This window comes from Erinaceus europaeus, chromosome 3 (assembly GCF_950295315.1).
Source record: "Erinaceus europaeus chromosome 3, mEriEur2.1, whole genome shotgun sequence".
Lineage (NCBI taxonomy): Eukaryota > Metazoa > Chordata > Mammalia > Eulipotyphla > Erinaceidae > Erinaceus > Erinaceus europaeus.
Genome location: NC_080164.1, coordinates 31,503,768 through 31,646,874, shown reverse-complemented (window position 1 = coordinate 31,646,874; position 143,107 = coordinate 31,503,768). Strand labels below are relative to the sequence as shown.

Genomic DNA, 143,107 nt, shown 5'->3' with positions numbered 1-143,107 from the left:
GCAGCTCCTCACCCCTACTTATCTCTCCACAGTAAACCTCCCCAGTCTGAGAGTGTGGGAGTGTGGGTCCTGTCCTCATCTCTCACCCTCAGCTTTTTACTTTTTTCCTCCACATTAGCTCCTGAGGGTCTAGCCCCTGCCCCACTTCTGCAAAACCAGGCCAGCTTGTCTTCTACAAAGTTCCTGAATGTAAGAGACATTTGCACTTTTCTCCCAGGAGGGGCATTCAATCCTGAAACAGGTTGGGTCTTTCTTCTGCAGCAAAGGCCATGAAGAGGGGAATAAGACATAGTGGGGCTAGGTGGTGCCATACCCAGCAGAACTAGAACAGTACAGTGCACAAGGGTCATGGTTCAAGACCCCAGGCCCCACCTGTAGGAGGAAGCTGCACAAGCAGTGAAATAGGGTTGCAGCTATCTCTCTCTCCCCATCCTCTCAATTTCTTTTTCTCTACCCAAAAATAAATAAATAAAATATATTTTTAACAAATACATAGTTTCCATATCTAATCAGCTAGTGTGTCTATTTCCTCCTCCTGTTCCTCAAATACTTGCTGTCAGGCTCTAACAAGAAGCTGGGAGGAGTGCCGAGTGGTGGAGCACCCAGTCAAGTTACCAAGCACAAGGACCCAAGGGCAAGCCCCCCAAGTCTCCACCTATAGAAGGAAACTTCATGAACAGTGAAGCAGTGCTGCAGATCTCTCTCTCTCTATCCCCCCTCTCAATATCTATTCTATTAAATAAAATGAATAAATAAATGTTTTAAAAAATGAAAAAAGACAGAGAAAAAAAAAAAAGAAGTTGGGTATCCCAAGAGGAATCTGAGCAGTCTCAGCCGCAAAGCTACTCTGATAGACTCAGAGCAGAGCCCAGGTCCCAGAACAAAACCAGTGCTGGCTGCAAAGTTGCTCAGGTTCTAAGTGGTTTCGGTGAGAAACCTGCTGCCTAGTTACAGGACAATCCAAAGTGTCCCAGGCCAGACTCCATGACCTAGAACTTGGGGTGCAGAAGCCAGAGATTCTTCAGCTTTCTGGAAAAGGAAATCCTGGAACTACTACCTGAACCCCATTCAGGAAGGCTCTGGGCTCCCACATCTCTGAGATGCTGAGACTGGGGTTAAATGGATCTCCAATGCTCCAGACCCCTGTGTGGTTAGGATGTGAGTGGCTGAGGTCTGTGGGGGTCAGTGAGAGCCTGGCATGGATGTGCAGTCCAGTCCAAAACCAGACTGTGTCCTTAGGTGGGCACTCATGGTCCTGTGGGGCCAGCTGGGAGGACCTGCCTCCCAGCAATGAATGGATTGCCCCCCCCAAATACTGTTCCCCAATCCTAGATATGAGCTTCCCTCCCCACCTGTAGCCTGTGGGTCAAGCAGATACCCCAATCCAACCCCAGGACGCTGAGGTTCCAGGGCCAGCACCCTTCCCTCTGTCAGCCCTGATAGGAGGGATGAAAAGCATTGGAGTCAGACTTCCTTCTGCAAAAAGCTTCCCCAGGGGGGACATTTGAGCTAGCAGAGGAGACCCTGGAGAGGGGCTGCCTGGAGAGGTAGGAACAAGTGCAGGTCCACAGAGCTATGGGAGAGAGTGAGGGCTACAGACCAGAGGGCAGTTACTACAGAACTGTAAGCTCAAGGGCTGGGTGAGGGTGCACATGTTACCACAAACAAGGACCGAAGTTCAAGTCCCTGGCCCCTACTTGTAGATGGGAAGCTTCATGGAGATACAGGAAAACTGGTGTTTGGGTAACAGATATACTGATTCATACACAACACGATTCACCCATCTAGACGTCATGGGGGTATGTGCATGGGGGTATGGTTGAGCCATGGATGCAATTTGCCTTTTCTAAAGTGCACATATTCAGCTGTCTTGTACATATTCATAACTGTGCGGCCACCACCTGGTCAATTTTAGAACTTTCCTTCACCAAAAAAGAAACCTGTTAACATACTACCCCTCCCCTTTCTCTGCAACCATGCCCCACCACCCCCATCCTAGGAAATATGGATCTGCTAGGAAGAACAAGTAGATTTTTTAAAACATTTTTTATACTTATTTTCTCTTCTGTTGTCCTTGTTTTTTTATTGTTGTAGTTATTATTATTGTTACTGATGTCATCATTGTTAGACAGGACAGAGAGAAATGAAGAGAGTAGGGGAAGACAGAGACGGGTAGAGAAAGACAGACACCTGCAGACTTGCTTCACCACTTGCGAAGCGACTCCCCTGCAGGTGGGGAGCCAGGGGCTCCAACCTGGATCCTTACGCCGGCCCTTGCGCTTTGTGACACATGCGTTTAACCCACTGCGCTACTGCCAGACTCCCAGAACAAGTAGTATTTACATTGGGTGTTAGGTCTCTGCAGATCTATTTTATTTTATTTTTAATTAGAGACAGAGAGGAATTGAGAGAGAGAGAGAGAGGTGCAAAAAGTCATGCCTGAGGCTCCAAAGTCCCAGGTTCAATTCCCTGCACCACTGTAAGCCAGAGCTGAGCAGTGCTCTGATAGAGAGGGAGAGAACTGAAACTTCCGAGGGAGTCGGGCGGCGGCGCAATGGGTTAAGCGCATGTGGCGCAAAGCACAAGGACCAGCTTAAGGATCCCGGTTCGAGCCCCAGGCTCCACACCTGTAGGGGAGTCGCTTCACAAGCAGTGAAGCAGGTCTGCAGGTGTCTGTCTTTCTCTCTCCCTCTCTGTCTTCCCCACCTCTCTCCATTTCATCTTGTCCTATCCAATAACAACAACATCAATAACCACAACAATGTTAAACAACAAGGGCAACAAAAGGGAAAATAAATAAATATAAAAATTAAAAAAAAAAAAAAGAACTGAAACTCCCTTCAGTGCAGTGGGGGTCAGGTTGGAACTTGGGTCTCACACATGGCAAAGCAGCTCACTATCCAGGTGAACTATTTTGCTGTTCCAGGTCTCTGCAGAGCTAAAGCGGTGTAGGGATCAGTGTATGTGAGCTAAATATTCTGAGCTTGTGCTCCGCACTCCCTGCCCCCCTCTGTTATGCTCTGGGGTCTGCTTTCCAGCTGGGTGCTTTCCCTTTTAAGCTACAAAGCCTATTTTATTTCTATCTCTTTGTTTTGTGGGAATCTTTCAAAAGACGTTATGAGAACTTCCCCCACCCTCAACAGTCCTCCTTCTGTCCCCTAGTAAGAGCATCTTATTTGGAACCATAATGATCCCAGTTAGAAGACTACTCATTCTAGGTTTTTGTTTGTTTGTTTTCTTTTTATCAGAAGATATCACCCATGAGGATCCAAGGTCCCTGGTTCAGTTCCCCACACCACCATATGCTAGAGCTGAGCAGTGCTCTGGAAAAAAAAAATTAGTAAGAATATATATAAAACCGTTCCCACTACCAAAGCTCTGTGTCCCTACTTCTACCACCCTACAGTGAAGCTGAAAATCTCCACTATCCCAGAGGTTTTTTTTGGTGCAATACTTCAAATTCAGCTTTGCGTTCTTCTGTTCTTCTTTCTCAACTTCTGATGAGCGGAATCATCCTATACTCCTCTTTCTCTTTCTGGCTTATCTCACTCAACATAATTCCTTCTAGCTCCGTCCAAGGTGGGATGAAGAAGGTGGATTCATTATTATTAGCTCAGTTGTATTCCATTGTGTATATATACCACAACTTTCTCAGCCACTCATCTATTGTTGGACACCTGGGTTGTTTCCAGATTTCGGCTATTATGAATTGTGCTATGAACATAGGTGTACACATATCTTTTTTGGATGGGTGTGATTGACTCCTCAGGGTATATCCCTAGGAGAGGAATTACTGGGGTCATATAGAAGGTCCATTTTTAGCCTTGTGAGGGTTCTCCAGACTGTTCTCCACAAGGGTTGGACCAATTTACATTCCCATCAGCAGTGTAGGAGTTGTCCCCACAACCTCTCCAGCATTTGTTATTGCTGTCATTTCTGATGTATGACATTCTCACAGGGATGAGATGGTATCTCATTTTTGTCTTTATTTGCATTTCTTTGACAATCAGTGACTTGGAGCAATTTTTCATATGTCTGTTGTCCTTTTGTATCTCTTCTCTGGTGAATATTCTGTTCATATCCTCTCCCAACTTTTGGGTCATTTGCTTTTTTGTTGTTAAGTTTGGTGAGCTCTTTATATATTTTGGTTATTAGCTTCTTGTCTGATGTATGGCATGTAAAGATCTTCTCTAATTCTGTGGGAAGTCTCTTTGTTTGGGTGATAGTTTCTTTTGATGTGCAAAAGCTTCTCAATCTATTTAATCAATATGAGAGGGGGAAAATAGATTGAATGTCTTGAGCTTTGTAATACATCGACTTCAATTCTGAGTGTATAGTCCTATAATCTAACCACTTAAGATTTCAAATTAGTAAATTGACTGAATTTTAGCACTAGGCTTAATTGTTAATGCATTTCTACTAATACATTTTTATGAAATATTAAATCACCCATAATCTTAGACCAGGGAGAGCAGAAGCAACCGGTCTTATTAGTATATAGTTATTTGTGAATAGCATTAGCTGACACAAATCATGGTAAGGTCTTGTATGGCACAGCAATTCCTAACCATGGGATTTTCAAAGCAAACGAAGTTCCCAAATAACTTGGCTATAATAATTATTATTTATTGCCTTCTTAAGTTCTAAGACAGCAAGGAACATTCCTCATTCTTAATAAAACCTGTATTTCTCCCAGCCCCGAAACCTCTGGAGCATTGCTCACTTACCTTCATACTTCTCTTGATCCATACCTTTTGATACTGCATCTGCTGATCTCAATCAGATCAGTGCAACCAGTATCACCTCGACATGTTTCACTTTCAACTGTGTCCAGAGATGCCAAGCCTGGGATGTCAACCCTTCAGCTCCAATAGTCGAGTGAGACGTTTCCTAGCTCATAAGATTCCTTACAGGGAGTCGGGCAGTCACGCAGTGGTTTAAGCGCAGGTGGCGCAAAGCGCAAGGACCTGCAGTAAGGGTCCCGGTTTGAGCCCCCAGATCCCCACCTGCAGGGGAGTCACTTCACAAGTTGTGAAGCAGGTCTGCAGGTGTCTATCTTTCTCTCCCCCTCCCTGTCTTCCCCTCCTTTCTCCATTTCTCTCTGTCCTATCCAACAACGCAGACATCAATAACAACAACAACAATAACCACAACAATAAAACAACAAGGGCAACAAAAGGGAATAAATAAATATTCTTTTTTAAGAAAAGCTTCCTTAGTTCCATTTCAGGTGACACATCTCCTAACAAAGTTATAGAACCTAGATATAGGCCAGTGCCTATGAAATAGGGCACATATACATATTTATCCTTAAGTTATGGGAAAATATATACCTTAAAGTTAAAGTGCGCAATAGTCTACAATGACTCAATAAGTGCAGCAAGCAAGTAGAAAGTCCTCAATAAGCACACTATAAAGTACTTAATCGAATATTTTGTACTTAGACCTAGATACCCTCCTCATCTACTTCCCATTTCACATCCCTCAACCACTGAATCTAACCCTGTCAGATAAAGTAAGGACTACAGGGAGTTGGGTGTAGGGCAGTGGGTTAAGCGCATGTGGCGCGAAGCATAGGGACCAGCATAAGGATCCTGGTCTAGCCCCCAGCTCCCCACCTGCAGTGGAGTCACTTCACAAGAAGTGAAGCAGGTCTGCAGGTGTCTATCTTTCTCTCCCCCTCTCTGTCTGCCCCTCCTCTCTCCATTTCTCTCTGCCCTATCCAACAACAACGACAACAATAAAAAAAAAAAAAAAACAAGGACAACAAAAGGGAAAATAAAGAAATATAAAATCAACTCCAAATGGATCAAAGACCTAGATGTCAGACCAGAAACAATCAAATACTTAGAGGAAAACATTGGTAAAACAGTTTCCCACCTACACCTCAAGGACATCTTTGACGAATCAAACCCAATTTGCAAGGAAGACTAAAGCAGAAACAAACCAATGGGACTACATCAAATTGAAAAGCTTCTGCACATCCAAAGAAACTATTAAACAAACAAAGAGACCCCTCACAGAATGAGAGAAGATCTTCACATGCCATACATCAGACAAGAAACTAATCAGCAAAATATATAAAGAGCTCAGCAAACTTAGCACCAAAAAAGCAAATGACCCCATCCAAAAATAGGCAGAGGATATGAACAAAACATTCACTACAGAGGAGATCCAAAAGGCTAACAAACATATGAAAAACTGCTCTAGGTCACTGATTGTCAGAGAAATGCAAATTAAGACAACACTAAGATACCACCTCACTCCTGTAAGAATGGCATACATCAAAAAGGACAGCAGCAACAAATGCTGGAGAGGTTGTGGGGACAGAGGAACCCTTTTACATTGCTGTGGGAATGTAAATTGGTACAGCCTCTGTGGAGAGAAGTCTGGAAAACTCTCAGAAGGCTAGACATGGACCTTCCATATGATCCAGTAATTCCTCTCCTGGGGTTATACCCCAAGGACTCCATAACACCCAACCAAAAAGAGGTGTGTACTCCTATGTTCATAGCAGCACAATTCATAATAGCTAAAACCTGGAAGCAACCCAGGTGCCCAACAACAGATGAGTGGCTGAGAAAGCTGTGGCATATATACACAATGGAATACTATGCAGCTATCAAGAACAATGAACCCACCTTCTCTGACCCATCTTGGACAGAGCTAGAAGGAATTATGTTAAGTGAGCTAAGTCAGAAAGATAAAGATGAGTATGGGATGATCTCACTCATCAAAAGAAGTTGAGTAAGAAGATCTGAAAGGGAAACTAAAAGCAGGACCTGACCAAATTGTAAGTAGGGCACCAAAGTAAAAGCCCTGTGGTGAGGGGTAGACATGCAGCTTCCTGGGACAGTGGGGGGTGGGAGTGGATGGGAGGGATGGGTCACAGTCTTTCGGTGGTGGGAATGGTGTTTATGTACACTCTTAGTAAAATGTAGTCATATAAATCACTAGTTAATTAATATGAGAGGGGGAAAATTAATTGTATGTCTCAAAGTTTTTTCAAAACACAAACTGAATCTTTTAATATATAGGCTGTGTAATTGATATGCAGACTCTCTCAAAAGCCTAGACCAAGTAAATCAGAAGCAACCAATAGCACAGCTATATACAAGATACTGGGTACTGTATAGCAAACCCTAACAAAAAGACTTTTCAAAGTTAACCCAATTACCAATTAATGTGATGATAACATTAACTATCGATTGTCTTTTTGAACCCTAAGACAGCAGGAACCTCACATCTCCACTATAGACCCCCTACTTCCCCCAGTCCTGGAACCCTTGGATAGGGCCCACTTTCCCATATGCCTCTCCCAATCCATATCAAATAATATTGCATCTGCCGATCACAACCTAACCAACACAACGATTGCCACCTCAACATGATTCACTTCAGACTGTGTCCAGAGACTTCACGTGTGGAATGACAACCCTTCAGCTTCATTACTCGGGTGAGACCTTTCCTTTCATAGTATACTCTAATTCCATCTCAGGTGGTTCACTTTCTAACAAAGTCCCAAAACCTAGATATAGACCAGTTTCTGTGAGAGAGCATATGTTCACACGTATCCATAAACTACTGCAAAATATATACCTGAAAGCAGAAGTTCACTAGAGTTTGCAGTAAGTACCCCCCTAACACTGCCTCTCCACTATTCCAAGCTTTGGGTCCATGATTGCTCAACAATTTATTTGGCTTCGTATGTTAACTCTCTTTTCAGTCACCAGGTTCCAGATGTCATCAGGATGCCGGCCAGGCTTCCCTGGACTGAAGACCCCACCAATGTGTCCTGGAGCTCCTCTTCCCCAGATCCCCACCCTACTAGGGAAAGAGAGAGGCAGACTGGGAGTATGGACTGACCAGTCAACGCCTGTGTTCAGCTGGGAAGCAATTACAGAAGCCAGACCTTCTACCTTCTGCAACCCACAATGACCCTGGGTCCATGCTCCCAGAGGGATAGAGAATGGGAAAGCTATCAGGGGAGGGGGTGGGATATGGAGATTGGGTGGTGGGAATTGTGTGGAGTTGTACCCCTCCTACCCTATGGTTTTGTTAATTAATCCCTTCTTAAATAAAAAAGAAAAAAATAAATAAAATTAAAACAAAAATAAAGTAAGGACTACAAAAACTGAATAAGGGCAAAAGACTGGCACACGCTAATGATGGTCCCTTTGGCTACTACCAGGTCACCCCATCATCTGGAGCCCTAGTTAGGAAATCCTGGGATTCTCACATAGATATGATGGGCCTAGACCTCTAACAGATCCCTCTCTCCACCATCACTGTTAATCTCCATCAGGAACAACATCATAAACCCTCTTGGGGGCTTTGCCCTCAATGTAGAACAACAATGGTAGAAACTGCCCTACTCTCTGAAGAGAGGCTGGGTCAACATACTCTGCCACTAGAGGAAGACGGGTCCTGAAGTGAGTGCAGCCTAGAATGCTCCTAGCTATGACCATGGAATGCAAGTTCAGACTAACAGGATGCAGGGGTTACACAGGCTCTTGTACTAAGCATGAATAGACATGGACCCTAAGTCAGATTGATGGGGTTTACTGTTAACAGTTTTTACATATTTTTCCCATATTTGGGATCTACCCTCAGCCCTGATCAAGCTTTCTTGTCCTATTCCCAACTCTGACAATATCTTCCCAGACAATACTTTCAGCCCACCTACATATTAGCTGCCAGGCTCAGGCAAAAATTAGAATATATCTTGGAATATACCTAAAATAGACTTCCTAGCTTCTTCCAACATGAAGACCCAAATTCTCACCTGCTATATCCTTACCTTTAGGTTTATGATTATTAAACAATTTGTTCTGCTTTATATCTTATTGCTTTCCAACTACCAAGTTGCAGAAGCTACCATGATGTCAACCAGACTTTCCTGGACAGATAACCTCACCAAATGTGTCCTGGATGCCCACCTCACCAAAACCCAGCCCCACTAGGAAAAGATAGAAACAGGCTGGGGGTATGGATTGACCTGTCAATGCCCATGTCCATCAGAGAAGCAATTACAGAAGCCAGACCTCCCACCTTCTGCACCCCATAGAGATTTTTTGGTCCATACTCCCAGAGGGATAAAGAATCAGGAAGTTACCAACAGAGGGGATGGGTTATGGAACTGTGGTGGTGGGAATTGTATGGCATTATACCCCTCTTATCCTATAATCTTGTCAATCAATATTAAATCACTAACAAAAAGAAATCTGGGTCTAAGCAGTGTTACACCTGGTTAAGCATACACATTACAGAGACAAGAAACCAGGTTCAAGCCCCAGGTCCCCACCTGAAGGGGAAAGCTTCATGAGAGATGAAGTAGGGCTGCAAGTGTCTCTCTGTCTCTTTTTAAATTTATTTTTATTCTTTAAATTTCCTTATTGGGGAATTAATGTGTTACATTCGACAGTAAACACAATAGCTTGTACATGCATAACATTTCCCAGTTTTCCATAAAACAATACAATCCCCACTAGGTCCTCTGTCATCCTTTTTGGACCTGTATTCTCCCCACCACCCACCCCAGAGTCTTTTACTTTGGTAAAATATGCCAATTCCAGTTCAGGTTCGACTTGTGTTTTCTTTTCTGATCTTGTTTTTCAACTTCAGCTTGAGAGTGAGATCATCCCATATTCATCCTTCTGTTTCTGACTTATTTCACTTAACATGAATTTTTCAAGGTCCATCCAAGATCGGCTGAAAACGGTGAAGTCACCATTTTTTACAGCTGAGTAGTATTCCATTGTGTATATATACCACAACTTGCTCAGCCACTCATCTGTTGTTGGACACCTGGGTTGCTTCCAGGTTTTGGCTATCACAAATTGTGCTGCTAAGAACATATGTGTACACAGATCTTTTGGGATGGGTGTGTTGGGTTCCTTAGGATATATCCCCAGGAGAGGAATTGCAGGGTCTTAAGGTAGGTCCATTTCTAGCCTTCTGAGAGTTCTCCGGACTGTTCTCCACAGAGGTTGGACCAATTTGCATTCCCACCAGCAGTGTAGGAGGGTTCCTTTGACCCCACACCCTCTCCAGCATTTGCTGCTTACCTTTTCTGATGTATGACATTCTCACAGGAGTGAAGGGGTATCTCATTGTTGACTTTATTTGCATTTATCTGACAATCAAAGACTTGGAGCATTTTTTTCATGTGTTTTTTTGCCTTTTGGATCTCTTCTGTGGTGAATATTCTGTCCATGTCCTCTCCCCATTTTTGTATGGTGTTATTTGTTTTTTTGTGGTTGAGTTTGGCAAGCTCTTCATATATTCTGGTTATTAGCCTCTTGTCTGATGGCATGTAAAGATCTTCTTCCATTCTGTGAGGGGTCTCTTGGTTTGGGTAGTGGTTTCTTTTGCTGAGCAGAAGCTTTTTAATTTGATGTAGTCCCATAGGTTTATGTTTGCCTTAATATTCTTTGTAATTGGATTTGTTTCATTGAAGATGTCTTAAAAATTTATGCGCAAAAGAATTCTGCCAATATTTTCATCTAAGTATCTGATGGTTTCTGGTCTAACATCCAAGTCTTTGATCCACTTGGAATTTATTTTTGTATTTGGTGAAATATAGTGGTTCAGTTTCATTTTATCCATGTTTCAGCTCATTGTTTCCAACACCATTTGTTGAAGAGACTCTGCTTTCCCCATCTAATAGTCTGGGCACCTTTGTCAAAGATTAGATATCCATAGGTGTGGAAGTTTACATCTGGGCTCTCAATTCTATTCCACTGGTCAGTGTGTCTATTCATGTTCCAGGACCAAGCAGTTTTGATGACAGTGCCCTATAATACAAATTGAGATCTGGGAGTGTGATGCCTCTGGTTCTGTTCTTTCTTCTCAAGATTGTTTTGCAACTCTAGGTCTTTTCTGGTTCCAGATAAACATTTGTAACATTTTTTCTGTTCTCCTAAAAAATGTGGTTGGGATCTTGATGGGGATAGCATTAAATTTCTTCCTCTGGTAAGCCAATAATGCGTATATTGTTTCTTTTGAAGTCATCCCGTAGGTCTCTGTTATTGCTTTCAGTATCTCTTAATCTCTTTTTGAGATCTCTTACTTCTTTTTTAGTTGGTTCTAATTCATCCTCAATCTTGTTAATTCTGTCTTCAGCCTCCTTGATTCTATTCTCTTTCCCTTCTACTGTTTTCTTGAGATCATCTACCTTGTTACCCTCTCTGATACTGTTTTATCTTGTTCAGCTAGTTGTGCTCTTAGCTCAGCTATTTCAGCTTTCAGCTCTCTAATAACTTTGAGATAATTAGTGTTTTCTTCCAGAGTCTCATTAGTTGTTTCTGCATTTCTGATGACAATTCTTTCAAACCCTTTACTCACTCCTGTTGTTATTTCCTTCACTAGTGCATGGATGTTGACCTCATTATTTTGTGGTTCTCCTTTTGGGGTGTTTTTAGCTGAACTCTTCTCCTGGTTCATTTCTCCAATATTTCTTCTTGTTGGTTTAACCATTTTATTTAGTATGTTATGAGGTCCCTCTCTCAGTACTTTTCAAATTACTGATCACTCTTGCCTGTGTTGAGTTGTGTCTAAGTAAGGTAATTAAAGTGTTCACATTTGTGGAAATTGACAGTTGTTTCAATATTATTTTAATCCCTGAGTTGGAGCACAGTGGCTTAAAAACCTCTTTTGTTCTTTTTCTTCCCTGTAGGCTATGGGAGTCTGCAGGCTTTTAAACTATAAGTAGGCTTCTTAGCTTAATCACTGACTCTGGTGATTTGATGGGCTCCTGAAGTAGTTCTAGTCCTGTCTTGTTGTGGTCCCAGGTGGTCTCCTTTGGTACTCCTAGTTGCCTGGGAGAGGAGAGGAGAGAAACACAGCTGCTGCTGCTCCATAGCCCCCTCTCCCCCATGAGACAGTCTCTCTGTCTCTGTCCCTCTCCTCCTCTCCTCTCATTTTCTCTGTCTCTATCCAATAATAAATAAATAAAATAGAATGATTTTTTAAAAATCAATCTTATTGAGTTGTAATGAATATGCAATGAGTCTATTTGAGTGTATAGTTCAATAAGAGAATGTGCATATTATATATGCATATGTACATTATATGATATAACAACATAATATACATTGGTATATAAATATAGTATACATTATATTATAGTATGTAACATGTGGTAATGTATTATATATAAGTGAATACACTATATATATATATATATTCCCACACACTCATCATCCCAATCACTATATAGAATCTTCCTATCTCCCCCCAAATTATCCTTGATCCACTCTGCAGTGTTACTGTCAAGCTGAGCATGCACATAAACACATACACACATAAATGCACACGCATACATATGCCCATATACTCACCTCTCAGTGTTGTTGCAGATAGATCAGTTTTGCCTTGGACTTCTTTTTATATTAGAAAGCACTAAGTGCCTATCTAGCTGGAGCCAGTGTTCTTCAGACCTTTATTATTTGTGGCTGATTCCAATGCAGAACTGAATGTAGATACATTACATACAGATTCAATAGAGGCTCCTAAACACACTGCAATATTTTCTTGACAACTCCAGACCATTGCTATATTCTCTTGTCTTAGGTTGGTTTCCTGGGAAACACATTTAGAGATGAGATTTTCAAGCAGGAGGTTTATTAAGGACTGCCCTGGGGACACACACTGGCAGTGAGCAAAGGACCCACTCCTATAGGGAGCTCTGGGGTAGGTGTGAACCTTCAGGATGTACTGCACTGAGTCCTAAGTTACCAGTTACTGAATGTGGGCAGTTTCTGTTGGGAAGTGAGTTCCCAAGGAGAGGCTTAGCCAGGAGTAATCAGTAGCCTACATACCCAACAGCCGAGGGAGATGTGCCTTGGTTCTGCTGGAGGACCCAAGAGATTCATTACTCTGTCCCTGATTATACATGTTCTGGGTAGGGTCCTTAGGAGCTGCACAGCTGTATGTAAGTGGCTTGCATTTGCCTGATAATAAGAGCATGTGCTTGTCTCTGGGGGCCCTGAGTTTGAATGGCAGTGGATACTTGCTCTTGGGGACAGAGCCATGAGCCTTCAGAAGGAGCTGCCAAGTGGTAGCTCACCTAGTAGTGTTACCATGCACAAGGACCCAGGTTCAAGACCTCAGACTCCACTACCAAGAGGGGAAGTTTCATAAGCAGTGGAGCAGTGCTGCAGGTCTCTCTCTCTCTTTCCTACCCCCAAGAAAAAAATAGAAAAAGGGAAAAAAATATCACTTGGAGCAGTGGAGTCATTATGCATGCACCAAGCTGCAGTGATAGCTTTTGTGGCAAGAAATAAAAAGTTTTTAAAAATTAAAAATATTTATTTATGTGGGGAAAAAAAATGGCCTCCAGGAGCAGAGGATTCATGGTGCAGGCACCAAGTCCCAGCAATAACCCTGGAGGCAAAAAAGAAAAGACAGTGTGCCTCAAGGACTATATATAAAAATATTTATCTATGTGCTTTTGATAAAGACAAAGATAATTTTAGAGAGAAGGCAGTAGAAGGGGAAGAAGGAGAGAGACCTGCATCATTGCTTCACTAATTATGAAGCTTCCCACTCTGCAGGTGGGGGGTGAGCTCTGGGTCTTGAACCTGGGTCCCTGCACACTGTAACATGTGTACTCAACCAAGTGTGCCACCACTGGACCCTGTAAATATTGGTTGGATAGAGACACGAAAACAGAGAGGGAAGGGGAGATAGGGAGAAAGAAAGACACTTGTTGCCCTGCTTAAGCTAACAAAATTTATCCCCACCCTCTCCCTGCAGGTGGTGACCAGTGGGGTGAACCCAGATCCTTGTAGATTGTAACATGTGTGCTCAATAAGGTGCTCCACCACTGAGCCCTAAAAAATAAAAATATTTTTTTTAAAAGAAGAGGAGCACTCCTCTAAAGTTGTCTACCTGGCTTCTTCTGGATTCCTCTGTGCCTTGTCTGGGTGCCCTGCAGAAATGACCCCTGGGACTTGGGATTCCTGGACTCAGATGCTTCCTCTAATTGTCTCTCAGGCCTGCTTGGGACAGAGTCTCTCTGGAAGTCCCTCCACATATGTGACATTGGCAATGTCTCTTTAAAAATTTTTTATTATCTTTATTTATTTATTGGGTAGAGACAGTCAGAAATCGAGAGAAAGGGGGGAGACAGAGAGGGAGAGAGACAGAGACACCTGCAACCCTGCTTCATCACTTGCAAAGCTTTCCCCCTGCAGGTCGGGACAGGGGGCTGGAACCTGAGTCCTTGAGCATTGCAACATGTGTGTTCAACCAGGTATGAACACCACCCAGCCCTGACAATGTCTCTTTATATGCCAACCCCCCCCCCCTTTTTTTTTTTTAGCTTAGTAGTGACTTCACAAACTCTACTTGAAAGACATGAAATTTTACATCCTTCCAAGCTGCTGGAGCTTCTGGGTCCTGAGAATAATGGCTCACTGGATTTAATGGTCCAGAAGCCTGATGCTCCACCAGTTAAGCTGTTTCCCCAGGCACTATAAGTAATATTCTGCATGCTGTAACCTACCAAGAACAAGGCTTCTGCAGAATTTAGCTTCCTCTCCTCCACACCAGGAGCTTTTCCTTCTGCTGGGTTTGAGCTGATTTGGAGATTGGTTGGGTGTTAACATCCGGCAGAATCCAGCCTTAACAGTTATAAGATGGGGGGCAAGGGGTACTGTTCACATTGCTTTGCTGTGAGAAATATTTTACAGTGTAAATGAATACAGAATAACAAGATAGCAGAAACATGTATCTTCAATAGAGTTGCTATTAGAACGTAGTGACTTCCTTGTGTTAGAAATAATGCATATAGTTGGCAGGACATGAGGCTACAAATTTGATCCCTGGCATCACATATGCCAGAGTGATGCTCTGGTGCTTCTCTTACTTCCCCTTCCCTGCCCTCCCCTCTCCTCCTCTCCCCTCCCCTCTTCCCTTCTGTCCTCTCCCCTCCCCTCCCCTCTCCCCTTCCCTCCCCCTCCTCTTCTCTCCTCCCCTCTCCTCCTCTCCCCTCCCCTCTCCTCCCATTCCCTCCCCTCTCCTCCCATTCCCTCCCCTCTCCTCCCTTCCCCTTTTCATCCTCCCTTCTCCCTTCCCCTCCTCTTTCCTTCTCTTTCTTCCCCTTCCCATCTCTTCTCTGTCTCTAATAAGTGAATAGAATCTTTTTAAAAAACAAACAAACCAAGAAATAATAAATGTCACATGCAAATGATGTCTTCTTTATCACTCCAGTCTTTCTCTCCCTCCCCTATCCCTGAAACAACTGTTAACATGAACTAGTGGCTTTCTCCTTCAGTTCATTTTGGTACTTTAACTACATTTGTTTATCACCAATATATGCAAAGCATACACCACCAAGCATTTAAAAAATATGTTACTTATTCCCATAAGTTGGGCGGTAGCGCAGAGGGTTAAGCGCAGGCGGCGCAAAGTGCAAGGACCTGCGTAAGGATCCTGGTTCAAGCCCCCAGCTCCCCACCTGCAGAGGAAGCTTCACAAGCGGTGAAGCAGGTCTGCAGGTGTTTGTTTATCTCTCCTCCTCTTTGTCTTCCCTTCTTCTCTCCATTTCTCTCTGTCCTATCCAACAACAATGACATCAATAACTCAACAATAAAAAAGGGAATAAAAAAATAAGTTACTCTATTCCAACCTTTGGGTCCATGATTCTTCAACAATGTGTTTGTCTTTGTATGTTAACTCTCTTTTCAGCCACCAGGTTCCAGATGCCATCAGGATGCCGGCCAGGCTTCCCTGGTCTGAAGACCCCACCAATGCGTCCTGGAGCTCCACTTCCCCAGAGACTCACCCTACTAGGGAAAGAGAGAGGCAGACTGGGAGTATGGATCGACCAGTCAATGCCCATGTTCAACAGAGAAGCAATTACAGAAGCCAGACCTCCCACCTTTTGCAACCCACAGCGACCCTGGGTCCATGCTCCCAGAGGGATAGAGAATGGGAAAGCTATTGGGGAGGGGATGGGATATGGAGATTGGGTGGTGGGAATTGTGTGAAGTTGTACCCCCCCATCCTATGATTTTGTTAATGTCTCCTTTCTTAAATAAATAAAGAAAAAATATGTTACTTATTTATTTCTTCTTGAAAGATAGAAAGAAAGACCAGTGCACTGCTTGGATCTGGCTGCTGGTGGTGCAGGAGATTGAACCTGGGGCCTCAGAACCACAGGCAGGAAAGTGTTTTGCATAACCATTATGCTTTCTTCCCAGTCTTTTAGCATGGTTTAAATGAACAAAAATAGTTACAACAAATTCTATCCCTTGCCTTTAAAAATATTCAGTGATCTGATCTGGGGGCCATATTCAACTTAAGAGCCTATGTGATCTCTGCATCCCTGTAGATCTGAGCTCACATTATATGGTCATGAGTAGGAATGTTCCAGGCTGCCCCAATATCAGGACCCATCTTCCTCAGGTGGAGCATAGAGTATGTTGTCCATCAGAACCTTGCCCCCCCTAGGGAAAGAGAGAGGCAGGCCGGGAGTATGGATCGACCTGTCAACACCCATATTCAGAGGGGAAGCAATTACAGAAGCCAGACCTTCCACCTTCTGTACCCTGTAATGACCCTGGGTTCAAAATCCCAGAGGGATAAAGAATAGGAAAGCTATCAGGGGAGGGGATGGCATATGGAGGTCTGGTGGTGGGAACTGTGTGGAGTTGTACCCCCTCGTATCCCTTGGTTTAGTCAATGTTTCCTTTTTATAAAATTTTTTTAAAATTCAGTGATATCTTTGAGACCTATCCATGTTGATTCAGAGACACCTGGTGATTTGATTGATTTCTTCTCTTCCAACGTCAGTGTCACTTTATTGAGGAAATGTTGATTTACAGGATATTTGTTGTCACAGGAGTACATTTCCACACTTGCCCAAAATTGGTATCAGAATATTTCAGCCTCAACCAAGCCCTCATCTTGTTCCACCATACGACTTGAGTTTTGATGGCCATTTATGCATCGTATGAGTCCAGTGTCCCCTGTTTACTTTTCCCTCTCGTACTGGACACTAGAGATACTTCCAGCTCTGTGACCTCATGCTTCCCAGTGTGATGATGCTCTTGTAGGCGGCCTCTTGCTTTACACACAGGCAAGGCATTTTCTTAAGGTGCATGATGATGACAGGGGCCAGGCGATGGCGCACCTGGTTAAGTGCTCCCATTACACTGCACAAGGACCCAGGTTCAAGCCCCTGGTCCCCACCTGCAGGGGGGAAGCTTTACAAATGTCGAAGCAGGGCCGCAGGTAGCTGTTTCTTTCCTTCTGTATCTCCCTCCCCTCTCAATTTCTCTCAGTTTCTATCCAATAATAAATAAATGAACAATTCAAAATAAAAAAAACAGTGTTTTAAAAATTAAGGTGGGGGCCAGGTGGTGGCGCACCTGGTTGAGTGTACGTGTTACAATGTGCAAGGACCCAGGTCCGAGTCCCCAGTCCCCACCTGCAGGGGGAAAGCTTTGCAAGTGGTGAAGCAGTGTTGCAGGTGTCTCTCTGTCTCTCCCTCTCTATCACCCTCCTCCCTCTTGGTTTCTGGCTGTCTCTATCCAATAAGTAAAATAAAGATAATTAAAAAAATTAAGGTGCATGATGAGGGGACATTGGCACCTTGTTCATGGCAAGCATGCACCGCACCTCCCCAGCCACTGTGATATCTTCCATGGAGAAGTGTCTACTCATGACCTCTTCTTTTTCTTTTTTTTTTTTTTTAACCTTTTCCTTTTTAAAAGAATAGTATTTAAAAAATAGTATTTCGTGGAGTATATATTCCATAACTTCTTTTTTAAATAAATAAATTTATTTTATTTTAATGATAGAGATAAAGGGAGAAAAATACAGAGAAATAAAGACCAGAGCATTGTTCACTCATGGTTTATCGTTGTGCTGAGGATTGAAACTGGGACCTTGGAGCCACAGACATGAAAGTCTTTTGTAGAACTATTATACTATCTCCTCAGTCCATCCCATAACTTCTTTAGCCAGCCATCTGTCGATGATCATTTTAAGAGGGGTTTTATTTATTATTTATTTATTTATTTAGTATTTTCTGGCCTGGAAGGTAATGGTGGAATTCTGGACTGACATGAAATCCTGAGTTAGATACCCAGCTTCCCATGTTCCAGAGTTCTCTAGTTCTCTCTCTCTCTACTCCCCACCTCCACCCCCCCCCACCCAGTATGTTTCTCTCTTGTGAAATAAGCAAAATAAATATATTTTAAGTATCCTAGGTATGAGTTTTTTTGTCAGATCTTATGGTTTGTAAATATTTTCCCTTTTTTAAAAAAATGTTTATTCCCTTTTGTTTCCCTTGTTGTTGTTATTGATGCCATCGTTGTTGGGTAGAACAGAGAGAAATGGAGAGAGGAGGGAAAGACAGAGGGGGAGGGAACGATAGACACCTGCAGACCTGCTTTATGGCTTATGAAACGGCTTCTCTGCAGGTGGGAGTCTGGGGGCCTGAACTGGGATCCTTACACCGGTCCTTGCGCTTTGTGCCATGTGCCTGCTGCGTTACCCCCCCCCCGACTCAGAATGCTACTCAGCTCTGGCTTATGGTGGTGTGGAGGATTGAACCTTGGACTTCAGAGGTTCAGGCATGACAGTCTTTTTGCATAACCGTTATGCTATCTCCCCTGCCCTGATTTGTAAGTATTTTCTCCCACTTAGTAGACTTTTTAAAAAATTATTTTTATTTATTGTTGGATAGAGGCAGCCAGAAATCAAGAGGGGGAGGGGGAGGGGGAGAGAGAGAGGGAAAGAAACAGAGAGACCTGAAGCCCTGCTTCATCACTCATGAAGCTTTCCCCCTGCAGGTGAGGATTGTCTTTTAATTGTCTGATGTGTCCTTTGTAGCATAAAAGTTTTACATTTTGGTAAAATCCAACTTGTCAATTTTTAAAAGGAATTTAAAAACAATCAATTTAAGATCTATTAAGATAACCAAAGAAAATTTCCACTGAATTAACATTCAGGCGAAAAACAGCAAGGCCAATTTAAAAAAGAAAAACAATGTTTTCACTGAGTTTCCAAAGAGACAAAATCACATTATTAACTTTTTTTTTTTTTTTAACCAAAGCACTGATCATCTCTGATTTATGGTAGTACAAAGGATTGAACCTGTGACTTTGGAGCTTCAGGCATGAAAGTCACTTTTCATAACCATTCTGCTATCTACTCCCACCCTTGTTTTTTGTTTTTAACTCTGTTCATTGTCTTTTCTTTTTTGTATTTTATTTATTTATTTATTTATTTATTTATTTTTTTACTAGAGCACTGTTCAGCTCTGGCTTATGGCAGTGTGAAGGATTGGACCTGGGACTTGAGAGCCTCAGGCATGAAAGTCTCTTTGCATAACCATTATGCTATACTCCCACCCTATTTATTTTATTTTTGAGAGGGATGCAGAGAGAGAAAGACACAGAAACACCAGAGCACCGCTCAGCTCTGGCTTATGGTGGTGCAGGGGATTGAACCTGGGACTTTGGAGGCTCAGGCATGACAGTCTCTTTGCATAACCACTATGCTATCTACCCCCCACCCTCAGTATTCATTTTCAACTCAGTAAAAATGAAATTTTCTTCTAATAAACATCAATTTTTGCAACAATCCTAAACTTAGGCAAATACTGTATATTTACAATTTTATATTTATATATGGTTTTTTATGTGCTCATAAGAAAAAAAAGAAAAACCACTAAATTGTTTACTTTGCCGAGAAACAGAAAAAAAATAACTATTGTCTCTTGACAAATCCCAGGTGTATGGAAAGACTTCAACAAATAGTAAAAGAATGAGCAAGCATCTAGCTTCCCAGGCTATCAGCCCTGAGAGTGAAACTGAAGGATGTGGAGGTGGGGGAGGGTGTGGCAGGGAATACTTAGGATAAAAGTAGAAAGCAGGTGTTTTCTTTGACCCACAATGAATTTAAAAGCAAAATAATTATAACGAATCAACACTTAAAAAATCGGAGCTTTTTAACCACATCTGGATTTCCAGCTTCTTTTGACAGAGCAGAAGGTGTAGAAATGATGAGCCTAGATTTCTTCCTGTGTGGCAGCTTTTTTTTTTTTTTCCTCCAGGGTTATTGCTGGGGCTCAGTGCCTGCATCTCGAATCCACTGCTACTGGAGGCCATTTTTCCCATTTTGTTGTAGTTATTGTCATTGTTGGTATTGATGTTGTTGTTGGATAGGACAGAGAGAGAAATTGAGAGAGGAGGGGAGATAGAGAGGGGGAGAGAGAGATAGACACCTGCAGACCTGCTTCACCAGTTATGAAGCGATCCCCCTGCAAGTGGGGAGCTGGAGGTGGGAGGGGGGGCTTGAACTGGTATCTTTGCTCCTGTCCTTGCGCTTTGCGCTATGTGCCCTTAACCCGCTGTGTTATTGCACGACCCCCAGAAGCTTTTCTTTAAAAACTATTTATTTATTATTGAATAGAACAGAGAGAAATTGAGAAGGGAGGGGGGAAGATAGAAAGGGAGAGAGACACCTGCAGCCCTGCAGGTGGGGAACAGGGGCTTGAACTCGGGCCCTAGGGAACTGTGATGTGTGCGATTAACCAGGTGCACCACCAGTTGCGCCACCACGCACGCAACCACGCGCGCCACCATGCGCCCCACCACGAGCCCCACCCCCAGTGTAGCAGCTCTTTACTAACTTTACTAACAGATGCTTCGTTATCCTCAGACTCTACTCCTCCATATCATCCCTTTCCCAGCAATACAATGCAAATTACTAATTTATTTTTTGGTCAATTTTTTCTTTGCTTGTTTATGCTTTTGGTATTATATCTAAGATATCAGTGTTCAGTGCAGAGATACAAAGATTTGTGCCTGTGGCTGAGCTATTTTATAGTTTTAGCTCTAGTATTTAGCTCTAACCCATTTTGACTTAAATTTTGGTAGATTGCATGTGATTTGGGGTAGCCCATCCAATTTCAGTACTTTTTGCTGAAAAAGTTATTCTTTCCCCAACAAATCATCATCACACTTTCTTTGTCAAAAATCAATTGACCATAAATAAATGTGAAAGCTTACTTCTGGACTTTCAATTGTATTCCTTTATTCAATTTTATTATCCATAGATCAGTATCACACTGTCTTGATTAGAGTAGCTTTTAGTAATAAAGTAGTTTCCCAGATGGAAATTAGAAAGCCCATTTGCGAGGGGTTGAGTGGTGGTGCACCTGGTTAAGTGCACACATTACAGTGCATAAGGACCTGGGTTCAAGCCCTTGGTCTCTATCTACAAAGGAAAAGTTTCACAAGTGGTGAAACAGTGCTGCAAGTGTCTCTCTATCTCTCTCCCTCTCTATGTCCCTTCTCTCCAAGTTTCTCTCTGTCCTATCAAATAAAATAAAATAAAACCCCAAAACTTTTAAAAAAGAAATACCATTTTAAAAATCCCACTAGTCTGCCTTAGAGGACTGTCTAGGCCAGTGTAATCACAGTGTGATCTTCTGTGACTTGGAGGGGACTCTGTGCAGGACTTGCTTGTGTGAGACCTCCAGGTTTGATCCCTGAACACAGAAATGTCAGTAGGGCTCTAGCTTCTCTCCTTACTCTTTCTCTCCCATAAAAATAAATAAGTATATATTTTTGAAAATTATCTTCTGACTCATGGCATTTATATCAACTAGGAATTTGTGTGTGCTGTTTTGTCTTTCAACAAACAAAAATGGGAGCCAGGAAGATAGCTCAATCTGTTAAAGCACAGGCCTGGGTTCCCAAAAGCCCCAAACAGGTTCAATCCTGTTACCATCACAAGTCAGAACTGAGGTGTTCTCTGATCTCTTATAAAAAATAAACAAACAAGCAAACAAACAAATAAAAATGTGGATACTTTATGGTTCAGCAATACCACTTCTAGGACTATATCCAAAGGACATGGAAAGCACTCATTTGAAAAAACACACCTTTATGTTCAGGGTAGCACTATTCACCATAGTCAAAACATGAAAGCAACTAAATGGTCATTGATAGATGACTAGGTAAAGAAGCTGCAGGGGTTGAGGAGATAGCATAATTGTTATGCAAAGACTTTTCTGCCTGAGGCACCATAGGTCCCAGGTTTAATCCCCTATACCACCATAAACCAGAGCTAATCAGTGCTATGCTAAAACCAAACCAAACCAAATGTAGAAATGGAATATATAGTCAGTGGAATACTGCTCTGTAATTTAAAAAGATGTTATTGTACTGTTCAGAATGAAGTGCATGAAACTGGAGGTGATTATTGTAACAAGAGGCAAAAGAAGGAAAAAAAAAACACTGAATGGCTTCATTCATATGTGGAACATAGACAAGTAGAGCATATAAATTTGCAAAAAAAGAAAAAAGTGAAAACCTCGGTGGTTATCAGAGGAATGGTGTTGGGGGACACACACAGGTTCTTTGATGGTGGGTGTGGTGAGTTGTAAACACACATATTGAGGGGCTGGGCTGTGGTGCACCTGTTTAGTGCACACGTCATGCGCAAAGACCCGGCTTGAGCCCTCCCTCCCTACCTGTTTCACTAGCAGTAAAGCAAGTACTGCAGCTGTCTCTTTTTCTCTCTATCTCTCTATTTCCCCCTCCCTTCTCAATTTCTTTCTGTCCTACCAAATAAGAGAAAAAAGAAAAAACAAAAAGGAAAAAGTGGCTGCTGAGAATGAGGAATTGTCATCCAGGCACTGAACCACACTGATACTCTGGTGGCAGTAAATGATGATGATGTAAACACACGTATAAATGTGAAACTCTACCCCTGAGATCTTATAATTGTTTAAACCAATGTTAAATAATGAAACACTAACAAACAAAACAAAAAGAAGAGAGAAAGAAAGGAAAAAGTAAAGAAAGACAGATAAATTCTCAGGAAATACCCCAGACTTTGTAAATTAGAAACTCTGGGTGGAACCTAGTATTCTGTGATGTGGAAGCCCTCCAGGGGATGCTTGGAAACATCTGGAATCCAGTGGTTTACACCTGCACCTTTCATGAAATAGCCATTGGGCACGGTAACTATTAAATCCTTGAATTGAACTAATCCGAGTTAAGATGGGCTGTACGTTTAGGACAAGCATATACTATTAAAGATTTAGGAGAGAAAGAGAGAGAGACTGCAAAATAGCTTATCGTAAATTTTAGGTTGATTACATACTGCAGTAGTCTATTTTCTCTATAGTGGACTATATAAAATGAACTTCACCCGTATTTTACTTTAAAAAAATGTATCTACTAGAAAATTCCAAATCGGGTATGTGGGTCACATTTCCTTCCTGTTGGAATTTGGATTGCATTGAGTTGGAAGATGAAAGGAGATACATCAGGTTGTGTTGGGGGCCCCTGGCTTCCGCTAGACTCCGTGGTGGAACTGTGCTTCGGAGCAGACACACACCTGGCTGCTCAGGGCATGCGCTGATTTCTCAGGCTTCAGGAGCTACATTGCCCAGAGAAGAAGCTGTAGAGAGCCAGGCTGGAAAGGACAGCTGTCTATTCCATTTGGAACTGGTTTGCAACAGTGGTCAACACTGCTGTTTGTATTTGGCTTGGGGTTTTGTGCTTTTTTTTTTTTTTTTTTAAAGATTTTATCCCATTTATTAATGAGGAAGATAGGAGGAGAGAGAAAGAACCAGACATCACTCTGGCACATGTGCTGGTGGGGATCGAACTCAGGACCTCATGCTTCAGAGTCCAAAGTCCCACCACTGCACCACCTCCTGGATCACGGGGCTTTTGTGCTTTAACCGAGCTAAATGGGCTCTGGACTGACACTCTCAGTTTTCACATAGTGTGTAGAGTCCTGGATTAGGGGCTTCTCCCTTATACATGTGGGGGGAGGATGACAGGTTGCTGCCACACTGCCCCCTTCTTACAGTGAGTTACCTGGAATCACCCACAAGGCCCTCATCCAAGCAGCTGCACAGATTAGCAAAATGTATTTGCACCTAGGGCTCTAATCCAGGCCGACCACCACTGCTTGAGGTTGCCAGATACTCACTGGCAGTCCCTGGAGGGGACTTCTTAGTGTACAAAGCTACTTTTCTATTCCTTCAGGCACCTGAGCCCCAGCCTGTTGCCAGTCACTTGGGTGCACCTATTACCAGATAATACACAACTCCCTTTGGGACTTCCAGGTTCTTTCTCGTGTTAGGAATGATTTAGCCAGACACAAGAACAGCCAGTTAGTCCAGGAGCCACTACTGTGTTAAGGCAATTCATTAGGAAAAAAATAAAGGCAGTGGGTAGTGATATGTCTGGTGCAGTGAACATGTCAAAATGTGCAAGGGCCCAGGTTGAAGCCTCCCATTGCCACTTGCAGAGGGAGAAGCTTCATGAGTGGTGAAACAGAGCTGCAGATGTCTCTCTTTCTCTTTTCCACTCTCTCTCTTTCTTCCCCATCAATTTCTCTCTGTGTGTCTCTATCCAGTAGGTAAATATATCTAATACTTTTTTAAGTAAAAAGAATGAAGGGTAAAAAGAGAGAGAGAACTAAGAGTAAGCTTATTTAGGAAATAGTGTACATGCCCAAAAGGGGGGGGGGGCCTGGAAAGGAACAAAGAAACAGAAAGGCTGGACCTCAGGCTGCTTTGGGTTTTATGATCTTCTGAGTCCCACCCCCTCCTGCATGGAATTGGTGAGATTGTATTTGCCCTGTTAATCTTCTTTGTAAATGGTTCACCTGGCCAAGATAAGGCTGGGAGGTTTCTGGAACGTCATGGTTGGACAGGTTTTCAGATAATTGTAGCTGCAGTAGGCACCATGCTGGGCTTTCTTTTTATTCGAATATCCACACCTGGGTAACATGTCTCCTTTAACATAGCCACTCAGGAGGAAACCAGCTCAGAGAGGAGAGGCGTCATGTTCAGGTGGCACAGAGTCCAGGCCTCTTGACTGTGACTCACTTATGTGGTTTTCTTCATAGCCATAGTATGTTTGTCCTCTGAAGACGGTGAAGGTGATCCATCTACCATTTCTTGAGTACCTGTCACACCAGAGATCTTCTGCATGCATAGTCTCCTTGAATCCAAGGGAGATGTTACTATTCATACTTTATAAGTTAGGACATTGGAACCCTGGGATATATTTCTTTCTCAGGGCTCTGGAAGCTGAAGACCAAGGTGAGGGTCATTAAAAATCCGGTGAGGACTCTTTGCCTGGCTTGCCCTTGGCTACCTTCTTGCTGTCTCCTCACACCATCTTTGTGAGAAGAAGGAGATATCTTACTCCTTCTTTTTCTTTTCTTTAATATTTTATTCACTTAATTTTAATGAGACACAGAGAGGAAGACACAGAGACACCAGAACACTGCTCAGCTCTAGCTATATTTATTGGATAGAGACAGGGAAAAATTGAGAGACATCTGCAGCACTGCTTCACTGCTCTTGAAGCTTCCCCCCTGCATGTTGGAACCAAGAGGCTTAAACTTGTGCACTGTACTATGTGTGTTCAATCTGGTCCACCACCACCTGGCCACTCAACTCTGGTTCATGGTGGTTCTGTAGATTGAATCTAGAACCCGAGAGTCTCAGACACAAAGGTCTTTTGCAGGACCATTATGCTATCTCCCCAGCTTCTCCCTCTTCAGAAGAAACCCGTTCTAGCACATTGGGTCCCACCCACCCACATCATCTCTTTAGACATAGTTACCTCCTAAAAGTCCTGTTGTCAAAAAACTCACAATTCAGTTCATCAGAGGGCAGTGCTTTAGGAGAAGGGGCGTTCTTATTTATTTTGGTTCCCCAGAGCTTATAAGGATACAGAGGGAGAGTCTTCATCACAAAGTGCCTCTGAGTCACATCTGGCCGACCTACAGGTCACAGCATCTGTATCAGGCACCATCAGAGCAAATCGTGTTGGACCTCAGGGATAAGCAAGATGACATAATGGTCCAATTTCTCCACCTTTGATCCATCCACTGATGAACAATGATTCTCTGGCCATTTCCTTTGCTTGAGCTGCTCCTGGGGTCGGAGAGGGAGCAATAGCCAGTAGTGTCATCTCCAATTTGAAGGAGTACCGCTCACCCTTCCTCAGCCGCATTTACCCTCTCTGTAGACACAAATCCAACAGAGGGACAAACTTAAGAGAACCTGGAGACAATACTTAGAATTTAGGAAGCATGCATCTGTGAGATACAACAGTATCAGTAGAACAATAGAAGAAAGAATCTTCTAAGTGAGACAAAACCAACTTGACAAAATTGCTCCACATAATAATTTTTTCTTTAATATTTTATTTTAATGAGAGAAAGACAGAGGGTGAGGGGCACTAGAGCGCTGTTCAGCTCTAGCTTATTGTGGCACTGGCAGCCATTTTTGTTTTCTTTATATTTCATTTGATAGGACAGAGAGATACCGAGAAGGGAGGAGGAGATAGGGAGAAAGAGGGACCAGGTGGTGGCACACACATCACCATGATCAAAGACCCAGGTTCAAGCCCCCAGTCCCCATCTGCAAGGGGAAAGTTTCATGAGCAGTAAAACAGTGCGGCAGATGTCTCTCTGTCTCCCTCTCCATCTTCCCCTTCCCTCTCAATTTCTCTCTGTATTATCAAAAGAGGGGTCGAGGGGAGAGAAGGATTTGTTTTACCACTCATGAAGTGTCCCCCTTACAGGTGGGGAGTGTAGGCTTGAACCCAGGTCCTTGTGCATGGTAACGTGTGCGTTCAACTGGGTGCACCGCTGCCCAGTCCTCCGACCTTAAGCTTGAGGGTCCAATGCTTATTTCACTGTAATACTATCCAGGCAGCTCACTCTCTTTTCTTAATGTGTTGCTAGGATTTAAGATATGTATCTGCAGTCTAGTCACCTCCCTGGCCATATTGATCTATTTATTGATATCATCTCTGGGCCCTTCACTGCTCCAGGCTGACTTTATTAAATAGAGAACCTAGAGACATGGAGGCAGAGGAAGAGGGAAAGAAATCACAGCACTGAAGCCTCCTTTGGTGTGGTGGGGGCTGGGCTTGAACCTGGGTCATACACATGGCAAAGCAACACACTTTCAAGTGAACTCTTTCCTGACCCAGTTTTATGGTATATATATTTTAAAATATTTATTTATTCCCTTTTGTTGCCCTTGTTGTTTTATTGTTGTTGTAGTTATTGTTGTGGTTATTGATGCTGTTGTTAGATAGGACAGAGAGAAATGGAGAGAGGAGGGGAAGACAGAGAGGGGGAGACAAAGATAAGACACCTACAGACCTGTTTTACCGCCTGTGAAGAGACTCCCCTGCAGGTGGGGAGCCAGGGGCTCGAACCGGGATCCTTATGCCGGTCCTTGTGCTTTGCGCCACCTGCCCTTAACTCATTGCGTTACTGCCTGGCTCCCTTGATGGTGTTCAGACAGATCAAAGTACCACTCCAGCATCCACTGTCCTTGGTGCTTTCTTGTGGTGAAAGGGATCAGATGTAGGAGCTCATGTGTGGAGGACGTGCTCTGCCTACTGAGCCACTTCCTTGGCCCACTGCATTCTCTTTCTTATTTACTCTAGCTTGTGAAATCTAAAAGTACTTATAGAGTAACTACTATGTGCTCCCCCTCCCTTGAGTTTGGGGGTGAGAGAGACAGATGTTTGTCTGGAAAGACAGCAGACACATAAAAACGGAGATTGTCTGAGGGAGAGTTGCCTCTTATCATCTATCAACTCTGTGATTCCCAGACTCCTTACATCCAGATGATTAATTCTGCCCAGTGACTGGAGGCAAAAGTGAGGTGTGCCCCCTATAGACCTGGACCCTAATGTCTACCCCCTCCCACCCCATTAGAAGTCAGGCTAGTATCAGGGCTTTGAAGGGTATGTACTCTCTAGATGGACTATGCCAGGGTTCCTGAAAACTTCTGAACTGCACTGAAATGCACCCCAACTGGGAAGTAGGTTCAGTTGCAACCTACTTGGCTCTGGATCCATCAGACACCTGGCAGAGTGTGGGCTAGGCATTTGGCTGAGGGCTCCTCCCCTGTCACCCTGCCCTGTAGTGGACCTGCCATAGGAAGGCCACATGATGGCCTTGATTGTTGGACTTCGATGAGAAGAAAAGATGGGCCCCCTGCGGTTGTGGGACATCACCACAGCCAGCTTAGGCTAGGCACTCACTGCGTCATTAACAGGGGTTAACTTCCCCACTGGGTGTGGTTTTGCCTGCAGATGGGTCAGGGCTCAGAGTAGTGGAGGCTGTCAGCCTCTTGCTGCTGCTTCAGGCAGGCTGCTCCCCTCGCCCCAACCACCACCTGTTCTCCCTGCAGCCTCCTGTGTCGTGGGAGTTCACTCACGGTGGTTTTGTGGAGGAGGACTTGAAGGAGGATTTGAGTTTCCCCCTAGAGACGGGAGAAAGACAGTTTGTCTCAGCATAACACTAACGCCCAGCTCCACATTTGCGGCTGTTTCTGTGGTTACCTTTCTTCGGTGATGTTTGGGGTGGGTGGTGGTGGTAGTAGTGGTGGGAGTGTATATCTGTTTGCTCTCCCAAGGTCCAGATTTTCAGGAGCTGCTCCACTCTGGGAGGCACAGCCCCTGGACCCTGCTCTCTCCAGCAGGTGCCAGTAAGGATGGATGGATGAAGTGAAGGGATGGAGAAAGTCTTCAGGAAGCACCACTCTCCTCTGCCTTCCAGGGATGCTAACCAAGCCTCTTCCTCAGCAGCCTCATAGCCCTCCGAATGGAAGGGGAGAGTCTGAGGAAATCTGCTTTGGTCCACACATAACCCCCTTTTTAAAAGAATAATGTTTTAAAATTTTATTTATTTACCCATTCATTTACTGGATAGAGGCAGAGAGAAACTGATGTGGAAAGGGGAGACAGAGAGGGAGAGCGAAGGACAGACACCTGCAGCACAGCTTCACCGCTTATGAAGTTTCTCCCTCCAGGTGGGGGCCGGCTGCTTGAAGCTGGGTCTTTGCTCAAGGTAACATGTGCACTCTACTGGATGTGTCACCTCCGGCCGGTTGGCTTCAGTCTTTTTTATAGGTAGGGAAACTGAGTCCAGGGACCCTAAAGGACTACTAGCTAAAGCACCCAAGGAGTTGGTAAACGCAGGCAGAACTGGGGCCCAGGTGTCCCTCCTTCTCCCGGGGATCTGCCCCTCGGGAAGGTAAGTGGCAAAAGTTCCGGGGCAGTTCAAGCTGGGGGACCTGGCAGGCGGCTCAGGGCGGGTCCGGTCTCTTCCCCTTCTGGGCCACCCAGGTCGCACTTCCTGCCGGGGACAGTGCAGGCAGGGTTGCGAGCTGGCCGGCCCCGCCCGGGCGCCGCCTCCCGGCCTCTCCCACAACCGCAGGCCAGAGGCCAAAGGTCAGGGGGGCAGGGCCGGAGGTCCGCTCCGCCCCTGGCCGCGGGGCGGGGCCGGGGAGGGCGGCGGCCGGGCGGAGAACGGGCGGAGAGCGCGCGAGAGCCGGAGCGCAGCCCCGGGTCCCCGAGGCCAGAGCCCAGACAAGCGCGCCAGGGCCAGCAGGGGGCGTGACCGGAGCAGCACCGGGGGCGTGGCCTGGGTGGGGGCGTGGCCGAGGCGGGGGCGGGTCCCGGGAAACTTGAGTGTCCGCCCCCGGCCGCGCGCCCCGCCCTCAGCCCCCGCCTCTGGGTCCCGCCTTCGCGTCCTTTCCTCCGCGGGGCTGGCAGGCGGGCTGCGGCGGCTGCAGGCGGCGGAGGGGCTGACCGGCGGACGCCTTCACCTCGCTCGCTTGCTCCCTCGCTTGCGGCCGCTCCCTTTTGTCTTTGTGGGCGGCGATGAGCTTAGGGCCGGCGCAGCGGCTGCGGGCGCACCAAGGCCCGCGCTCCTAGCCACCTTCCCCGCCTCGGCGCACTCGTCCCGGCCAGCGGCCCGCGCCCGCCCCAGCTCCCGCCGCGCAGAACTTGAGCTCGGGAAGCCGGCGGACCGCGTCCTGCGCCGGAGCAGGTAGACCAGGGGCGGGCTGCGGGTGTGCACCGGTGTGCGGAGCTCCCTGCGTGTCGTGAGTGTGGAGTTGTATGTGGCCGAGGATGGCGGCTTGTCCCTGGAATGGCGTGCCCTCGTGGGCATCCATGTGTGTGTGTGCGCGCGCGCGCGCGTGTAGTGGGGTGTGCACAATTTGGACTGCGTTTGTGGGGTTGTGTGTGGGGCGCAGTTGCAGCTGGGCACCAGTGCGGTGCTGGTGCCTGGTGGGAGCGGCTGTGCTCTGGGTGGGGATGGCGGAGTGGGCGTGGGCGATCCGGCCCCGCGTCCTCCCGGGCGGGTGCAGTGCGGAGCGCTGGCACCCAGAGCACCGCAGGGTCCTGGGGGCAGCAGCCCCAGCGGCGTTCGAGGCGGGGCGGGGTAGGGGTCAGGTCCGCGAGGCCCACGTGGGTCGCCAGTGTCCTCTGGGCCACAGGAGGGGCCGAGCCACCCTCTGCCTCCTTCCCAGGCCGCGGGGCAACGCGCCCCAGCCCCGCTCCAGAGGTTGGAGTCCTGGCCCGGCCATGGTCCGCACTGCGCCCAGGGCCGGTCACGCCACTTTCCCTGGGTCGCTATCTGCAGAATCGGGGGCAGCTTCTCCCTGGGGGGACTGGGGGGGGGGCTGTCGTGGCAGTGAAAATGAGGACGCACTAAAGATAGCGCTTGACCCACCGCAATACCTGGCACACAGTAGGTGCCGCGCTCATTGGCTCTCATCTGTGTGGGTTGCGGATTTTTTATACATATCGTGGGTGGGCCGTGCACATCCCCCACCTTTCTCTGAGCGTTTCGTGCTTCTCTTCGCCGCCCGAACTTAACAGCCAAGCACAGAGATTCAAGAAAGTTTAGGCTGCCTGCTGCGCCGCCGCCTCCTGGCATCTCCGGAGCTGCGTCCAGTCGGGCTGGCGGGAGCGCGCACCCGCAGCCTCTCCGGCTGCCCCCGCTCCAGCGCTGCCAGTTGGGGCACCTCTCCTGGCTGGAGGCGGCGGCTGCGGGAGGCGACAGCCCTTCTGCTCAACAAGTGCCAAGCCCCGGGGGATGCAGCGAGTGGATCCGAGCGCGGCGCCGTGGAAGTGGCGCTTGAGCCCCAGGGCACCCCAGCCCCGGCGCGCCAATGGCCATCCCCTTTCTCCTCCAGGCCAACACCCATTCCCTCCGGAGGAAGGTGTTTGCCAGGGCTAGCGAGTCCTGCTTTGGGGCCTGGGCCTTGGACCCACTCCTCTCCCACCCCTCCTTCTTGCGGGCCTTGCAGGTCCGAGCAAGACCTCTTACGTTTTTTTAAAATGATTTAGTTTGAAGCTTCCTTCCTCGACGCTGAGCTGCAGTGGAGACGCACACCGCGCCTTCTACCATTCATTTGCGGGAGAGAGTGCTGCCAACCGCACTACAGGGACTACAGGGCTGGCAGCCGCCCAGCGGGGTGAGCTGGCTGAAGCGGCCCTGCCGCCGCCCAAAGTCTGCCAGAGACAGTGACTCCTTCCCTCTGTCGCTGTGGTTTCTTATTCTGGGGACCTTTCCTTCCCAGTCAGCACGACTCTCACCAAGGGAGCAGGCGACCTCATGGTGGCTCAAAATGGAATGAGCTGGGCAGGAGGCTGTGGATGCGTCCCCCAGTGTCCTCTGTCTCTTGGGGAAGTTGAAATGCTCTGCAGGTATATGTGATGTCTGCCAGAGCCCTCTGGTTTGGTTCCTGTGGTTAGTTTTCCAGGGGTGCCTGACCTAAACCATCAACTCTCAGCTGATGGCAATCCAAGGAATCCCAATAAATGAAAATTTCCTTCAGATTTAATGCGGCCTCTTTTCCTCCTTCCCTTCTCTCTCTCTCTCCCTCCCTCCTTTTTTCTGTTTTCTTTCCTGCCTCATAAAATGATGTTATATCTTGGAGGGGGGGGTTATGATCCGAATCCTGTTCTCTTCCCCCCAATCAGATTCAGTGTTGACGATGTAAAGAAAATCTAGTCTGCTTTTCTCAGCTGGAAAGATAGATCAAAAGCTGCTTCCCCCCCCCCCCCCAATGTAAAACTAGCCCTTTTTCTCAAGCAAACTGGCATTTTGGACCTAGGTTTATTTCTGTTTCACTTTTGCAAGCTCCTGTGATTACTGGGCTCTTGAGGTTTATTGGATGATGTGGCAGGGGGAAGGAAGGCTAAGGGGCTCTGTCCTTGGGCGTGGTGCGGAGTTCAAGATTTGCCTGCACCCTCCCTTCACAGTTCATGAAGTGGAAGTAGATGTCGACATACCGTCACAATTTGGGAGATCTGGCACTGGGCATGGGATGCCTGGAAGGCCATTCCACTTGTGGAGAAATAAGAGCAAGTCAAAACAGTAGGACAGAGATTTGCGCAAATGCCAGCCAAGGGTCCATTCATTTCCAACAAGCCCTGAGGGGGGTGGGGTGGGCAGGCTGTGGGGGAAAGGAAAGAGCCTGGACAGAGTTTTTTTTCTGGAATTAGCTGAATGCCTTGGTCTGTGAGCCAGGCTTTGCAGAATTAGAAATGTAAGCTAAGGCTGGACAAGAAGTGGGAGCCACTTGGTGTACATTCCCCAGCCGGGCTGAGCCTGGCTCCCACTCACAGAGTTCTGTCTCTCCCAGGAGCTGCTGCAGTACCATTTTATAAAGTGCACCCGGGGCTCTGCATGCACGATTCCAAGGGTTGCCATTCACGGAATATGCCACATCAGGTGTTTGTGCACCAGGCACGATGTCTACCCCTGACTCCTCTACTTCCTCTCTCAGACTTCATCTAGCACCTAGGGTCACCAAGCACTGTTTCTGAGCCAAGGGTAATCCAGGCTATGAATGAGGAGCCCCAGAGTTTATTTGGCACCGGAGAGCGAGCTCCTTGGCAGCTGAAAGTTTTTATCTCCATTGGGATCGGGTTTGTATTAGAACTTAGCATGCCGGCAAGCCCGAAATCATGCTTGTTTGTTGTGGCATAAGGCTTCCAATTTATGAGGTGCCAAGCCCAGACTTGATGGGGGATTATGTGTGTTTTGCTGGTTTGTCAGTGCCTGGTGTTATTTGTGCTGGGGAAGGAGGGTGCTTGTAGACTTTAATGACTTGCTACTTGGGGACTCGCCATGGTGCCCTCCTCCCAGCCCCCGAGGTCTCCTTGGGTCTTTTAGCATGTCTGTGCCCACTCAGAAGCCATGCATCTGTGCATCTCTTGTGCCTCTTGTCCTGTCCCTTTGGGTTGAAATTTTAATCAGGGGATGATAGAGGGTAATCGTATATGGAGATACTGGAGGGGGCTTTGGGGCTCTATCAGTGCTACTTATTGATTGGGGGGGGCTTTCATGTCATTTCCCATCTCTCTCTCTCTCTCTCTCTCTCTCTCACACACACACACACACACACGTCATTTCCCATCTCTCTCTCTCTCTCTCTCTCACACACACACACACACACGTCATTTCCCATCTCTCTCTTTCACACGCACGCGCACACATGTGGCTGGAGTTTGGTGACTTGGGTTTTTTTATGTAAGGGCCGGTAATCGATGCAGTTTGACAGGTGGAACATTTCTTAGGCTCTGATGAGCAAGATACTCATCCAAAGGAATAAAAAAAAAATTTTGTTTTATCATCTGAAAAGCACAGTAAATCCTTTAGAGAGCCCTACCTTGGCCAAGTTGTTTCAAGTAAAATTGAATTTCAAAGGCGAAGCTTCATATTTCTGTATTTATGAGGCCTGGCTCACTAAAGATGCCCTCTGAGATTGCAGACTCCTCTGCCTGCTGGGGAGTGAGGCAGGGTTGATACTTTCTCGGGTGCTCTTTTATTTATTTATTTTATAAGCTAAGTGTGCCCCCATCATTTTCCCACCTTGTTAAGCCAATAGCCAGTCTTTTCTTGGTATTGTCTTTTTAGTGATGAAACCAGGAGGTGGAATGGGCAGGTGTGGGGTTGGGGGGGGGGTGGTACAGGCTTCAATCTTACCTGCCTCATTAGGCAAGAAGTCTGCTTTGAGGAGAAAGTGATGGGTGAGTCTTTGACTCTTGGCTAAGGCACACTTAGGATCCTTCAATTTTCAAAAGATGTTTTTATTTATTAACATGGGAGAGGGAGGGTGGGGAGGGTGACAGCATCAGTCTGGCATATGTGATGCTTGGGATCAAACTCTGGGACCTCATGCATGCGTGCCCAGTGTCCTACCTGCTTTGCCACCTCCTGGGCTAGAATTTTTACATTCTTGCTATGTAGTCAAAACAGGAAAAAGACAGGAAAAAGGCTTTTTTTTTTTTTTTGGGGGGGGAGCTATATAGTTCCTCCTCTTGGAGGCCTTCTGTGATTGCCTTAATATCTTGATTCCCTAGTTGAAATATGCCTTTGCAGGTGGTGGAGATCATATAATGGTTATGTGAGAAAGACTTTCATGCCAGAGACTGGTGGTGACACTTGGTTGAATGCACACATTACAATGTGCAAGAACTCAAGTTCAAACTCCTGTTCTCCACTTGTAGGGGAAAGCTTCATGAGTGGGGAAGCAGTGCTGCAGGTGTTGTAATTATTATTATTATTTTTAATATCATTGTTGTAGTTATTGGTGTTGTTGTTGGATAGGACAGAGAGAAATGGAGAGAGGAGGGGAGGACAGAGAGGGGGAGAGAAAGATAGACACCTGCAGACCTGCTTAACCCGCTGTGCTACCGCCAGACTCCCCCCTCTTATATATTTTTTTAACTAAGCATTTTACTGAGATACAGTGTTCATACCAAGAAGTGTACCTGCTTAGAGTGCACGATTCTGTGTTTGTAGTAGATTTACAGAGATGTGCAGACATACCCATCTTCCTGTTTCAGAACCTTCCTGTCACCGAGAAAGCTATCTCCTGTCCATTTGCTGTCACATCCCACCCCAAATGTTGCCAATTGTCCCATCTCTCTAGATTTGTCTCTGTGTCTCTCTGGCATAGATCTGGCTCATGGGCTTCATATAAGAGGCCTTCCTGGAGGCAGAAGGTTAGAATTGGTCCCCCGCTCAGCACTGATGATGTCAGAGTGTCTGAGCTCTCAGGTTCCTGAAGGATGCCCGGCTCTATGATGAAACCATTAGGCCTTGCCAGCCCCATTTCCCTCCCTTGGCACAGTGCCAGTGTCTGTGACAAGCCAGGCATGCTGATGGGGACAGCCAGAGTTGTGAATTCCCGAGTGCCCAGCAGAGTGTCAGAAATGAAACCACAGAGCGTGAAGTTTCAACGTGGAGCCTGTTATGTACATGACTTTTTTTTTTCTCTCTCTCTTTCTTTCCAGCCAGAACATGGGAACAAATTGGGTCTTTTAAAGAAATTTTTTAAAAGAAGATTTTATTTATTTACTTATTTATGAGAAAGGAGGAGGCAGAGAGAGAAAGAGAATAGCTATCACTCTGGCACATGGCGTTGCTAGGGATCAAACTTGGGACCTCAATCCTGAGAGTCTAACACTTTATCCACTGTACCACCTCCTAGACAGCTCATGTTCTTTTAATGTGGTATCTGGGAGTAAACTCAGTCTCGCTCATGTTCGAATCCCTTGAGCTGCCTCTCAGCTCACTTTTTATTCTGTATTTTGAGAGAGACAGCAGACGGGGTGGGGGAGACACCAAAGCACTGCTCCACCATACTTCCAAACCCATTAAATATTGTATTTCACTTATTTTTATTTTGGATAAAGACTGAGAAGTTGAAAGGAAAGGGGGAGATGGAGAAAAGGAGAGAGACACCTGCAGCCCTGTTTTGCTGCTAGTGAAGTTTTCCCTTTGCACATGGGGACCAGAGACTTAAATCAGGTCCTTGAATACTGTTATGTGTATGCTTAACCAGGTGCATCACAGTCTGACACTGTTTTTTTTTTTTCTTCTTTTTAAATTAAAAGCCTGAGAATACGAAATCAGGTATTTAGTGCTGTCAGCAGGAAATAGAAGAATCAAGAATTAAACCAAGCCATTTTCTTTTTTGTCCCACTTGATAGTGAAGGGTACACTTTTCTTACTTTCTTCTTTCTATCTTTGTGGATAGACACAAATTGAGAGGGAAGGGAGTATTGAGAGGGAGAGAGAAAGAGAGAAACCTATAGCATCATTTCATTACTGGTGAAGTTTCCCTCCTGGAGTTGAGGACTGGGGGCTTGAACCCAGATCTCTGCACATGATAAGATGTACACCTTAGGGGTGTGTCACTGCCTGGCTCCCAATAAATTAATCTTAAAAAAAAAAAAGGGTGGTCCGGGAAGTGGCACAGTGGATAAAGCATCAGACTCTCAAGCGTGAGGTCCTGAGTTCGAGCCCTGGCAGCACATGTACCAGAGTGATGTCTGGTTCTTTCTCTCCTCCTATCTTTCTCATCAATCAATAAATAAAATCTTTAAAAAAATTAAAAAATAAAATAAGGGGGCTGGGTGGTGGTGCACACATGTTACAGTGCACAAGGACCCAGGTTCAAGCCCCCTGTCCCCAACTGCAGGGGGAAGCTTTGCGAGTAGTGAAGCAGGTCTGCAGGTATCTCTCTGTTTCTTCCCTCTCTATCTCCCTCTTCCCTCTTGATTTCTGGCTGTCTCTATCTACTAAATAAAGACAATTAAAAAATTAAAAATAAGATAAAATAAACATTCTTGTGGTTGAGGAGGTGGCACAGTGGATAAAGCATTGGACTCTCAAGCAGGTCCTGAATTTAATCATCAGCAGCACATGTACCAGAATGATGTCTGGTTCTTTCTCTCTCTCCTCCTATCTTTCTAATTAAAAAAAAGAAAAAAAATGTCCCATGTATAATAAATGTTCTTGGGTAGGTCTCTGCCACTAAAGACTTCTTTTCATCTTCACACTGTGTTATCTTTTGCCTTAGACTGTGGTCTCGATTCAGAGCGTGTGTGCATGCACACGTACTGGTACTGAAACTTCTGCGAGGACACCGTGAGGGCATGGTTTGGGGTTGGGGGGGGTTGCTATTATTTTGGGATTTCATAATATATATGTTTTATGGAAGAAAGGCCAGAGGACTGCTCTGTCATATATGGAGGCAGGGATTGAACCCAGGACTTCATGCATGCAAAGCTTTGTTGGCTGAACCATATCCCCCGCTGCAGAGGAGTGGGCCTTCTGAGGAGTGGGCCAGCTCACATCTGCTGACTCAGCTCTGGGTCTCTGACACATCCCCGATGACACCCCTGACCTTGGGGGCTGCACAAAGGGATCTGCAGGGTATTCCTTGGACTTAAATGGTATGAGACCTCCTGACACCTTCTGAACGTCCCCATGACCCACTCCAGTTGAATTTCCTGTTCTTGGTAGATCTCTGCCTGTTCGTAGGTGTTGATAGGGTGTTAGGACGGGGTGTTGATGCCATATGTGGAGAACCCAGATGAGTGGTAGGTGGTCTTTTCATCTTAAGATTTATTTATTAATGAGGTGGTGGAGGGGGAGGGAGCAAGAGCATCACTCTGGCACCTGTGATGCTGGAGATTGAACTCAGGACCTCATGCTTGAGGATCCAGTGCTTCTCCCACTGTGCCACCTCCCAGGCTGCAGGATTGTGAAATATTCTGGAAGCAACCCCATGAAAATCATGGATCTGGAAAGATTCTTAGGAATTTCCACTTTTTTTTTTTCTTCTTCTTTCCCCATCAGGGCTTCACTCTGAGTTGACTTTTTTAGATAGAGAGAGGGCTGGAGAGAGAGCATAATGGATTTGCAAAAGACTTCCATACCTGAGGCTCTGAGCTCCCAGGTTCAGTCCCCAGCACCACCGTAAGCCACAGCTGAGCAGTTCTCTGATCTTTATCTTTCTCATGAAAATTAAAAAAAAAAAAAAAGAGGAAAGAGAAGCAAAGAGCACACCATAGCACTGATAGTTTTGTTTGTGTGGGGGGTACTGTGCTTGAACCTGGGTCACACACAGAGCAAGGCAAGGACCCTCCCAGGTGAGCTGTCTCACCAATCTCGTTTTTTGTCAACCTAACAGGGCTAAGACATGCCCAGCTAGGTGGTTTGTACAAAAAGGCCACGCTCTTGTACCTGAGTCTCTGAGAGTCCCAGGTTCAATCCCCAGCATCACCATAAGTTAGAGCTGAGTAGTGCTCTGGTCTCTGTATCTTTCCTTCTACATCTCTCTCATCAAAAATGAAATAAATAAAATATTTTTAAAAATAAAGATTCAAGGGCTGGGGAGACCGCCTAATGGTTATGCAAAAGGCTTCCATGTCTGAGGCTCTGAGCTCCTAGGTTTAATTCCCAACACCACTATAAACTGAAGTTGAGCACTGCTCTGGTCTTTCTGAGTATCTTTTCTTTCTCTTGTGTCTCTCTCTCTCCATGTCTCTCTCTCCCTTTCTCTTTCATTAAAAATAAATAACACTAGGGAAGAGGAAATAACATGATGGTTATGCAAAAGACTTTAATGCCTGAGTTTCTCAGGTCTGGGGTTTAATCCCCAGCATCACCATAAGCCAGAACTGAGCTGTGCTCTGTTCTCTCTCTCTCTCTCTCTCTCTCTCCCTCTATCCCCCTCTTCCTCTCCCTCTCCCTCTTTCCCTCTCTCCATCTCATTAAACTAAAACTACTTTGATAAATAACCTAAGAAAGAAAAAATGAAAGTATTTATTAAAAGGGAGAGAGAGGGAGTAGGGAGGGAGGGAAGGAGGAAGGGAGAGAGAGAGAGAGAGAGAGAGAGAGAGACTCTACATTCACCAAAGAGCATCACCCAACCCACTAAGGGCCTGAGTAGACTCACAGAAAGGTAGTAGGGGGCTGTGCTCTGTCTGGTTGAGCTGGAATATCCATCGTCCTCTGTCCTGGGACTGCAGTGCTCCTGGTTCTCAGAGCTTTTCCTATGGAATTGGCCCATTGACATTCTCTAGCTTGCACGTGTCTGTCTGTGGCACTTCTTGGCCTCCAAACTTCCTCTCTTGGTTCTATCTTTTTGGCAATCTTGACTGATAGACCTGAGCCCGTGTTACCATTCTGTGAGCTCCCCAATGCCTTTTCAGGGGGGACAGTTGGGTTCCAGACTTTTTTTTTTTTGTTACTAATAATTTGTTACAAGATTGTAAGATTATAATGTATAGTTCCACACCACACCCACCACCAAAGTTCTGTATCCCCTGCCTTCCCAAAGTTTTTTTTCATAAATCTTACAAGCAGTTTGTTTGCTTCTATTTTGTTTGGATTTTTTTTTCTTTTTTTTGTGGACAACCTCATATAAATCTGATCTTTGGATTCCCCATATGAGTGAAACCATCTGATACAGTTATCTTTCGTCTCTTATTTCTCTAAACATAATCATCCCCACTTCTATCCATTTTGTTCCAAAGGATACAATATTACCTTTTTTTATTGCAGAGTAGTATTCCATGGAGTATATATCCCATAACGTCTTGAGCCAGTCATCTGTTGATGGGCATTTAGGCTGCTTCCACTCCTTGGCTCTTGTGAATAACGCAGCTATGAACATAGAGGTGCATATGTCCCTTCAGATTAGTGGTTGAGTGCCTACTGGCTAAATGCCTAAGAGTGATATTGCTGGATAATAAGGTATCTATCTGCATTTGTTTAAGGGCTCTCCATACAGTCTTCCAAAGGGGCTTCACCAGTTTGCATTCCCACCAGCAATGTAGCAGAGCTCCCTTTCCTCCACAGCCTCTCCAACACCTGCCATTTCCTGGTTAGTTGATGGAAGCCATTCTCTCAGGTGTGGGATGGTATCTCAGTGTAGAAATTTGCATTTCTCGAATGATAAGTGAAGTGGAGTATTTCTTTTTTTTAAATAAATAAATATATATATATATATATATATATATTATCTTTATTTGTTGGGTAGAGACAGTCAGAAACTGAGAGGGAAGGCGGTGATAGAGAGGGAGAGAGACAGAGAGACACCTGCAGCCCTGCTTCACCGCTTGTGAAGCTTTCCCCTTGCAGGTGGGGACCGGGGGCTCGAACCTGGGTCCTTGTGCACTGTAACATGTGCGCTCAAACAGGTGCCCTACCACCTGGCCCGTTGAAGTGGAGTATTTCTTCATGTGTCTGTGGACCATGTGTATCTCTTCTTTAGAAAACTGTTAGTTCTTTGTGGGCTCCAGACTCTTTTTTTTGACCCTTCTTTCTTGTGCTGGTTTGGTCCCATTTTTCCAACTGTCCCAGACCCTCTTTACACAGAAGACCCTGGAATTCTCTGAGACTCTGTGCTCCTGGCATAGACCTTGGAAGACATTCAATGTCCGGGCGTGTGGCTGAACCACCACCCTCTTTCCTTAACTGTAGGATATTGGGTGAATTGAGTTATTCCAAACTACACCCCTGTACTAAGGGGCTTACGTTGCAGGCCAGTCCACTGGTGCTGTGCTCTATTTGTTGCTGATTGGTATGTGTCTTAGGTGCTCATTAAAGTCGCAGGATGAGGGGTTGGGCAGTGGTACATGTAGCAGAGTGTGCACATTATAGTGTGCAAGGACCTGGGTTCAAACCCCCAGTCCCCATCTACAGGGGGATGCTTCATGATAGGTAAAACACAACTACAGGTATCTCTCTCTCTCTCTCCCCCCTTTTCTCTCTCTGTCTCCCTTGTCCCTTCTTTTTTTTTTTTTTTCTTTTGTCTCTATCCAAAATAAGTAACATATTAACAATTCTTTATAGGCTGGTGGAGGGACTCTCTATATTCTATTCTACCCTACCTTGTGCTGTCCTGTCCTGTCCTGTCCTGTCCTGTCCTGTTCTGTTGTTTATTTTTACCAGAGTACTGCTTGGCTCTGGCTTATGGTGGTACAGGGGACCGAACCTGGGACATTTGGAGCCTCAAGCATGGAGTTTCTTTGCATAACCATTACATTATCTTTCCTGCCTCTCCCATTCCTTTATTATTACTTTAAAAATCTGTATACTTTGGAGAGGGCAAAGAAGAGAGGACAGAAGAAGAACTGGAGCCATCATTCATGGAGATGCCTTTGGTGCTGTTCATGGTCCTTCTTTATGGTGCTGGGGATTGAACCCAGGAGTTCCATACATGAGTAGGGTAGGGAGTGTGGTCTACTCAAGGAGCTATCTCCTTTTGCTTCTCCATTCATTCCATCATTGACATTTGACTGGAATGTATTACGATGGGCTGGTTCTCTTATCTCAGTTACCTCATTTGCCCAGTGGGGACTAAGGCCTAGATAACTTCTAAATCCTGCCAGCTCTAAAGTTCAGTGACTGCTTACAAATTTCGACTTGAGTTGTAGAACACATGCAGCAGGAGAGAAAGAGAGAGGGAGGGAGAGAGAGAGAGAGAGAGAGATTGATTTCAATGCTCAGCAGACTGCAAAACAACAAAGCTATTTGAGAACACCTTAGCAGCTGCCATTTTAAGAGATGGACTCATAGTTCAGAAGAAGCTTGTAATATTGAAAGGAATGGGTCAAGCCAGAAGGTACTGACATAGAGCACTTGAACTCTGTTTCTGCCACACACTGGCCATTTGACACTTTTTGACAAATTTCTGTGCCAGGAATGGTGTTGAGTGTTAGGAATGTGAGACTAAGATGATGAGGGCTCAGTAGAGCTGTTTGAGTGGGATACACAACGTGGGGACACAGAAGGTTGGAGATTGGGTTAATTCTTTGGCTCTAGCCAAAGAATTAACCTTTCTTAGACTCTGTGTACTGTTTCTTTATTCTTTTTTTTTTTTTTTTTTTTTTTTTACCAGAGCATTGCTCAGCTCTGGTTTATGGTAGTGCGGGAGATAGAACCTGGGACCTTGGAGCCTAAGGCATGAGAGTCTCTTTGCATACCATTATGCTATCTACCCTTGCCCAATTAAAAAAAATTTTTTTTATATTTATTTTTATTTATTTATTCCCTTTTGTTGCCCTTGTTGTTTTATTGTTGTAGTTATTATTGTTGTCATTGTTGTTGGATAGGACAGAGAGAAATGGAGAGGGGAGGGGGAAGACAGAGAGGGGGAGAGAAAGATAGACACCTGCAGACCTGTTTTACCGCTTGTGAAGCAACACCCCTGCAGGTGGGGAGCCAGGGCTTGAACCAGGATCCTTATGCGGGTCCTTGTGCTTAGCGCCACCTGTGCTTAACCCGCTGCGTTACAGCCCAACTCCCACCCAATTTTTAATAATCTTTATTTGTTGGAAGAGACAGCCATAAATAGAGAGGGAAGGGGGAGATAGGGAAAGAGACAGAGAGATACCTGCAGCACTGCTTCACCACTTGTGAAGCTTTACCCCCGTGCAGGTGAAGACTGGGGGCTTGAACCTGAGTCCTTGCACACTGTAACATGCACACTCTATCAGGTATACCACTACATGGCCCTTAGTATTTCATTAAGTCAAGGGGATACTCTGGCAAGAAAACCTGGACAAAAGATATTACCACTGATCATCCAAAAAACTGGTAGACCAGACTTCTTGTTTCAACTCATTTTCATTTAGAGAAAAGTCAGAATTTGGGAGTAATGTGGAAGGCACATAATTGTATTATTCCTAGTATATGTACTCTTGCAACATCCTGACTATACTTTCCCTCAATTCAGTCTTTTAAATGAATGACTAAGGCTTTTTGAAATGAGCACATCAGTGGTCATAGGTTAGCAGGTATTTCCTACAGCAGTGGAAAATAAGCGTTTCTCCTAAATATGGATCTGAAAAGCAAGATATAGAGCTTGACAGACAGTTCCATGTCAATTACATTTGATAGGAGAATTGAAAGGCGAGAGAAAATAGATGGGAAGGGAACATAACGAATTGTTAACAGTTGAATTTTATAGGATCATGAGTGCTTTCTCTTTTCTGCTTCTTCCTACTTCTCTGCACTAAGTTTTCCTCATTGCTCTTTGTAATTAGGGAGAAGGATTTTAAAGGGTCCCCCAAGAACGTGCTCCTCTGATAACCTTATTTGCTCTCTTAATTTACTTAGCAAACTTTCTCTTTATAGTCAGACTGGCTGGAACCCACAAATCCCATACTTGTGACGATCTGAACTAATGGGAATTTATCATAACCCATCATTAGAATTTGTTAATCTCATTTAGATTCAATTCCAAGTAACTCTGTTAACTTGGATATAAAGAAAAATGTTCCGAGAGTCTTCCGAATCATTCTCCATTTGAACATGGCGGAGTGCAGTGTGTGTATGGTGTGGAAGGGCTTGTCTTTTCTGCTGGCTGGACATTGGTCATTCTCTGCTTTTTGGCCTGGGTGAACCTTGGTGGCGCCCACTGTGTCCACTTAGAGTAGCTGAGAGTCTGATGTCCTGTGCCGCCTGTACCTGCCTTCACCTGGGTGAACCTTGGTGGCGCCCGCTGTGTCCACTTAGAGTAGCTGAGAGTCTGATGTCCTGTGCCGCCTGTACCTGCCTTCACCTTTCATTGCCCCTATTTTCCTTCCAAGTGTTCACGCCTTGGGTCCTCCTCTAGGTATTGTCTCTGGTGCTTGTCTGTTGCACGGATGTTCCTCCCTCTGTTCCTTTTTGAATCAGTGTTTTTTCTGTTCCTTATCCCTATGCTTCCTTCGTGCTCTCCTGGGAGTGCAATTGCTGGTCTTCATTTCTTGCAGACTGGAGGGCTCGTGGATGGGTGGGTATGACCCTCCCCTCATTCCTTCGCTGCTTTGTTCGTGGAACTTGAGTGAATGTTAGGTTGACACTGGGTTGACTGCTTCATTTACCTGCAGGCAGAGCCACCTCAGTCCCTGTTAGGGATGTACCTTGACATTTGGTGGCATCCCTCTGAATGCTTTGTGGTCCAGGATACTGAGCCAGCAGTGGAAAGTTAGGAGGAGGAGGAGGCCAGCTATGAGAGAAATGGGCTAATATGAAATATTAATTTCAGGGTGAGTGGGGGAGAGGCATTCCGGGAAGTGGACCATATCTCCAGGTAAATAAACAACATTGCTGGCAAATGTGGAAAACGAGAGATTGTCATTGGTCCTAGCTGAATGCCTGCTTACAGTTTGTTGGGTTAGAAAATTTTAAAAATATCTCATTTTTATTTATTTATTTACTTATTTAAGAAAGGAGACATTAACAAAACCGTAGGATAGGAGGGGTACAACTCTACACAGTTCCCACCACCCGATCTCCATATCCCATCCCCTCCCCTGATAGCTTTCCCATTCTCTATCCCTCTGGGAGTATGGTCATTGTGGGTAAAATATCTCATGTTAAGTGAGATAAGTCAGAAACAGAAGGATGCATATGGGATGATCTCACTCTCAGGCAGAAGTTGAAAAACAAGATCAGAAGAGAAAACACTAAGCAGAACTTGGACTGGAGTTGGTGTATTGCACCAAAGTCAAAGACTCTGGGGTGGGTAGGGGAGGGTTCAGGTCCTGGGACGTGATGGCAGAGGACCTAGTGGGGGTTGTATTGTTACGTGGAAAACTGGGAAATGTTATGCATGTACAAAGTATTATATTTACTGTCGACTGTAAAACAATTAATCTCCCAGTAAAGAAATAAAAAAAATTAAATTAAAAATATCACCTCTGGGGGCTGGGTGGTGGCACATATGGTAGAGTACATATGCAGTGTTCAAGCCCCTTGTCTCTACCTGCAGTGGGGGGGGGGAGCTTCACAAATGCTGAAGCAGTCAGTACTGCAGGTGTCTCTCTATCTCCCCCTTCCCTCTCAATTTCTCTCTGCCTCTATCCAAAATAAATAAATAAATAAAATATTAAAAAATATCTATGTTTGTGATCTGGAGAAAAAAATAACTATTAGCAAGATTCCAGACACACCTGGTAAATTATTTCAGGATATCCACTATAGGAAACTGTATTAAAATTGATAGGGCTCTAGTGTTCAGAAATTGTTAATTTTTAAAAGTTGAGCTCTCAGGATCCTCGCAGGATTCTAGGAGAAACAGGTTAGCTTACTGCAAAGACTGCAAAGACTGGGTGTGTTCCTGTGGTTTCCTGAGGATGGCCATTGTCTTGCAAAAGGAATCAGCTGCATTTTTTTGTGATGTGTGCATTTGATTTTTCTAAGCAAAGGTCATATATTTCCATTGACTTACATTTGGACTTAGTTTTGCCCACTGTTTGTTTGCTTGATTTCTAGTGCTTTATAATCCTGCATTTCCTGCCAGAAACCTGTGCATGGTGGGAACACTTATCTGAGACAATGAGAGCAACGTACAGAGAATGGGACCAGGGAGACAGTGTAATGGTTATGCCAGTGATTTTCATGCCTAAGGCTCTGTCTGAGGTCCTAGGTTCAATCCTAGCACCACCATAAGCCAGAGCTGAGCAGTGCTCTGATAAACCAAACCAATCTGGCATGTTCTGCATAGTGAAAATAATAATTAGCATGTAGAAATCGTGTTGTTTTTTTTTTTTAAAGACAGAGAAGGAAAGAAACCACAGCTCCAAAGCTTCCTTCAATGTGAAGTGATACCCTTCTTATCCCACAATCTTGTCGATCATTGTTGAATCACTGATAATTTTTAAGAAGTTGAAAAAATAAGAAAACACAAAGCAGAATGATGCAGTCTCATCTTTGTGATAGCAGAGGGGTGTCCCACTGAATATAGAGCCCATAACTTTCTTTATCCAGTGTTCACTTATCATTGAAGCAGTGTTAACTATGACAGCTTTGACATGCCACCTCACTCCTGTGAGGATGGCCCGCCCAACAAGTCGAGAAATGACAAGTGTGGGGGGAATCTGTGGAGAAACAGGGACTCTGGTACATTTCCTGAATGCAGACTGGTGCCATCCCTATGGGAGAATTGTCAGAAAAGTCATGATTGTTTTTCTAGGCAAAAATGTGTCACAACTCTGCAACCCTCCAGTACTATGGTGAGTTTCTTCAACAGGTACAAATGGAAATACTTTGTGATCTATTAATACCTCTTCTTCTATGCATGTATCCAGAGGACATGAAGACACTAATTTGAAAGGATGTCTGCGGCCCTGTATTCATAGCTGCATTGTTCACAGTAGCCCAAATATGGAAGCCACCTCAGTGCTCATGTGGTCGTTTTTAAAGGCAGTCTCTTGATGGGGAACTTGCACTTGCTGGGCTTCGGCCAGTAGCTGCCAGTTTCCCTTCTCCTTACATCCAGCTGGGTGCGGCATCTCCAGGTGCCACCAGATACAGCTTCCTGGAGCTGAAGCTGCACGGTGGCCTCCTGCCTCTCTCCTGATGTGCATTTCTTTGTCACTTAATCGGCTTTCCTTCTGGCTTGGGCTCCCAAGTGCAGGAGCTGTGTATTGAGTTACCTTTTGTTTAAGCAGAAACTGGACCTGGGCAGAGAATGGTGAGGTAGGGAAAGGCGCTGTCTCACCTGCTGCCCTATATGGGGTGCTTTCATCCATCTGTCTGTCCATCTGTCTGCTCATCAGTCCATCCAACTAGCCACTGACACAACTTCCACTGTATGTCAGCTGTGTTACAACACTCTAGGCATGGACACTTACCCCTACTCTAAAGGATTTCGTTTCTAGCTGTTGGGAGCAACATTAAACTCTACACGTTGGTTATGCAATATAGTCAGGCTTAGAGGATTATGTAGCTGTGGAAAAATAACTCAGTGATGGAGCAGAGCTATTGGATAGGGTATGAATGAGAAATAGGTTTTTTTTTTGTTTTTTTTTAAAGATTTGATGGGGCTGGGCAGTGGCACACCTAGTTGAGTGCACATGTTACTCATGTGCAAGGATCAGGGTTCAAGCCTCTGGTTCCCACCTGCAGGGAGGAAGCTTCATGAGAGGTGAAGCAGTGCTGCCAGTGTCTCTCTTTCTCCCTATCTCCTCCTTTGCCCTCATTTTTTTTCCATACCTATCAAATAAAAGAAAGGAGGGGGGTGGAAGGAATAAATGGCTGCAGTGGATTCATCTTGCAGGCACAGTAATAACCCTGGTGGGGGAAAAAAAAAAAAACAGAAAAAAATTAACTAATGAGATGGGGGATAGGCTGACAAGAGCATCATTCTGGCATCATCAGTGATGGGGGTTTGAACTTCGGGTCCTAGTCATACAAGTCCTGCCCTCTACCCACTGCCTTCTATCTCCTTGCTGTAAAAAGTGAGCTTATTTTTTCACAGATCGTTTTTAGCCCTTGAGGTAGCAATAGTCTTATAAAACACCCCCCCTCCCAATTAAACAAACAAAAGAATCCTGAGGCAGTAGGGTTTTAATTTATCTGTCTTCTTCCTGCCTGAAAAGCAGACACAATTGCTGGAAGTAGTGCAGCCATCCTGTGACCATGAGGCAGAGCAGAAAGAGACTGTAGCTCCTCAGTGGCATTCTTGAGCCATTGCCCAAGCTCTGGGTGCCCTACCCCATAGTCTTATTTCTGTTTCACAAAGAAAACCCTTTCTTGTCTAAGCCACTATGCATTGGATTTAATGTCACTTCATGGAATAACTCCCTGATCCCAAGATAGATTATTCTAGAACCCTCCAAGATGGACCATTCATTGCCTGTGTGGATGCTGGAGCAAGCCTGGGAGCCACCTCAGATCCCTTCAGCCTTCTTTTCCCTCCATCCTCTCCAGCAGGTGTCTCTTAGTGGTCTTCGGGTTAAAACCTCCCAGTTGGCTTCCTTGCACTCCAACCTCCTTGTTGCGGTCACCTACCACATGACTGTCGGTTTCCAGCCGTCTCTTGACCCATTGCCCCACACAGACCAGCTGTACATTGGTCATATGGTCACATTGCCCCACACTCTCAGAACCTTGCTCGCAGAGCTAAGTCCACATGCTAAGCAGGTGAGGCAACCTTCAGGTGACTGCCTCCTTTTCCTTTCACCCCAGACCTGCTTCTCTTAAACTGTTCTGCTCACATGCTTCCTTCTGCTGGCAACCCCCTCCCCACGCACCTGGACTTACTTCTAGAAACAGGCAAGACTTTTCTACTAGTTAAGCCTTTCCTCATGATTCCTTGTGCACCTGATTCTCCCATCAGTGCTTGAACGCCTCTCAGGAGAAGGTTTTTCTTTTTTTTTTTTTTTTTTTTTTTTAAAGAATCTTGCAGCAGGGGAAATAGCTTAGCTGGTAGAGAACAGGACTTTCATGCCTAGTGAAACATGTACTGAATGGAACTCTGGCTTCTCTTTCTTTCACTCATGTGAAACTCTCTGGAGCTTCAAGCAGACACCTATTATGAGGAGATGAGAGGTTATACTATGTACCAACAACTGTATTGTAAACCATTAACTCCCCTCCCCCCAATAAGGTAAAGAAAACTAAAAAAAAAACAAAAAACTATCTTGGGCTGGGGATGGTACATGGTTACGTAAAAGATTTCCATGCTCTTGGCTCCTAGATTTTTTTTTTTTTGCCTCCAGGGTTATCCCTGGGGCTCAGTGCCTGCACTAGGAATCCAGTGCTTCTGGAGGCTATTTTTCCCCTTTTGTTGTCCTGTTGTTTATGTTGTGGTCTTCTTCGTTGTTGTTATTGCAGTGGTTGTTGTTGAATAGGACAGAGAGAAATGGAGAGAGGAGGGGAAGACAGAGGGGAGAGAAAGACAGACACCTGCAGACCTGCTTCACTGCTTGTGAGATGACCCCCCTGCATGTGGGGAGCCAGGGGCTCAAACTGGGATCTCTACATGGGTCTTTGGGCTTTGGGCCATGTGCGCTTAACCCACTGCACTGCCGCCCGGTCCTGGCTCCTAGATTTAATCCCCCGCACCATCATAAACCAGAGCTGAGCACTGCTTAGTATCTCTCTCTCTCTCTCTCATTGAAGTAAAATAAATAAATAATAACTCCCTCTAGTTCATAGAAAGCAAATACAACAAATCTTCAAAGAAAATTTTCTCCCCAGTGTACAGAGTCCCCTGGACAGTGGAGCAGAACCCTTCCTTGTTTTTATATCTGTTCCATATTAGCCTTGCATTCGGTCTGGGACATGACCTCGGAGAAGAGTGTTCCATCGAGAGTGAGAGTGGGTGACTGAGGCTGACTGGCAGGTGTTAGAGCACAGGGGAGGTGCTCTCCTACCTGTCCCCCTCACCCTGGACCTGATGCCATGTTTACAGACTCACAAGTACCTCACCCTTCTCTGGCAGGGGTTGTGTCTCGTAGGTGCTAATGAAATGGTCAGAGTACTACTTTAGAGGTGGCACAATGGATAAAGTATTGGGTTCTCAAGCATGAAGTTCTTCTTCTTTTTAAAAAGAACTCTTTTATTACTTTTATTTATGGATTGGATAAAGATAGCCAGAAATTAAGGGGAGAATAGAAAGGGAGAGAGAGATAGACAGAGAGACATCTACAGCATTGCTTCACCACTCGTACAGCTTTCCCACAGCAGGTGGAGACTGGGGGACTCAAACCTGGGTCCTTGCACATTGTAACATGTGTGCTCAACCAGATGCTCTACCACCCAGCCCCAAGCATGAAGTTCTGAGTTCAATCCCTTGCATAGCATGTGCCTGAGTGATGTTCTGGTTCTCTCTTTCGCTCAGTCAGTAACAAATAAATAAAATCTTTTTGGGACACAGTCTTTTGGTGGTGAGAATGGTGTTTATGTACACTACTATTAAAGTGTAGTCATAAGAGAATAAAAAATAAATTAAAAAAAAGAAAAGTAAAGAAAATAGCAAAAGCTCAAGTAACTTGCACTGCCCTAAAATGCTTTATGTACTTTAGCTCAGATTATGAGAATCAGTCCTCATTCATTCATTCGTTCCTGAGGGCCTGCTATATGCTAGGAGTCTTTCTAGGCATGAGGGATATATCATGGAAGAAAAGAAATAGACAACCAAAAACTTTTTTCCCCTGCAACTCTTGTTCATTTCCAATGTTGTACTTAAGACACCGCATTCCTTTGGGCTGGGTGGTGGCATATGCGGTTGAGTGCACATGTTTGAGCCCCTGGTCCCACCTGCACGGGGAAGCTTCACGAGCAGTGAAGCAGTGCTGCAGGTGTTTCTCTTCCTCTCTCTCCCTTCCCTCTTAATTTTCTCTGTTTTTTTTTTTTTAAAAAAGACACTGTATACCTTAAAATAATACACCAAAAAAATTCTAATTTTTCATTTTCAAATGTGATAAAGTCTACAAGGTGAACTTCAACATGCAAAAGGACCTACTGGCACAGAGGGAAAAGATTGAAGTAAAAACTGTTTTCCGAAAGTCAGTGAAGAATTTTCCCAAATGTGAACACATAAAATTATGAGCTGTCTATTTTGTGGTTGGGGGGGGGTCCCGCTTTTTAAGAATGCATTTCACCCTGTTGTTATTAAGGAGTGAACCTGAGACATTCAGTTGTGTAAAAGCTAATTAAAATAGATTAAATGCAAATACCATTTCATTGTCATGGTAATTTCTGAGCTCTGGATCAATCAAAGGTGGTGGAAATGCCAAAGTGGTTAAGACTTTGGTTGCCATGACAACGAGGGCTATCTCTTGAGGGGTCTGTGACTCAGATTATGTCTCCACTGGTAGCCAATAAGGTGGGACAGTGGTTTTCCTGCACCTTGAAGGAAGCAGACCTGTCTTGCTTCTCATCCTCTGGCTTTTAAGGTAGATGGTGGGGGCTGTGTTCTGTGGGGTTTGGGGTTAGGGTGGCCAGGGTTGGCCGGGGTCCCAGCTGGGAATTAGCAGCCTGTGTGTGCCACCTCTGCTTGAGCCTCTGTGGTCTCACCTGTGAAGTTGGGTAAGGCCACCTGCCCTACTGGCTCAGTGTCTTGGGGTGAAAAGCCATGGGGAGACTACGAGAGAGTCTTGAATCTGTGGGACCCCCCTCTCCTACTCCCCCCCCCCCATGGCTGGCTTGAGGATAAATGTGCAAAGTGCATCTTCTGCCTTTGAGGAGAATTGGGGCCTCGGCCGTCACCTGACAGACGCATGCTCTGTCTCCCCTCACTTGCCCTCCCAAGTCGCTCTAAAATTGGCTGCTACTGACCGGCAGATGCTCCAGGCTTCCAGTCTGGGCCTCTGGCCACCATGGCCTCTTGCCCCACAGCCACCCAGTGTTCCTGCTGGGTTGGACCATTGCCAACCCTCAAGTGCACCGAAGCATCCTCCAGCTCCAGACTCAGACTCGCTGACTACGTTGAGCTCTTGGGCTGAGTGGCTGGAGCCAATACCGGATGGACCCCAATTTACTTTATTTTCACTTTTTTTCTATTGCTACCAGGGTTACTGCTGGGGGTCAGCTCCAAAACGATGAATCTAATGCTCTCACTGGTCATTGTTTTTTTTCCTTTTTTTTTCTCTCTCTTTCTATTATTACTTTTTTTTTTTTTTGCTTCTAGGGTTATTGCTGGGGCTCGGTGCCTGCACTATGAATCCGCTGCTCTGGAAGGCTATTTTTTCCCTTTTGTTGCCCTTGTTTATCATTGTTGTTATTATTATTATTGTTGTTGTTGTTATTGCAGTCATTGTTGTTGGATAGGACAGAGAGAAATTGATAGAAGAGGGGAAGACAGAGGAGGGGGAGAAAGATAGACACCTGCAGACCTGCTTCACTGCCTGTGAAATGATCCTCTTGCAGGTGAGGAGCCAGGGGTTCAAAGTGGGATCCTTATGTCGGTCCTTGTGCTTTGTGCCATGTGCGCTTAACCTACTGCGGTACCACCCGCCCCCCTCTCTTTCTATTTTTATTTGATAGGACAGAGGGAAATTGAGCAGGGGGGGATAGAAAGGGAGAGAGAAAGATAGACACCCGCAGACCTGATTCAGCACTTATGAAGCGCACCCTCCCCCCCGCAGTTGGGGAGCAAGGACTTGAACCTGGGTCTTTGCTCATGATAACATGTCTGCTAAACTGGGTGCACCACCACCTAGCCCCTAGTTTATTTTATTTTAAAAATGTTTTATTTATTATTCGATAGTGACAGCGATTGAGAAGGAAGGAGAAAGAGAGATACCTATAGACCTGCTTCATCACTTGTGAAGCTTTCCTTCTGCAGTTGGGGGCTGGGGGCTTGAACCTGTGTCCTTGCTCATTGTAATATGTGCTCAACCAGGTGCATCACCGCCTGGCCTCAGATCCCCAACTTTAATAGGTGGGCTCTACAACTTCAAGGGGGACAGTGCCAGCCTCTCTTCTCAGCACCCCTCAAGGAGATGAGCTCACCCACGGCACGAGCCGGGGCGCACCTCTCCTGTGACTCCTGCCCTGGTTGGGCTCTTGTCACCAGAGTCTGCTTTGAATCCAGCCTCACCTCCACCGTGACTCCTGTGTTAGATTGGCACGGTGGCCAAGAGCTAGGCAAGGACCTTCCACTGTGGCAGATCATTTGAAATAGTATTTCACAATGTGCGATATGTGGGTAGTGGTTCATCTGTCCCCAAACGTGCAGGGCGACTTCCCCATAGCTGGTGTCTCTGCTCTTGGCCCTGAGGGCCCACAGCAGGTCACAGAACAGCTCTGGGCCTCAGTTTCCTCATTTGTAAAGGACTCTGACTTTGGCAAGGCTGTCTCGAGGACTGGGTGAGCTGGGAGCTCACTCCGGCTTTCTCTGTGTGACTGTTAGTTGCTCAAGGAGCATTAGGGGACCGTTTCATTCTCCCAATTCATTTTTTCAAAACTCCTACTTCATTCCTACATCCTCTTTCTAGAAATTGAGAGGGAAAGGGAGATAGAAAAAGAGACACCTGTGGACCTGCTTCACTGCTCATGAAGCTTCCCCCTGCAGGTGGGGAGTGGGTGCTCAAACCCAGGTTATCATGTGCACTTAGCCAGGTGCACCACCACCCAGCCCCTACCAATTCAACTTTCTTTTAAGACAGGACCCGAACCACCTCCCCAGAGTCATAGGGCCGGGGTGTGAGCACTGTCATGTGGAGACAGGACTTGGTTTTGGCCAGGAGCCTCATCTTCTGGTAGAGGACGGAGCTGTTTCCAGCCCCTTGGTCTGGGGCTCACTTTTCAGAGTAGTGTTCTCTGCAGATGGTGTCGGCACTAATGACTTTCTATATATACATTCCCAAGTGGGTGATGGATGGTGAGCGCCAGGCCCTGGCACTTTTCCTATTCTGACTGGTGTTTCCAGTGTCTCATTCATAAGGGCTCAGATGGCTGGACTTAGACAGTGTAGGAAAGCTTGAGTTGAGGCCTTTTCTGAACACTGAGGAGTCTATGCGGGTCTTGCAGTAGCTGGTCGCTGTGATCGGGAATGGGGAGTTGGCAGCACACTGTGTGTGTGACTTCTGTGGCTCTCCCAGTGGGCAGGTGATAGTGAGGGCCTTATTTATTTACTTACTTACTTACTGGATAGAGACTGAAATTGAGAGGGGGGTGGGGAGGGAGATAGAGAGGGAGAGAGACACCTGCAGCACTGCTTCACTACTCTCAAAGCTTCCCTCTGCAAGTGGGACCCACGGCTTGAACCTGAGTCCTTGCACATTATGTAACATGTCTACTCAACCAGGTGTACCACCGTCTGGCCCCCTATTTAATTTATTTATATACAAGGAAGAAAGAATCAGAGTATTACTCTGGCACATAGAATGCTGGGGATCGAACTGAGGACCTCATTCTTTCAGTACTTTAACCACTGTACCAGCTCCATGGGTCACATTTTATAGAGGAGGATACATAGGTCTGGAAAGGCTGGGGGACTTCCCCACGGGTCCCCGGCTCTCTAGAGACAGCACCTACTGGGAAGTCAGATGTGTTTGACTCTAGCTTGAGAAAGGTGCTCAGGAAAATCACTGGCCAAGATCTGGGAGACCGGATTGCTTTCTGCCTAAGATATGTTGGGACTTGGGTCATGGGGGTGAAGGGGAGTTTCCTGATTCCATCCCACTTCTCCTGCCCCAGAGACAACCACAGCGATGAGCCTTAAAATGCCTGTGAGTGCCTTGGGAAGCAAGTACTGATATACTTGGAACTTAGCCCCGCCCCCACTTTGTAGAACCAATAAAGGGGCAATGCCCCCTAGCAAGGAACCCCTGTCCTTATCACCAGAATATGTCACCTTATAAGGTAAAGGGCCTTGCGATGCCAGAAGCTTTGTGGGGGGACAGTATCCTGGGTTCTCCAGGTAGATCCAGTGCCATCACATGTGTACTTAAAAGGGAAGGAAAACTTCTTCAGTAAGCAGGTGGCTCAACAGCCATGTGACTTAATTAAGAATGGGCAGAGAGCTGCAGGTGCTGCTGGCTGTGTAGACAGAGGAAGGGGCCACAAGCCAAGGAGTTTTGGCAGCTGGCTCTGAGCCTCCAGGACATATACAACCCTGGCAGTAGCTCTGTCCCAGAGAGACCCTGTGGGATTCCTGACCAACAGACTAGGAACGATTATGTGGAAATAGTGGTGTTTTAGGTACTAGGTTATTAATAATCACAGCCCTCATAGGAAATGCAAAGTGAGAAGGGGGTGGTGGTGAAATGGCTCGTACAGCACCTGCCTCACATGTGTGAGCTCCTGGTTTGATCCCTAGCAACACAGGAAAGCAGCAAAGAGAACTCCATGGGTGGTGGAGCGGTGCTCTAGTGTTCTCTGCACACAAGGCCTTCCAGCTAGCTACCCAAGGGCCTCTCCTCCTGCTGGTCCTCTCCCGGAGTTCTCAAACCCACACTGGCCTTCTGCTGTGCCCTTTCTGGCACTGAGCACCATTTAAAAAAAATTTTTTTTTTATATTTACTTTATTTATTCCCTTTGTTGCCCTTGTTGTTTTTTTATTGTTGTAGTTATTATTGTTGTTGTCGTTGTTGGCTAGGACAGAGAGAAATGGAGAGAGGAGGGGAAGACAGAGAGGGGGAGAGAAAGACAGACACCTGCAGACCTGCTTCACCGCCTGTGAAGCGACTCCCCTGCAGGTGGGGAGCCGGGGCTCGAACCGGGATCCTTATGCCGGTCCTTGTGCTTTGCGCCACCTGCGCTTAACCCGCTGCGCTACAGCCCGACTCCCAGAGCACTATTTTTGAACAGAGGAGATACTGGGGGAATCTTTGCTGGCTGACGGGGGAGGAGAAGTGGGACTTTCTGGGGTCAGAGAGGAAGCCCCAGCTGTTTGTCCAGGCTGTAGCCTGTCCCAAGGCTTGGCTGGCCTGCCAACCCTGCCTTTTTAGGTGTGTTCTGCCAGTTGTGCTGCGGTATCTTCATGGCTTGGAACCGTTTTGGAACATTTTCTGTCTCCTCTCCTCCAAGACTGTTATTTGTCTTCGTCTCTTCCTTCCTTTCTTTCTGATCTCCTGTGGGCTTGGAGATAAATAAGTCACCACTGACTTCTCTCTCAGTCACATGGTGGCTCAGGGCTGAGGTTGTCCTTGGCAGGGCTGAGCATAAGAGCATCATATCACCTGTTGCCACTTTACAAGGGAGCCCTGTGCCACCTGTTGTCATTTCACCAGGGAGCCCTTTGTCACCTGTTGTCACTTTACAAGGGAGCCCTGTGCCACCTGTTGTCATATCACCAGGGAGTCCTGCGTCACCTGTTGTCATCTCAGCAAGTCGACCTATGGCACCTGTTGTCATTTCATGCCTCTGTACTTCTGACTGTGCTGTAACCCTCTGCACACCTGAGCCTCCAGCCCTGAGCCTCAGCCAGAGAGAGAGGATGTTAACCAAGCACGTGAGGTGCCCACCTGCTCTGCCGGCCACTCCCTGCCCACCACCCCCCCAGGCTGCACTCTGTTGAGATCTGGGTAAGGTTTCTTCTTAAAATCCTTAACCAGGACTGAGGAAATAGCTGTCTTAGATAGCGAACTGCTTTTCTGTGTGCTCGACCCAGGTCTGAGCTTGGCTCCAGTCACATTGAATGAAGCCTCTGTCCTGTGGTCTCTTTCACTCTGTCTGTATTTCACTACCTCTCTGTTACTTATCTAAAAAAAAAAAAAAACTCCTTACCCAAAATGTTTGAAAGCACATGCTAGATGTTCCATCTGTAAGGCCCTTTCTATTGTAGGGAAAATTGTGTGGCTCATTGAACAAAGCCTTTACAATTTTTTTTCCTTTATAATGTCAATTAGGTGGTTTCCCATGAGGTCACATAGGTCAGGTGGCTCTTCCTTGAATGTCCTTAAGAAGCATCTCTGTCATCCAAAAAAGATGGTGGCCATGACCTCAGGCAAGGCAATTTGAGGTATCTCTGGCTCCTGTTGAGCCACTCCCTGGGTCAGTGGCCTGGGTCTTATTATGGTGTCTTGGATCACTGTGTCCCCTGGTCACCATCTGGAGACCCGTGCTTGTCCTGACTTCAAGCACCCACACTGTCTGGCTCTTTTTAATTTTTTTTTTAATTGCCACCAAGGTTATCACTGGGGCTCTCAGTGCTTGCATGACAAGCCCATCACTCTTGGCAGCCATTTTCCCCCTCTATTTGTTAGGACAGAGGAATTGAGAAGGGAAGGGGGAACTAGAGAGACAGAGAGACAGCTTCAGTACTTGCTTCACCACTTCTGAATGGGGAATTGGGGCCTCCAACCCAGGTCAGGTGCACCACGGCCCAACCCCCTGCTTTGAGAACTTTGTACACAGAATGCCGTCTGCCTGAGGGCCTGCAATCTTGAAAGAGTTGCCTTGCCCTGAGGTTCCCTACCTCTAGGTCAGGGAGAGCTGGCTGCAAGCTTGATTATCTCCCCTTCCCGTCTCCCCTCCTTCCTACTTCCGGCAGATGACCAGTGGGTGGCTCTAGGGGAAGTGACTTGCTCAGGGTCACAGCAGAGAGTAGAGTCTTACTTCCGAAAACCCCAGCGTCCTGTTGACCTTCTCCTTCTCCTTCTCCTTCTCCTTCTCCTTCTCCTTCTCCTTCTCCTTCTCCTCCTTCTCCTTCTCCTTCTCCTTCTCCTTCTCCTTCTCCTTCTCCTTCTCCTTCTCCTTCTCCTTCTCCTTCTCCTTCTCCTTCTCCTCCTTCTCCTTCTCCTTCTCCTTCTCCTTCTCCTTCTCCTTCTCCTTCTCCTTCTCCTTCTCCTCCTTCTCCTTCTCCTTCTCCTTCTCCTTCTCCTTCTCCTTCTCCTTCTCCTTCTCCTTCTTCTCCTCCTCCTCCTCCTCCTCCTTCTCCTTCTCCTTCTTCCTCTTCCTCTTCCTATTCCCCTCCTCCTCCTCCTCCTCCTCCTTCTCCTCCTCCAGATTTTATTTATGAGAAAGATAGGAGGAGAGAGAAAGAACCAGACATCACTCTGGCACATGTGCTGCCGGGGATCGAACTTGAGACCTCATGCTTGAGAGTCCAAAGCTTGATCAATGTGCCACCTCCCGGACCACACCAGTTGACCTTCTTTTCCTTCTCTTTTTCATGCATTTACCATCTCAGGCCATTTGAGACTTCATTGAAGAAGCAGTACCATGTTCTTTGTTCTCTCTCTCTCTCTCTCTCTCCCTCTCTCTCCCCCTCCTAGCAAAGCTGGGACGGCATGCCTGTGAGCTGTCACCACTCTTGGGGCTGTCATTGGCTTTCAGATAGAGAGACAGAGAGAGAGCAAGCACTGCCATGTGGTGCCTGGGCAAGACATTCATAGCATGCACCTGCCCGATGAGGTTTTTTTTTTTGTTTGTTTGTTTTTTACCAGAGCACTGTTCAGCTCTGGCTTATGGTGGTGCTGGGGATTAAACCTGGGACTTTGGAGCCTCTGGCATGAGACTCTCTTTGCATAACCATTATGCTATCTACCCCCACCCCCCATGCATCATTCTTTAGTGTGAGTTTATATAGTACTTGATGCAGAGAATAAGTATCATTTAAAATAAATGGCTCAGCACAGGTTCTTTTGTTTGCTTGTTTCAGTCTTATCTGCTCAGCAGATTCTTTGGAGGGACCTTACTCCCCCGTGCAGCCACAGTCCCACCCACATAATCCAGGTATTCTTAGAGAGAACCCTTTTTGGCCTCGTTGGGTAGCTGCTGCCTAGGGTGAGCACACTGGAATGGCCTGGGCAAGAGTCTTGCTGGCTCCTGGACTTCTGAACTGGGCTGTGGACTATTTCAGGGAGAAAAAATAATAATCCTGCTACTTGTTCTATGGACTGAATAGCTTTCTTGAGGTCTATAGCAAGAAGGGTTGTCTATCACAATGGGAGAGAGTTTGGGCTCAGCTCCAGGGCAAAGACAAGTGGGTGTGTGTAACCAAGGAGCAGAGGGCTTGAGAGGTGAGGTCCAAGGTCAAGGGTGGGAACTTGTGGAGGCCAAGGTGTAAGGTCCTCACGCAGAGCATGCCTTCGTGCTCACTGCCCTTGGTCTAGAATCGCCTCGTGGGCGTTGTGGTTAGGCAGGTCCTTCTCTTTTTCAAGTTTTTGGCTCCCCACCCTCCCACCCCTATGGTGAAATCAAGTTTATTTTCACTGTTTTATTTTCGGGAAGGACCCAGGAACATGAATGAGTCAGAAGTGTATAATTTATCATCAGAGGTGCTCGTGCCTGTGCTTAGGGAATTGGCTTTGGGGTTTCTCTCTCTGACCCTGGTCTCTGCATCCTCAGTGGGGTGGGGATTTGGGCTGTGCTGGAGGTCAGAGGAACCCATACGCAGGCCTCAGTGGCCTCCTGCCTTCACTCAGGCAGCTGGAAGCCCTACCTTCCGGGGAAGAGACCTGGCTGCCCTGCTCCACCCAGGTGGCTCTGGGGGGACCCAGGACACACATGTCCTTACCGTGAAGTCTTTGTAGCCTGTCGTCTTCAGTAGGCAGATCTTTCTTCCCCTCCGCTATCTACCTTCTTGACCATAGCAGTTTCTTTGTGCTCCTAGGGTTGGTCTGTTCTGTGTTGATCATGCTTTTGAGCTGGACTTCATTTTTGAGGAAATTACTGTTTCGGTTGTTACACACTCAACGTCCCATTGCTGTGGTGAGATTGAAACATATGCAGATGCAAGCAAAAGGGAAAAAAGACCCCCTAACTCCCCATACACACATAACTTCCCCTGCTTCCCAGACCACTACCACCCCAACTCTAGCTAGAGTTCTGTTTTATATCCTGGAGATTCATTTATGACTCTAGAAAGCTCCGTGAAGTCTAGAAATAGGCAGAGAGACAGAGAGAAATAGCATTGCCAAGAACAATTTAAATTATTTATTTACTTATTTTATTTTATTGTGATTTATTTATTTATTTATTTATTTACCAGAGTATCACTCAGCTCTGGTTTATAGTGGTGCTGGAGATTGAACCTAGGACCTTGGGGCCTCAGACATGAAAAACTGTCTCCCCAGCCCATGCCAAGAACAGTTTTCAGTCTGTGGAGGAATGAAAGAATGTCCTGTGTGTCTGAACTTTGCACATGGCCCCTAGACGTGTGCCGTAGAGATGCATGTAGATCTTGGTGGAGATAAGATTGGATATCCATTGATACCTCTGTAACTAGGGTAGACCCAGCCAGAGTCCCCCACCCCATCTCTCCTCTCTGCACTCCCCTCCCCTGGGGGGCAGGGCTATAGAATATTAATTTCTATGGGTAAGAGATACAAACAGTAATTATACTCACTATTTATGCTGCTTTGCAATTTGCCTTTGCCAGCTGGCTCAGCACTTTTTATTTTTTCTTTCTCCCCAGAGCAACTGCTCAGCTCTAGCTCATAATGGTGGTGCAGAGGAATGAACCTGAGACTTTGAAACCTCTTGCATGAAAGTCTTTTTGCATAGCCATTATGCTATCTCCTTAGCCCTGTGGGGAGGTCAACATGGTGAAGGCCAACAGTGAGCTTGGAAGCAGATCTCCACCTCTCCCCATCCCAACCCCAACCAGGCCTTCTGATGAAACCACAACCCCGGGTGTCAGCTCCGCTGAAGCCTTAGCAGAGACCCTTAGCTGGAGGTGCTCAGCTCGGCTCCACCTGGCTCTTGATCTACAGAACCTGCTAGATAGTAATGCTCACTGTTTCATGCTTGCTTTGTTACATAGCACCAGATAACTAACCAGTATGAGTACACCTCGAGGATTCCTCTAGAGCTTCTAACTATCTACCCTGCTGAATTGCTGGGTCCTGTTATTGCTTGTTACACATTGATCTTTTTGACTTATTACAACTTATGACACCTGCGGCTGGGGAGACAGCTCAACTGGTAGAGCATTGGACTCTCATGCCTGAGGTTCCCTGTTTAGTGCCCAGGACTGCATGTACCTGAATGATGCTCTCTCTTGTGTCTTGTATGAAAACACACTCTCACATGCAATAAATAAATAAATAAGCCTTTAAAAGAAAATGATGCCACCTTGTTCTCCTCAGTCCAGGATGAGCAAGTCCCCTCTCACTTATACCTCATCAGCGCTCTCATTATAAGATCATAATGCTTAACCCACTTTCCTGAGGGCTCTAAACTAGTAGGTCATGGTGGTTTAATTCATCCTCTCCCAAGTCCTAATGAAGTGGGCCATCTCGGCATCACACTTTTTGTCCTTTCTTGTTTGTTCTGTTGTGGTTGCCTGCCTGTTTCCTTTGGCCCATTTCTTTTCTGGGCAGATTCTTCTTCTTCTTATTTTATTACTGATTTATAGATATCTGAGTACTCTTGAGGCAGATCCTCGGTCAGTGATACTATTTTGCACTCTGCTTTGTAAAGAAGCTGACAGCCTTTTGAGAATGATTTTTCTAGCCAACATGCACATCATTTTGTCAGCATTTCAATATGTATATGCATTCACGTGTCACGTAACGACAGGGATATACTCTGAACTGTGCCGTTAGATGATTTTGATGTTGTGTGAACCTCATGGAGTGAACTTGCACAAACCTAGTGACCGTCCTGCATACATGCTCCCTCATTGCCTGAAACACCAGTGTGTAGCACGTAGCTGGAAATTCACATGTCCACACAGTTGACAACGTTCACTAGTAGGAACACAGCTGTGTGTCAGTTAGCCAAGTTGTGTCCTGGTAACAAATGGTCACCCACATATTAATGATTTGCAGCTGTTCAGACAAGTGTCTTTCTCACTCAGGTTATGTGACTGTCACCTATTGACTGTGGCTCTGCCCTGTGCCCTTGTCCCCAGGCTTCCAGAGCTGTCCCTCTGTGATACCTGGCTGGTCTCATGGCTGCATGACAGTGCTGTGTGTTTCTGCTCAGAAGGGGGCTTTAACACGTGTCTTTGTCACTTCTCATATGTCATTGGCTAAAGCAAACCCTATAAGTAGCCAGGCCCGACGCTGGGGTGGGGGTAAGGGGGCAGTTCATATGTGACGTGATGAACATTCATGTTACCATCCCTGGCTCTCCTCCTATCCCCCACACTTGTGATTATGCCTCAGGACAGATTCCCAGGCACATTTGTAAAATTGTGCTGTTACTTACCATGCCCATCTGCTGTGCATGCATAGACCAATAATAAGCCCAGTGACCATTTTTATGTGATGCCAGAGAATGAATTCAAGGTCTTGTGCATGTAAGATGTAACAGAACAACCTTACTGGTGCAAGTTTCTTGACATTTCTTGTCTTGCCTTTTATTTATTTATTTATTGAATTATTTAAAAACTCTGTATCCTTTGGGGGGGGAGTTGGAGAGATAGAGAGAGTGAGGAGAGAGACCCAGAGGAAAGAAGGAGAGGCACCAAAACACTACCTCACCATCCATGATGTTTCCTCAGTGTTGTACATGTGGTGCCGGGGATCCGAACCCAGGGCCTCACTTACGGCAAAGCAAATACTTTACCATCCAAGCCGTTCTCCTGGCTTCTAATGACCATTTTTAAAGGAAAATAAAGAAAGAAAGAAAATACCAAAAACTCGTAAATGCTCTACCAGTCCCTGTACCCTGACTTCATGATTATAACACCTTATCTGGCTTGATGGCCTTGAAATTACTTCTGGTGTTGATCTCCTCACAGCCCGTGTGTGAGGTCTGGAACTGCGAGTGTTTCTGTTTCCTTTTTAGGCAGGACATCCCAGGCTCAGAGAGGTTGAGAAATCTGTTCAGGGTTGGAGGTGCTCAGGCTGGTTATAAGGAGAGACCCTGGCTCCTGCACAGTCCCGGGCTCATTCTCAGCCCTTCTGGTCTGCCTTCCCCCCCTGCTCTCCAAACATGCCCAGCAGCTAGTTGTGCCCCAGTCCTTGAAGAAGACCCCTGGCATGTGTGGCAGAGTTTCAGCACCTACCCTTGGAGGACAAGCCAGCCACAGCCGCCTGGCTTAATCTGCATTAAGGTATCGCTGACCACCTTTGAACCTGGGCAGGGGATTTGCTATTTTTAGCAAAAGTCAATGGAGCCTTTTTAATCTCCTTTGAACTGTAGGGAAGTGACCGCTTGTTGCAGAGGGTGACTTTTTTCCAGGAGCGACTCAGTGTAGACCTGTTAGCATAGTGGGAGTGTTGCTTAGGGGCTAAGATCTCCTCAACCCTTGCAGTAGGGGATCACAAGAAATGGGAGGAAGTCTTCACCTGCTCCTTAGAAAACTTGAATGCCTGGTTGGATCCTGGACTACAGGACACACTGATTAAAGAGACTCCTGCCTGCCTATCTCTCTATATCTATATATTTTTGCCACCAGGGTTGCTACTGGGGCTTAGTACCTGTACAACTCTACCACTCCTGATGCCTCCCCCCCTTTAAGATAAAGGTTGAGGGACAGAGACTGAGAGGGAGAGAGACAGGAAGAAGAACAACACCTATAGCACTGCTCCACCACTTGTGAAGCTTCCCCCCTGCAGGTGCTCCTGTGTGGTGATCCAGGGCTTGAACCTGGGTCCTTGTGCCTGGTAGTGTGTGTGTGTGTGTGTGTGTGTGTGTGTGTGTGTGTGTGTGTGTGTGTGTGTGTGTGTGTGTGTGTGTGTGTGTGTATGTGTGTGTGCTCTCCCAGGTGAGGTACCTGCCCATCCCTGGCTTCGGCCATCTTCCAGCCAGGCTGCTCGTCTTCTCTGAGTTGCAGGTTCCTCCTCTGTGAAATGAAAGACTTTCTTCCTCTGCCATCTTTATGTGGCTTCCTGTGGAGCCCGTGAGATTTCATAGAAGCGCAGTGCATGCTCTAGGTTCTAGATGCCGCTTGTAGGAATGGATTCACCCCCTGGGGTGACTAATCAAAAAGATGGACAGTCACTAGCGCTGGAGGAGATGTGAGGAAATCAGAACTCCCGTGCGTTCTAGGGAAAGAGAAATGGGTGCAGCTCCTTTAGATAAACAGTCTGCGGTTCCTCAAATGATGAAAACCGTCACCTTAAGATGCAACAATTCAAACTTAAGAGACTAGAAAACATAAAAATTGATAGCCGTGTCATTTATACTGGCCCAGACCAACTCATCTGTCCACCAGTGGGTAGGTAAATGGAGAAGTAAAATGTGAACTTCACAAGTAGGTACTCCGTCTTAGGAAGGGATGAAAGACAGACACGCAGGAGCTCCAGTGGCGCAATCGGTTAGTGTGCGGCACTTATATGAAATACAGATGTGCTTCAAGGGGAATGAACCATGGGGACTTTGGAGACAGTGAAAGACACAAGAGGCCACCAATTGTAGCCATGTCATTTCTATGAAGTGGCCAAAATAGACACATCAGTCAAAGAGACAGAACAGTTTGACTATTGGCAGGGAGGGGTGAGGAGGGGCGGAGAGCGAGTGCTGGCAGCGTGGTTTTTTGTTTGTTTATGTTTTGCGGGGGTGGTGGTGGTGAGAATGTCCTCCGGACTCGATGATTGTGATGGTTATATAGCCTAGACCCAACGCCACTCATCTGTATACCTTGAAAATGAAGCAAAGCTGGCGCACCTGGTTGAGCACACATGTTACAATGCGCAAGGACCCAGGTTCGAGCCCCTGGTCCCCACCTGCAGGGAGAAAGCTTTGTGAAGCAGGGATGCAGGTGTCTCTCTTTCTCTCTCCCTCTCTCTCTCTCTCCCCCTACCCTCTCAATTTCTGACCGTCTCTATCCAATAAATAAAGATAATAAAAATTTAAAAACAAAAAAGAAAAGAAAAAGAAGCAAAGCAAAGCAAGCATTATTAAGTATTTGGACACAGTCTTTAGAGGTCATGGAAGGGGAAAAGACTGCGAACGCTGGGCTCGCGGGGCCTGAGTATTTTCTATGTGATCGCCTTCTTCTTCTTCTAGCGTTTGCCCTTCTTCCGTAGCCAGTCAACAGCATCAGGTTGAGCCTGATGTAAAGTTTCGAGACCTCCTTTGAATCTGGAGAGGTGGCAGTCGTTGACTATGTGGGTCATAGTCTGTCTGGAGCCGCAGGGGCAGTTCGGGTCGTCTCTGGCTCCCTTAATAGGTCATCTCATCTTGTTGAACCTCTATCTCTGTAAAGTGAGGGTGCATTTGACTTTTTCCCTTTTTATTCTTTTCTTTTGATAGGAGAGAAAGCACTTGAGAGGGGGAGCAGGAGCTAGAGAAAGAAAAAGAGAGACACATGCAGCACTGCTTCACAACTTGTGAAGCTACCCCTCCTGCGGTTGGGGAGCTGGGGCTTCAGCCTGGGTCTTTGTGCATGATAACATGTGCACTCAACTTCCAGATCGGACTTTTTTTTTTTTTTAAAGTTGTATTTAATATCTCTCTTTTTTTTTTTATATTTATTTGTTCCCTTTTGTTGCCCTTGTTGTTTTATTGTTGTAGTTATTATTGTTGTTATTGAAGTCGTTGTTAGATAGGACAGAGAGAAGTGGAGAGAGGAGGGGAAGACAGAGAGGGAGAGAAAGACAGACACCTGCAGACCTGCTTCACCGCCTGTGAAGGGACTCCCCTGCAGGTGGGGAGCCAGGGGCTCGAACCGGATCCTTACGCTGGTCCTTGCACTTTGCGTGTATGTAACCCTCTATGCTACCACCCGACTCCCCAGGTCTGACTTTTAAAAGTACGTATGTCATGGGTGGGAGAAATAGCATAATGGTTATGCAAAGGACTTCCATGCTTGAGGCTCTGAAGTCATAGTTTCAATTCTTACACCACCATTAATCAGAGCTGAGCAGTACTCTGGTAACAACAAACAAACAAACAAAAACAACAGTGTCATTATCTATGGTGCTAACATTATCTGTGCTAACACTGAGACATATCTTAAGACTTCTCTTTCAAGAAGAGGGGGCCAGGTGGTGGTGCACCTGGTTAAGCTTACACACTATAGTGTGCAAGGATGCAGGTTCAAGCCCCTGGTCACTGCCTGCAGGAGGAAAGCTTCAGGAGTAGTGAAGCAAGGCTGTAGGTGTCTATCTGTCTCTCTCTCTATCTCCTCCCCCTTTTGATTTCTCTCTGTTTCTATCCAATAATAAATAAATAAATAAATAACATTTAAAATTTATTTCACAAGATAGAACCAGAGCATCACTCTGGCATGTGTAGTGCTCGGGCTTGAACTCTGGACCTTATGCTTGCAAGTCTAGCACTCTACCTGCTGTGCCACCATAGGAGTCCAGTTCTTTCTCTTGTCAGATTTATGGAGGACCTGGAGCTCCTGTGCCACCCAGATGTAAGTCGTTGTCTCCCTTTCTTTATCACAAGAGACCTAGACTTGACAGGTTGGAGGTGAAAGAGGGAAGGCATTTTCCTTCTGTCCCCACATGTAGATAATCTGGGCTTCATGATATTGCAATAAAGTTCTTTCCTTTGATTAGACCTGGTAAGGTCTGTGCACATGTGACATCACTTTGTTCCGCTGACTGTGACTCTTCAAATGGTACTGCTCTGTCCTCCCCCCCACCCCCTGCCCAGCCTCCCCTAGAACAGAATTCAGATGTAGACTTGAGTATGTGCTTAGCCAGCTGTGTGGCTTCAGAGAAGTGGCTTGACCCCTCTGAGCCAGTTTCCGCTTGAACAGGAAAGCTAAATGTTGTGATGACTGGGGCTCCTTGGTGTGGTTCTCTGACCTGATTAGGCCTGGCCGTGATTTTCTTTTTTCCTGATCCTGGCTATGTGTTAATATTTATTTACTAAGTTGCATGCCTTGTGCTCATGGAGGCCTAGTCATTTTACTGCAGGCCCGCTGCTGTTGCCTGCACCACAGTCTCCATGAGCATAGTGCTTCCTAGCGGTTGGTAGAGAATCATTCCTGTGATCAGTGTGCCTTTTGGATAGCTCAAACTGTCACTTAGAATGGTGACAGTAGTAGAGGAGGGGGCTTTGACAGGACAACCATTGTGGCTTCCTTTAGGAACAGTCCCAAGGGGTGATACTCTCCCTGTCCATGTTTGTTCCATCAGCTGAGCCACCAGTCTACAAGGGACATATTGGGGCTCCCCCAGTGCCTATAAACGTCACTCCCAAAGCTGGTGTTGGGAGGCTCCTTTGGGGACTTGTCTCATCTCTAAGGGCCTTTTGAGAGGAAGCCCCACATCCCTCTGGGTAAGAGAGTGTCCCTGGGCCCGTGAGAGCTCAGGAAATCAGCTTGGCTCGGGGAAATCAGCTCACTGCTGCTCTGGACGCAGCCCCTCCCATGACCCCCTCCAACATCTGTTCTTCATCGGAGATCCTGCGCTGGACGTGTAATAGATAGGGAATAAATCACACGTGACCGTCTTCTAACTAAGCTCCCCATTATGCATCTGGAGGCAGGTTTCCAGTCGAGCTGGGCTGTAAATTGGCTGCCCTGGCACATTTTTTCTTTCTTTCTTTTTTTTCCCCCCCTGAAAGCCTCAGTTGGCTGCCCCCAGGGCCTAGATTTATCATGGAAATTGTGGCAGCAATAGAACGACCCAAGTGTGTGTGTGTGTGGGGGGGGGCGGGGTTTCTGCTGGGCCTGTGGGATGGGGGATGGAGAGCAGAAACTCTTTTCTGAGATGTCTTAAAGCTGCCAGAAGGCTTCAGAAACCTAACTGGGAGCTGCTGGCTTTGGCTTTTGTAAATCAAGGCAGGATTCTTGGCGGCTGAGGTCATGTGGTCAGTGTGGGTGGTGGGAGAGTGCAGAGGAGGCCACAAGAGTGGCAAGGGCTTCTGTGGGCCCTGAGACACATCTGACTTAAAGGCAGTACCATTCTGATCCAGATATTGGAGAAAAGATCCTGAAGTCTGGTGTTGGTGGGGGGGGTGTTTCTTCATTTAAAAGGTATATCCTCTTGTTTAGGTTAGAGGGGGCTTTGTAAGACCCAAGGCAGCTTCTTCATTGCAGGAGAGTGGTTATTTATCTTTGTTAATAACTGAGCCTGGGAGTGAGGGGGACCCAGCCCCGCTCAATTCTGGGGGTGATCTGCTTTGTCTGGAGAGGAACCCTGGGATTCAGGGCACTGCCTTTGTGTGCAAGGCCAGATAGTGATCAGATGGGGGGGGGGTGGTTATTCCTGGCCTCCAGCGTGGTGGAGGAGGGCAGAACAGTGGCCAGAAAGTGCCAAGTGGATCTGATTCACCCAGTCTGGGGTCAAGAGGTGTACTGCCTGGGTTTTAAGACTGCCAGCCTTCTGGCAAGGAGGGAATGGGGGTGAGTGCATTCCAGACAAGGATCAGCCTGTGCTAAGGCGCCTGGGCCATCCGAGAGCCAGCTGTGTTTAAGCCACATGTTAAGTTCCTCTTCGTGCTTCTCAGTCTCTCTCTGGTGGAGTTTTTATTTTGGTCACCAGGGAATGAGAGGCATAATCTGTACCCTGGGCAGGGCTGGCCGCCCTCTCCAGACTGTCCAGAACATTCCAGAAGGGCCTTTGAGGATTCTCTCAGACTGTCTGTTCCTCTGGGGCCTGAATCCCAGGCCAGCGTGTGTCAGTGGTCATTTGCACCCTCCCCATCACTCTCCTCATCAATCTCTCTCTCTCTCTCTCTCTCTCTCTCTCTCTCTCCCTCCCTCTCAAGATTTTATTCATGAGAAATGATAGGAGGAGAGAGAGAAAGAACCAGACATCACTCTGGTACTTGTGCTGCTGGGGATTGAACTCAGGACTTCATGCTTGAAGATCCAGTGCTTTATCTGCTGCGCCACCTCCTGGACCACTCTTCATCTCTTGTCCCTGTTATGGGCTAACTGAAGTTCACCCCAACACACACACACACACACACACACACACACACACACACACACACACACACACACACACACAGTGGAAACACAGCCTTCAAAGTGAACCTGCCTCTGGTTACCCCTCCAGGCATCCCAGGGGACCTGAGGACCCACTACCTTCTTTCTAATACCAGGGTTCAGGCTGGCAGAGTTTTAAAACAAGGGACACATTTGCTCCTTTCTAGCCTTTCCTTATTTTCCTTTTTGATAGAGACTGAGAGAAGCTGAAAGGGAAAGGGGAGGCAGTTAAGGAAAGAGAAAGAGGAACAACTACAGCCTTGTTCCATTGCTTGTGAAGGCTATCCCCAGCAGATGGGGACTGGGGGCTTGAACCCAGGTCCTTGCACATGGCAATGCATGCTCTCTACCAACGCTCCGCCACTCAGACCTCTATTTATTCCTTTCCATTGCTCTGTCTACCTCCCTCTGCTGGTGTGCCCCTCCTGTCAAAGACCATTCTCCAGACACTCTTTCCAGCGCCCCAGGGAGTCCTGCTCCATCTACTGTCTCATTCATTATTCTTGGTTTAGTGGCTCTCTTCTTGGCCAAGTTGAATGCCCACACACAAGTGGTAGCTCACACTAGCGTGTGAAGGACTGATGGTTTGACACCTGCTGCCAAGACTCCTTGGGTGTTTGGATGGTGAACCACCAGGTGGGTAGCTGCCAGTCTAGCAGCCTGAGGACTTGCTTGTAAGCTATTCCTGCTGTGTCCAGGGCCATCTTTTCTTTTGCATCTGAATTTGGAGGCTTCTATTTGTTTATTATTAAGTTTATTTTTAGTTAATGATGTAATAAGGGTTTACAAGATCATAAGATTACTGAGTTACAGTTCCACATTGCCCCCCCCACACACACAGTTCTTTGCCTGCCAGCCCCTTATAGTTCTCACAATGTCTTAATTTTTTTTTTTTTTTGCCAAGTTTATGTGTTCTAGTTCTTTATAGCGCACATGTGAGTGAAACCATCCCATGGGGAAATGCAGGTCATTTGGGAACAGATATAAACTGTAGCAGTAGTCCTTAAACACAAAGAACTGAAGGATTAAACTCCGTGACTTTACTTTCCCCTGATTTTTTTTTTTTTTTTTTGATGCAGAACCAGGGGATGGTAGGTAACATAATAGTTATGCAAAAGACTTCCATGCCTGAAGTGGAGCTTTTTTTTTTTTTTTTTTTTTTTTTTTTTTTTTTTTAAGAAAATGCTTATTTATTAATGTAAGAGAGGAGGAGTGAGGCAGAGAACCAGAACATTACTCTGGCATGTGTGATGCTGGGGATAGAACTTTTGGGGGATAAAACTTCATGCTTTTAAATTGAGTGTTCTAGCCACTGTGCTATCTCTTGGAGCATCATGAGTTATGGAGGTCCCTGGGCTTGTTTGCAAACTGCATCTGCCTTTGGCTGTGGACCTATAGACCCTGGATTGAGTGTTGCCAATGCTGGCCCAGAGAGAAAGCCAAGTTTGGAACCAGAAACAAAACTTTTAGAGAAGCTGCTGGTAGCATGTCAAGTCTTTCTGCTGTCATCTTGTTGCAGGTGTGACTTAGGGGTACAGAGAGGGGAGCGGAGGGGCTGGCCTATAGTCTCTGTGTGGTCCTTGCAGGGTTGACCAGATGGCCACCACTGCACTCTTTCTAAGCAAGTGCCTCCTCCAGCTTTTCAGGGGTGACTGACAACACGACTGAACCAGTTCTTTGAAGTCCAGACCCAGCCGAGCAGAAAGCCTCAAACCTGTTGCTTTTTAACTAGGCTGTTGAGCTGTGGAAGGGCCAGGGATGAAGAGTCTCTGATTAACAAGTAACACAAAAACAAACAGAAAGGCAGATGGAGCCAAGCAGAAGATGGAGCTCTGCTGTGGTGCACTCGCAGTGCACTCATGCCCCTTGGCTTTGATCTTGAAGAACGACTGCGAAGACAGGGTCTTTGATGTTCTGCTCTCTCCCAGCCGGCTGTGCCTGAGGAGTGGAGGATTAATTATGTAACAGCCCAGATCCCCGGCCAAACCACTCCAAGAAGGGCTCTGGGAGTTCCTGCCCATGTGCTCACAGGTCTTCTAGGGCTCACTGCCACTGCTCGAGGGTCTGGGAACCTTGGACCCAGACACATCCGCTCCATGGCCACTTGGAGTTTCTTAAAGCGCCCATTCTTGTCTTTATGGGACTCCAGGGAAACATCTTAGATATGGCTCTTCAGGTCCCAGGAACGGAGCCCAGTGCAAAGAAATTACGCAAAGCAATTGTTGCATCTGGGGCTGTGATTATACCATCAGGTGGCTCAGAAATATTTTGTAATCAAATGAGTAAGATGGGCCTCTCCCATGTGCCACAGTGCACACTTCTCTCTCTTTCTCCAGCATCCTCCCTCTCTCCTTCCTTCTCTCTGTCTCTCTGCTGCCTTTGGGAACCCACAGAGAAGCCTTTTCCCAGGAATGAAGGCGCTATATCTCAACTTGGTCACATTCTAGCTAATGACCTTGGGCAGCTGGATCCTGTTTGCTTGTCCTTGGTGCTCTTGTAAAATGGAGCACCAGTAATCTGTGCTGGTGTCAGATTCAAATGAGATTTGTCCTGCTAGGTGTCACCTATTACTCGTCTTGGAAAGATTTTCCCCCCTGCCACCAGGGCTATTGTTGGTGCTTATAAGTGCCTGCATGACCCCACTATTCCTGGTGGACATTGTTTTGACAGAGGGTGAGAGATGGAAAGGGAGAGAGAGGCAGAGAGAGAAAGAGAGACACTGTAGCACTGTTCTCCAGTTTGTGGAACCCCCCTCCCCCCACATGCACATATACACAGGTGGTCCTCATCTCGGAAAGGGAGAAAGAGGCGCCACAGCACTGAAGAAGCTTCAATGTGGTGGGAGCTAGGCTTGAACCTAGGTCTCATGTACATGGCAAAGCAGTGCACTACTCAAGTGAGCTATTTCACAGACCCAGGTGCTTATTCTTGTTGATTAACTAGACTAGGTGCTGGTAGAGTGTTGTTTTTGATGGGCTTTGTTGTTTTCGCCGGGCTGGCTTCACGGGCGGGTAACAGACGACCAGGGACTCATGGTTGAGCTGTAGGCAGTATCTCTTTATTCATGCAGGACGCAGCACAATCTAAGACGAGCTAAGCTAAACTCAAGGTACTGTAAAACTCACAATGCTGTCTTTATATATACTTGCCAAGTAGGGTGGAAACAGGATGTGACATAGAGAGGGTGGAGAGAAAAGTGACTGGTGAAAATCAGAGTGTGACAAGGAGGGGGTGGAGCAGGCGAGAATCCTATCACTGAACCACCAATGCCCTGGAGGGAGGGTGGTACTTGTTAATAGTGGTTATGTAAATAGAATGAAGTGGTTATGTAAATAGAATAGTGTTAAGCAGGGGGGATTTAAACCAAATGAAACAGAAGGGGTCTCATGCATACCAACAATTCCCCCTTTCTTTTTAACTAATGGCCATTGTGGGGTGAACAGAAACCTATATCATACAGGCATTTTCAAAAGAACTGGCATAAGACATGGAAAACAAAATAGGTGAGCAGCAATAACCAGTGTGATGCCAAGGGGAACGTTTCTTGCCTCAAAGGGCAAGGCCTAGCAGGCAAAAGGGCATTCCTCAGCGTCAAGCGGAACCACATACACTATATCTTCAACACCATGCTTTCCAGTGAGCCACACCACAGTGTATCACTTTCTCCCCATTGTCTTTTTGTTTCTCTGTGTTCAGACGCCCAACCTGTACACAGACACAGCTCTTCTCAGCCCCTCCACCTTCTTCCTCCCTTTGGGGTCAGAACCACTCTGACCACATTCAGCAGTAGGTTTTTTTTTTTTTTTTTCTTCTCCAGTCTCTTTCTGCCACCCCACCCGCCTGCTGGGTTAGCCTCTAAGGGATTTGTTTTGCTTGCAGAGTGCTGCCAGCTGTGCTCATCCCTACAGGGACAGAACCCCTATAAGTAAGTCCAAGCATTGCATTGCATTGCTGGAGCCCACTCTTAGAAGTTTCTAGAACTCCAGCCCCAGGTACAATTTGTGTGTAGTTTTATCCTGATGTGCAGAAGCCAGACTGGGAAAGTCAGCTACAGTCGGGCTGGTGAACCCTGATTGTTTTTTTTAAGATTATTTTTCTTATCACTGAGGCTTCACCTCTTTGGGTTGATGTTTTCAGATAGAACTAGAATTAGAGCTAGAAATGGGGGGTTGGGGTAGGGGAAAGCACCACAGCATTCAATCTTCTTCTAGAGTGGTGGGGCCGAGTTCGAACCTGGGTCGTGTGCATGGCAAAGCAGTTGCACTATCCAAATGAGTTATTTTGCCTGCCTGGTCTTTGATTCCCCACCCCCAACTAGGTTATCATGAATTCAGTGTCTGTGTAACAACTCCCCCATTTCTGGTGGTCATTCCTTAATTCCCCACCCCCATTTTTTTCTGATGTAGACCAAGAAATAGGGAGGGAGGGAGAGAGAGAAGAGGGAGAAGTGGGGTGAGAGAGAGAGAGAGAGAGAGAAGAGATGAGACACAGCACTGCTCCACTGCTCATGAAGCTTCCCCTTTGCAGGTGGGGGCCCAGAGTTTGAACCCTGGTGCTTGCACATGGTAACATGTGTTCATCTGGGTGCACTCCCACCCTGCCCCATGGTCCCCGATCTTTAGAATGGCTTCGTCATAAATCCCTTCCTTTGGCGGTTCACCCCACAGCCTACGTCAGCTACCCAATATGTCTCCTCGTGCCAGGCCCAACCGGCTCAGAACCAGTGTGAACAGGACGCCCAGGGTTCCAGGAAAGCTTTCTTTGCCATCACAACAATTTCATGACAAGTTTACACTGTGCCCCAGACCCTGCTAACACTCAGCCATTGCCCTCAATTCTGGCCACACGTGTGGATGGAGGCCATGCAGGGTTGGAGGGAAGGAAAGCAACTGCTGATAGTATCTACCTGTTACCCTTCACTTGGAGGTGCCTCTGCTTCTCTAGGGTTCCAGCATCTGATCTGGGGGGTGTCAGTCCTCGCCAATCACATTCTCCCCTTCTCCAGACTCCACTCAGATTCTGAAGCCTTCTGAGCAGCCACTCATCCCTGACAGGTATAAGCGCACCTTGACCATCAGCTCTTCCCATGGGACCGGGGCTGTTTGCTCGTGTCTGGGTGGGTGAGTGAATGGGGATCTCCCGGGGCCCTATATACCCTGGGATCCACTATGGCACTGGGAACAGAGCCCAGGCCACTTCAACTCACTTTGAACTCCCTGGCCCTGTCATCTCTGGATCGTTGATTCAGATGGGGGCCTAGATTTGCACACTATTTTAAACATAAGCAAAAGTAATTCTGATGTGATTGAGGCACCTGAGACCCAGGGGGTGAGGGGGCCCTGGGGGGACCATAAGCCACTCCGAGTCTGTGCTATTCCATCTTTCCTTGGTTTTTAGATGCCCACTGTAAACCGAGTGTGGTGCTGGGGGTGAGGCAGCAAGGCTAAGTTTCGGGAGTCTAGGTTCTACGAAACAACCTCTTCCCCACTTATCTGATATATATATATATCAGGGAATACTGTGTTTCTTTAAAAACTCCTTGAATTCTGTGTGTGTATGTGGGGGGGGGTGGCGCACTGGGTTAAGCGCACATAGTAAGAAGCATAAGGACTCCTGCAAGGATCCCGGTTCAAGTCCCCAGCTCCCCACTTGTAGGGAGGTCGCTTCACAAGTGGTGAAGCAGGTCTGTAGGTGTCTGTCTTTCTCTCCCCCTCCATCTCCCCATCTCTCTCAGTTTCTCTCTGTTCTAGCCAATAAAATGAAAAAAAGAAAAAGGTCTCCAGGAGCAGTGGATTTCTAGTGCAGGCACCAAGCCCCAGCCATAACCCTGGAGGTGGGGGGGACCTTGAGTTCTGGCTTTCTCCCAGGAAATCCAGATCTGTGTGGCATGTGACCGAACTCCAACTTGTTAAGTAATTCTGAACCACCGGACTTAGTGAGGGTGCCTGTCCCAGCTTCCACCTGGGAGAATCTAGTTCAACATTTTATGAGCTCTGATAGAGAGTAGTCAGGGAGTCCTGATATGCTTATCTCATGTTCCTTTTATTTTATTTTATTTTAGTGTTTTTCAAGCCATTTGAATGAGTATGCATGTGTTGTTTTCACTGTAAAGAAAATGTGCCATAAATTTTTCTTTTTGGGAGTTGGGTGGTAGTGCAGTGGGTTAAGCACACGTGGCACCAAGCGCAAGGACCGGCATAAGGATCTCGGTTCGAGATCCCGGCTCCCAACCTGCAGGGGAGTCCCTTCACAGACGGTGAAGCAGGTCTGCAGGTGTCTGTCTTTCCCCTTCTCTGTCTTCCCCTCCTCTTTCCATTTCTCTCTGTCCTACCCAACAACAACGACATCAATAACAACAACAATAATAACTACAACAACAATAAAAAGACAACAAGGGAAACAAAAGGGAAAATAAATAAATAAAATTATTTTTTTTCTTTAAAAAAAATTAGATTTTATTACTTCCTGTTAACAATGCAGAGGAATTCAGAAAAGGGTGTTATCCTGGCTAGTGTTGTCCTTGGGCAAATAAAAAGCCATAGTGCTATATAAATAAGAGTAGGGGAATTGCAAAGGACCCACCTAAGTCCTGGGTTCAATCCCCCCAGCCCCACCCCAACACCCCAAAAAGAACAGAGGCCTAAGGAAGTGGCACAGTGACTAGAACTCTGGACTTAAAAGTCAGTCACAGCAGTTAGGCAAGAAAGAAAAGGACTGAAGGCACCTGAACTTGGGAGTACAATGGGACACTGTGCAGATGGCATGATTTTGAATATAAATACATCTTATAGCTATTGCAGGTTCAGTTCTAGACTGCTACAGCCAGTGAGCTGTTGGGTGTCTTAGCACCTGGGAAAGTTATGTTTACTCAGTACTATAGTCCATTAAGCATGCAATAACATTAGGTCTTAAAAAGAGTGTATACTGTAATTAAATGTAACACGGAGACAGAAAGTAAGCACCTAATATTGGAAAATAAATAACTCCAATAGATCTGATAGGTGCAAGGTTGCCACAAACCTGCAGTTTGTAAAAACAGGAGGTAATATCAGCAGCATACAAGAAAGGGAGGTACAATACAATGAGGTCAGCCTGTATAGGAAAATTCTAAGGAATCCATTAAACTATCAGGGCTGGGTAGAGGACACAGCATATTGGCTTTACAAAAAGACTTTCATGCCTGAGGCTCCAGAGTCCTAGGTTCAGTTCCCCACAACACCATAAGCCAGAGCTGAGTAGTGCTCTGGTTAAAACAGCACAACACTAGGGTTAATAAATGAGTTTTTAAAAGTCATTTATTTATTTATTTATTTTGCATAGAGACGGGGAAAAACTGAGAGGGAAGAGGGAGATATGGGGGGTGGGAGGGAAAGAGAGAAAAAGATACCTGCTGCACTGCTTCATCACATGGGCTTCCTGCAGGTGGGGACGGGAAGCTTGAATTCAGGTCCTTGCACCCTGTAATTAGTGCCCAACCAGGTGCACTACAACCTTACCCCAGCAAATGAGTTTTAAGGTTATGGGCTATAAGACCAATACAGAGAAAATGAATTACATTGTATAGCGAGCCATCTGCAAATTAAGAAAACCTTTCCACTTATAGTAGCACCAAAACCAAATAAAATAGTTATTCATAAATTCAGCAAAATTAGTGTAAGGCAGAGCTAGAGAGCTTCCTCAGCTGGGTAGAGCATACACTTCCCATGTGTGGGGCCCTGTGTTATGATCCTGGCACTGCATAAGAGCCACCATATATACTGTGCCAGGGAAGTGGCTCAGCAGGAAAACAGATATGTGGGTTACTAGGTTCAATCTCCGGCAGTGCATTTGAAAAAGAAGTATAATTGGACTGGAAGGTGTGCAGTGGCTAGAGTGATGGACTTGCACATATTGTCACGAGTTCAATCCCCGGTTTGGATGAGACTTGAAGATACTATGTTAAGTGTAATAAGCCAGAAAGAGTAGGACATATACCAAATGACTTCGCTTATAGATGGAACTTAAGAATTAAGGACAAAGAGGGAAAACACAAAGTGAAACTTGCACTGGGTGGGGGTATTGCACCAAAGCAGAGAACTCGGGGAAGGAGGGGATGGAGAGACCCTTGGGGTCCTGTTGCATGATGATGGTAAAGGACCTCAATTGTGGGTGAGAGTGTTCCCAGAGGACTTTCAGGAGGAGACGAGAGACTGTATCATATGTCAGCACTTAAACCATTACTCCCCCTTCCATAAAGATGATTAAAAAAAAAAAAAAAAAAGACTTCTCATGCCTGAGACTCAGAGGCCTCAAGTCCAGTTCCCTAGCACCACTGTAAGTTAGAGCTGATCAGTACTCAGGTGAAATACTAATACTACTCATAATACTGCTAATTATAATAATAATAATATTGGGAAGAGGAAGAAAAAGAAGTAAAGATAATCCACAAAATGTAGTGTATATTATATATCCTCAATAGAAGTCTAGACTACATAGATTCGTATTGGCAATCTATTTTTAACAACCTTACCATTCAAAAATAAATAAAATTAAAAAGTTACCACTCATAATAAAAGACACATCATGCAGTTAACAAATGGACAAAGGCCCTGAATGGACATTTCTCCAGATAAGACACTCAAGGGATGAACAAACACATGAAAAAAATTAAAAAGCACATTATTAGTCATTAGGGAAGTGCAAACAAAACCCCAGCAGGACACCGAATCACACCCACCATGATTAATAATAATATCAAAATCAGGTAGATACAAGTACTGGTGAGATACAAGTAATGGAGCCGTTGTTCCCCGATGGTAGTGAAAATGATGCAGCTGCTTTGGGAAACCCCCTCAGGTTCTACATAGTTTTCTTTTTTTTTTCTTAATTTATTTTCCCTTTTGTTGCCCTTATTGTTTTTTATTGTTGTTGTAGTTATTATTGTTGTTATTGTTGCTGGATAGGACAGAGAGAAATGGAGAGAAGAAGGGAAGTGAAAGATAGACACCTGCAGACCTGCTCAACACCCGTGAAGCGACTCCCCTGCAGGTGGGGAGCCAGGGGCTCAAACCGGTATCCTTACACCGATCCTTCCGCTTTGCTCTACATATGCTTAACCCGCTGTGCTACCACCCAACTCCCTCTACATAGTTTTCTTATAACCCAGCAGTTCGGCTCCTAGACATATACCCAAGAGAAATGGAGTTGTGCACCTTTGAAATCTTGGACACACAGGTGGAAACAACCCAAATATCTGTCAGCTGATAAATGGGTGAATAAAAAGTGGTCTGTCCACACAAGGGAATAGTACTTGTCCATGAAAAGGAATGGGGCACTGCCACATGCTACACGATGGATGCAGCTCCACAGCAGTAAGCCACTTGTGTGACTCCATCTCCGTGAAGTGGTCACTTAGGAGACAGAAGTTAGATTCGTGGTTGCTGAGGGCAGAAGGGCTGGGGACATTGGGGGAAGTGGGGAGTGCCTGCTGCTGCTTTTTTGAGGGAGACGGACATACAGTGGATTGTAGTGATGCCTGTACAGTTGAATTCTGCAACAGTGAATTCAATGTGAATTCATGTGAGTTGTTGGCTTTACAAATTATATCTCAGTAAAGCTTTCTTTCTTTTTTTAAAAAGATTTTATTTATTTATGAGAAAGATAGGAGGAGAGAGAAAGAACCAGACATCACTCTGGCACATGTGTTGCCAGGGATTGAACTCGGGACCTCATGATTGAGAGTCCAGAGATTTGCTACTGCGCCACCTCCCCGACCACTCAGTAAAGCTTCCCTTCCTCTCCTCTCCTCTCCTCTCCTCTCCTCTCCTCTCCTCTCCTCTCCTCTCCTCTCCTCTCCTCTCCTCTCCTCTCCTCTCCTCTCCTCTCCTCTCCTCTCCTCTCCTCTCCTCTCCTCTCCTCCCCTCCCCTCCCCTCCCCTCCCCTCCCCTCCCCTCCCCTTCCCTCCCCTCCCCTCCCCTTCTCTCCCCTCCCCTTCTCTCCTTTCCTTTCCTTTCCTTTCCTTCTTTCTTCCTTTCTTTCTCTTTTTAACTTTTTTTGACAAGACAGAAATTGAGAGGGAAGGGGGATAGAGAGGCAAAAAGAGACAGATACCTGCAGCACTGATTCACTGCCTATGTTCCCCCCTGCAGGTGGGACTGGGGGCTTGAACCCAGGTTCTTGTGTGTTGTAATGTGCATTTAACCAGGTGCACCAACTAGAAACCCAGGAGCACTGCTGGACAGATGGACACACGCACGCACGCACGCACGCGCACTTCGCATTGAAATGATAACATTAGGGAGGTTCCTTCTGCATTGGATTCCTCTCCACCTACTTGGAACTTTCCTTTTTGCCTTTCTTTGACCTTGATCGCTACCCACTTATTGCTAAAATCTTTTCCCATTCAAGTCTTATTAAATGTCATCTCTTTCTCCTTGGGCTAATTTCTTAGAAGGTTTGTGGCTGGGTAGGAAGGAATGATCCTGGAAGCGGCTCTCTCTAGCCCCCTCAGCTGCCTACACCTACACAGGTCGTGCTGCGTAGGGCAAGACCTGGGCCTGGCTCTCGCTCTGAGGACAGCTGGGATTCTTTCTCTCTGGATGGGTCAGGAGAATCCACAGCCTCCTGCTTGTGCCGCCCATCCTCTGAGGGTGGCGGGGAGGGAGCTCAGGACCTGCACAGGCTTTCCGTTCTGATTTCTGACCAGCTGTGGAACATTCCGGTCCTCTGCTCTCTCTGTAGTAGAATGAAAAGCATCTTCAAGGCCCCCCCCCCCCCGTTTTTTTTTTCTTTTCTTTTTGCCAAGTAAGCTCTCTAAAGGCGGGTAGTGTTCTTGACATTAAGATAGAAACTCGGTGCATACTGAACACTAAGTACTTTGTGATATGAAGTGATCACTGAAATGAAGACTCCTTGAGACAGTCCTGCTCTGTCAGTTCTGCAGAGAAAAAGGGAGGGCGGATATTTGGTGACCAGGTTCACACAAGGGTGGAGACTATCCCTGAGCCCCAGAGTACAGTGCACACAACTATCAGTCTTGCTGTTGATTTGCACCCTTTGTTCCATGTTCAACTTGCCTTTCTGTGCCTCAGTTTCCTCAGCTGTCAAAAGGGAAGTGTTTCTGCCCTGCTAGGCTCAGTGGTGTAATTTGAGAGTCAACAAATGTTGGGGGTGGGACCCTGAGGTGAGGCAGTGCCCTCTGCTATCAGCTTCTTGAGACTGTAGCCACCTTGGGGCTGAAGATGAGGACATGGACCCCTCACCTGCTCAACCTTCAGAATAAGTAGTGGTGCTGATGTCAGCTATTTCCCATAATCCCACTGTTGAACTCACTCTTCTAGAACTGTGAGTCTGTGCACTAAAGTGGGACTGTTTGTTTTTGCCAATAAAATTGAAACAGGCATATTCACTTCGTGCTTATGAGGTTGGGACAGAGATCCTAGGGCCTGAAAAGCTCTGCGCATTTCATCTCGGACCCTCTATTTATGTAGAGAGAGAGATAGAAAGTCAGAAAGGAGCAGAAGGAGAAGCAGCAGCAGCTTCTTTCAACACATTAGAGACCAGACTCAACTCGGGTTCCACACATGGCGAAGCAGCTCACTGTGCAAGTGAGCTATTTTGCCAGCCCCTTTCTAACCTGTTACACAGGATGTCTGCTGGGCCCTAACCTAGAATATGGAATCTAGGACTTCTAGTTGCAAGGGTTTTTTTTGTTTGTTTGTTTTTGTTTTATTATTCTAAGTGTCTGCCCAGTGCTTGGATTTTATTTTTATTATTTATTGGTTTATTGACTATATTATTATTACCAGCATCCTACTTGGTTCTGGCTATGGTGGTGTAGGGGATCAAACCTGGGACTTTTTGCATAACCATTATGCTCTCCCCATCCTTTTAACTATAGATTTATTATGAGTGATCTCTCTTCTGCTCTGGATTTTGGTCCCCTGTTGTGGGGCGCTCCCTTCCCCGGTGTCGTTTGCTCTTATCACTTGGTTTTTTGTCTGTTTGTTTTTTAGGGCATGGGAGGAAGAGAGAGGAGAGAGAATCAGCATCACTCTGGCACATGTGATGCTGGGGATTGAACTCAGGACCTCAAAGCTTTGTGTACCACCCCACCTCCTGCTGCCTGCAGTTCTATAGCTTCAGATCCCTCCACTTGCACACGCTGGATTTGAGACTCACAGGTCTTTTGTCATCAGCCCTGCCATGTCCAGTGGGAGACTGCTCCCTCTGCCACATCTACAGCCTTTAACCATGCACCCACACCCCCTTCTTCATTCCACACATGTTTCCTGAGTTCCTCCCACTGTCAGATAGTTAAGGAGCCTCTTGGGCACCTCCCGGTGCTTCTCCCTCTTTGCACAGCGCCTGCCGGCTCCACTGCTCACTTTCAACAGAACCTCCCTTCTCTGCTGGGACATTCTGGGCTGAAACTGAGGCCATCTCCCCCAAGTTAAGGCCAGAGTCAGCCACCTCCCATGGTCATTTGCCAAGGTGTCCCGGAGGGATCACAGAGGAGTAAACTGAGGCTGCCAGGGTTCATCTCAGCCAAAGTCAAGGTGGCAGGACTCAGAGCCAGGTCTTGAGGCTGTGACACACACATTCTTCCCATCATATCACAGGGCCATGGCAGGGGGGCAGCGCTAGTGACTTGAAACTCCTTGTTGCCTCTTTCTGTGCTTTTTATTGGGCTCAGAAGTGAAGACTAAGAGCTGCTTGTACATGGGCCCAGACTTCCCCCAAAGCCTGTGGTCCTCACCGAGCAGCCCCCTGCTCAGAGCTAGTGTGAGAATGTGCCTGTGACCTTTGCTTTTGAAGACTACGTTTGGGCCTCATGGGGCTTCTGCTGGATCAGCCCAGGAGCCTCCCCTGTGGCCTAGGGGTTGTGTTGGGTGCTGGGGAGCTGAAAATAGGAAGGCAGTGTCCTTGTGCCCTGTGGGCTCTCTGGGAGAAGGACAGATGGTTAAGTGGACAGTGTACCCATGCCTCTGAAGACCTAAAGGGACACCGTGTGGGACCTTTCTGGGGTAGCTGGTGGTAGCAAAGAAAGAACACTTGAAGCCTGCCTTATTTTCATTTTATTTTTCTTGTATCTGATAGGACAGAGACCAGCTGAGAGGGGAGGGGAAGTAGAAAGAAAAAGAGAGACACCTGAAGCCCTGCTTCATGGCTCGTGAAGCTTCCCCCCCCCCCCCCAGCAAGTTGGGGTGGCGGCAGATGGTACAATGAAGAAAGAGTTGGATTTTCAAGCACAAGGTTCTAAACTCAATCTCTGGTGTTGCATGTAGTAGAGTGATACTTGGGTTCTCTCCTTTGTTCTGTCTCTCTCTCATTAATAAATATTTTTCAAAACTTGGAAGAAACCCAGGTGTCCAACAACAGATGAGTGACTGAGCAAGTTGTGGTATATATACACAATGGAATACTACTAGGCTGTAAAAAATAGTGACTTCACCGTTTTCAACCAATCTTGGATGGACCTTGAAAAATTCATGTTAAGTGAAATAAGTCAGAAACAGAAGGATGAATATGGGATGATCTCACTCTCAGGCAGAAGTTGAAACACAAGATCAGAAAAAAATTAAAAAAACACAAGTAGAACCTGAAATGGAATTGGCGTATCACACCAAAGTAAAAGACTCTGGGGTGGGTGGGTGGGTAGGTGGGGAGAATACAGGTCCAAGAAGGATGACAGAGGACCTAGAGGGGGTTGTATTGTTACATGAGAAACTGGGGAATGTTATGCATGTACAAACTATTGTATTTACTGTTGAACGTAAAGCATTAATTCCCCAATAAAGGAAAAAAATTACTGTTGACTATAAAACATTAATCCCCAATTAAAAAATGCATTCATTTTTTAAAATAAATAAATACTTTTATGCATACAAGTCTATAAAAATACAATAGGGGCTGGGTGGTGGCACACCTGGTTAAGCACACATGTTACAATGCACAAGGACCGAGGTTCGAGCCCCTGGCCCCCACCTAAAGGGAGAAAGCTTTGTGAGTGGTGAAGCAGGGCTGCAGGTGTCTCTCTGTCTCTCTCCCTATCACCCCCTTCCTTCTTGATTTCTGTCTCTATCCAATAATCCAATAAGTAAATAAAGATAATACAAATAAAATAAAATAAACATTGGTTCACAGAATCCTACAATTCGAGGGCTCTGGTTTCACACACACGTGTGTGTGTGTGTGTGTGTGTGTGTGTGTGTGTGTGTGTGTGTAGATCTCATTGGACTTCTGGAGGTGATTTTTTAGACCACAGAGATGGTGCCCAGGAAAAGAATGTGGTGGGCCAATGAGTGTGGGGGTAGGGCAGAGGGATGAGGACACTGCTGTGTCAGGTGCTCAGATGGGGTGTCACATACACTGTCTCCTTTGTGAGATGCTGTTTCCCTGAATCACTGAGAAGAGCCCCGAACAGGTGTAGCAAGGCCCCGCCCACATTGTAAGCCGCACCCCAGGGCGTGGCCGCCACCACCACCACCACCACCAGGATTGCCTTAACAAACCGAGGTCCTGTGCTGCTGCCCTGCACTTAGGTGGGTGGGATTTCCCCGCAGGTCCTCCAGCCCAGGTACATTCTGGGCGCACACCTGCATTAACTACCACAAATCTGATTGTATATCCTAGGCTGTAAAGCTCTTTAAAACAGTGATACTGGGCCAAAGAGTGAGCTCACCTGGTAGAGCAAGTGCCTTGCATGTGCTCAAACCAGAACTGAGCCCCTGAACCACCTGGGAGGTGCCATGGTGCTGGAGGAAGCTCTGATGGGGTGATGTCTCTCTTGTTCTCTCTGTGTCTATCTAAATGCAATAAGCTGCCCAAAGTAGTGCACGTGTGAGGCCCCAATCAGTCACTCAGTCAATCAGTGATGTTTTAGGCCTTCCAGCTGGGCATCTTATATCATTTTATGGCAGGTTCAGGCTAGCCCAGTGGGGTGAGAGAGGTGAGCTTGGTAGCTTGGCACATGCAGGGCCAGGAGAGAGAGAGAAAGAGGGAGTTAGTTCTGCAGCAGGTGAGGACTGCACAGTGGAATTCACACCGCCTGGCCTAGCCCAGGGTGTCACTATCTTGGGTTTCACTCTCTCTCATTTGCACATTTCCCTCCTCACTCCATTGGTGCTGCCTTATCACTCCTCTTCATCAGCAGTACCGTCAGAGGTGTGGCGGGTTACTGCCCTCCTGAGCAGGTGGAGGGATGCAGGAGATGCAACCCCGACCCTTGTGGGGCTCAGCAGGCAACAGATGGGGGCAGTTCTTTCCCCCTTCCCGTTGGGCACTGTTTAGCAGAGTATTAGCCACGGCATTAGGGACCCCCCCCCCCACACACACACACACACTGAAAGGCAGCAGAGGGCAGGGCGAGAATGAGCTCCCAACACTGCCTGTCCTCCCACAATGGTCTACAGAGCAGCACTAGCTACTCCTGCTGTCCTCCCCACCTCAGACTGGAGAAGTGAGTCAGGGGCTCCTGTGCTGCTCCCCCACATCGTTCCAACCCCAGCAGAAACCAGAACAGAACTGACTCCCTATGAGGAAGCAGCTGTAACCCCTCTAGGCAGAAGAAGGATGCTGTTGAACTTGCCAGAAGAGAGAATGTCTGGGAGCAGCTGGGGGTTGGGGCCATGAGGAAAACAGCCACACTGTCCCCAGAGCCGGGGCTCCTAGGGAAGACAGACAGAGCTGTGACCTTGAGTTGTCTTACCCGCCTGTCCTGGTCCTCACACCCATTTCCTTTCACTTTGCCCAGAGCAGGACTCTCCTCCATAACTCATGACCCGCTCTGTTTGTTCGCAGCCTTGAGTGAAGCAGCTGTGCCCCTGGGCTGAAGTTGCCTGCTAGGCAGGGTCTCCTACTGTAGTAACTCACTTCATGGATGGTGACCAAGGTGGGGCCAGGTGGCCAGCGGGGTCACACCCTGTTTATTTTTAAATAGAGAGACCCTGTTTATTTTTAAATAGAGAGACAGAGGGATGAGAGTGCTGCTCAGGGATGTGGTGATGATGCTGGGGATTGAACCTGGGACTTTGGAGCATCAGACGTGACGGTCTTTGGGATAACCATTATGATGTCTCCTCCAACCTAAGCCCTATTTTTTTTTCAAGATGTATTTATTTTTTGTGTGAGTGAGAGAGACAGCACGAGAGAGATGAGGAGAGAGCAGAGCACTGCTTGGCTGTGGCATACAGTGGTGCTAGGATTTGAACCTGGGATCTCTAGGGGCCTCAGACACTCAAGTCTGGTGCACAGCCACTGTACTATCTCCCTGCCCCCAAGCTCTGTTTTTTAATATCCTGAGGAAGCAAAGGGGTAAATTTTAGTGTGATTAGCTTCTTCCTCCTATGTCCAGAGACTCCCGGGCCCTGTAGTTGGTGACTGTGTGGTGGGCGGGGGTGGCCGGTAAGGGACTCTACATGTCACAAGAGGAACTTGGCCTGGTGGCTTCTCAGAAGTCAGAAGATTTCTTTTTTCGTATGTTTTATTTGTGATTAATCGTGGGTTACAAGATTGTGAGATTACAGGGTTTTAGTTATATACCACACTCACCACCAAAGTTCTGTGTCCTTATGTTCCACTTCCTAACTTCTGTTTTATTTTTTTTGCAAGTTCATAAGTACCAGTTCTCTAGATTCCACGCATAAGTGAAACCATTCGTTGGCTGTCTTTCACTTCCCTAAGCATAATCATCTATAGTTCCATCCATTTTGTCCCAAAGGAGATAACATCTTTTTTATTGCAAAGTAATATTCCGTGGAATATATATATATCCCATAAATTCTTTTTTCCCCCCTTTTGTTGTCTTTGTTGTTTTATAGTTGTTGTGACTATTATTATTGTGGTTGCTATTGATGTTGTTGTTGTTGGATAGGATGGAGAGAGGAGAGAAGGACAGAGAGGGATAGAGAAAGATAGACTCCTGCAGACCTGCTTCACCACTTGTGAAGCAACCTCCCTGCAGGTAGGGAGCCAGGGCCTTGAACCAGGATCCTTATGCCAGTCCGTACACTTTGCGCCATGTGTGCTTAACCCACTGCACTACTGCCCGACTCCCCATCCGTAACTTCTTTAGCCAGTCATCTGTTGATGGGCATTTAGGCTGCTTCCACTCTTTGGCTACTGTGAATAATGCAGCTATGAACATAGGGATCAGGATTTCTTTTTATCTGCCAGCTCCCATAGGTGGAGTCCTTGCAGCAAGAGATTACAACCTGGGAGGAAGGGGCTGGGTGGCGGCTCACCAGGTTAAGCGTGCATAGTACGAAGCTCAAGGATCCACACAATGGTCCTAGTTCAAGCCCCTAGCTCTCCACCTGCAGGGGGGTAGTTTCACAAGTGGTGAGGCAGGTTTGCAGGTGTCTCTCTTTCCCTCTGTACCTCACCCTCCCCTCTCAATTTCTCTCTGCTCTATCCAATTAAGAAAAGAAAAAGAAAAATGGCCTCCAGGAGCAGTGAATTCATGGTGCTGGTACCGAGCCCCAGCAATAACCCCGAAGGCAAATACTACTAATAATAAAATAAATAAGTAAAAAGAGAGGTTTCAACCTGGTGGTTATAGTTCACCCACTAGAGTGTACATTAACTCTGTACCAGAACCCAGGTTTGAGCTCATGGCCAGTACTTGTAGTGGGAGGGCACCTGTGTGCAAGGGAGGTTTCATGAGAGGGGGACTGGCTTATGGTGGTGCGGAGGATTGAACCTGGAACTGCAGAGCCTCAGGCATGAGAGTCTCTTTGCATAAGCATTATGCTGTCCTGTTTCCTTACTTAGAGACTCCACAGTGCATGTGGGGACAGTGGACTATTCTGTCACCTCCGCACAGCCTGTGAAGCTGGTTTTGCTTCTTCTTCCTTTGTTGTCTGATGCTGTGTAGGGGCTGAGCAGTGCCCTCATTCTCTTACTATTATTACTTTAAAATTATTTATTTATTGGATAGAGACAGAGAAAATGAGAGGGGAGGGAAGTTAGAGAAGAAGAGAGAGAGAAAAAGAGGGAGGGAAGGAGGTGGAGAGAGAGAGTGAGGGAGAGGGAGAGGGAGGGGGAGGGGGAGGGGGAGACAGAGACTTGCAGCATTGCTTCACTGTGAAACTTCCTACCTGCAGGTGTGGGCCAGGGTCTTGAGCCTGGGTTCTTGTGCATTGTAACATGTCATTTCCACCAGATGTGCCACCACCTGGCCATTACTACTACTATTGCTGTTGCTGCCACCACTATCGCCACTACCACCACTACTACTACCAACACACTGCTCATCTCTGGCTTATTGTGGTGCTGGGGATTGAAACTGGGCCCTGTGAGCCTCAACCATGAAAGTCTTTTGCATAACCACTGTGCTATCTTCCCTAGTTCATTCATTCATTCATGTTCCACCATTCATCTTTCTGAGATGCACCAGGGCTCATGTGAGGGTGCTGTTCTGTAGCGATGGTGTTTGGTTTCAGCAAATGGTCAGACACCTTGAGAGCACATAGATGAGGTAGCTCAGGCCTTGGTGGGGGGACCCTGCTTCCCGGGGCAGAGGGTGCTGGAGAGCTTTTCCTGGAAGGGCCGAGTGGTCTGCTGCTCTCTGAGTGTCTGGCTGTGAGAGACTGCAAAGTGGAAAGTGCAAATAAAGTGGAATCTTGGCAGACTTGCCTTTGGAAAACCAACCCCACATGTCAGGACACGGCTGTCTTCCTAGTGTGAGGGCAAAGATACTAAGCCCCGTGCCCATCCTGGGGGGCTCGTTGGCATTCCACGGGCAGACATTCTCATCTGGCAGCATCCCGCTAGCAGGTGTCTCCCAGCTTCTTTGGGCTCATGGGAATGAGAAGACCAGGTGTGGACCTGCTCTCATGGAGCTGACAGGTGGCCTGCCGTGGAAAGCCCTGTGTAGGGGGACATTCCAGGGCACTTTCATGTCCCATAGTGGCTGGGTCTTGGGAGAGCTCATTCAATGTGAGTTGCATGGATTCAGGTTCATGGGGTAGGTGGACCCAAGAGCGAGCACACACTGGCTTCCCCCTCTCTCCAGCATGTGACGAGGAACGTGTATATGGTTACCCACATTTTGCTCTGCCTCTGAAATTAGAACCGCTTAGCCTAATTGCCTCCGCCTTCAAATTGATTGGAAGGGAGGAAGCCTGACAAAAGAGCTTGCCTGATCCCAGCCATCTGTGTGTTACTCCTCTCACTGTGTGGCTGCTGTGAGACCTGTCACTGATGATCTCAAATATTTTATTTATTTACTGGATAAAGACAGAGGGAAATTGAGAGGGAAGTGGGAGATAGGGAGAGAGAAAGAGAGACACCAGCAGTACTGCTTCACCACTTGTAAAGCTTCCTCTCCTGCAAGTGAGACCCCAGTCCTTGTTGTCTGTTACTTGTGCTTTCTTCTAACAGCTATGCCACTGCTCAGTCCTGATCAAAAAAATTTAAGGTAGAGACAAAGAGAGTGAAAAAGACCACAGCACCAAAGCTTCCTTCTGTGGGGGCCAGGTTCAAACCTGGATAGCGCACATGGCAAAACTCTACATTATCCAGATGAGTTATTTTGTCAAACCTCAGTTGATTTTAATAACTGACTTCCCAGGTTCAATCCCCCACACCACCATAAGCCAGAGCTGAGCAGTGCTCTGGTTAAAAACAAAACAGGGGCTGGGTGCAAAGCGCAGGGACCAGCATAAGGATCCCAGTTCGAGCCCCTGGCTCCCTACCTGCAGGAGTTTGCTTCACAAGTGGTGAAGCAGATCTGCAGGTGTCTGTCTTTCTCTCCCCCTCTCTGTCTTTTCCTCCTCTCTCCATTTCTGTCTGTCCTACCCAACAACAACAGCAGCAATGGCAATAATAACAATAACAACAAGGGCAACAAAATGGGGGAAATGGCCTCCAGGAGCAGTGGATTCGGAGGCACCGAGCTCCAGCGATAACCCTGGAGGTTAAAACAAACTAACAAACAACACTGATTTCCTGAGCTATGTACACAATACTAGACATGATGCTTCAAGCTCTTTTTATGAGATAAATACTACTCTGTTAAACCAGTTTAGTGTGTCTTTTCTGGTGGCTGTTGTCTTTTGAGAAAAGCATTAATAACATCTCAGGAGTTCTTAAGAATGGGCCATGGGTTTTCATATACGAATCTCGAAATGAGACTTTTTATAAGAAACCGAGACAACTGAGGAGGTGGTACAGTGGATAAAGTAGAGGGCTCTCAAGCCTGAGCTCCCAAGTTTGATCCCTGGCATTGTGTGTGCCAATGCGATGCTCTGGTTCTCTCTCTCCTTCTTGCTTATAAATAAACAAGCATATATTTTTATAAATAAATATATCTTTTACAAAAAAAATTCCTGAGGCTTGGAAAGGTTAAGAAATGTGGCCAAGTTCACAAAATTCCAGTGGTAGAACAGAGTCCTGTTGACAACTTTTTTTTTTGTCTCCAGGGTTATTGTTGGGGCTCAGTGCCTGCACTACAAATCCACTGCTCCTAGAGGCCATTTTGTTACCTTAGTTGTGGTTGTTATAGCTTTTGTTGTTGGATAGGACAGAAAGAGATTGAGAGAGGTGGGGAAGACAGAGAGGGAGAGAGAAAGATAGACACCTGCAGACCTGCTTCACCACTTGTGAAGCAACCCCCTGCAGGTGGGGAGTCAGGGGCTCAAACCCGGATCCCTACGCAGGTCCTTGCACTTTGTGCCATATGTGCTTAACCTGCTGTATTACTGCCAGTGTGTCTCCCCCACCCCCGGCCCCCTATTGACAACTTGACAGCTCTATCATTGAACTTAGGGAGCCCCACCACAAAGTCCGTTTGAATGTTTGCTGTGTGTTGGCTGCGGAGAGGAGCAGGCAGGAGCAGAAGCAGTGAGCAGCTGAGGCTGGTGGTCCTGTGACATCGGCAGCATTCACAGCTTCCAGGTCCTTCACCTCCAGAGAGGCCTCCGGCCCTCTTCTTTGGAGAGACATCTCTGGGGTGGAGAGGATGGGAAGGGCCATTCTGCCTGGTTTCCTCTCCCTTATTTAGATGCTCCTCTGCTCCTCAGGGAAGGAAAGGTGAGCTGGGGATGGAAGGAGGCCGAGTCCTTCACAATGTTCTATTGTAACCTTCCCCCAGTTGGCACCTGGCAGGGGACATACCAGTCCCAGCGCTTATCTGCAGATATGGGATCCCATTTCTGCTGTGGGAGAGTGGTGGGGAGAGGCCTGAGGCTGGGCAAAAGGCGGGCTTGTTTATGGAAGGCCTTGAAAGGCCCCTTTCCAGCCCACCTCCCCAACCCCTAACTCTGAACAGGGACACTGCTGTCACCTTCCATCTGACAGTAACTCTCAGTGGTGGGCTGGTTTGAATGGTGAATTTTCCATACTCACAGCCTTTATTCAAAAGGAGTTGGGCAGGGACCAGACAGTAGTACACCCAGTAGAGCAGACACATTATAGTATGCAAGGACCCAGGTTCAAATCCCTGGTCCTCAGGTGGAAGCTTTACAGGTGCTGAAAATTGCTGCGGGTGTCTTTCTCCTTCTCTATCTTCTCATTCCTTCTCAACTTATCTCTAAGGGGGAAGAAAGAAAGAAAGAGAGAAAGGGGAGAAAAAGGACAAAAGAAAAAAATAAGGAGTTGGTCAGGACCAGAGAAATAGCATGCTTGTCATAGGTACAGCCTGGGTTTGAGCCCCGGCACCACACTGAAGGTGCTTTGGCGCTGAGGCACACCAGTGCTGTGCTAGCTCTCCCTCTCTCTATGTCTCTAGCCCTGTGTACCTGTCTAATGCAAAGGAAGCCTGGAGCAGTGCATTGAGTTTGCATGAGGCCCCCGTTGTGAAGGAAAAAAAAAAAAAAACAGAAAGAAATTAAAAAAAAGAAAAATAGAATTGGTCCAGGAGGTGGCGCAGTGGATAAAGCATTAGACTCTCAAGCATGAGGTCCTGAGTTCAATCCCCAGCAGCACATGTACCAGAGTGATGTCTGGTTCTTTCTCTCTCTCCTATCTTTCTCTTCAATCAATAAATAGAATCTTTAAAAAAAAAGAAATAAAAAAAGAAAACAGAGGTTCAACAACTCTTGAGCAGAGAAGGATCCAGTGTGGGAATCCCAGGCTCCAAGGCGAGTGGCCGATTCAGTGGTGCACAACCTCAAAGCACTTGATGGCTGTAGAGCCCCCTCTTGAGCTAACATCAGCTCTGTCCTTTCTTTTTCCTTCTCCCTGAAGTAGCCTGGAGATGAGAGGCTCTTACCCTGTGCTGAACGAAGGAGCACCGTTTGGAGGAGCAGGCGTTGCAGCAGCTGAGCCTCTCGAGTCGCTTTGACACTGTGTTCCCCACATGCGCGGGGGGGGGGGGGGCTGTGATGTGGATGACGCCGGTCTGGTGACACCCCTCCATGTGAGCACCCTCCAGTTGTGCTGTCCTTATTCTTGGGGAGAGCTGCAGAGCCTTAGGACTTTCTGTGGCTCTTTGTAGGAGCTTACAGAAGGGACCTTTTAGGCTGCATTGATGTGCATTCCTTCCTACGCCTCTGAATGTGGTGTCTTAGTCATATAGAGGGTGCTGTGGTGGAGCTGGGCTTTTTGGAACCCCAGAAATGCCTCAGAACCGCCAGAGAGCTGGCAGGCTACATATGATGCAGACTTCAGCACCCCCACCCCCTCTCATCAGAATCCCCAAGGCGGTGCCGGGAATCTGTATTTTATCAAGCTCCAAGGATGGCCCTTCAATTAGTCAAGGTGTGCATACTCCAAGCAGGGCTGGGCAGACTTCAGGTTTATCGCTGGAGTGCAGTGCCTGTACTACAAATCCACCACTCCTCGTGGCCATTTTTCCTTTTTTTTTTTTCTTTCCCTCCTTTCTATTTGATTTGATAGGACAGAGATAAATTGAGAGAAAAGAAGGAGAGAGAAAGAGAGACACTTGCAGACCTTGTTTCACTATTTGTGAAGCACCACCACCGCCCCCACCCCCGCAAGTGGAGAGCGGGTGCTCCAACCCTGGTCCTTGTATCTGGTAATGTGTGCACTCACTCAACCAGAGGCACCACTGTCCCCAACCCCTGCCCCCGCTGGTTTTTATTGCCCTGGAAGTACCAGACATCACAGGATATGATTTGGGGTGCAGGCGGGGGGTGCTGGTGCCTGGGCTGGGGATGTTTCTGTAGGAAAGGTGCCTGGCCAGGATGGGGAGACTCAGCCCACAGTCCGAGATAAAACCTGGGGGACCTCCGGCTGAGGGGTGAGGCTCTGCAGTGACCTGCAGAGAGGATATCCTCACAGGGCTCCCTAACACAGGGTCCTTACCTGCTGCACTTGCCGAGCTCAAGCCTGTGGGGTGTGGGGGCCAAGCAGGGTCACCCCGTGGTCCAGAGCCAGATGCTGCTGGGCTTCTGTCTACTGGAAGTTTTAGCCCCACGTAAAATTAAAAGCGAGTTTTCCCAGCACACTCAGGCCTTGGCCCGAGAACTTGCTGTGCCAAGCTTGTACCACATGCTGACCTGCTCTGCCCACCTCCCCAGTTCAGATGTGGCCCAGCCACTCACACCAGTCCAAGAACCATTGCTGGCAGCCCCAATCAGACCCCGTCTGTCTCCCAACTCCAACGGCCCCAGTCTCTGTTGCTGTGGACATGGCCGTATGCACCCCTGCGCCTCCTTCTGAGGCCACAGGGAACCTGAGTGTGGAGTCCTCATTCCTTATACGATCCTTCCCTGCCTGAGACTGTGTATGCACATGTGCTACATGTTTGCATATATGCCTGCCTGCATGCATTGTGTGCCCACAGGTGTGCATCCAAATCCACTAGATGGAGCCTGGTGGTGGCACACTGGGTAGGATACACACACTATAATGCACAAGGACCCAGGTTCAAGTCCTCTGCCCCCACCTGCAAGGAGGAAGTTTCATGAGTGGTAAAGCAGGACTGTAGTTCTCTCTCTCTTTCACTCTGCCTCCCACCTTCTCTCAATTTCTCTCTGTCCAAAATAAGTAAATAAATAAATACCATAAAATATGAAAAAGTATACAGTTTCCTGATCCACTAGACAAGAAGCCCCTGATGGCAGTATGGGCCCCTCTCCTGTTTGTCTGACACCAGCCTGGCTTTGAACCAAGTGGTTCTCCTTGGGGAGCCTCTGATTCCCTCAGACACCATGAGCACTGTTCCCTCGGCCTTTGCCTCAGCCTCGCTGTGGCTGGGAAGCATTTATTTCCCTAGTAGCCCGCCCCTGTGTGATGGTCAATATTTGCTCTGGGGCCTTGCTGCCTCCCCCAGGACCACTCAGCTGCGCTGTCCTCAGCCTGCAGCCCAGCACCGGGCACCGGGTATCAAGGTCAGTGTGTGTGTGTGCGTGCTTGTGTGTGTGTGCCTCTGTGTGTGTGTGTGTGTGTGTGTGTGTGTGTGCCTGTGTGTGTGTGTTTGGGTCTGAACAATGAGTGTGTTTACTGAGCTGCCCTGTGACGCCTGCAGCAGCGACTGCAAATGACATTTCAGGAATTGAATTACGATGTTTCAGTACTTGCAGAATCCAGGAATAGATTATTCGATTATATCTGTTGGAAGTCATTGCCACGACCGGCTTCATTTTCTTCACCAACATCTATGCTGGGTGGGGAGCGAGGGAATGCTGCATCGACTTGCTCTTCCTCAGTCTTGAAGCACACCCCCCAGGATGCTGGCAGCCCATGGTCTCCCCATCTGCTCCTCTCCCCAGGCCCTGGGGGTAAACCCTTGAACTTGAGGCTGCTCTGGGCTGCCCCAGCATCCTGTCTGCTCCAAGTGGCAGGACCCACAAAGACACCTGCCAGCCCCATTCCAGCTGACCCCTTTTAGGTGGGGTCTTCCCTCCAGCTGGGCGGGACTGGGAGAGGAAATGTCTTGGAAAGTCACCTGTGCCTGATGTCCGTGGCCCTTCTTGCCTTGTAGAGGGATTCTTCCTTTGGGGTTTCACAGTCCTTGTGGATAGCTGCCCTTTTCCTCTACAGCTGGGGAACCTCTCTGTGGGCTCCCTGGCCTTGTGGTAACAGAGTCCAAGGATCTATTCTCTGCTACTAACAGAAGTGGGGATCCCTTGCCCCCCTCCATCCTAACACAGTATCAGGATAAGGTTTAACACCCTCTGAGCCTCCTATCCCTGATGCTTCTAGAAAGAAGCATTTACCTGGGGTAAATGCCCCCCTTCCAGCCCTGTTCCCCCCCCCCCCAGCTCTGGGGAGACCCTTTACTCTGCAATGCCCGCCAGACCGTCTGCTCTAGAGTGATCTCAGCTGCCTGGCTGAGCGGGAACGCAGGCCTGCGGCTGTGCCTCTGTTTTTCTGTCTCTCACATACCGCCTGGTATAGCACATGGCATGAGATTCATCCCTGCATGAAACTCAGGTCATCCACTGATAAAATGTCTTTGTTTGTGGTCCTTTTGCTGCAGAGCTTCAGATAGGATACTTGCACCTATAGGTTTTGGGTGCATTGTAGTTTAGGTCTGTGTAATCAACCTGTGTCAGGACCAAGAACAGCAGGGACCTGCCCCCTTCCTGCCCATTCCTGATTAGAGGGGTTTCCCTACGCCTGCAACTCTGATAGGACTGGGAAGACCAGGTTGGGTGGGGTGGGAGAACCCCAAGGCTTTACCTGTCTGTTTTGGGGGGTTTTGTTTGTTTGTTTGTTTGTTTATTTGGTTTGGTTTGGGTTTTTTAACCAGAGTACTGTTGAGCTCTAGCTTCTGGTGGTGCTGGGGATTGAACCTGGGACCTTTGACGCCTCAGTCAGGAAAGTCTGCATAACCACTATATTGTCGTCTCAGTCCCTCCCACCCAACCCCTGTTAACCAGATACTAATGAGGGTGCTGTGTGGAGCTCGGCCAGGGAGAGCTGGCAGTGAGCTTATATGATGCCACTCCTCCTGACCAGAATTAACTGATTCTGAGAGAGGAGAAAGACTCTGGCCCCATTAGGCCACCCTCAGTGTGTCCTTGAAACCTTTTTATTCCTTGAAATGTGCTCCTTAGCACTTGGAACAAACAGCTTTCCCTTTCTATATATAGCCCTTATCTCCACATGCAGCAGGTACCTGGGCCACTTATCTTCAAAGAGGGAAGCACAGGGCTGGGCCCTGGGGGGCGGTGGTGGTGGTGGTGGTGGTGGTGTGTTACACGCTGTTGTGTCTGGTCCTCTGCCCAAGTGCTGCCTAAATGTCTGTCTTCTCTCCAGGTGACATAGGTGACAGAAGAACCCAGGAGCTCTTGGCTGTTTATTCCTAGGTCTCTCCTTTTCCAACTGCTCACATTCCCAAAGACTGCTACCCACCCACCCATCCCCCTATCTGACTTTCCTGCAAAGATGATCACCTGTCTTGGGGGACAGTTGGCCAAAAGAGACTGCAGGAGCTGAGATGGGGTGCTGGCCTCAGGGTGACTGGAGCTTTGTCTGTACTCAGTGTGGCGGCCCCTGAACTGACCCCTGACCCCCCAAGACAGACTGCTGCGTCACCTGGACACTGATGTCAAGTCATAGACTCAGATCAGGCTTCTCATCATGAGATGACCACAAGCCCTGGCCTTTTGCAGACCACCAATGTCTGCCTGAAGTGTGACTCGGGGGACATCCACAGCTGTAGCAGAAGTCTAAGGCTGGGGCCCCCTGATGGGGGGAGCTTGCAGGCTGCAGTTGTATCACGGGTGGACTTGGACTCTCTCACCTTGTTACAGGTTTCTGCCTGGCCTTCATCCCTGTGTGCCTCAGTTTCCTAGAGGGTCCTTCTCCAAGCCTCCCCACAGAGCAGAGCAGCACTACAGGGACCCCTGCCCCCTAGAAAGGAAGAGCTGCCTTGCTTGTTCCCCTCAAGTGGGTCCCCCCCCCCCCATAGGAGGGTCTTAAACAGGTGTGACATGGTGGGGAGCAGGGGGCTCAGAGCAACACGTACCCTGTGGGTGAGGGTGTCCCCATAAGGCAGATGGCCTATGGACCTGCAGAGGGAGTTAGGGACACTGAGGTTGGGGCTGTGGACTAGCCCTGAAAGGGGCAGTCCTTGCCTCCCAGCAGATCTCTGCTCAAGACACCTTCCACTTCTCTAAGAATAATGCATGGGGTGGGGCCGAGGGGCTGGGTGCCGCAGCATGACCATCTGATTTGATGATAGAAAAATTAAAATTTAAAGTGACAAGTGACAGGGAGGTTCCTAGAAACCGGAGATTGGGTGTCCATGTGGACGGAGATAAAACCAGACACCAAATCTCCTGCAGTTGATGGACTTTTGCTTTTTAGAATTCTCTCTTCCTCTTTTTCCTTCTCCTTCCCTCCCTCCCTTTCTTTTTTCTTTTTTCTTGCCATCAGGATTATCTCTGGGGCTTGGTGCCTGCACGAGGAATTCATAGCTCGTGGCTGCCATTTTTCCCCTTTTAAAAATTTTTTTATTTGATAGGACAGAAACATTGAGAGAGAAGAAGAGATAAAGAGGAAGGGGGGGAGAGACCTGCAGTACTTGCTTTCCCACTCATAAAGCTTCCCCATTGCAGGTAGGGGATGGGGCTTGAACCCAGGTCCTTGCACATGGTAATGTGTGTGCTTAACCAGGAATGCCACTACCGGGCACCCTGATTCAAAATTCTAAATCAGGGACGAAGGGTTCCTTAGTTCTAGGGGACTCTTGGGGGGCGGGGAGTGTCTCAGTCTTACACTGTATCCCACCAGGGGCTTAGAGTTGCACATGGCAATTTTGTTTCTGGGTGTAGCCCCTCTACCCCAGGATGGTTACCTTCCCTTGCTGGGGACTGGAACTGGACATCCTAGGATCCTTCTCACCCACAGACCCCTCCCCTAGTCTTAGGGAAAAAAAAAAAAAGAACTTTGCTCCCACCTGGTCCTCAAGCTTCTAGAATCCCAAGGGCCCCAAGCTGAGAGCCCTGGTCAGACCCAATGACACCATGTCCAATAGTTGTGCTGTCTTCACCTATGGAAGGCCCAGCCCCTGCCCTTGGTACCTGTCTGTTTTGTCCCAAACCCTGCAACAAGGGTTCTTGGAAATTCCTTGTCCCCACCTGCCCTACCTGGGCTGCAAACAGCACTTTGTCATACCTTTTTGTCATTTGGGGGACACAACCCAGCTGAGACAGGGCCCGGAGTCCCCAGGTCTCCTGGCTGGCTGTCCTGGGAGCTCTGTGACCTGGCTGGGTGAACCAGCCCCTCCTTCCTTCCTTTAGAGTGTCCTAGATCTTCCCCTGGGCTTCTTCCTCCAGGTCAGTGGGGCAGAGCGCCAGAGCCCAGGGAACACGGGACTGCATAAGATGCTTCTTTCAATTAGAAGACTTATGTAATGGTGTATTCAAGAGCTGGCAAAAATACAAGGCAAACAGGAAAAAAAATAAATCAAATCAAATCAAATCAAATCACAAGGCATGGCCTTCCATTGCCGGGGGAATCCCTTCTGTGGATTCCCTTCTCGTCTCTTGTTTTCATTGCTGGGGTTGTACCCCACAGGCCCCACCTGGCAGTCTTCTGTGGACTGAGCTATCACAGTGAAGGGAGAAATCTGAAAGCAAATAGGGCAGGCAGAGTGTAAAAAGCTGCCTCTGGGGAGCCCAGCGGTAGCACAGCGGGTTAAGCGCACGTGGCGCGAGGTGTAAGGACCCGCTTAAGGATCCCGGTTCGAGCCCCCGGCTCCCTACCTGCAGGGGGGTCGCTTCACAGGCAGTGAAGCAGGTCTGCAGGTGTCTATCTTTCTCTCCCCCTCTGTCTTCCCCTCCTCTCTCCATTTCTCTCTGTCCTGTCCAACAATGACGACATCATCAACAATAATAACTACAACAACAATGAAAAACAATAAGGGCAACAAAAAGGGAAAACAAATAAATATAAAAAAATTTTTTTTAAAAAAGCTGCCTCTGCTATTGTGAATTGTGTATCAAACTCCAGATAAAAAGCAGAAACCAAATCTCAAGTGACAGCCCCTGTGTGGTTAATCGTAGTGTCTGTGACAACTCTCTCCCTTATTCTGTGGACTGGAGACAGCTTTTGAAGTCAGAATCTATCTGGATGGAAGCCCTAGATCTTCCTCTTGGGAAGTGTGACCTTTGGGCAGGTTAGTCAACATGTAGACTGTAGTTTCCCTCTCCTGTAAGGCAGGCTGGGGACACAGCGCCTAAACCTTGTAGGTGGACCTGTATCATCTCTCCAGTGGTGCCTTCTGAGTCGTAGATGTGCAGTGCATTTTGGCTCCCTCACTGTCCTTATTTTCCATCTAGTGGGGACAATGGAGGAAGGAGTCAGTTGGAAAACCAGCAATCAAAATAATTCTGCAAAGTGGTTGGAGAGAAAACAGTCCCATGAGTCATATAACCACTTATTAACATAATTTGCAAAGATTCCATTCTTGGGCCCCCAAATCTTCTGTGGCTGCTTATTCACCAAATGCATTTGTCAGAACTCACTGAAATATACATTAAGGGGGTGAGTTTTATTATCCAAAGATGCTATATTAATAAACTTATGTTTACAAGTTTTAAAAAAAAAAAAAGATCCCATCCTGTTTGGTAGTGTTACACACATACAAGGTTTATTCCCTCTAGTGCTGTATTTAAAATAATAATAATAATAATAATAATAATAATAATAATAATAAATAAGGCCTGAGAAATAGCATAGTGGTTATGTACAAAGATTTTCTTGCCTGAGGCTCAGAGATCCAAGGTTCAATCCTCAGCACTACCATAAACCAGAGCTGAATAGTGCTGTTTTTTGTTTGTTTGTTTTTTAACCATTCTGTCAGGGGCTAATTGCACTCAGTAGAACATACATGTAACACTGCACAGGAACCTGGGTTCAAGCCCTTGATCCCCACCTGTAGGAAGGATCTCCACCTTCATGAGTGGTGAAGCAACACTGTAGATGTCTGTTTGTCTCTCCATATGTCTCTCCCCCCTCAGTTTCTCTCTGCTTCTATCCAAAATAAATAAGAATAATAAAATATTTTAAAAATAAGAATGTGGGATCTTTGCTGGGGGTCCAGTGGGGTTTGAGGCAGAACTAGTGCCAGACGTGGGATTGGGGAGGATGAGCTTAGAGAGCAGTTTTGAGGAGGAGCCCTCTCCCAGCCCAGCAGGGCAGCTCCAGCGCCTGGTCTCACGAGTATCACAGAACCCCCCCCCCCCCCCCGTTTATGTTTGTTTAAGTATAGTATAATGAGCCAGTGTTTGTTACATAGCAAGCACACTGTAACCCCTGTAGTGTATAATAACACTTTGAATACATGTTTCCTTTTTTTTTTTTTTTTTTTAAGTGATCTTTTGTGGCCCAGTTTTGCAGGCTCTGGCTGCAATTCATTCATGGATATGCGCTATAATTTACTTAGCTGAAACCCTGCTGTCTGGTCCTTCTAGAAGGTACTGTGGAGAGGTGTGGTGCCAGATCTTTGGGGGTGAGGGGTGACCTCCTGGAGCAGGAGCAATGCCGCTCTCTCCAGAGTTGGTTTAGGTGCCGAAGGTGCTGGGCCTGGAGGGTTGTGCTGAGACCGTAATGCTTCCTGCACGTTAAGAAGTCTGGTTCCCACCCAATCTTGTGGACTCTGCTACAGCTCAGTGGTCTCATTGTTGTGTCACCCCTGTGTCACCCGGCTGTCAGCCACTCAAGATGTTCCTCTAAACCCCACCCGGGAAAGGCCCTCGCTACACTGCTATAATGGTCTTTACTCCTTCTGGTCAACAGCCTCCAGACCCAGCTGTGGCTTCTCCTCTGCTCACACCACCTCTGTACCTGCCCATCACACTGTGAATATCTTCAGCAGAGCAGCACCTCCAGGGCCAGTGCCAGGACCCAAATAATTCACTGCAGCACATGAGCCAGGCCTGCCTCTCTCCCTTCTTTCATTCACCCCAGGATGGTGCTTGGCACCGAGATATAAACATGGTTATTAGGGCTGGAGATATCTCAGCATTAGAGCACAGGACGTGCATGCCTAAGGCCCCAGATGCCGCAGGATTAGCCCCTAGCCCCACCTTATGCCAGAGTTGAGCAGTGCTCTGGTTTCTGTCATGAAAATAGACAAATCAGGGCTGTGTAGAGTACATATATTACCATGCCTGTGGACCCAGGTTCAAGCCCCTAGACCCTTCCTGCCAGGAAAGAAACTTTAAGCAGGGGCTGGGTGGTGGCACACCTGGTTGAGCGCACATGTTACAGCGCTCAAGGACCTGGGTTCGAGCCCCTGGTTCCCACCTGCTTTGCAAGTGGTGAAGCAGTGCTGCAGGTGTCTCTCCTTCTCTCTCCCTCTCTGTCTCCCCTACCCTCTAAATTTCTGGCTGTCTCTATCCAATAAAGATAATTTTTAAAAAAAGAATGATTTAAATATTAAAAATTATTTAAAAAAAATAAACTTTAATCAACCACTCAATCAATATTTCTAAAAAATAAAAGTGACCTGGGAGGTGGGAGAGTGGCTAGAATGCTGGACTTAGAAGTATAGGTCCCCCATTCGATCTCCAGAACTGCATGTGCCTGAGTGATTGATGCTGTGGCTCGCTCTCCTCTCCACTGTCAATAAATAAGTAAAGGGGTCAGGTGGTGACACACACACTAGCATGTATGAGGACCTGAGTTCAAGTCCTTGGCCCCCATCTGCAGGGGGGAATGGTTCATGAACAGTGGAGCAGTGTTGCAGGTGTATCTTTCTCTCTCCTTCCACTTTCCCCTAGTTCCCCACCCTATGGACTAACTTTTGACTGTCCCAGAGTTTAGCTACTGATAGCTCGCAGTTACCTGCCATCCTTTCTCAAATCGTGGTCAACTGACAGTGTTTATATATGCTCTGTATTCTGTATTCTTAAGTGAAGTAGCTAGAGTCAAGAAAAGGCTCCGAGGAAGTTAGTGGAAAGATGGCACATGACACTGTGCTGTGTCAACACCATCCGTTCTCACTTGTCTCTGAGCTAGCCTGCATGTATGTGGGCCCACAAGACCAGCATCTGTACCAACCGCCAGTCATCCAGGATTGTGAGTTGCTGAGCCAGCTCCCAGAGGTGCTGACTTCCGGGCCTGTGGCTTCCTGTCATCCTGACATCAAAGGGCAGAGCAGCCTAGGTCCTTTTAGGGTGACTTGCTTAGTCCCAGGGCTGTCCAGGGGGTGTGTGATGTAGCAAGACCCCGAGGATGGCTTGGGCTATCTGAATGCTCTGACATTTTCCAGATGCCTCTACAGCTGCCTTGCCCAATGCCAGGAAAGGGAGGAAGGGTTATCTCAAGTTTGGGGTGTATTTTGGAAGGCTGTTTTGAAGGGAGGTCTGGGCCTAATTCACATGAACAGTTAACATTTCCATGGCCAGAATGATTTGGCTGCAGCTGTCATTTTTACCCCAAAACAGGGTGCTGCTTAGCTGAGACCTGGAGAATGGGTGAGTCTGTGTCCCATGGTAGAGATGTATACCCTTGGAAATGTCTGTGGTCTGGTTGCCTGTGTGAAATGCTCACTGTAAAAGAAGCAGAAAAGGAGAAAGCCAATGTAAGTCACAATCCTACAATTAAGAGACAGTCACAGCTGAGGCTCGGGAGGTGGCACAGTGGATAAGGCACTAGACTTTCAAGTGTGAGGTCCTGAGTTTGATCCTGGGCATCACATGTGCCAAAGTGATGTTCTGATGTGTCCTCTCTCCCCCTCCCCCCTCCTTTTCCCTCCCTTCCTCTCTTCCTCTCCCTTCTCCCTCCCTTCCTCTCTCGCTCTCTCTCTCCCTCTCTCTCCCCTTCCCCCCCTTCTATTAATAAATAAATATATCTAAGAAAGAAGGAAAGAGGAATGGAGGAAGGAAAAAATAGGAAGAAAGCATGAGATCCATAGTTTGATTCCTGGCATCGCATGTACAAGAGTGATACTCTGGTTCTCTCTCTCTCTCTCTCTCTCATTTAAAAAAACGTTGAAAGATAGTCACTGCTAATATTTAGATCCATTGTGTTTAGTCATACTTACAGAGAGGAGACAAAGAGGATCAAACTGCTTCTTCTTTTCCTGTCCCAGCCGTCCCACCCAGTGTCACATCAACCTGTTTTCCTGTGCCACTAAAAGTTTGTGCAGAGGTAATTTGGTGGCAGGTCAGGGTTTGGGCATGACTCAGCCAAGCTTTCATGCTCCATGGAAGGTGACTCTCATGTCCTCTGTGTCCGTCAGGGCAGAGTGGGAGTTGGGATCAGATGCCACCCTGTGTCCTCCCCACTGGGCCACTCTGCTTCCATTAGTCAGAAGAGTGTTCTGGTCTCCAGCATGATGTCCACCCAAGCAGATGAGTGATTCCAGACATTGGAGCGGAAGCCCACCAGAGCCACTGTACCCCCTCCACCACCACCCCCAAGCTTTGGCTCTCCTTTCTGTCTGCAGAATGCCTTTCACTGTGTGCTTCTCAGAAGGGCTGTGACAGTGAACCAAGTGTTCCCTGTGGCAGGTCTTCTGAAGGGGAGGTGCTGTTGGTGTTGGGAACAAAGTGAGTCTGAGGGAGGCCGGGACTTGAGAACCTCCTTTCTTGGTGGACCAGGGCATGCCCCCTTTTCAATTTGAGTGTAACTCAGGTAACAGTACAAAAACGCATCCCCACAGGCTCCAAGTGACAGCCCAGTGCTGAGGCTGAGACTCCACCTGCTGCGATCAGATTGGCTGTGGGTGCCACTGCAGCAGCTGATCAAATTCCCAAGTCTTCTCGGGCTGAGTGGTCACAGTGTGCAAGCACCCACAGCAAGGTGTAGGAAGCTCTTCCTTGCTCGGTCCATGCAGGCCAGGCTGTGGGGCTGTGGACATGCTCCTGGGAGCTGGCTGTGCATTCAGAGGACGGAAGATGGGTTCCCTCCCTCCCCGTCTGCCTGGGGGGCCAGGCCTCACTCACAAAGACTTTGCATGGTTTTACTATTTATTTACTCATTCATTTTTCCTTATTTGCTATAACAGAGATCATTTGAGAGGGGACAAGGAGATAGAAAGGGAGAGGGACAGAGAGATACCTGAAGTACTTGCTTTGCCACTTGTGAAGCTTCCCCCCGAAGGTGAGCATTGGGGTTTCTGTTAATGCTGTCTGTGTATTTCTGTTTCCTCATTTAGTGTGGTTTGTTGTTGTGCCAGCAGGAGGCGCTGTGGCGAAGGTGTTCAATTTCCTTGTTTGTATATCTTGGTAGGGGAGGGACCTGGCCAGCTCTGAGACATTGATGTCATTAACGTGTGTCCCTGCTGCTGTCCAGCCTCTGTGGGGCAACAGCAATGGAGACTCAAGAAATCATAGTTGTAAACTGGTGAGTTTGTAGGGGATTTTCTTCCTTTTTTTTAATATAATAGTCTTTTTGTTGCTCAAATTCAGACCTGCAAGTGGTGTGTCTCAGCCACAGATCTAATTTGGTCTTTAGTCCCAGGAATCGCTCCCTTGCTTCTTTTCTGTCCACGAGCCACACGTGCCTGTTCTCACCTGTGGCTTCGTGAGTTTTTGAAGAGATCCTGGTTGTATTTTGTTGAGGTTTCAGGTGGTTTTTGGTGCGTTACCTAGTTGATCAGAGAAACCCAAACACGGCTGCTTCCGCTCCACAGCCACGCCTCTGGAAGTCCCCCCTCTGCAGGTAGGGAACTGGGGCTTGAACCCAGGCCCTTGAGCATGGTACCTTGTACACTTAGCCAACCAGGTGCACTATCTCCCAGCTCTCTGCACAATTTTAGTGGTACAGGTGCCTGGCCCACTGAAAAGGTACGTGGGTTGAGGGCTGTGCAGCTCCGGGGCGGTTTCCCCTTTGCCGCAGTCACTTTGCAAAGGAGAAAAAGAAAACAAAGAGGAAAATGCTACTCCCTGTCAGGACATGCACCCAGTTTGCTTGGCCTGGGGACTCTGGGTACCTGAGCTCTGGGGGGCGGCCTTTGAGGTGGTCTCTGGGCACAACACCCTGCTTCTTCTGCCTGCCTTCTTGATATGCTGTAAGGCCCAGAGTGTTTGTGCTGCTGTCGTGGGCAGGGCGGATGGGTGTTTGCTAGCTTCTCCCAGCCAGGCCAGCGCTACTAAGCAAGCCTCTGGGCACCTGGCCAGAGACCTCCCCAGCTAAGCCTCCCAGGTCGCTTTCAAAGGAGAGCTGGGGTACTGATTCTCCCCAGAATTCTGTCAGTGGAGTACCTGGCCCTCTCTTCCTCATTTGGTGGCATCCTTGCAAAGCTGCTTCCTATATTCCCAGTCTCAACTCACTTCTTCTCTCTGTCTCTGACTTTCATTCATCCTCCAGGTCTCTGTAGATGTCACCTCCTCTAAGAAGCCTTCCCAGATTGCTAAATAGGACTCCAGACTTCTCCTTGGCCCCCCCCCCCATCTTGCATTCACCTGCCTTATGGCATGTGTCACTTTGACCCCGACTCTCCTGGAACACTTAGGTGAGCTCCTTGAAGGCAGGACCTGCTCTTGTTTCCTCCTGTGCCCATCAATTCCTGGACAGTGCCTGGCACATAGCAGTAGCTGAGCTATGTATTGTGAATGAGTGAATAAATTCATAACCGAGAACTCAGTTGGAGCTCAAGGATCAGCCCCTCAAATGTGGACATAAGTGTGTGTGTGGGGGAGAGGTCTCAGTTGGCTTAGGTTCACAAGCATGAGGTCCCGAGTTCGGTACCAGCATTGCATGTGCTGGAATAATACTCTGGTTCTCTGTGTCTCTCTCATTAATAAATAAATACATATTAAAAATAAATAGGGAGTCAGGTGGTAGCGCAGTGGGTTAAGCTTACATGGCGCAAAGTGCAAGGACCAGCATAAGGATCTCGATTCGAGCCCCCGGCTCCCCACCTGCAGGGGTGTCGCTTCACAGGCAGTGAAGCAGGTCTGCAGGTGTCTATCTTTCTCTCCCCTTCTCTGTCTTCCCCTCCTTTCTCCATTTTTCTCTGTCCTATCTAACAACGATGACATCAACAACAACAACAGTAATAACTACAACAACAATGAAAAACAACAAGGGCAACAAAAGGGAAAATAAATATAAAATTTTTTTTTAAAAGTAAATAAATAAATAAATAAGTAAATAGACTAGGTGACTGCATGGGCACAGATCCACTTCTCCGGCCTGCTCTTGCCTCGCTCTGCTCTCCCCCGCAACCATGTCTGACAAACCCGATATGGCTGAGATTGAGAAACTCAGTAAGTTGAAATTGAAGAAGACAGAAACGCAAGAGAAAAACCCCCTGCCTTTAAAAGAAACGACTGAACAGGAAAAGTATAGCTGGTGATTCTTCATGAGGCAAGCGTCGCCAATATGCACACTGTACATTCCACAAGCAGTACCTTCTAATTTTGCTTCTTTTAGCTGTTTAACTTTTTAAGATGCAAAGGGGTTGAATCAGGTTTAAAACTGTGCTGCCTCTTTTCACATCCAAGAACTACTGGCAACCATGGCCGAGACTGCCTCTCCCACCCTTTGGCTGGCAGGGAAGGGGAAGAACTTGCATGTTAATAGAGGAGGAAGCTGGGTGGGAGATAGTGATATCTAGAGTCAAAATCCAGTTGGTCTGCAGTGGCCTGCAGGCTATAAAATGCAGTAAAGAGGAGTCGGGCTGTAGCACAGTGGGTGAAGCGCACCTGACATGAAGCGCAAGGATCAGAGTGAGGATCCCAGTTCGAGCCCCTGGCTCCCCACCTGTAGGGGAGTCGCTTCACAGGTGGTGAAGCAGATCTGCAGGTGTCTGTTTTTCTCTCCCCATCTCTTTCCCTCCTCTCTCCATTTCTCTGTGTCCTATCTACCAATGATGACATCAGTAACAACAATAATAACTACAACAACAATAAAAAAAATAAGGACAACAAAAGGGAAAACAAAGAAATATGAAAAATTTAAATAAAAAAATGCAGTAACATCAGAGTACCATTTTTTTATTCAGTGATTTTAATTATTAGAATGCACAATTTTTAATATGCAAATAAAGGGTTTTTTTTTTAAAGGAAATATAGTTTTTTAATTTTATTTTAATTTTAGTTTTGAGAGAGAGACAGAGACAGAGAAACACCAGAGCACTGCTCAGCTCTGGCTTACGGTGGTGCAGGGGATTGAACCTGGGACTTTGGAGCCTCAGGCATGAGAGTCTCTTTGCATAACCATTATGCTATCTACCCCTGACCCAAATAAAAAGTTTTAAGACCTAAATAAATAAATAGGCTTGATAAAGAGCATAATAGTCATACTAACATACTTCTATGCTTGAGGCACCAAGGTCTCAGGTTCAATCCCCAGCACCACCATAAGCCAGAGCTGAGCAGTGCTCTCGCCTCCATCTCTGTCTCAGTCTCTGTCTCTGTATTTCCCTTTGTGTCTCTCTCTTTCACTTAAAAAACAAAACAAAAACTGTGAGGCCCTGAGTTTAATCCCACAGCGCATGTGCTAGAGTGATGCTCTGGTTCTCTATAAATCTTAGAGAGAAGGCAGGGGAGCAGGGGTCACTGTTTATACAGGGCAGAGGTCACCCCCTGGGGCATATAAGCAGAATGGAGGCCAGGCAGCCTGCCTCCTGCCTGTTGTCTGAAGTGGCCAGTTGACCCTGTGGTTTGCACAGCTGGGAGGTACGTGTGACTGACCAATCTTGACCCAAGCCAAGAGCCACCTGTGGGCTCCTTAGAGGCTCCCTTAAGAACCCAGTGGTTTCCTGGGCACAGGCAGGAGTCAGCCAGAGTCCTGGCCAGAAGTCTCTCTCCCCACACTGTGACTCCCCACGCCTCCTCCCTTCTCAGAGCTGTTTCTTCATGGGCAGAATGAAGTGACAAAGTGGATGTGACACTCTCTAGACTGTCATCCACACTGTCATGTGGGGGTCATCTCACCCCCCCTCACAGTGTGGCATTGGAGGAGTGGGGAACACATGCTAGACTGCAGTCAGCTTGTCTTTCCTCTGAGTAACCCAGGCTTTGTTGACACCCCCTGAAAAATCCTGTCAGCCAGCCAGTCGGGTTCTCTGATGGAACATTCCAGAAAAGACCCCACCCAGTAATTATCATAAATGAGGCTCAAAAGGAAAAGGCCACATGGAAAATGCCATGAGAGAGCCGTGAGAGCGGCTTCCCTGAAGCTTTTGTCACATAGATCAGAGACCATGGTGTTGCCCCTTGCTCCTGCAAAGGACGAAGGATGATTGTGAAGCCTGTGTATGTCTGCTGTCACTGCCCAGTATGGTCACCAAGGCTGCATGTCTCCCTGGTTCCTGCCCCGTTGTACAGCAGGCCCTGGACTCTTCCTGAACACTTGAAGCTCAGCTTCCTAGAGCCCCACCCTGCTCTAGAGACGACATTGTACAAGACTTCCTAGAGCACTGGGTGTCCCCAGCTGCCGCTCACCTCCAGGTGCCTGGGGTGCTTCCTCCCCCTCCTGAGAGAGAGAGAGAGAGAGAGAGAAGACCAGCACATCAGTCTGGTACATGCAATGCCAGAGACTGAATATTGGGAAATCAGGGCTGGAGTCCGGTCAGCACCCTTCTTACCACTTTGCTGCTAGGTTCTGCAGCAGCCAAAAGGTAACCCCAAGAGAGGACCAGCTGGGGGGATGTATCCACTCCCAGGGTCTCACTCTCAGTGCTGTGGGCATTTGTGGCTGCAGGATTATTGGAGCTGTGATGGGGTTCTGTGCAGTGGAAGATGTTTAGCTGCCTTCTTGGCTTTACCCTATTAGACGGTGGCTTATAACTCCCCCCACACCCAGTTATAATAACCAAAAGTGTTTCCAGACGCTTCTTAATGTCCCTAAGGGAAAACTGCTTTCAGTTGAGAACCATGGAGTTATGTCTGCGCGCGTGCGCACGCACACATACACACACACACACACACACACACACACACACACACACACACACACTTTTTAGCTGGCAGGTCTGGATCAGCAAGTTTGCTCTAAGGCCAGACTCAACTTCCTGCTATTTGCCCCGCCCTTACAAATGTTTCCTGCCATAGGCAGACAGCTGAGCAACTGCACCTTCACCCAGAGTGGGGAGGTGGGGGACCTCAACTAGAGGGCCTTTTCTTGTCAAATGAAACACTTTTTTAAAAAAAAATTCATTTATTTATTTATTCCCCTTTTTGTTGCCTGTGTTGTTTTATTGTTGTTGTTGGATAGGACAGAGAGAAATGCAGAGAGGAAGGGAAGACAGAGTGGGGGAGAGAAAGATAGACACCTGGAGAATTGGGCGGTAGCGCAGCGGGTTAAGCGCATGTGGCGCAAAGTGCAAGGACTGGCATAAGGATCTCAGTTCAAGCCCCCGTTCCCCACCTGCAGGGGAGTCGCTTCACAGGCGGTGAAGCAGGTCTGCAGGTGTCTCTCTTTCTCTCCCCCTCTGTCTTCCCCTCCTCTCTCCATTTCTCTCTGTCCTATCCAACAACGACTACATCAACAATAATAACTACAACAATAAAAACAACAAGAGCAACAAAAAGGAAATAAATATTTTTAAAAATTTAAAAAAGAAAGATATATTTTTAAAAATTATTTATTTCCTTTTGTTGCTCTTGTTGTTTTATTGTTGTAGTTATTGTTGTTGTTGGATAGGGCAGAGAGAAATGGAGAGAGGAGGGGAAGACAGAGAGGGGGAGAGAAAGAGAGACACCTGCAGACCTGCTTCACCGCCTGTGAAGCGACTCCCCTGCAGGTGAGGAGACTGGGGCTCAATCCAGCATCCTAAATAAAATACTTTTTAAATACTTTATTATTTATTGGGTAGAGACAGAGAAATAGAGAGGAAAGTAGGAAATAGGAGAGAGAGAGAGAGAGAGAGAGAGAGAGACATCTGCAGCACTGCTTTACCACTTGTAAAGCTTCCTTCCCCCTTGTAGGTGGTTAGTGTGGCCTTGAACCCAAGCTCCTGAGCATGGTAATAGAAGCACTCAACCAGGTGCACCGCCACCCTGACCCTAAACTGCATTTAAAAATTATTATTATTATTTTACCAGAGCACTGCTCAGCTCTGGCTTACAGCGGTGTGGGGGACTGAACCTAGAATTTTTGGAGCCTCAAGCATGAGTCTCTTTTTGTAACCATTAGGCTATCTCCCCTGCCCCCCCTTCTGTTATAAGACTTATATTGATTGATTACATCTAAGAGTGAGAAAAGGAAGCCAGAGCACCACTCTGGTCCATGCAGTGTCGGGATTGAGCCGGGGAACCTCGGTCTTGCAAGTCTAGTGCTCTGCCAGTCAAGCCCATTTCCCCATCCACCAAGATAAACCGTTCTGCTCCTGTGGCAGGGAGGGGGGAGGCTGAGAGTCTGCAGGTGCTATCTGTTCATAAGACCCTCGTGGGAAGATGCGGACAGGAGGACAAGGCCCCCTGTGTCCAGGCTTGAGAGGGAAACTTCTACAAAGAGTCTAGGTTGCTTGTATGGTGGGGTTCCTGGCTTCTCCTCCCTGTGACTCTATCAGGCTGTAACGGATAGAGGACCAAGTCCCAGCACACGGTGACTGGGGCTCCCAATTCCTATCAGGCTGAGCCCTGGAAGCTGTCTGGGGAGTGGGCCAGCAGGTGTCCCTGGCTGGAAGGCTGGGTGCTGGAGGGGGAGACTCAGAGGCGGCAGGTGAAAGGCAGTTCCTTGGAACCTATCTTGGGAGCTAGCTTGCTCTGCCAGGAGCCCCCCCACAGCTCCCCATGAACCCCCAGGCCTGGCTGGCCGGCTTTGATTTACTACTGGTGGTCTACGAAGATATCTACATGGCCTGAAAGCGGAATCCAGTGTCTGCTCGACTGAGCAGTGGCACCAATAGGATACACCCACCCCTTGGGGTGTTTGCGCCAGGCAGACGGCTGCAGCAGGGACCTGGGGCTGCTCATTCCTGAGAATGAATAATTGATTTGTGTTTTCTGAAGGCTTAGGCCTTCATCACAGCAATGGCAACTCTGCTGGCTGCTGGCTGTGGCTTCAGCAGAGGCCCTGCTGTGGTCCCTAGGGCTCTGCATGTCCCTGTCCCTGCTGTTGGGGTACAGGCTGCATTTGGGGAAGCCCGGATCTCCTCAGCCATGGGCACACTCCTTCCTCTGTGTCTGTGGAGAAATGTACATGACATTTACAGCCAACAGCCACAAGTGGTCACTGCAGTCATGAGAAAACCCCGTTGTCACAAGTACCCAAGCCCAGACTGCTCCCCCGCCCCAAGCCTGCCACAAGTCTCCATGCCGCCATCATGTCTTCCCAGGCTGCCCGGCCACATCCCTCCATGTCTGCAGCTCAAGAGGCCGCTGTGGCTCCCTAGAGCTGATAGAAACTTGAGCTCCAGTTTGGAAAGCCCTCCACAGTCTGGCCAAGCTATTTCTCTGTAGCCTCATGTTATCATTCCTTCCTCTGAGCTGCCTGCTCAGTGAATCATTTTGCTGAACTTTGCTAGTCGGCCCTTTGGCCTGGGAGGTGGTGCGATAGATAAAGCACTGGATTCTCAAGCATGAGGTCCTGGTGGGATATCCAGTGTCGCTGATGCCCAAGGGATGCTCTGGTTCTCTCCCTCTTCATCATCGTCCTCTTCCTTCTTTCAAATAAATAGATAATTCAAAAGAAAGAAAAGGGGCTGTGTGGTGGTACTTCTGGTTGAATGCATTTATTACCGAGTGCAAGGACCCAAATTTGAGCCCCCACCCTCCACATGCAGGGATGGGGGGGGGGCTTCACAGATGGTTAAGCAGGTCTGCAGGTGTCTCTTTCTCCTCCCAACCTTTCCTCTCAATTTCTCTCTATCCTGTCTAATAAAGAAAGAGGAGAAGGAGGAGGAGGAAGAAGAGGAGGAGATGGGAAAATGGAAGGGGACGAGGGAGAAGAAAGGAAAAATAAAAAATGGCTGTCAGTGGATTTGCCATGCAGGCACTGAGCCCTAGCAATTAACTCTGGTAGCAATAACTAACTAAATAAAATAAAAATAAATAGAGGTGGAGAGCTAAAGAGACTTTCCTGCCTGAGGTTCCATGGTCCCAGGTTCAATCCCCTGCACCACCAGAACTGAGCAGTACTCTGTTAAAAAAAAAAAAAGAAAAAAGCAGGGTGGGGGTATAGCATAATGGTTATGCAAAGAGGCTTTCATGCCTGAGGCTCTCAAGTCCCAGGTTCAGTCCCCCACACTGCCATAAGCCAGAGCTGAGCAGTGCTCTGGTAAAAAAAAAAAAAAAAAAGAGTCTATATATGTGTGTGTGTGTGTGTGTGTGTGTGTGTGTGTGTGTGTAAAATAAAGAAAGAAAAATGGAATTGGGGAAATAGCACAATGGTTAGTATGCAAAAAGACTTTCATGCCTGAGGCACTAAAGGTCCCAAGTTCTGTCCCCAGCATCACTATAAGCAAGAGCTGAACAGTGCTCTGGTAAAAAATAAATAAATAAATAAATAAATAAATAAATAAATAAATAAATAAATAAGTAAAACAGTAATTTAAAAATCTGATACAAGAAAAGACTTTCAAGGCTGGATGGTCGTTCAGTGCACATATTACCATGCATGGGCTTTTCCCTCTCAATCTCTTTCTGTTCTGTCAAATTAAATAAAGATTAAAAAAAGACAAGACTTTCAGGCCAGAGGTCTGAGGTCCCAGGCTCAGCCCATGACACCACTGTAAGCAGTCTGGTGGTCTTGTTTGCCTTTGGTTCCCCAGTACAGTCACATGTCAATTCATGGCAACGGTCAGCGATGCACCAAATACATAGTGGTGACCCCAGTGAGGCCACCATCCTCCTGGGTGTGCAGTGAACACTACCATCTGGGTTGTATAAGTGCGGCCATGACATTCCCAGAGAAGAGCATGCCTAGCAACACGTTTTCTCAGGCTAAATCCCTGTCATTAAGTGACATGCAAGCATGCATTCTAGGGTTGATCCCAGGCCAGCCCTCATCCCTGGGGGTATCTGAAGGCCACCATCCCACTCCACCTTTGGTGTTGGGCTGCCGGAGACCTTGCCTTTATGGAGAGTGAACGTTGACTGCGTAAGGAATGCCCCTGTGGAAGTATTCTGCAGACAACTGCCCCTACTGCCTGGGGCCCACAGTGGAATTAGTCACCGGAAGCCTCGGTCCCCTCAGTCCCAACACCATCCATCTCTGACTCCAGGCCCCACTGCATTTTATTCCCTGCAGGGCCTTTGCTTCCTCATTAAGTTGGATTTCAGAATATTAAAACACTCTGTCATCTCCTGGGTGGGCATCCACTTTGGTGTGAGTGGGCAGGAGAGCCCTATTAGGGTTCCTGCAGTCTCAGGGGTGGGGGCCAGTATGTGTGGAGCTGCCCAAGGAAGACACTGTCCTGGCTGCCTTTCCCAAGGACAGGCCTTAAGTAAGGATGGTGTGCCTGTTAGATTAGGAACATTAGAGCAGAGCTGGGCTCCTCTCCTAAAACTGTGACTTGTTAGGGTTAAGGTGACATGGAGCCCTGGGGTGACAACCTGGGTCATTTCAGAAGCTGAGTTGACAGGCCCTTCAAATCTACAGGTCAGACCTAGTACATTTTTCTGATGGAGGATGGCCCCCACTCCTTGTGGGCTGGATTATCCCCAGGAGTACAAAGGGGCCCCCAGAGCTTATGTGACTGCCCACCCTTGGCATCTGGTACACACTGGGGCTGCAGTCTCCCTAATGTAGGATGTGTGCGTGGGGGTGTCCCTACACTTCCCACTGCAGGCACTCATCATGTGTGTGGTGCGCGTGATAAGGTGGGAATCTCCAAGGACATTTTGCATTTCAGTCCGTGCCTCCAGATGTGAGGTCCCCATGTTCTCGTGGTCAGCTGGGGTGACAGATTAACTGAGACCTTGTGCACCGCAGTGACTTTCCCAGCATGCCCTATGCTTTGTCCCCTTGCTCTGTGTCCTTTGACCCTATTCATGGTCATTCTTTTCTCTGGAGTGGGGGGTGGAGAGAGAGAGAGAGAAAGAGAGAGAGAGAGAGAGAAGGGCATTGGCTTGGGAGTTGGGTGGTAGCACAGTGGGTTAAGCATACGTGGAGCGAAGCACAGGACCAGTGTAAGGACCCAGTTCGAGCCCCCAGCTCCCCACCTGCAGGCAGTGAAGCAGGTCTGCAGGTGTCTATCTTTCTCTCCCCCTCTCTGTCTTCCCCTCCTCTCTCCATTTCTCTCTGTCCTGCCCAACAACAACAGCAATAATAACAATAAAGAACAGCAAGGGCAACAAAAGGGAAATTAAATAAATTAATACTAAATAAATTTTTTAAAAAAGAAGGACATTGGCTTAAGAGACTTAGATCTCTTCTTTAGTAGCTACATGGCAACTGAATTCACATCCCATACAGAGCACCCCATAAGTGTAGAGCACAAGGTGATTTTAATATGTTTACACACCTGTGCAGCTATCACTAGTCAACTTTGGAATTTTTCCACTACCCCAGGAAGAATCCTCCTCCCCCCACACCTTTCTCCTCCTCTCTCATAAATCAATCAATCAATCTAATGGTTTGAGAACCCCGGATCCCCACCTGCAGGGGAGTCGCTTCACAGGCGGTGAAGCAGGTCTGCAGGTGTCTATCTTTCTCTCCTCCTCTCTGTCTTCCCCTCCTCTCTCCATTTCTCTCTGGCCTATCCAACAATGACGACATCAAGAACAGCAATAACTACAACAACAATAAAAAAAAAAGGGGGGGCAACAAAAGGGAAAGTAAATAAATAAATAAATCTAAAAGAAGGGGAAAAAAAAAAAAAAGAAAGGGCTAGGTGGTGGTACATCTTTGTGTGCGCATAATACCTACCACACACGGGGACCTGAGTTTGAGCTCTTGTATCCCATTGGCAGGGGAGGAGCTTTACAAATGTTAATTAAGCAGGTCTGTGAGTGTCTCTTTCTCTCTCCTTCTCTATCTCCCTCCACCCTCTCAAATTTCTCTCTGTCCTATTTGATAAAGTAGAGAAGAAGGAAGAGGAGGAAGAAGCAAGGAAAAAATGGCCACCAGGAGCCATGGATTCATTGTGCAGACATTGAGCCCCAGCAATAACTGGTGGCAATAAAAAATAAATAAATAAAATAACTAACTCAGCACTAAGAATAGATCTACCTTTTGTCTTTACAGAGTTCCTATGCTAGACATTCTATGCAAGGGAATCATACAATACTTGTCTTTAGTAACCGATTTCCTTGGCTTACCATGTTTTCAGGGTTCATCTGTGTTGCAGCATGCGTCAGTTACAGCTTTTCTTCAGATGATGGGATAGTATTATGGTGGGTGAATGCACCACATCTGTATGGCCATTCATTGGTCATGAGACATTAGGGTTGCTTCTACTTTGGGGCTAGTATGAATAATGTTGCTGTGAACACTGTATTCCTGTCTTTTTATATAGACACATGTCTTCATTGTCTCTTAGGTTCTTATCTAGGGGTAGAGTTTCTAGGTTACATAACAACTGTATGTTTATTTGAGGGCCTGTCAGATTTCTTCCAACATGGTAGCAACATTCTGTGTTCCCAACAGCAGCATCTGAGTCTCCTGATTTCTCCAAATCTTTGCCGAACCTTGGAATCATCTGGTTTTTGGTTTTTTTAATTCTAGAAATCTAAATGAGTGTGAAAGGTTTCCAATTTGCCTTTCTCTTTATTTTAAATTACATACACACATATGTATTTATTTGTGATTAGATAAAGACAGAGAAATTGAGAGGAGAGGAGGAGATAGAGAGGGAAAGAGACAGAGAGACACCTGCAACCCTGCTTCTCACCACTCATGAAGCTATCCCCCTGCAGGTGGGGACTAGGGGCATGAACTTGGACCCTTGCACACTGTAATATGTGCAATTAACCAGGTGCGCCACTGCCTGCCCACCCCCCATTTTCCTTTCTCTAATCAATGATGCTGAGCCCTTTCTTATGTGCTTATTGACTCCTTCTAGAACTGTCTATTCAAATCCTCTATTTTTAAATTGGGCTTTGGGGCTTTCTATTGTTGAATTACAAGGGTTCCCTGTATATTCTCAGTTCACACACATGGCAAGGTACATGCCCTGCCTGGTGAATTATCTCTCCAGCCCCCAGGGTGCCTAGTTCTTCTTAAATTAGTTTGGGCAGTGCATGTCTTCCTTGTTGATTTAACTTCTTAAAAGTGTGCTTTCAGGGCACTTTCTGCTCATTCAGCCATAGTTGACATTGAATTCTTTCTGCATGCCAAACAGTTTTTATGTGTTTAGCTCACTTAATCTTTACAAGAACTTGATAAACTGGGTAGTACCAGTGCCATCTCCATCTTACAAATATATGGAAGCAGAAGCAGAGAGAAGGTAAAAACTGGGTCAGCCACACAGCTAGGATATAGCAGAGCTGGGCTTCAAACCCAGGCAGTCTAGCCACACAACCCTTTATGCTCTCCCCTCTCTTCTTCTGGTGTCTCAAGAAGATCTGTCTTAGGAACTGGGAATACAGAGATACACCCAACCTGGTCACTCCCCAGAGAATCCAAAGCTAAGAGAGTCAAGAAGGGCCCCAGGGAGAAAGTGGCATGTGAAGTCAGCCTTAAAAGATGGCTCCAGAGCAGGAGCACATTAGGGGCGGGGGGGAGTTGCTTCCAGATGGCTTGGATAGCCCCCACCCCACCCCCATGTAGTTGGTCTGCAGGAGAGGTAGCAGTATGGCTATTTGTAAGACAACCACTAGACAGAAATCTGGAGCAACCAGACATAACTCACCATAATTATTTCTGCATCATGACTTCTGCTACTTGACTCTGTCTGGAGCGACTGTCATCTTTATCTGTCACAGCCAAGCTGGTGGCCGGGGATCCCCTGTGGCTTCATCATAGAGCCAGGAGGAAATTTGCAGATGAAGTTTAATGGCTTGTCCTGGGGTCTGGAGCCTTTAGGTTCTGGAGTGACAGGCCCTCCCTCCTCTTGCTAAGAAGCCTAGTGTCAGAGCTGGGGATTCACACCACCATACCGTCACAAATAAGGAAACTGAGGTGAGGGTTCATGGGTCTACTCAGCATCAGGGGCCACCTGGGACCAGAGCTTCTTCCCTGCTTCTCCCACCTCCTGTCACTTTCTCTGTGGAAACGTGTGTCTTGGACTGTGGTAGGAGGCATGCCTGACTGGCAGTGGCTTTTCCTGTCTCGCAGTTGGTCCCTGAACATGTTGGTCATGCAGTGCTGCCCCCTGGAGGCTGGAAGTGGTAACTGGACAGTGGACTGCAGTTCCCCAATGCATTGTATCTGGAGGGATGGTTTCTCAGAGAGGAATATAAGCAGGTGGGGGCCACCTACTTCAGTGTGGACACCCCCCCACTCCCACACAACATTTGACCCAAGGGGTCTTGCTCACTGCATTCCCAAGCTTCCTGGAGGCCCCAACAGCTACTGAGGGTACCTGTGAAGAGTGAACATGGGTGTGGGGCTTCCCACATAGACTGATTCTGTTTGCTCCCCTACAAACTGGAGGTGAGAATGGGTTTCCCCATCAGGGCCATTGGGAGGGTGGATGGTACTCATGCACAGCTTTCAACACATTCTGCTGCTGGTTCTGTTAATGGTTTGCCCAGAGGGTCCTCAACTGTGACTGGGCCATGATTCCCCTGAGTGTCAAAACCCAGTTCAGGCCAGGGAGATTTCATGATGGTTATGCAAACAACTTTCATGTCAGAGGCTCCCAGGTTCAATCCTCAGTACCTCTACAAACCAGAGGTGAGTAAAACCCTGGTTAAAACAAAACAAAGCAAAATAAGCAAACAAAAATCACTGGGGATTCAAAGACCCAGTTTCACGCTCCTGGTCATTTTACAGAAGCCCCTGCAGGGGGAAAGTTTCACAAGTGGTGGGGGCTGTGCTACAGTGTCTCTCCTCTCTGTCTCTGTCTCTTTCTTTGCTTCTCACCTATCTTGAGGGGATAAAAATAGCCATCAAGAATGGTGGAGTCATGCAGGCACTGAGCCCCAATGATAACTCTGGTGGCAAACACACATGTGCATTGTGTGCGCACACACACACAGGATGATGTGATCACAGAGGATTTTCAGAACTATGAAACTACTTTGCATGATATGTGCATCTGTGTGGACCCATTAATCATACCCAGTGTCTCCTTTGTGCCCACTATTGTCACATGCAGAAGGGCAGAGGGTGTGTGGGAACCACTGTCCTTTCTGCTCGATGTTACCGCCAGCGTAATCCACTCTAAAAATAAAGCCTATTGAAAACACAGAACATATGGGGTGCTCCCAGGAGGCACGGTGACCTCCCAGCATACCTTTCAGGTGGCACGACACACAGCTCTCCCGCTCCAGGTGCTGAATTCTTGCAGCAAGTCTGACTGATAGGATTGTGTCGTTGCCATATGCAGTTCTATATTGGGGAAAGGGGAGAATTGTGACTCGGAGTGAAATAAGCTATGTTCCAATTATATCCATGTGATATGCTGTGGGCCCATTCATTTGCCAATCACAGATCAGTTATTGAGCACCTGCTGTGTACAGGCTCCGGGCCAGACAGCAGCGGCACAGGGTGAAGGCGACACTCCTGTTTTTAAGGAGTTCCCAAGCAGCTTGGGGACTGTAGGGTGGGGGGCAGCCCTTGGCTCTTCAGGAGCAAGGGAGGTGATATAGTGAATGAAGTGTTGGATTCTCAAGCATGAGGTCCTGAGTTTGATTCCTGGCATTGCTTATGCCAGAGTGACGGCCTTACTCTTTGTTGTAAATAAATAAATAAATCAGGATCAGCAAGAGTGCAACTCGGGTTCGAGCCCGATCCCCACTGCATTGAAGGAAACTTTGGTGCTGTAGTCTCTGTCCCTCTCTGCCTCTCTGTCTCTATTAAAAAATGATAACTTAAAAAAAATCTTTAGGGGGAGTCAGGCGGTAGTGCAGCGGGTTAAGCGCAGGTGGCACAAAGCACAAGACCGGCATAAGGATCCCGGTTCGAACCCCGGCTCCCCACCTGCAGGGGAGTCGCTTCACAGGCGGTGAAGCAGGTCTGCAGGTGTCTATCTTTCTCTCCCCCTCTCTGTCTTCCCCTCCTCTCTCCATTTCTGTGTGGCCTATCCAACAACAATGACATCAATAACAACAACAACAATAACTACAAGAATAAAACAAAGGCAACAAAAGGGAATAATCAAATAAATATTTAAAAAAAAATCATTGGGACAGGGCTGTGGTGCACCCAGTAGAGCACACTTATAACAGTGCACAAGGACCTGGGTTCAAGCCCCTGGCCTCTACCTGTAGGAATAAACACAAGTGCCTCCTCTCTCAATTTTTCTCTGTCCCTATCCAAAATAAAGAAATAAAGTATTAGATAAGTAGATCTTAGGAAAAGGATAAAAGAAAAATTAGGGGTCATGACTGGGGCCCTCCTGTGACTTGGGTTTTCTTTCTGTACTTAACCAGTTCACCCTCCCCTCCCCCCACCCCCATTCCCTACCTCCAGCCCCCTAGTAGAAAGAAACTGCTGGAGAGAAAGACAGAGCCATATTCTGACTCCCTGTTGCCCCTCTTTTTCAGGGCATGGTCTAGCAGCCCCTCAAGGAACCAGCCCAGGAGCCTCTGAGCCATCTTCTGCTTCTGCCTCCAACTGACTTTGGGTAAGTTACCTGCGGTGGGATGGGGGGTGGGGGGGTGGCTGGAGGGGCATCTGTCCCCCTCTGAGGCTCTGCTCCTGTGCACGGAGTGAGGAAGGAGGAGTGAGGAAGAGCAGGCTGGGCGGCAGCCCATGAGTCAGGGCTGGACCCTGAGGCTCGGAGAGAAGAGAGCCCTCTCAGAGGCCACATGGCCCCGCTTCCCCTAAATCAGGCAAGTCTTTCTGGCAAATCGTGTGATGTTGGGTGCTTCCGCTGTAAATGTGACCAGTGAGGGGATCTGGATTTCAGAGAAACAAAGGACAGAATCTTGAAAATGACACAGAAAGGGGTGACAGAGCCAGACCTGACATCACTGTTTCTCTCTCTCTCTCTCTCTCTCACACACACACACACACACACCACCTCAGAAAGAGACTGTCCATTTGCTTTTTTTTTTTTTCTTACCAAAGCATTGCTCAGCTCTGGCTGATAGTGCTACTGGGGACTGAACTTGGGACCTCAGTACCGTAGGCACGAAAGTCATTTTTTAATATATATTTTATTTATTTATTAATGAGAAAGACAGGAAGAAAGAAAGAACCAGACATCACTCTGATACATGTACTGCTGAGGATTGAACTCAGGACCTTATGCCCAAGAGTCCAGTGCCCTATATCCCCTGGTCCACCGCCTGGACCACCGAAAGGCATTTGGTATAACCATTGTGCTATCTCCCCAGCCCACCATTGGTTGGTTTTATGTGTGTACTTATTTTGTTTTCTTTTCTTTGCTCTCAAGATTATCAATGGGGCTCAATGCCTACAAAACTCCACCACTCCCAGCAGCCATATTTCCCCCTGGATGAGTGCATGAGAGACAGAGATAGAGAGGGTGAGAGAGACATGAGAGAAGGAAAGACACTGCAGCCGTGCCTGTGAAGCTTCTCCCCTGCAGGCTCTCCCACGTGATGGCCTGGGGCTCAGACCTGGATTCTTATCCATTACAGTGTGTGTGCTCTCCGGGAGAGTGCTGGCCCAGCCTCATAAAAGAGAAACAGCTACCTGTGGAGGGTCTATGGTCAGGCTCTTCCTGCTTCCAGCCCTCACCCTCTTCACTCTGGGACCCTCTCCTGGGCAAACAAACTCTCCTTCATCTTTCAGACTAGTGCTCCCCCACGTCTTCTTCCTCCCTTGAGGTCCCCTCCAAAGTTTACTCCTCCATGCCACTCTCTACTCACAGAAGTCAGAATCCCCCTAGTCCTGCCACCCCCACCCCTACCAACCCACCCTCCGTGCTCAGTTGTGTCCCTTACTCTCTGCCCTTCAATCCTACTTGGTTCCTTGGCCAACCTGTAGTCCACATTCCTCGCTGCCCTCCTGTACCCCGGACCCCACAAGCTGCCTCCTGTGGGACTCCATGGTGTTACTCAAACGCAAAGCAATCAGCCAACCCCTAAGTCTGTTTAACCCTGAACCTCCCAACCCCATCTCGAGCCACTGGGTACAAAGGAGGTTGTAGCAAAAGGAGAGAATTAAAAAAAAAATTAATATTTATTTATTCCCCTCCCCTTTTTTTTTTGACCAGTAATCACTTTTATTTTTCCTGTACAAAAACTTACGTCGTGACCACAGCTGGAGCCTGGGTACTCTGCACGGAGACTCTTGGTTTGTTGTTGTAATTATTATTGATGTTGTTGTTGTTGGATAGGACAGAGAGAAATGGAGAGAGGAGGGGAAGACAGTGGGGAGGAGAGAAAGAAAGATACCTGCAGACCGGCTTCACCGCTTATGAAGCGACTCCCCTGCAGGTGGGGAGCCAGGGCTCTCGAACCAGGATCCTTATGCCAGTCCTTGCTCTTTGTACCTCATGCGCTTAACCTGTTGCGCCGGACTCCCAGGAGAGAAGTTTTAATACCTGAATGAGCTGTGCAGACGTCAACCTTCTCCCAGCCATTGCCCTCTGCCTTTCCCGCTGCTGCCCAGCCTGTGTGTTGAGCTCAGGGCCTCATTACTTGGAAGCTTCTCTGACCCCAGGGCTGAGCTGCCCACTTGAGCTGTCTGCCTGTGGTCCTCTGGCCGCACTCTCCGGAGACCTGTGTGACTCTTATCACCCTGCCTGTTCCCAACAGAAAGTGCTCCCACCCCAGGGGCTGAGAACCCAGCCAGCTCTGCCATGGCGCCTGTTGCTCCTCTTGAGCTGAGCGCCCCATTCTGTGCTCGAGGGAACAGCCAGGTGGGGAAACAGCCTCTGACCTTGGACTTGAGCCTCCAGGTCAGCATGGGTCACTTGGCCTCCTGGTAATCCCCATCCAGGACAGGGTTAATCAAACCTCCTTCTCTTCAGTGACTGCAAGACTCAAGCTCAGAATGATTTGGAGGGGTCATAGTTCAGTGGGTAGAGTACCTGTCTTACCATGTGTGAGGCCCTGGATTTGATGCTGGCACCATGGATAGCACCCTTGGGTGGCTCCCTGGCTGTGTGGGTGGTGGAGTTGGGTGTGGATGTTTCTCCCTCTCTTTCTCTGGAAGAGGTTAGATTACCAGGGTCATGGAGATATGGGGCTCAAGGAGATTACCAGGGTCAAGGAGAAGGACCAGCTGAGCCTCTGCCCTGGGCCGTGGGCTGGCAGCCCCCCAAGTGTAGCTTCATCTGTGGCTCCCCACAGGTGGGCCTCCCTGGAGTGGCCGACCCAGTGGAAACAGCCCTAGTTTTGAGGCAGGGCACCAGGAAAGGGGAAATCCTGCCTGTGTTGTAAGTTGAGGGCTATTTCTGGAGTGACTGGAGATGACTTCGCAGTGTCATTTCCTGTGAGTGTCCTCTTCGAGTGGCAACTGCAGGAGCAGATCCTGCATGGCGGGTGTTGTGAACACACACACTACACACCACACACCACACACACACACACACACACACACACACCCCGCGCATGCATATGTGTGCTCACATGCACCACAGGTAGGCATAACATGGCCAGGCGTCTCATTTACTGTGGAGCCAGTGAAGGGACAGGGGCTGTTGCCCTGCCCATCAGCACCCCAAGCATCTACCCCCCAGTTGGTTTCTGTGTGAGGTACTATCTGTGCACCCCCAGAGTATAAAAGCCAGCGTGTGATGAGGAGATGAAGGACAGAGGTAAATGAAGGGTGTTCATCTTCCAGTCAGTCTTTACTTGGTGCCCAGTGGGTGGGATGGAAAGGAAGGAGGCTCTGGAATGAATGAATGAATGAATGAATGAATTAATTAATTAATTAATTAATTAATTAGCGAGCAAATGATGTTCACAGAGCTCCTAGCTTGTTGACACCCGGGGTTCACCGCAGCCGGGTCTGGGCCCTGCTCTCACTTCCCACAACACATGTCAAGGATTTCACATTTTCTGCCCAGAATACTCCTTGAATATTCTTGGACTTGGCAGACCCCACCAACTGCAAATGTATAGCACTGGAGGAAGCGTCAGGACTGTGGCGCTTTCTTTCTCCTCCCTCCATCTCTGTCTCTCTTTTTGACTTGGAAGTGAAGCCCCCGCAGTGACAGAAAAAAAAATCACTGGAAACACGTATAACTCGTGTTTGCCCTGTGGGTTGTTCATGCCCCAAGGTCTAAGGCTGGCTCTTCCGCTGAACTTAGAGACGATCCTCTTCAGAACATCTCCCATGGAAAATTCCAAGACGGGAGAGGGAGGTAGCTCTCAAGGGCACAAGGGCAGCACTCCTGGGCTGTAGACCCTCTGGGAACTGAGTGTTTGAGTAGTGGGCTCATGTGGGAAGAGCTTGCTCCTCTCCCTCCTCTATGCCCCTCTTCCTGTCTTCAGTTACCTGAGTCCTGCCTGGAATAAAAGCTGTGGGCTGAGCGGTTGTGGGCTTGGTCCTTGCCTCCCTGGGTCAGCAGGACTCAGCTGGAGGCTCCTGAGGAAAGAAAGGGTCTGGTCCCTGACCTGAAAGCTGGATTTAAAAAAAAATATTTATTTATTTATCTTCCCTTTTGTTGCCCTTGTTTTTTTTTTATTGTTGTTGTTGATGATGATGATGTCATTGTTGGGTAGGACAGAGAGAAATGGAGAGAGGAGGGGAAGACAGAGAAGGGGAGAGAAAGATAAATACCTGCAGACCTGCTTCACCACCTGTGAAGCGCCTCCCCTGCAGGTGGGGAGCCAGAGGGCTCAAACTGGGATCCTTACACCGGTCCTTGTGATTCACACCATGTGCACTTAACCCGCTGAGCTACCACCCGACTTCCGAAAGCAGGATTTTAAAAAAAGATTTATTTATTAATGAGAGAGTGGGTGCCTTCCATCAAACTAGTAACCTCAAGCTTGGGAGTCCAGTGCTTTATCCAGTGTGTCATTTTGCCCAGCCACTGAAAGCTGAAATCATTTTTTTTTTTTTCGGTTCCAGATAAATGATTGTAGTTTTTGTTCCGTTCTCTTAAAGAAGCTTGGTGGAACTTTGATGAGTATCGCGTTAAATTTGTATATGGCTCTGGGGAGAATATTCATTTTGATGATATTTTATTTTTCCAATCCATGAGCATGGACTGTCTTCCCATTTCTTGGTATCATTTTCTATTTCCTTGAGTAGTGACTCATAGTTTTCAGTATACAAGTCTTTCACTTCTTTGGTCAGCTTTATTGCTCGGTATTTTATTGATTTTGCTGCAACAGTGAATGGGAATGATTTCTGGATGTCTTCTTCAGATTTGGTGTTTGCATAGAGAAATGCCACTGATTTTTGTACATTGATTTTGTAGCCTGACACCTTGCTATATTGCCTAATAATTTCCAGTAATTTTTTTTGCTGGATTCTTTAGGTTTTTCTATGTATACTATCATATCATCTGCAAATAGTGAGAGTTTAACTTCTTCCCTTCCAATCTGTATTCCTTTGATTTCTTTTTCTTGCCTGATATCTATGGCAAGAACTTCCAATACTATGTTGAAGAGTAACGGTGACAGTGGACAGCCCTGTCTAGTCCCCAATCTGAGGGGAATGCTGAAAGCTGACATCTTTTCTTTTTCTTTTTCTTTTAAATTGAGATTCCCTTCATTTTTTACTGTTGTCCCAGGATTCCTCTTTGCCAGCATGCCACCTTCTGTCTCATGTCAGGTGGTTCTTTTTTTTTTTTTTTTTTTTAAGAATTTATTTATTTATTTATGAGAAAGACAGGAGGAGAGAGAAAGAACCAGGCATCACTCTGGCACGTGTGCTGCCAGGGATCGAACTCGGGACCTCATGCTTGAGAGTTCAAAGCCTTATTACTGCGCCACCTCCCGGACCACAGATGGTTCCTTTATACTGGTTCTTCTCTTGACTATTGTCTTTACTGGCCTATTCTAATAAACTTTCTTTAACCATTGCTGCATGTCGCCTTCTTCCCTCAGATTCCCTGTGCGCTGCAAATATGTTTTCAACTGTGATGGAGTGGCACCCCACATACAAAGAGGGGGCTCATAGTATGGGGTTGGGGGGAGAGAGGCCAAGATGGCTTTCCCTCATGGTTGCAAATTTGTCATATTGAACCTGACAAAGAATTCAAAAGTTGGAACCTTGCAATTTATTTCTTTTTCTTGCCCCCCACCCCCCACCCCCAAGCAAGTGTCTCAAGCATAGGTGACTTCATGGCTCTGGGCCACTTTTTTGCACTTGGTAGAGGACAAGGAGAGGAAGAGGAAACACAGCCCCAGAGTGTCCTTGGGCATACCGTAGTTCCTCCCGTGTGGTGCTAGGGTTCAAACTTGGATGGCACGCATGCCAAAGCCCATGCCCTCCACAGTGAGCTGTCTCACTGGTCCCGGCAGTTTCTTTCTTTACTCTCGCCGGGCTCAGAGGAAGGACTTGGGGAAGTAGGAAGAAAGAGGGACCTTGTAAGCCTTGCACTTCGGGGGTACAAAATACTGCTCTGTATCCCAAATATATATTTCCACCAGGGTTATCTCTAGGACAGGTGCCCATACAACTCCAATGTTCCTGATGATCATTCTCTCTCTTTTTTTTCTTTTCCTTTCTCTCTCTCTCTTTTTTTTTTTTAGAGAGGGAAGGAAGAGAGACAGAGAGAGAGAGAGAGAATATGAAAGAGACCAGATGCCTTGGACCAGACCGTCAGTGCATTGGGAGCCATTTCACGAGCCCTTCTTTTTGACAGGTGAGAGCTAGAGAGGGAGACAGAGAGAAGGAGAGACACCAGCAGCACTGTTCCACTTCTTGTGAATTTTCACTCTCTCACCCCTCAAAGGTAGGGAGGGGCCAGGGGCTTGAGCCCCAGGTCCTCATGCCTGACAGAGTGTGCACTCTAGCAGGTGAACCTCTACCCAGCCACTACGCTATAATGAGTTTTTGAAAGGCTTGTCTGTTTGTTCATTATGCTCTGAAGCCTCCACCATGTGAATCCACTGTTCTAATAGACTGAGCTGTTCCCCGGCCCATCACGATGACCTTCATTCAGCAGGTGCTCCCCTAAAATGTGCCATTCAACATTCACTGCTTGTGACTCTGTGTGAACCCCGCCCCCCAAGTCCTCCCTTCCACTAAACCTAGGGCTTCCGGTGTTGTGCTAAAAAAAAAAAAAAAAAAAAAAAAAAAAAAAAGGCCAAGGGCACCTTTCCTGCATTGCCTACACTCCTGATCATAAACTCACTAATGACAGCTCTCGAGTGTGACCTCAGGGTCTCCAGGGGACAGCTGGCACGTCACCATCCCTGGGCCCGACATAATTTTTGCTGGGCTGATGCCATTTTTATTGAGAATGACTACTGGTTTAATTTCCTCACAGAGATATTAAACATGAATCAAACAGCAGACAAGATGATTCACTGGAAGTTTCCTTCAAAGTTTATAAAAAATTATTGTTATTATTATTATTATTATTATTATTACTTTTGGATTGGTGTGCTTGAACCCTCAGAAATACAAAGCTGCAGGCCTCAGATAGCTCGTCCACTGGGGGCAGCACTGCCTGGACAGGACTTTGCCCTGTCATTGTGCCCAGAACTGCAGGGGTGTCTGAAAAACACCTCTTATGTCTGACGTTTGCAGTGACACATCTTCCCACAGCTACCCCACCAAAGCTCACTCACTGGGGACACAAGAATGCAAAGAGTGGATGTGGTTAGTGTGGGGCCTGTGAACCGAGAGTTTAGTTACCACGTAGGCAGGCTGCTGGCAGAAATTTCACTTTTTTGTTGCTTAAAGAGTTCAGCAGAAGGGTCTGCCAGTCCAGATCCTCAGGAGAGGGGCTTAGGCTCCATCAAAATTTCTCAAGTGCTCTGGAAACCTCCGTGGGGAACCAACTCAGAGGTAGGTGTTAGGGTTTGAATGTGCGTGGGAAGGGGGCTGGCACCCTGTCCAAACCCTATGTGTGTGTGAGTGTCCACAGAAAAGGAAAGAAAAGCGTCCGGCAGGCAACTACCCGAGCTCACCTGCACCTGACTCCATCTGCAGGTGGGGTGACAGCCGGCTTCTACCTGCTGGTGACAGATGCCCCTCATCCAACACTCAGTGCTGACCCTCCTCGACTTTGACCTGCGAAAGCACCCAGAGACCCCTTTAACAGGCAGTTTTCTTATTTTTCACTCCGGCTTTGCAAATATGTGCTGCCTTTTGAGCAATCTGTCTCAGTCCCCAGGGTTTGATGGTGATTTTCTTCTCATTTTAATATTTATTTCATGACCGAGGACATTGTATCAGGGTGGTACTCGGGTTCTTTCCTCTCACAAATAAATAAATGGCTGTGTGTGTGTATGTGTGTGTGGGTGTGTGTGTCTTCATGAGGGGCAGAGTGGTGGCACCTGGTAGGATGTGTAAGTTACCGTGTTCCCAGCCCCGACCTCCAAGGTGGAAGCTTCATGAGAGATGGAGCAGTGCTACGACGAGCGTCTCTCCTCTCTCTCTACATCTCTGACTTCCATCCTCTATTGAAGAAAAAGGAAAAAAAAATATTTTCATGAGAGAGAAAGAGACGGATGTCACTCCAGTACCTGCCAGGCTAGGGTTCAGAGCTGGGGGCCTCAGGCATGTAAATCCAGTGTTCATTGAGCCAGCCCCCCAGTCCTTCATTTCTTTCTTCCCTTAATTCCCTTATCCCTTACTTCTACTTGTGTTACTCTATCCATTTGTCTCATATTGCTCGAGATGGTTCCATATTGCTAGTACTATCCGATACTGTCTTGTTAGTCCTGCCATTGTCTGTCGAGGTGCCTGGAGAGGTCACACCCCTCACCCCCAGCCATGTAGCAAGGATGGCATGCTTGGTGGTGCAGGAGTGTCTCTCCAGAAGCTCAGCCCTGGAGACACAGGAGCCCAGGCACTGCTTGGGGCCCTTGTATTGCAGGATAAAGTCCCACCTCCCCAGCCACACCACACATGTCATATCCTCATGCCTTCTGACACACTGTGGACCTTTCTCCACTGGGCCAACGTTTCCCAGAATGGCAGCTGCAGAAGTCATTCCTCCCCGCCCCTCAAAGCCTGGCTCTGGCGTCTTTCTCCAGCAGGCCTGTGGCACTTCCCTGCTCTCATCCTTAGGTGGTGGCGCCCTTTCAGCTCAGCCAGTGTGGAAGATAATGTTGGAGTGAGTAATGCCTAGGGAAACCTGGCTTATATTGCTTCCTCTCAAAATAGAAGGTTCCCTGGAGTGAAATCCTGATGATTCCATACAGTGATGATGTGTTAGCACAGCCTTTGCTCTGGCAGCTCCCCTCTGCCCACTTGGTTCTCTCCCTCCTGGAGCCAGAGGACAGACCCAGACTTTCCTCAGTCAGTGGTGGGGAACACATGTGGGCCAAGGAAGGGGATGGGTTGTGGGGGGGGGAAGGTGCTTTGGTGTGTGTGCGTAGTGCATGATATGTGGAGTGCATTGTGTTGTATGTAGGACGGAGGCTGTGTGCGTGAGGTGTGTGTGGTATGTAGGGGTGTGTCTTGCGTGTGTTCTGTGTGAGGTGTATGTAGCATGGTGTGTATTGTGTGTGTGGTGTGTAGGGATGTTCTGTATGTGTTGCAAGAGTGAGGTGTGTTATGAGTGTGTGAAATGCAGGAGAGAGGTGTGTGTGTGTGGTATGTAGGAGAGGTGTGTGCTGTGTGTGTGTGAGGTGTGTGGTATGTAGGAGAGGTGTGTGCTGTGTGTGTGTGAGATGTGTGGTATGTAGGAGAGGTGTGTGCTGTATGTGTGTGAGGTGTGTGGTATGTAGGAGAGGTGTGTGATGTGTGTGTGTGAGGTGTGTGGTATGTAGGAGAGGTGTGTGATGTGTGTGTGTGTGTGTGTGTGGTGTGTGGTATGTAGGAGGAGTGTGGTGTATGTTCTATGTGTGAGGGGTGTTGGAGGAGTGTGGTGTGTGTGGTGTGTGGGCATGTGGGGTGTATTCTGTGTGGGAGGGGTGTGTGGTAAGAAGGTATTTGTGGTGTGTCGATGAGGTTGTGTGAATGTGCAGCCTGCACATAAGTCCCCCAATGTGTGCCCACCCCCACCCCCGAGTTGCCTGTCATGACCTGCCCGCTTCTTGGAATGGAGAAGTAAGTGGCTCAGGGCAGCTTTCAAGTGACCCTTCAGTCTCTGGAAGCTCCCTGACTTCCAGGAAGCCTGGCTGCTCTGGAAGTGGACCTGAGCCAGAAACCAGACTCAGAGGCAGGCGTCACCTCCCTTAAATAGAGCTTCAGTCTCCTGAGGGCACCCCCAGCACCCTCAGCAGCACCCACACCCTCACCACTGTGCCAGACACACCCTCAGGGCCAGCAGGGAAGACAAATCCTGAGCTGATGGAGGCCCTGCCTTGTGGCTATGGAGCTGGTTCCTTCCTTTCCTCCTTCAAGAACATAGGAGTCATGGCTGTCACTGGGTCACTGGATCTCACCCGGTCTCAGGGAGCACGAGAGCCAGGTGCCCTGCTGTGCTGGGCATGCAAGCGAGACGGCCTGTGAGAAGGCGTAGGACACACATGCTGTGGCCTCAGCCTCCCAGTCGGCCATGTGAGATTGACTCTCTCTTTCTCCCTTTCTCTCTTTTTTATAGGGCAGAGAGACATTGAGAGGGAAGGAGAAGATAGGGAGAAAGAGACACCTGCAGCCCAGCTTCACTGCTCATGAAACTTCTCCCCTGCACGTAGGGGCTGGGGTTTGAACCTGTGTGCTTGCACATGGTAACATGGGGGTTCAGCTGGGTGTGCCACCACTCTGCCTCTCTCTAAAAGGAAAGAAAAAAAGGAAAAGGAAAAGGAAAGTCGCATGGCCTTGCTTCGGGTCCTACCCACAGTCCCTTCTCCTGGTAGCAGATCCTGTGGGGAGAGGTTTGCCCTCTTGGGCATGTCGCTTCCTCTTCCCTCCTGGCCCCTCCCCAGAGGCTCTTTATGCCTCACTCAGGAAGCAGCTGAAAGCACTCCTACTCAGAATACTCATGGGCTTTGTGAGGAGGCCACACCATCCAAGTGGGAGAACCCAGCTGGAGGGTGGCAATGAGCCCCCTGGGGAACCGCAGAGCTGTGTGAAGAAAGGGCTCTTGTGGTGAACGGACCTTTGAGTCTGACATGCCCTCAAGCCTGTGCTCTCCTGTAGCTTTTCTTATGTCATGAAAAATGGAAATTTCCAGAAGGCCAAACCTGAATTATGGACTGTTCTTTCTTGAAGCTTCAGGCCTGGTCCCTGCTACCCCCCTCCCCAAGACTCCTAACACCAGAATTCACATGGTGCTAAAGCAGAGGGTCCTTCCTGCAGGCACTGGTCTAGCCTTTGGAAGGCATGACCATTGTCGGAATATCTGTATTGAAGACTGACTGATTCCAGGCCCTACTGAGCACCGTGGGGGTGTGGTGGCAAACAGAATTGGGAAAATCAGTAAATGCAGCAACAGAGTGTTAGGAAGTAAGAAATGCTAAGGAAAAGGACAGATGACAAGCGAGGAGCATGTGAGTGTGGCTGCTGTCTTAAAGGATCCCTCAGAGGAGGTACCCCCGACCCCAAGAAGAGCCACGAAAGCATGAGCATTGAGGGAGTCTGCCCTGCAGATCCTGAGGATGAGGAAGAGCAGGCCAGACAGGCAAACTCAAAAGCCTCAAGGCTAGAACAAGCTTAATGACTCTCCTGTTGACACAGTAGAAGTATTGGTCTCTTTCACCCACCCAGGAGTGCACAAGTAAATCATCTAATAAAATCTGAGGTATACTCAAGATGTTTTTTTTCCCCCTGCAGGGTTATCACTGGGGCTCAATGCCTGCACTATGAATCCATTGCTGGAGGGCATTTCCCCCATTTTGTTGTCCTTGTTGTGGTTATTGTTATTATAGCTGTTGTTGTTGGATAGGACAGAGAGAAGCTGAGAGAGGAGGGAAAGAGAGGGGGAGAAAAAGATAGACACCTGCAGACCTGCTTCATCACTTGTGAAGTGACGCCCCTGCAGGTGGGGAGCCAGAGACTCGAACCAGGATCCTTAGGATGGTCCTTGCACTTTGTGCCATGTGCACTTAACCCACTGCGCTACCACCCAGCCCCCTGAAGATAGGTTATGAAATGCTTTGGAAAGTAAAGGTAGGAGCAGTATGTAGGAGCCTGGGAAATGCATCTTCCTGGCAGGGGCATTTGAACTGGCCATTGATGGATGACTAGGAGTTTGCTGGGTAGCTGGGATGAAGACCCATATGGATAAAACAGCATTTCCAGACACACCTGGTGTGCAGGGAGAATCATCTCTTCCAGAGCACTAGCAGTTTCTTCAGGGCCACTAATACACCCCTGGGGATCTTCCCTTTCTTCCCCCCCCCCTCCCACTTTATTCAGGACATTTTAGGCTCTGCAGAATGGAAAGGGAGGATGACTCAAGGCGGAGGAGGGACCCTTAGCCTTCCTCCTTCCTTTCTTCTCTTTCACTTTGGGAATCCTGGGGGTTCTGAGCTGCCATGAGTGGGTCCAGAAGTCAGTTGGATTGCCCAACCACAGTGCCTGGGTTGCAGCCCATCCAGCTGGGATAAAACCCTGATACAGTGGGTTGGCAGGAAGCTCTCTGGAAACAAGTGCCCCCAGGGCCAGGACCGGACTGCCTGTCCCCATGGGCTGCAGAGGCCACTAATCACGCCCCTAGACCTCTCCAGCAGACTGATCTGACTGTGTGTCCATCAGAAGAGACAGGGATGCCTCCCTTTTACAGCTGGCCCCAGAAGCTGCTGCAGATGGAGACCTGGGGGGGTTCTTGTACAGCTGTGACCTGCAGACACCATTATCTTTCACATAGGGGTGCTAGGGGGTAAAGTAAACATCCCTTGAAAGTGATGTGTGACTCGGGGGAGGGGGGGGCGGTGCCTCAAGATCAGGTTCTGAGGAGCCATTCGACTGCGCCCTCTAGCGCCCATGTAGTTGCTCTGCAGGCTGAGCTGCATGACAACTTCAGTACTCACAGCCCCTCTCAGCCCACCTGGGACAGGAATGCTCTTCTCAGGACATTTGCCACCCAGTCCTCATAAGAAAGAACTGGGCAAGGTGTTGCATGAAAAAATTCACAAATGGCAGTCCAGGAGGTGGCACAGTGGGTAAAGCATTGGACTCTCAAGCATGAGGTCCCGAGTTCAGTCCCCAGCAGCACATGTACCAGAGTAATGTCTGGTTCTTTCTCTCTCTCTCTCTCTCTCTCTCTCTCTCTCTCTCTCACATCTTTCTCATTAATAAATAAGTGAAATCTTTTTAAAAATTTCACAAGCCACCTGTTTCCACTGGCCCACCCTGTCCCTTCAAAACAAGTGCTTGCTTTTGGTGAGCGCCCCTGGTCTCTTAAAGTTCAAGGTCACGGCATTTACCCGTTATCCAGCCTCCTCCTGAGCTTTAGCTTTTATAAGGAGTTAATCTGCCTCCCACCCCAACCTCTGCAATCACCTTCTCTCCCCATATTTCGAAGTCTGGTTGGTTCAGCAAGCTTTGGAGATCAGCCTTGATGAAAGCATTTTAGAGAAATAGGATGAGATGCCCCACCCGTGCCTTCAGTGGATATGGCGCTGTGATTAATGGAACATTTGAGCACTGAGTTCCGGGAGCTTCACAGAGCCTGCTGACAGAACCATTAAAAAGGCTTTAATCTTCAGGTGATACTGACTTTAACTTCAGCATTTTCACAGGGTTCCTCAGCTACATGTTACAAAAAAGAAAAAAAAAAAACATTTAGCACATTAACAACAATAACAGTTACTGAGAATGGGGGAGTTGAATGGAAGTGCTACATTAACTCCGTTTCCCATTTTTTCCCATTATGGTGAATTAAAATCTCCTCTTTGATGCTCTCTTTAAAAAGGTTGGTACTTGTCTGATCCTAGTCCTGCTAGGACATGAAGCTTTCAGAGCCAAGTAGGAGATGAGTTCTGACCTTAAATCGATCATCTTTTCCCTGGCATGCCCATTCTTCACAGTCTTTTTTGCTGGAGATGAAAATAAGATTTTTTTTTTCTGGTAAATGAACACCAGGGGTGTCAAACTAACGACCGGGACCAGGGGAGGCATTTCTGCTGGGAAATGCATGCTGTCGCCTTACCTCTCTGCAGAAAGGCTCGCTTTTTGTCAGCTATCATCAGTAAGGTTGGTTCGTTGACTTAATTAATAATGGGGGGGGAGGTTACTGTGCATGAAGGATTCTGCTGGCTGAGTCCCCTGCAAGGCCACCAGCTTCAAACAAGAGAGGCCCCAGGAGAGAGCTACAACGAGGTGCTCATAGAATATCTCATCTGGGAGTCGGGCGGTAGCACACCAGGTTAAGCGCAGTTGGCACAAAGCACAAGGACCGGCATAAGGATCCTGGTTCGAGCCCCCGGCTCTCCACCTGCAAGGGAGTCGATTCACACGTGGTGAAGCAGGTCTGCAGGTGTCTATCTTTCTCTCCCCCTCTCTGTCTCTCCCTCCTCTCTCCATTTCTCTCTGTCCTATCCAACAACAACATCAATCATAACTACAATAAAACAACAAGGGCAACAAAAGGGAATAAATAATAAATAAATATTTTTAAAAAGAGAGAATATCTCATCTGAGCCATTCAGAAGCATGTGAACCCATCAGTGAGTGAGAGGCAGTGCACAAGGGACCATCGTCGACTTTCTTCAGTTTTCACGGGTTCTGCTTCACAGCTTCGTGAAAGTCACTTTTTGTCAGGCTGCCCTGGTGAGCAGCTTAATGGCAAGAGGAAGCTAAGTGGGGCACTCACTGGTAGCCTCCATCACTGTGCATGGACTTGCCACTGAAGGGGCCTGAGGAAGTTCACAGCACAGACACTGTCCTTTGTCTCTGAGACGGACACGGCCTGATCTCCTGCTAGCCTGGCTCAGTGCGGCCCTGCCCCCTCAGCTCCTAGACTGCCATGTACTCACCAGAGGTGTCCTGTGGGGGACCCCCACGTCCAGTGACTTTAAAAGTCTATTTGGTTTCAGTTGGAGCTGCCAGCTTCTTAGGCCAGCTGCCAGCACCTCCATCCTTCTTGAACCTTTGTGTCACTTGTGCCTCCTCTTGACACAGCTGTGCTATAAGCAAGCTTGGAGGTCCCTGGGCCTGCACCCTTAGGCATTCAGAAGACCCAAGGGGCTGGAATATTCTGAGCACCACTGTGCCCCCAGTCTGGCCCCAGGACCTATGGGTATGCCAAGGCTAAAGGCAGACTGCATTTCCAAGTGCAGATTTGTGGGGAGCAGAGCCCCAACCTAGTGGACCCCTGTGCACAAATGCCGGCACATCAGACACAGGACACAGAACGTGTGCGCAAGTGTGAGGAGGGACACAGAGTTGCAGACTGGACCTGTCCAGACTCTTCCAGAGAATTCCATATCACCTCCCCAAACTCCACTGCTTCTCCTGGTGCTGGGGCTTCTCTCTCTCTCTTCCTCATGTGAAACTTGATCTCATGTGACATAAATAAAATAGCAGCCTGGGTGATGATGCAGTGGGTAGTGAGCCAGACTAGCAAGCATATCGGGTCCTGAGTTCAGTCCCCGGTACCACAGGTACCAGAGTGATGGCACTGCTTCTCTCTCCCTCAAATAAATCAACTCTGAAAAATAAGTATTTTTAAAAGGTCACGCTGAACAACCCTTTGATTCATCTGACTGGTTGTGGTCAAGAAATTAAACTCATAGAGAGGTACCCAATTATGAACAGTGCACCTCCAGAAAGGAGAATGGAAAAGTACTTCTTTTTTTAAGCGTATTTATATGGCCTTAGATAATTTTTGCCAGTAACATGCCATTAAAAAAAAAAATGATGAGGGCAGGGGTAGATCGTGTGATCATTATGCAGAAGAGACTCTCATGCCTGAGGCTCCAAAGTCCCAGGTTCAATCCCCCTGCACTACCATAAGCCAGGCAGAATAGTGCTCTGGGGAAAATAAAATTTAAAAAGATAAATAATGAAATATGACCTAGGTTCAAGCCTGGCCCCCACCACATACAGCTCCAGTGCTATAATGTCTTTCCTCATCCCCCTGTCTGTCTCTGCCTCTCCCTCTTTCTCTGTGTCTGAAGAAGTTTGCCCCTGGTGATGAAACCTGGTGATGACAAAAAAAAAAAAAAGAATGTTGGAAACCTTTGTATCGCTTCTCGGCCTTTCGGCTAAGATCAAGTGTGGAGACCTTTGTTGGGTGTTGATTCTAAATCTGCTAGCCCAGTCCAGCCCAACCCAGCCCAGCGGAGCTTCTCAGAGGCAAAGTAGAGAAGAGACCCCCCCCCCCAATTCTGGACTTGTGTTTTAATGATAAAGACAGTGGGGAGTTGGGGAGTACAGAGGATCTGAGGTCTAAGCTATGTGGCAGCTCTGCCTGGAGCTCAGAGGGAGTGACGAACAGGATTTATCTTGATCCCCAAGTCTTACACAGTCCCCAGCGGACATGAAGAATGCTCTATTCTATGACTTTCAGTTGTAGTTTTTTTTTTTTTTTGCATGACTGTTCTCTGTTTGTTTAGATGGAGACAGGGAGGTAGAGAGAATGAAAGACACCACAGCACCAAAGTTCATGTCAGTGCGATGTGGGCTGAGCTCGCACCTGTGCTGTGCTCATGGGACAAGGCGGCACACGGTCCAAGGAGCTATTTCATGGGCCAGTGTCTGCATTCTAGATGCAAAACTGCCTTGCAGCATGTGGGTGGCTTGGTCCGACTTCCCTGGAAGAGCGCGCCTATCTGGGGATCCTAGATGAGAGGCTCCACTTTCTCAAGGACCAACCCCCCCAAAAAAGGGGGGTGGAGAAAAGGAGAAGCCAGTGCACATTGGGGGCCTTTGGGTCTCTCCAGCCCCTGTTGCACCAGGGGACATATGTCAGTCCCGCCAGTAGCCATAGAGGCAGGAAACCAGACACTGCCTCCCCCCTCCACGATGCCCCAGCTGACACCCCCTGTCTTGCAGGTGTAGCCCCAGCCCCTCACCATCATGGGCAAGCAGAACAGCAAGCTGCGGCCCGAGGTGCTGCAGGACCTGCGTGAGAACACGGAGTTCACAGACCATGAGCTGCAGGAGTGGTACAAGGGCTTCCTCAAGGACTGCCCCACTGGCCACCTGACCGTGGACGAGTTCAAGAAGATCTACGCCAACTTCTTCCCCTATGGCGACGCCTCCAAGTTCGCCGAGCACGTCTTCCGCACCTTCGACACCAACGGCGACGGCACCATCGACTTCCGGGAATTCATCATTGCACTGAGTGTCACCTCCCGGGGCAAGCTGGAGCAGAAGCTCAAATGGGCCTTCAGCATGTATGACCTGGATGGCAACGGCTACATCAGCCGCAGTGAGATGCTGGAGATCGTGCAGGTGCGTACAGGAGCTCGGCCTGAGGGCCTCTGCAGCCCCCCACCTCAGACCAGGCCCGCCCTCCACACAGTCACATTCTCAGCCAGGTCACTGCCTGCCTTTCCCATGTGCTCTGGAAGTGACCCACTGTCACCCGGATGAGCCTGTCCTCACATCACATGGTTTGTTCAGTGTCATTTTCTTACGGCACTGATGCGAGAAGAAAAAAAGCTGGCCAATATTATTTGAAGACTTTCTTTTGCTACTTCTTTAAAGTTTTTTTTTATTATTATTTTATTTGATAGGGTAGAGAATAATTGGGAGAGGAAGAGTAGATAAAGAAGGAGAAAGACAGCTGCAACACTATTCAACCACTTGTGATGTTTCCCCTCCTGCAGGTGGGGACTGGGAAGGCTTGACCCTGGATCGTTGCACACGATAATATGTGTGATCAATTAGGTGTGTCACCATTCAACCTATTTGTTTTGTTTTGATTTATTTTACCAGAGCACTACTCAGCTCTGCCTTACTGTGATGCTGGGGATTGAACCTGGGACTTCTGGTGCCTCAGGTGTGAGTCTTTTTGCATAACCATTATGCTATCTCCACAGCCCTCTCTCTTTTTTAAGAGAGAGAGAATGAGTTCAGTGCAGTGGGGGTCTGACTTGAATCTGGGTCATGCACAAGGTAGAGAGAGCAGCACACTGTCCAGTCTTGCTATTTCTTTTATCAGCCCTCTTTTTCTCCTTTTAATTGAATGCTGTACTGGGAATGAACCAAGAAACTTGTGCATGTGCACTACTGCCCAGCCCAGTGACTTCCCTGGTCCAATATATATATATTTTTTCAATTAGGAGGTGGGGGGAGAGGACATAGGAAAGGAGAGGGGAGGGGAGAAAATCAGAGCACTGCTTCACCATCGATGGAGTTCCCTTGGTGCTGTGGTGTTCCCACGTTGTTGCTGGAACTTGAACCCAGGGCCTCATACACTGTAAGTGTCCACCAACCTCTCTCTGAGCCTCTTGCCTTCAATATTGTTTTATTGAAAGTCAGTTTCTAAGAACCTTCCGGTGACATTAAGTGAGGAATTACTGTAGTGATGGTGAGAATTTGGTGTTTACTGGTCACTTGCTGCATAGCAGGGCTGCTCTAAGCACTTTGGTCAGTTTTTGTATTCACAGCCCTATAAGGAGGAATTCTCTGCATTTTGTGAAATCTGGGGACAGCTCAGAGAACTGGTTAGCTGAGAATAATAACAACTGAGAGGACCTTTGATGCTTGCAGAAAGTGCCTGCCAAGGTCTTTGTGTGTGTGTATGTGTGGGGGGGTCTTATGTTTGAGAAAGTGGTACACAGTTTTATAATATCCCTGGGATGTGAAATTATAAAGAAAACAGAATGGGAGTGTCTGATCTACGTCTTATGAGATCTCCTTCATGCCCGTCACTAGCTCAGGCAGAAGAAGCTGTTTTCCAGAACAAATTTAAGTTTTATTCACTTTTCCACATACCCAGGATTGTGACAGGGAGCAAGACCCGCAGAACTGCCGCTCACTAGCCAGGCCTGCAGTCTGTGACATTTGGTTCTAGAATCCCTCAGAAGAGGCATTCTCTCTGTAACGAACCTTAGAGCTGCCTCTTAGCAAACCCATGGACTGCTAAGCTAGTCCGTGAGGGGTAACCAGCCCAGATAAGTGGTTTCCATGCAGTGAGAATGAGTCAGCACAACTTTGGAGAAGTTCTGTCATTGTCACTTCCGGTTTCAAGCTCCAAGCAGAGGTGGATGCTGGGATTCCCTCTCCTGGCCCACATGTTCACCCTTACCCTTTTGTAGACCTGTCCCTGACTGAGCAGACTGACCTGGCCAAATTATAATCATTCAGAGCACTAAGGGGAAGTCCTGCCTGTTCAGTGGGGTCTGGGGTCTGAGCCCCCCCTCCCCAAGCCACGTTCCCAGACGTCAAGAACCTGCAAGTGACTCCTCAGCTTGCAGGGCATGATACCCACCTGCCACAACTCTCTCAGGGCTAGTGGGCAGTGAGTGTGAGGTGGTGCCTGGGTTACCCCAGTTGTGCAGCACTCCTCCTGACCCAGAAGGCTGCCCTCAGCTGAATTCCTGGGCACTGGCCCACCTCCCCTCCCCGCCCCCCCCAGTCAGCTCTCAATCCACCACCATCTCAGTGGAGTCATTTTTTCCTTCTGTTGAGCTGCGCATCAGCATGTGGCTTCCTGTGGTGTTCTTCTAGCTCACTGTGAGTAGCAGGGGCTTTTTATTCATTCTCTCTCTCTCTCTCTCTCTCTCTCTCTCTCTCTTTCTTTTAGCTGAGCAAGGGTCCCAAAGGTTGTTGAGGAGCCACTCCTCTTGTTCCATCTTATTTTTTGGTTTTATTCTATTCTGTTTTGCTACCAGGCTTATCGCTGGAGCTCAGTGCTCACATGATGAATCCACCACTCCCAGTGATCGTTTTCACTTTTTTTTTTTTCCGCTTTCTTTTTAGTGGATAGGACAGAGAGAAATTGAGTGGGGAGGGAGTGACACACACACACACACACAGATATATATATATATATGGAGTGGGGGGAATACCTGCAGCACTGCTTCACTGCTCATGAAGTTTCCTGTCTATAGATAGGGTCAGGAGGGCTTGAACCCAGGTCCTTCTTGCACATGGTAGCATGTGTGCTCTACCAGATACAATCTTAAAAAAAAAAAAAGTTACTTATTGGCCAAGGAGATAGCTCAACTGGTAGAACATGGGACTTGTATTACTAAGGCTCCAACTTACTTCAAGCCCCCAAATTCTGTGTACCAAAGTGGTACTCTGAATGCCCGCCTGCTCTCTCACACGTGGAATTCTCTATATATAGCTAATGAAAAATAACTTTTGGGAAAAAAAAGTCTTTTCAATGTCTTTATTGGGGGAGGGAGATAGCATAGCATAATGGTTATGCAAAAAGATTCTCATGCCTGAGGCTCCAAAGCCCCAGGTTCAATCTCCGGCCCCACCGTAAGCTGGAGCTGAGCAGTGCTCTGGTGAGAAACAGACAGAATACTTACAGGTAGACATATGGCACTGCTTGGATCTGGCTTAGTCAGATAGCTCGTTTGGACAGTGTGCTGCTTTGTCATGTTCAAGACTGAGATCCAAGCCTAGCCCCCCTCTGCATTAAGGGAAGCTTTGGTGCTGTGGTCTCTTCACTTTGTTTCTAATCTCTGCCTCCCTTTTTCTCTCATAATATTATATAATGAGAGAGAGAGAACCACAGCAACACTCTGACATGTGTGATCATACCTTCATGCATGCAAATCCTGGGCTTGACCTACTGAGTCACCTCCCTGACCTCACCCCACACCTCATCTCGCTGTGGGCCAGACAGAGTTCTTACCCATGCACCCTTCTCATTCTGGAATCTCTGGGTGTCTTTGTTGTCCTCTTCACAGGCGATATACAAAATGGTATCCTCTGTGATGAAGATGCCAGAGGATGAGTCCACCCCTGAGAAGCGTACAGACAAGATCTTCAGGCAGATGGACACGAACAATGACGGTAAGGGCAGTTGTCGTGTGTCTGTGAGGACAGGAGGCCAGGATTCAGAGTCAGGGGCTCTGGGGCCTGCGTCCTGGCTCTGTCCTTGAGGCCAGTCCTGCCCCCTGAACCCTCCCTTTTAAAGCAGGAGACCATCAGCCCCTGGGCGTTGGTGGGGAGTGAGAGCAGATATTCCGACTTCAGTTGTCCTTGGGCTCAGGTATTGGCATCAGTGGTTCCTAAATGTGGATTCAGGGAAGCAGGCTCCTTGATCCTCTGAGATTTAAGCCCCCTCGTGCCCCAGTGGCCCACGGACCCCTTCAGGATGTGAATTACCAGGGGCTCTGCCTCGCCCCCACCACCACGCAGTGTCCCAGGGGGGAGTTCAATCCCTGGCATCATATATGCCAGAGAGATTCTTAGGTTCTCTCTCCGTTTTTCTTATAAATAGAGATAAATACTGCTTTTTTAAAAAAAAGTAACAAGTAGGGTCCAGGTGGTGGTGTACCTGATAGAGTGCACGTTACCATACACAAAGACCCAGGTTCAAGCCCCGAGTCCCCACCCACCCAGTGAAGCAGGTCTGCAGGTCTCATTCTCTCTCTCTCTCTCTCCCTCACTCCCTCCCCCCTTTCTGTTTCCCTAGCCCTTTCAATTTAGTGGATTTATGTGCTATTGTGCGTCATATTGCCTTTCACTTAACCCACTGCTTCCTAGTGAAAGAGAAAAATGGGAGGAGGTTCCATAAACATCTGTGATGGGCTGGGAGACAGCATAGTGGTTATGCAAAAGACTTTGATGCCTGAGACACCAAAAGTCCCAAGTTAAAGCCGTACCACCACCATCAGCTGGAGCTGAGCAGTGCTCTGTTATTTCCTCCTCTTCCTCCCCTCTTCTCCTCCTCCTCCTCCTCCTTCTTTCTCTCTCTCATTAAAATAAATAAAATAATATAAAAGGAAAAAGAAAGAAGGAGGGAGAGAAGGAAGGAAGGAAGGAAATAGAGAGAGAGAGAGAGAGAGAGAAGGGCCGGGCAGTGGCACACCTGGTTGGGCGCACATGTTACAATGCACAAAGTCCCAGGTTCAGTCCCCCACGCCCACCTGTGGGGTGGGGGTGGGGGGCGAAGTTTCACAAGTGGTGAAGCAGTGTTGCAGGTGTCTTTATCTCCCCCTTCTCTCTCTTGATTTCTCTATCTAATAAATAAATGAAATGTAAAAAATACTTTGAAGAAAAAGAGAAAGGCAAAACATCTGTGAGTGAGGCCATCCAGTTTGCGGTTGGTTTAAGTCATTAACCAAAGGGTCCAGGTGGTCCCCACTCTGGGAGCTGTACCCCGCTCTCCAGAGGAAGGATGCAGAACAGCACACAGTTGACCCCCCTTTCCTCCCATCCTCCTCTCCACAGGCAAACTGTCGCTGGAAGAATTCATCAAAGGTGCCAAGAGCGACCCGTCCATCGTGCGGTTGCTGCAGTGCGACCCCAGCAGCGCCAGTCAGTTCTGAGGGCTCTGGCTTTGGGACAGTTACAGAGAAACAAAGGCTTGTCTCGCCATTTCTGCTTCGCTTGCAAAAGTGGATACCTCTTCAGTCATTCCCACTCTCCTGGGACCAGGGCCCAGGCCACCCTGTGTGTCCCTCCCGCCCCCTTCTGGCCCCCAGCCCCAGGCCCACCCTCCCAGGGAAGTTTCTACACAGGCTTCCGGCCCCCAAGGCACCTCTTCACCTGCTGGAGGCCCGAGGACACCGTTGGGACATGCTCCATCACACCAAGGCCAGCGAACTTGTTCTGTGACGGCAGGGGACTCTGTGGGAGAGGTGAGGACAAGGGGCAGGAGTATAGAAAGACAAGTCCTCCCCGTGCATGGTTTCACCTCACCCATCCCATTGTCTCCGACCAAAGCCACTTGCACGCACCTCTCCCGTGGCCCCCTTCCTGTCCACACGTAACTTATACCCGTGGTGACGTGAGATGTGACGTGTTGGTCCTGTATTTAATGCCTCAATTGCCTTTGAAGCGTGCTTCCCTCGTGGCCTGTGATCCCCCCTCCTCACCCCGTCCTGAGCTGGTTTGTTCTGTGGTATTTATGCATTCTCAACCTGCCTGTGGACTTACTTGCATGCAAGCCCAGTGCCACGGGCCGGAGCACCGTCCATAGCACGGGTGTGGCCCGTTGCGTCCCTGTTGATTGGTCTGGCATTTCCTGTATTAAAATGATCAAATAAACTGAGTTCTCTGAGTTTGGCATTGGTCCTTGTCACCCCAGCCCTGAGTGGTGGCGCACCTGGTTAAGTGCACATATTACAGCACTCAAGGACCTGGGTTAAAGCCCCTGGTCCCCACCTGCAGGGGGAAAACTTTTTGAGTGGTGAAGCAGGAGTCTCTCTGTCTCCCTCCCTATCTCTACCCTTTCTATTTCAGTCTCTATTCAATAATAAACAAATATTGGTATATATAAATACATACATGATAGTAAACAATAGAATCAAATAGTTGTAAAGACTCCACAGCCTCTGAGTAGAAACCAAGATGCCACCTTTCAAATGCCATCAGATCATCGGCACAACCAGGGCTGGTTCATGATGAAGCACCTTCGGACCTGCAGCCTGGGGCCTTGATGGGCAGTGCCTGCCCGGTGGTGGCGAGACAGCCGGGGAGCCTGGGGTGTGTCCAGCTCGTTACAATGCGGCAAAGTGGAGCCTCTGACAACTGTGCCTGGGTCTTAATGCCACAGCTCAGGGTGGCAAAGGCTAAGTCAGCAGTGCCCCTGGAGGAGAGCTGTTGGGGCATGCTGCCCAGGGCACAGGGAGGGGCAGGACTGACTGCAGCAATAGCCAATCTCCAGAGAACAGAGCAACAGGCAGGCAGGTGATTACAGAGGTGGGAAGGCAGCTGTGCTCACAGCTGTACCACCCGCACCTGCAAAGATACATGAAGCACAGACACAGACATGGATTCCTAGATCCATCCGCAGGGAGGCCGACACTAGCGAGTCAGCTCACCAGGAGTAGAGGAGACTGGCCCGGGCTGGCAGCCTGGGCCCATTTCCACAGACTGGATGTTCCCCAGCAGGTCAGTACTTCTACTTCTTGGTCTGGGACTGGGGCCACTGGGGGCATATGTGTTTGATAGAAGGCTTCTCAGAAGAGAACAAGTGATGAGAAGAGTAGCTTCTATGGGCAGACAGACCTGCAGTGGCCTAGAAGAGCAGGTGTCTATTCAGGGATTGGCCTCCTCTGGCACTGCCCAGATGCCAGTGCTCAGGGTTTGGAGGAGTCAGGGTGGATGGGGTACTGGGTGTGGGGTGCGGGTTACACATATAGCCTGCCACCAGAGGGCAAAGGGTGGGACTCCGTCCTATCCCCTGTGGGCTCTTTCCGGCAGCTTCTAGGACTACACTGAGGGTGGGGGTAGGCTCCCTATGGCCCCCAGCAAAAGGGAGTGACCTCCAGGGACCTGCCTGGCCACCCGGCTCTGGCAGCTAAAACCCCTCTTGGCTGTGTCTAGGGAAGAAGGCGTTTGCTCCTGCCTATGAGCTGGGCGTGGGCACTCGCGCGCACACACACATGCACACTTAGACGCACGGATCAAGTACCTCTCTCCAGTGCCAGCCCTCACCTCCTTACCCTCACACGTTCCCAGCCTCACCACCATCCTCTCTTTTTTATTATTAGTTTTTAATTTTTTATACATATATTTATTTATTTTCCCTTTTGTTGCCCTTGTTGTTTAACATTGTTGTGGTTATTGATGTCATTGTTGTTGGATAGGTAGGACAGAGAGAAATGGAGAGAGGAGGGAAAGACAGAGAGGGGTAGAGAAAGACAGATACCTACAGACCTGCTTCACCACCTGTGAAGTGACTCCCCTGCAGGTGGAGAGCCGGGGGCTCGAACCGGGATCCTTATGCCGGTCCTTGCACTTTGTGCCACGTGCGCTTAACCCACTGTGCCACCGCCCGACTCCCCACTCTGCTCTCACTCATGGGACTTTACAGTTTACAAGGGTCCTTGGCATGCACCGGCCCCACTTGCAGGCCATGAGGAAACTGGCCCAGGGAAGGGAAGGGACTGGTTCCCCACTCACCCAGGGTGGGGGCGGGGTGGGGGTTGTCTCTCGAGCTCCAGAAAGTGAGGGCTGGAATCAGCTAGCAGCTTACCTGACCTGCACTGTCCCTTTCAGTGTGTGTGTGTGTGTGTGTGTGTGTGTGTGTGTGTGTGTGTACATGTGTCTGTGTCCCCTCGGTCTGTGGCTAAGTCTGCAAGCAGGACTCTGAGGGACTTGGGGTCACACTCAGGTGTGGCTACATACTCAGGTGTGTTCTGTGCCGACTCCGAGTCCCCTGTATCAGAGGGGTGCTTCTGAGGACACGTTTGAAGTTGTGTTTGCTGGGTGCCCACCAGCTGCTCCCAGGTGGGCTGTGTGAGCGATCCCCAGGCCGTCAGCCCCTGACTCTCAGCCCAGCTCACCTCTGCACCTGCTGTAGGGCAGCCACCCTGCCTATCTCCAATTTGGGTGACAGTGGCCTCAGCTGCATGCTCCCCTGCACACAGGCCCCTCCCTGAGACTGTGCTAGTGTCCCCTCCCATAGAAAACTGTCTCTCCCACCAGATGCTCCCTTCACTCACAGCACTACTCCTGTCTAGAGCTGGTCCGTCCATTTGTGGTTACCTTTCCCCCCAGAGCCCAGACCAGCCTGGCTTAGCCTTAGCTTCCCCAGAATGAATGAATGAACAGTGAGTGGGTCAACATGCAAGCCCTGAGCTCAAGAGGTGGAGCGACAGGTCCCTGAAAAGTCAAGTGTCCCTGAACAAGCTTCCTCTCCCAGGTGGGGGCCCAGAGGCCCAACCAGCCAGGGCAGGGTACGGCCTGTACTGAAGGCCAGAGGAGGCAGCTGGGGTCATGTGCACACCTTGTGCACACTCAGCAGGTAGCAGGGGGGTTGGGGGGGGGACTGTCACCACTCTGAGACGGGTAGGAGGCAGGAGGAGCACAGCTATCTGTAAGACTAGGTCCAGGGGGTGGGTTTTACTGGGAGAGTGAGGAATGATTGAAGCCAGAACCAAAGCCCTGCTGTGGCTGACTGGGATCTCCCTTTGAGCTGGGTCATGCTGTCCCTGCAGTCTCTCTGGGGGAAAGGGGGTTAGTGTCACACTCTGGGATCTGTCAGCTCTGTGTATCAGTGACAGCTTGGTGACGGCCCCAACACAGCAGAGGTGCCTCAGGCACAAGGTACTGCTGCCCCCTGGTGGCCAGAGATAGAAAGACAATTCTGGACAAGCATATGGGTCCCTAAGCGTAAGGGTCCCTAAGCTTTCCAGAATCTGACCTCAGAGCCCCTGGGACCTGCTTTACAGAGAAATATTTTGTGGCTTGTCTTATTTGACAGATGAGGAGACTGAGACCCCCAAGACATGGCTTTGTGTGGATCACACATTAGCTAAACCTGGGGTTCCAGTCCCTAATACTTGAAGGCATCACAGGGCTGCCCAGTTAAATTCAAATTTCAGATCAACAACAAACACTCCTTCAGGATGTATAGGTTCCATGACATCTCTTATGTTTTTGTTTGTTCAGTCTGGCAACCCTCCTTTTCAAGCCATGGAGCTGAGTCTTCTGCAGTTCAGAAGGGGGACAGGCCGAGCCACCCCTAAGGGCCAGGGCACAAGTCCCACCTGTGAGTCACCTTCACATCCACAGATTTTAATATTCAACCCAGCGCTGGTTCCTAAGGCTTTCCCTGACTAGGACCCTACCACACCAGAGCCAACTCAGAGGCCCCCTGCTCCCTCTCCCCACCTGGAGCAAGTCCAGACCAAGACTGGACCAAGACTCTACTGAGTGACCTCTTGGGCCTGAGACAGAGCACAGCCTGCCCCAACCTTCCCC

General features: G+C 47.7%; 1 protein-coding gene across 4 annotated transcripts; it reads left to right on the top strand.

Annotated features, from left to right (window-relative positions):
* The first annotated feature begins 29,414 nt into the window (after positions 1-29,414).
* HPCAL1 (hippocalcin like 1) lies at positions 29,415-139,455 on the top strand. 4 transcript variants are annotated; one of them, XM_060186991.1, is made up of 6 exons: positions 29,415-29,862; positions 116,926-117,005; positions 126,978-127,067; positions 133,316-133,717; positions 137,137-137,242; positions 138,626-139,455. In XM_060186991.1, exons 4-6 carry the CDS (start codon positions 133,340-133,342, stop codon positions 138,721-138,723), a joined length of 582 nt encoding a protein of 193 aa, XP_060042974.1. In that variant the 5' UTR covers positions 29,415-29,862; positions 116,926-117,005; positions 126,978-127,067; positions 133,316-133,339; the 3' UTR covers positions 138,724-139,455. The 4 variants fall into 4 exon arrangements, with proteins under 4 accessions (XP_060042974.1, XP_060042973.1, XP_007529896.1 ...); XM_060186990.1 differs by having other exon boundaries at positions 126,978-127,104; XM_007529834.3 differs by lacking the exon at positions 126,978-127,067 and having other exon boundaries at positions 29,422-29,862.
* Positions 139,456-143,107: the final 3,652 nt, after the last annotated feature.

Excerpts from the sequence above, each read along its gene's own strand:
- HPCAL1 (XM_060186991.1), top strand. The coding sequence starts at position 133,340 with ATGGGCAAGCAGAACAGCAAGCTGCGGCCCGAGGTGCTGCAGGACCTG. Across the intron at positions 133,718-137,136 it reads AGATGCTGGAGATCGTGCAG|GCGATATACAAAATGGTATC; the intron begins GTGCGTACAGGA and ends TCCTCTTCACAG. Across the intron at positions 137,243-138,625 it reads GATGGACACGAACAATGACG|GCAAACTGTCGCTGGAAGAA; the intron begins GTAAGGGCAGTT and ends TCCTCTCCACAG.